Source organism: Grampus griseus (genome assembly GCF_964374135.1).
Source record: "Grampus griseus genome assembly, chromosome: 6".
NCBI classification, from domain to species: domain Eukaryota; kingdom Metazoa; phylum Chordata; class Mammalia; order Artiodactyla; family Delphinidae; genus Grampus; species Grampus griseus.
In genome coordinates, this window is record NC_139000.1 from 13,044,752 (window position 1) to 13,165,049 (window position 120,298).

General features: G+C 45.1%; 1 protein-coding gene across 6 annotated transcripts; it reads left to right on the forward strand.

Annotated features, from left to right (window-relative positions):
• The first annotated feature begins 287 nt into the window (after positions 1-287).
• On the forward strand, positions 288-65,816 carry GGTA1 (glycoprotein alpha-galactosyltransferase 1 (inactive)). 6 transcript variants are annotated; one of them, XM_082656434.1, is made up of 8 exons: positions 288-482; positions 34,337-34,452; positions 43,282-43,370; positions 49,969-50,004; positions 51,735-51,800; positions 52,687-52,788; positions 58,785-58,922; positions 63,239-65,816. In XM_082656434.1, the coding sequence occupies exons 3-8, from the start codon at positions 43,291-43,293 to the stop codon at positions 63,930-63,932; spliced, it is 1,116 nt and encodes a 371-aa protein (XP_082512560.1). In that variant the 5' UTR covers positions 288-482; positions 34,337-34,452; positions 43,282-43,290; the 3' UTR covers positions 63,933-65,816. The 6 variants fall into 6 exon arrangements, with proteins under 6 accessions (XP_082512560.1, XP_082512561.1, XP_082512562.1 ...); XM_082656431.1 differs by lacking the exon at positions 288-482 and adding an exon at positions 34,025-34,080; XM_082656435.1 differs by lacking the exon at positions 49,969-50,004.
• The last annotated feature ends 54,482 nt before the right edge of the window (positions 65,817-120,298 follow it).

Here is a 120,298-nt window from a genome sequence, read left to right on the forward strand (position 1 = left end):
GGCCCGGGAAGGCAAAGAGGCCCAGCCACCATCACCAGGGATTTTCTTTTCTTTTTTTGCTGGTTTCAGGCTTTTTTCTGCCTGAGTGAAAATGAAACAAACACCCCCTGCGCCTCCCCGCCACCAGACACACACGCACACCGGCAGTCGTGCACTCGTGCGCCCGGCCTCCCAGCCGCCGTGTCCGGGGCGGGACCCTCTCTGCACAAACAGCCGCGGGCCGGGCCGAGCGGGGAGCGCGCCGCCCGCTGCCCAGCGCCCGCCCGCTTCCTCGCGCCCCTGCCCGCCGCGCGCTTCCCGCCGCCCCGGAGGAGCGCCCGGCTGCCGGCCGGCCCGAGCGCAGGCGGCACACCCCGCCCCGGCACGCCCCGCCGGGCTCGGGCAGAGGCAGCGCGCCGACTGTTCGGGCAGCCGAGGACGACGCCGGGGCCGGGAGCCGAGGCGCAGGTCAGCCCCGAGCGCGCCCAGCTTCTGCGGATCAGGTGGGTCCCGCGGGGCGCCGCCCGAGCCCCCAGAGGCCGCGAGCCGAGCCCGGCCTGGCCCTGGGCGGCGGGCGCCGAGTGAGGGAGGCGCGGGGAGAGGACGGGCCACCGCGCTGGCCCTGCCCTGTTGCTGCCCTGCCTGTGTCCCCGCTTTTGTTCTTGTCGCTACCACTGCGCCCTACTCCGACCCCGTTTCTGTCCCCGCCTCTGCCCAGCCTTCCAGACTCGGGCCAGAAGGGCCGCGGGGTGGGCTTCCCACGGGGTTCGCGAGGTGGAGGCGGGAGAGGGCAGGCTCAGGGGGCGCGGAGCTGGACCACCGAGGAAGTCTCGAAAGGAGAGAGGGTTCTGCCCCCGTGTATGGAGCAGGGTGGGGGAAGGGCTCCATCGCCCAGGACCAGATGGGAAGAGGATGCCTCCGGGAAGGGGGAGCCTGGGAGGGTGAAGTGAGGGGCGCAGGAACCCCCGAGAGCCGGGGCACGGAGCGGGAGAGGTCGGGGAGCTCAGAGAGCCGAGGAGCAACCCAACACCCAGCACCGGGAAAGTTTCAAACGTTGTAACTTTGGCAGCTACCAGGCCTGCTGCATCGGGGTGATGGGAGGCGAAGCCCTTCAGGTCTTCAGACCACCACGTTCCCACTCAAAGGGACACCACTCCGCGTTTGAAAATGGCAGAAAAACAGCTAAACAGAATGATTGCACAAACTCTTGAAAGGCGTCCAAGAAACAGTAAAGTGGAAAAAAATGTCAGCGCGCGAAGAGAGAAAGCAGAGCGACTTGAGATTCCCCAATCTTCCCGCGGACCAGGGAGGGAGGGAGGGAGGCGCGGAGGCTGTCGGCGAGCTCGCTCCTCCCCCAGGAGAGACCCGAGACCCCGGCGGCTGCGTTTGTAGCTCTGCTTGTGGTTTGCGCTCCTTCTGGCCGCTGAGCAGGCCTTGCTGCCTCCTTCATTTACTTAGAAATAGGTGGGTCTCAGGGGGCAGGAAGTACGGGGTGAGGGTGGGGGGAGCCCTGGCCTCGCTGCCTCCTAGCTGGGAAACCCTTTCCCAGGGAGAGCCTCAGTTTCCATAACTACGAAATAGAGATACTGCAGTGAGTAAAGAAATGCCAAGCGCCAAGGGGCTGTGTGTGTGCGTGTGTGTGGGCGCGCGTGTGTACGTAGGGGAAGGATGTGGATAGTCTGTTGTACTTCTGCGCTTCTTTGGCTAAACTCAGCACTTTTTACCTTGCTCGGAGTTAATTCTGGGTGTACCTTGCCTCCCCTACCAGGCTGGGGGGCAGGTGCAGATTCCCAGTTATTGTTACATGTAACAGGTACGCAATGACTGAATAAGACAGAGCTGAAAAAGTCCCTAGGGTTTACCTGGTCAGGGAGATTTCAAACTTTGCCCCTGAGAAGCCTAGGGTCCTCGCTCAAGGGGCACCATGGTGGGGGAGGGGAGCCTAGGCGGCAGGGCTCTGGTCCTTACCTTCCCTCTTTCAGGCAGAACCGGTTCAGTTCTGCCTTTGCCTCTTCTATATATTAGGAAACCCCAGAGGCTGTTTTTGGTATCAGATTCTTCAGATCCAGTCTGATCTGGCCATCTTTGGTGGAGAAACTAAGTCTAGAGGTGCGCACAGTGATTTGGGCAAGATCCGCCAGTGGCCAGGCCTGGCCAGGAAACCTGTCTCCTTAGTCCTAGGTCAGCAATGCCTTTTCCTGGCCCTGGTGGCTCTGAGCCACCGGCTCACCTCTTAGCACCAACCAGCCTAGACCCTAACTCCAGGGCCCCAGGGCCGCCTCCCTACCCTTGAGGGAGAAGAAGCCCAGGAGTCTCATCCTCTGAGCTTTTCCAGGCCTTCAGTGGGCCTTTCACATGCAAGTTGGTTTCACAGGCTGAAGCCAAAAGAATTAGGTTCCCCAGAAACTAGTCAGCACACTGCCCCTTTCTTAGCCCAGCCCAACAGGTATCATCGACCTCCTTTATAGTTGGGGAGATGAAGGTGCAGAGAGGTCAAGTAACCCGCTCGTGGGCACTCAACTCCTAAATTGCAGCCGGGATTTGAAAGCAGCTCTGTCTGGCTCTAAGGCTTCTGCTCTTTGCATTACATCATCTCTCATGATGGCTAGAGAACAGCTAATGGACAGATGTCATTGAGATGGGGGCAAGGGTGAGGGGAGAATGGCCGGAAGGGGGGCTGGGTTAAGGGGGAGGCTGGACATTAATATAGGTGCATTCACAGCGTAAATATAATTATTGATATATTTGAACTGTGTTTTCTGCCCTGTACATTGTCTTTATTTTAGCTTTTATTTTCTAGACACTTTAGAATTATTTTCTTTTCCTAATTTTTAACTGAAGTATAATTTCCATATGATAAAATCCACAGATGGTAAGTATTGGGTTCAACAAGTTTTGAAAGCTGTTTGCACCTATGTAACCACCACCCAAAATGAGATATGAAATATTTGCATCATCTTAGAAAGTTCCCATTTCCAGTGAATTTTCCTTCTGCCCTTCCAAGCAACCATTTTCTGATCTTCCTCACCATTGATTAATTTTGCCTGCTCCTGGACCTCACATAAATGGAATCATACTGTGTGTCTCTTTCACGTCTGGCTTATTTCACTCAACGTGATGTTTGTTAAATTCACCTGTGTTATTGTGTATATGAGTAGTTTGTTCCTTTTCAGTGCTGAGTCGTATTCCATTTTATGGATATACCATCATTTGCGTATTTATTCTCCTCTTGATGAATATTTGGGTTATTTCCAATCTGGGCTAGTCTTTCTTTCTTTCTTTCTTTTTTATTTTTGGCTGCATCGGGTCTTTGTTGCTGCGTGCAGGCTTTCTCTAGTTTTGCCGAGCAGGGACTACTCTTCATTGAGGTACACAGCCTTCTCACTGCAGTGTCTTCTCTTGTTGCGGAGCATGGGCTCTAGACACGTGGGCTCAGTAGTCGTAGCGCACAGGCTTAGTTGCTCCGCAGCATGTGGGATCTTCCCGGACCAGGGATCAAACCCGTGTCCCCTGCATTGGCAGGTGGATTCTTAACCACTGCGCCACCAGGGAAGTCCCTGGACTATTATTTCTGGTAGAAATCTTTTGTGGTCATTTGCTATCACTTAGAAGTGAAATTGTTGGGTCATAGAGCATACCATTTTACATCCCCACAGCGATGTATACGACGTAATTATTCCACATCCTTGACAATATTTGGTATTGTCTGTCTTTTAAATTTTTTTTAAACTTTTTTTTTTTTGCAGTACATGGGCCTCTCACTGTTGTGGCCTCTCCCGTTGCGGAGCACAGGCTCCGGACGCACAGGCTCAGGGGCCATGGCTCACAGGCCCAGCCGCTCCGCGGCATGTGGGATCTTCCCAGACTGGGGCACGAACCCATGTTCCCTGCATCAGCAGGCAGACTCTCAACCACTGCGCCACCAGGGAAGCCCTGTCTTTTTTATTTTAGCCATTTTAGTGCCTGGATAATGGTGTCTTATACTTTCTGTTTTTTGGGTTTTTTTTTTTGCGGTACATTGGCCTCTCACTGTTGTGGTCTCTCCCGTTGTGGAGCACAGGCTCCGGATGCGCAGGCCCAGCGGCCATGGCTCACGGGCCCAGCCGCAACGTGGCATGTGGGATCCTCGCAGACCGGGGCACGAACCCGTGTCCCCTGCATCGGCAGACGGACTCTCAACAACTGCGCGACCAGGGAAGCCCCTATACCTTCTGCATTTATGATGGAATTATAAGAGTTCTTGAGGAACACAACATGATCGGGGCAAAGAATATGAAACAAGATGGTGGTGTGGAGGCCACTGTGAGCCATGACTCCAGAGGGAAGGAACCAAATGGTGGCTGGAATTGTGACCTTAGGAGTAGGAATTTACGAGCTCGGGAGAGCTCTCTATGTATCAACTGAGATTTAAAGATCTGGTCCTTGTGCTCTATAAATACACAAGCTGACTCATGCTCATGGCTTTAAATGCTACCTGTATAGCAATCATCTTTACCTCCAGTTCAGATCTCTGTTGTAGGCTCCCAAGTCACATGTTTTTCTTGTGTTTTTTGGCTTTTTTTTTTTGTGGTATGCGGGCCTCTCACCGCTGTGGTCTCTCCCGTTGCGGAGCACAGGCTCCGGACGCGCAGGCTCAGCGGCCATGGCTCACGGGCCCAGCCGCTCCGCGGCATGTGGGATCCTCCCGGACCGGGGCACGAACCTGTGTCCCCTGCATCGGCAGGCGGACTCTCAACCACTGCGCCACCAGGGAAGCCCCCCAAGTCACGTGTTTAACTGCCCTTTGGGTATCTCTTCTTGGATGTCTCAAAGGCACTGCAGACTGGACAAATCCAGAACAGAATTCATTATCTCCTGTCGGCTTTTTGTCATGGGTCATTGGATGGTGCCACTAGCTGAAAGAATATGGAAAGAGGAATGCCTGAGGTTGGGCAGGGAGATACAGAATTTAGTTCCAAGCTAAATGGTGTGGAGCAGTCAAGGAAGATAAAGACTGGGTTGCACTGGGCAATTAGGAGCTTACTGAAATATACTGCGAGTGGTTTTGGTGGAGTGGAGGGCAGGTAAGCTAGATTGCTGGTAGGTGAGAGAGAAAGAACTGGAGATGGTGAGTAGAGTCAACTCTTTGAAGAAGTTTGTTTGAGAAAGTCAGAGGAGGGATTGAGCTATAGTTGGAGGAAGACAGGGTGAAGAAAAGGACTTTAGGATGGAAAAGATACGTGAGATATAGGCTCAGGGGAAGGATTTAGTCCAGGAGAGGGAAGGAATGGCCAATACAGCAAGGTGCTGGGAGGAGTAGGAGGGAGTGGGGAGGGTTGGCTTTGAAAAAAGATGGAGAAGCTTCATCAACTACAAAATTCTCTGTTGACTCTCCATGTGGACAACTCCTAATCGTGACGTGTGAGGTTCTTCACCACCTGCTTCCGTCTCATCTCATATATATAGTGTATATCAGTTAGCTTTTGCTGCATAACAAACATCCCCCCCCCCAACGCGTAGTTTATGACCACAAAGGTTTATTTATTACTCACACTACACGTCAGCTGGAGGGCAGTTGCAACTGCATGGTTTTGTAGATCTGCTCTGGGTGCCAGCCAGCCAGAATATCTGCTCCCTGTATCTTCTCCTCCCAGGACCCAGGCTGAAGCTGCTGCTTCTACCTGTTATATGTTATTTTATGGTGAGAGCTGGAGGAAGAAAGAGATGATGTGATGCTTCTTAAAGTCTCCGAACTGGCTCATGATCACTTCTACCCATACTCCTTTGGTCATAGCCAGTCATATGACCAAGTCCAAAGTCAGTGGGACGGAGATATATGTCCTCTACCTGTTGGCCTGGAGTGGATACTTGGGAACAGCAATCCACATATATTTGTTAGAAACTCCTTCACACAGGTCCCCGCCTATCTTTGTCTCTCCAAACTAATCCCCATCACACTGCTCTTTGGTACCATTGTTCCCCTTTCCTGAAGCATGGCAATGGCCTTTCAAGTCTCTATATCCCTCTATCTAGGCATCATCACCCCCGCCCCCGCCCCTGACCCAGCTGCCCCTGCTGAGTTGGTGTGCAGCTCTTTCAACCTGGACCCTGCTGCTGTGTGCTCCCTGTTCTCTGCTCCAGACTCGCACCCTCCCACACACCCTCTCCCTGCAGCCCAAGTCCTCTTTCTAGACACCAAATTGATTGGCATTTTCCATCTTTCCAAGGCTCCCCTCTGCTCTCAGGATAAAGCACATATCCCTTTAGGTGACATCCAAGGTCTTTGAAATTCTCATCCCTCACCACCCCACCCCTTGGAACTTCTGCTCCAGCCTGAGGGAATGACTGCAATTCCTGAAACCCTCTCTGGGCTTTTCCCCATGCTGCTCCCTCTGCTTAGAACACCCTCCCCGCCTCCCCTGCAAGCCCACTCACAGACTCCTACTCATCCTTCAAGAGCCCCACAAACCTACTCACAGAATCCCACTCATCCTTCAAGACCCAGCTTAACCATCACCCTCTCTGAGATGGCAGTCTCTTCATCCTGCCCCCCATGAATTAGGCATTCCCTTTCCTCCTGCCAGGTCTCTGGGCATCCTGCAGTACACACCCCAGATACATTCTGTCGCATGTCGTCATTCCTCCCCTCCTCAACTATAAGCTGCTGGAGCACACTGTGCACATGACCACAGCGCTCTTTACCTGGCCCACGCTGCTGGCTAAGAGTGGCCTGTGGAGGCCCACTGCCTGAGTTTGCACCCTAATGCCTGTCAGACCTGGGGCAAAATACCTCCCCTCTCAGCCTGGGCTGAAAGGTCTGCTGATAAAAGCTTCACCCTCAGTCCTGCGAGACGGAGGCCATGTAGGCCAGTCTGGGAAAACAAAAAGTAATGTACAGGGCTTCCCTGGTGGTGCAGTGGTTGAGAGTCCGCCTGCCGATGCAGGGGACACGGGTTCGTGCCCCGGTCCGGGAGGAACCCACATGCCGCGGAGCGGCTGGGCCCGTGAGCCATGGCCGCTGAGCCTGTGCGTCCGGAGCCTGTGCTCCGCAACAGGAGAGGCCACAACAGTGAGAGGCCCGCGTACCGCGCAAAAAAAAAAAAAAAAAAAAAGTACATTTGGACTGTGGACTGAAGGCAAAGGGGTCATCATTTAGTATACTTAACTCAATTATTTATAAAAGTCCTTGCAGGAACTTCCCTGGCAGTCCAGTAGTTAAGACTTTGCCTTCCAAAGCAGGGGGTGCGGGTTCGATCCCTGGTCGGGGAGCTAAGATTCCACATGCCTCACGGCCAAAAAACCAAAACATAAAACAGAAGCAATAAGAAGAAGAAGAAGAAAAAAAAGAAGCAATACTGTAACAGATTCAATAAAGATTTTGAAAATGGTCCACATCAAAAAAATCTAAATAAATAAATAAAGTCCTTGCAGTTCTAAAAAGGGGAAGTAAAAATATGTCATTGAAATCTCCAGCCAAGGAACTAATCTGCTCACCTTGTCTCAACGCTGGCGTGGAGGCCACAGTCCTCAGCTGCCTACGGTCAGGCTGTGGCTCTTGCCAGGACTTGGGCTCTGCCCTTATTGCCAAACAGAGTCTCTAAAGGAGAGGTGGCGAGGGCAGCAGGGTGGAGACCCGAGGCAGTGTGCTTACGTTTTGTGTCCCAGGGGAAACCGCACCCAGGCGTTCTCCAGGGAGCTGGTGTAGGGCCTGTCTTTCCTGCAGTGCCTGTCTCGGGCCGTGTGTGGTGGGCAGATGTGAAGGGCAGGCGAAAGCGTGGAGCTGCTGCTTGGGCCAGGTCCTAACTGGAGAGTGAGTGATCTGAGACAGAAGGAGCACATCCGGGAAGGCAGAGGGGGAAAGGATTTCTAGAAGGATGTGGTCAAGAGGGTTGCATGGCTGAGAGGATGGATAGAGGATTGGGCCCTGGAAGAGGTCGGCTGGCTATGGGTTGATCGCAAGAGCCTGGAGGGAACGGAAAAATACTGTAGAGTTGTTCTTACCAGAGGTCCCTACACTAGTGGACAGTTAGACAAGTGAGATCGTATATCCACCTTGCTTGAGGCTCACAGAAGCCCTGTGAAGTCGGCAAAGCAGGAGTTATTCCCCCCATTTTACATGTGGGGAAACTGAGGCTTAGAGTTTTGATCTTTTGGCCAAAGTCTCTCAAGAACGAAGTGGCAGAACTGAGGCATGAAAGCCCAGTCTTGACTCCACACCTGATTTGGCTTGGAGACTCTGGTGGGCTGCGGGCAGGGGGAGTGAAGGTGATTCTGAAGGGGGGCCAGGGTGCTGGGGCACAGATCCATGCCCAGCCCAGCTGAGGGCTCCTACCTGGCTCAGCCCAAAATTAGCCAGAGAGAGTGAAAAGTAGCAGCTGGAAGAGGTTGGAGAGAGAGAGGTAAGGTCTTGTAATTAGTTTTATTTATTTGGCTGTGCTGGGTTTTAGTTGTGGCATGCAGACTCTTAGTTGCGGCGTGCGAACTCTTAGCTGCGGCATGTGTGTGGGATCTAGTTCCCCGACCAGGGATCGAACCCGGGCGCCCTCCACTGGGAGCGTGGAGTCTGGACCACCAGGGAAGTCCCTTATGATTAAGGGACTTACATTAAGTTCTTAATAAAAGTTTCAAACTCCTTCCCAGTCTGGGTGTTCTTATCTTCTGTAGACTTGCTTCACGTGCCCTGGACTTGGCCCCATATGGGGGGTGGGAGGGACACTAAAAAGAGCTTTGGGCTGAAGGTGAGTTCGTCTCGCCCCGCTGAAGCTGGTGCTGCCGGCAGCAGGAGCTGTCGGAGCCTCAGCTTCTCTGTCAACAAAACGATACAAGGCTATGATCTGGCCGACTTCTCTCTGAGCAATATCTGCTGTTAAACAAAACGCAGACAGGTCCAAACCAACAGGAAGTGAACATTCAAACTAAAAATGTGCAAGGGAGAAGCAGCTGCTTTGGACAGAGTGATCAAGTTTTGAGCCCCCATTTGTGAGTTTGGGTACCAGGAACTGGTTCTAAAAGTTACACCTCTTGCCAAGACTCATGCTTTGAATCACATATTCATTCAACATTCACTGAGCTGCCGGAACTTCATTGACTCATTGTTAAAGCATCCAGAATTTATTGAGCGTCTGCTACGTGCCCTGCGAGACACCTGAGATTAGCAGTGAATAGAGAGGTACCATCTCTGCCCGTGCAGAGGTAGAATTTAGCTTGGGAGACAGTCATTCAACAGCCAAGTGCACAGAGAGAGCCAAGAAGGAGAAATACGGGGTGGAGGGTCACAGGGGCCTGTAGCTGTCGGGGCAAGTAGTCAGGAAGGGCTTCCCTGAGGAAGTGACCTTCAAACTGCAGCCTGCAGGGGTTAGAGGCTGAAGAGGGAAGAGTATTTCAGGCACAGGGAGGAGGCTCTGAGAAGCAATCATCCTGATCTTCCCCATGGCCGTTCCAGAATCCAGATGGCCCTGGTGTCTGGAGCGACACCGAGGAGGGAGCGAGCCTGGGGCAATGGGTCAGCTGCCCAGCGGGGTGAGGTTGTGTTTGGTAGCATCTGCAGGCAGAAGCGCAGCTGTCCTTTCTCCTCCGTCAGGGAAACCACGAGTCCTCAAGCGGCCGGCCAGCTGTCTCCGAGAGGAACTTGCCTGGCATCTGTGGGGAACGACACGACACTTTGCAAAATCAAGGGTGGGGTTTTCTCTAAGGGGAATATGGCTCCCGGAGAGCAGGAACTGGGTCTGGATTTGCTCTCGGTTGATCGATGGTTGTTTGTAGATTGGTATTTTTATGGCAAACTCTTATTTTCATATGTTAACCAGAGCTGTGCAGAGGAAGGGGGAATTAATATTCTCATGTGCAAACTGAGTGCTTAGGAATTCATTCCCTGGCATGAAAAGGCTTAGTAAACATTTGCGGCTGGTATACTAAGAAGCACCTGAGAAGAGGCGCCGGTCAGGAGTCGTGGCTGCAGGCAGCCGAGGGAGCTTACGGCTCACCGGGGCAGAGGAGGCACGCATTGGAAGCATTTTTTGTTGTTGCTCACAGTATCCCTGGGGAAGCTGGAAAAGCAAGTTGCGCAGAACCAGTAGAGGTTGGACAACAGACCACACAGTTAGGCTCTCCCAACAGGAGCTAATTGTAGCTTTCGCTGCCACTGGAGCTGCTGTAACATTTCACTGGCATCTGAACCTTAGCGCTGCTTCCTTATGATGCAAAGCTGACCAGGCCTGGGTCACTCTCCTGCATTCCAGGTGCAGATGAATGACCAGGGGGAGTGTTCGGCTCGTTCTGCTCTGGTGGTGGAAGAGGGTTCCTGACGCTGAGAAGTCACAAAATCCTCCAAAGTCACCAGAGATAGGGGGTCCAGTAGTGTCACAGAATCCTGCAGGTCTAAGGAGAGTCACAGGACCGCAGCTATGGGAGGGAAAAGTGTTCTGGGGAACTTCCAGAGGGGCAGCCTGGCCTTAGTCAAGTTATTGAACCCCTGAACCTCAACATTCTCGTGTGTAAATGGGTTGGTGTGGATTTAAGAGAGAACCTGTGTGTCTAGTGCCTGACATGGTGCTTGTTATCATTATTATTGGTAGAAGTAATAGTAACGTCACTCCGCCGTTATCAGAAGAGTTATGTTCTCGAAGGAAGAAACCCAACATACGAAAATCTAGAGGAATTCAGAAGTGACCGCACACTTGTACGCAAACAGATTCTCTGCAGGGTGTTCCTTTAAATTTTTACCTCCCCAGTATACTTAGGATAGGATTTAACTTATCAAAACTAAACCAGAGGAATGAATGCATCACCCTCTTACAGACCCTTGTTAAATACTGTTGAAGAGAGCAGTTCTTTTGCAGGAATTGACAGATCTGTTTAGACCTCCCAGACTCGCTTCCTCGCTGTGGAAGCCTTAAGAAAGGAAGAGGGAAGTTCATGGCCACAGGACTGTAGCCACCGCCCTCACACACAGCCCCAGGAGGGTTGGGCTGCACCACCATACACTCTCCCCAGAAAAACAGACTCCCACAAACACAGAAGGCCTGGATTAGAGCTGGAGGCCATGGTATGCTGGTAAATGTTTCATGATCAGTTGAAAAATGAAAGCCCAGGGACTTCCCTGGTGGTGGAGTGGTTAGGACTCTACGCTTCCACTGCAGGGGGCACAGGTTTGATCCCTGCAAGCCACATGGCCAGGCCAAAAAAAAAAAAAAGAAAGCCCTGATACATGGTATTTGCCAATTCCCATAGTATAGATATTTCCACTGTGACCAGTTTCAAGCTGCTACTGGAGGAGCTGGGAGCAGCTGCTGTAGAGTGTTTTCCACTGTGTCTAGATACAGCAGACATAAATAACCTCAAGGGTATAGCATGTAGTAAAACAATTAGGACGTGATAAGGTTTTTTGTTGTTGTTTTTTTTACATCTTTATTGGAGTAGAATTGCTTTACAATGGTGTGTTAGTTTCTGCTTTACAAAAAAGTGAATCAGTTATACATATACATATGTTCCCATATCTCTTCCCTCTTGCGTCTCCCTCCCTCCCACACTCCCTATCCCATCCCTCTAGGTGGTCACAAAGCACCGAGCTGATCTCCCTGTGCTATAAGGCTGCTTCCCACTAGCTATCTGTTTCACGTTTGTAGTGTATATATGTCCGTGACACTCTCTCGCTTTGTCACAGCTTACCCTTCCCCCTCCCCATATCCTCAAGTCCATTCTCTAGTAGGTCTGTGTCTTTATTCCTGTCTTACCCCTAGGTTCTTCATGACATTTTTTTTTCTTAGATTCCATATATATGTGTTAGCATACGGTATTTGTCTTTCTCTTTCTGATTTAGGATGTGATGAATTTTGATGATTACCTTTTTTTTTTTTTTTGCGGTATGCGGGCCTCTCACTGTTGTGGCCTCTCCCGTTGCGGAGCACAGGCTCCGGACACGCAGGCTCAGCGGCCATGGCTCATGGGCCCAGCCGCTCCATGGCATGTGGAATCCTCCCGGACTGGGGCGCGAACCTGCGTCCCCTGCATTGGCAGGCGGACTCTCAACCACTGCGCCACCAGGGAAGCCCCTGATGATTACCTTTTATCTTACTGTAATTCACTTAGTTGTGAGTTTATAGAATTTAATTTTTAATAATGGCTGTTTAACAACTTGCTCGCCAAGTTCCTGAAAATTTAACAACTGGCTCTTGCAAGCCAGCATGAGCCAGCTCCAGGATGCTACTGGCTTGGGAGGTCCTTGGGGACTCCAGAGGACCCAGTGAAAATAGGCCATCCCCCCAAACAGCAGTTTCCCCTACCCTCAGGCAGTCTCTAACATGCCAGCCTCTTAATTGGCTTTATTACCCTTTTCCCCACCTGAAATTACGTCTTTAATGACTTGTTAATTATAATTATTGATTTTGTGTATTTGTTTACCAACTAGAATGTGAGCTCTGTGAGAACAGAAGACTTTCCTGGGTGGTTCGTTGCCAAATCCCCAGTGCTTAGAACACTGCGTGCATGTAGTTGACCCTCAATAACCATGGATCAACTGCACGAGCAGAGACAGGGCTAGGACCCTTCGAGGGTTCAAATCCTGCCTCTGCTATGAAGTGCATCTTTCTTTTTTTTTAACTGAAGTATAGTTGATTTACAATTGTGTTAGTTTCAGGTGTACAGCAAAGTGATTCAGAGATATATATATATATATATATATATATATATACACACACACACACACATGTTCTTTTTTCCTTATAAGTTGTTGAAAGATATTGCATATAGTTCCCTGTGCTATTCAGCAGGTCCTTGTCAGTTATCTGTTTTACATACAGCAGTGTGTATATGTTAATCCCCAAAGGGTGCATGTTTCCTTGAGCCTCTTCATCTGTAAAAGAAAAGAGTTTGAGCAGAGACCCCTAGGGTTCCCTTCAGGAATAAAAAGTCTCTGTACCTGACAAAGGCGTCCCTTCCCCACAGTGCAGCCAAACAGGGATTCTCAACTGAGCATTCTCAGGGGTAAAAGCCAGCGCACTGGTTGTTAGGACCGTCGGTTTTATTCTTTTCCTCCGAGGACAGCGTTCAACACTGAGTGCAGCATGGCTTCCCTTGAGCTGCCGTGACGGGCCCCATCCAGCTGTGCAGAGAGAGCGCCAGGCCCTGCCTGTTCCGGGGCAGCAGATATTTTGAGGCCTGTGGCATTTGCAGCTGGGTGAAATGCTCTAGGGTGAAGGAGGGAAGTCTTCCTGGGTGAGTCGTTCCAGCAGGATGGGCGCCCACAGCTCCACCTGGAACACAGAGCCCACTGGAGCCAAGTGGGGGCAGCCCTAGGAGGGAGGCAGGACAGGGACCTTACGTGTCTCCTGCATCATGCTTTGCATCTCAGGACAGTGAGGTAAAAGACCGATCCTTTCCTTCTTCCTTTCTTTCTGGTCTCCCGTGGACCGGTCCTTTGGTAAAATACCGTAAACGCGAATTCCTCTCAATTTCTGTCCCTCCTCGTGGAGGAACAAACAGCATCTGTCCGCAGCCCCGCTTTGAGACTCACAGCAGCTGGTGGAAACAGGTGTTGGAGTCTCCTCCCTTTGCAGGTGAGAACACTGAGCCAGGCGGGGCTCAGGACCCTCCCTGGGTCCCTGAGGAGTGGAGGGAGATGGTGAGGCCCACACCTCCATGTCCCCAGGGGAGAGGCCACCAGCGCTGTCCGAGGGAGTCATCCTCATCCCTTCTCGAGGCTGAGATGACTGAATCCAGCCTCCTCTTCCCTGGGAGGTTTCAGGCAGAAGTAGGAACAGATAAACCCAATCTGCATCTTCTTCTGCATCTCATTGCCCTCCTCCACAAGGTCGTCCCCCTCCAGGGCAAGGTGGAGATGGTCCGGGACCCTCCCTCTACTACTGACTCAGTGCAGCTGGAGGCCTTCTCTGGTGCCCAGCAGCCCCAGGGAGCAGCCGATGCCCCCAGTCCCTCTGCTTTGGGGCAGCATCGTAGGTTTTTCTTCCTTTCCCTGCATAGGTCCATTTTCCTATGGTGTTTGGCCCACACTGAGATTCAGATTCGCTTTCCCTGAGGGATGGGGCTTGGGCGTGGACTGCCACTGCCAGGCAAGTAGGGCTGCCTGGGTTCTGCCTGCCCTTCTACAGTCAGCAAACTGGGAAGGGGAGTGATTCAGAAACCAGAGATATCATCAAACAGGAACAACTCACGCTTCCTGGGCACTTACTCCAGACGCTGTTCTAGTAGCTTTACAGGAGCCCTGCCTTTTCATCACCCAGAAACCTGTTTTCTATAAATGAGGCAAGGAAGCACAGAAAGGTTTAGCTATTTCCCAGGGCCACATGGTAGGGGAGAGATCTGGGACTCAGATACGGGTGAGATGGTGGGACCCTTCATCGGGGCCGTGTACTGCCTTCATAAAGAAGATGTCAGAGCAAGCAGGGAGCTGGCGTAGCCCTCAATCCAACCCTCTCACTCCAGTGGATGGGGAAACCCAGGCCCAGAGAGGGGTGGGGGCTTCCCTAAGGTCACACAGGGCCTGCGCTGGAGCCCAGGAGTCCTACACGCCACCTTCGGCTCTGTCCTGAGGTTTTACCACCTTGGGTCAAGCATCAGAGTAACAGTTACAAGGTAACATCGCCAAGACGGCTCATCTGCTGGTTCTGTGCTGCGGGGGCCCCCCGTGGTTACGTGGGGGCGGAGAGGGCATGGGAGGCCCAGCCAGACCCCAGCAGCGCCCTCTGCCTGCACTGCTTGAGAAAGGTCTTGGGCATGGAGTCCCGGCATTAGTTGGAAAAGTTCAGACTCTTTGCTCCCCCGCCAGCCCCCCATGCTGTAGAGAAACAAGCGGCCCATCCGCTCCTAGATGTCACATTTCCTGTTTGTGAGCCTGGATTGAGGTAGAGTCCATGGTGAAGGGCAAGGGGAGGGCGGGGCCTTCCTTTCGGGAATTAGAATAGTTGGAGGTGGAAAGAGCTGGAAGATTTTGCCTAAATGCTTCATTTTGTAGATAGGGACACTGAGACTCCCCAGACGTAAGAACCTGGCCTAGGTCATAGAGGATGCTGGAATCACCCTGGCTTTTGCTTTTTGGGGTTTGGTTTGTTTTTTCTTTTGGAGACAATGCAATCATAGAATGTGTGAGCTGAGCTGGCAGAGATCTATTTAGTGGGTGCCCCAGTTCACCTCTCCAGGTTGCATAGGTGAGAACCTGAGACTGGGGTGGAGGTGGGCGGGGATGGAGGAGTACTTTCCTTTTTTTTTTTAACTGTGTAATGCTTTATTGTACAAATGTTTTCATAATATATTTAATAATTACTTTATTGTTGAAAATTTGGGCCACTTAAGAAACTATTGGGTTGGCCAAAAGGTTCGTTTGGGTTTTTCCATAACATCTTACAGAAAAACACAAATGAACTTTTTGGGCAATCAAATATAATTTTTTAAATTAATTTTTATTGGATTATAGTTGATTTACGATGTTGTGTTTCTGCTGTACAACAAAGTGACTCAGTTATACATATATAATACATATGTCCCCTCTTTTTAGAGCACTTTCTTAAGATCCTAGAGCTGGCTGCTGGCAGAGCCCTGAGAAGAACTCGTTTCTTGAATCAATGTACAACAAATACCATTGAATGCCACCTCTCAGCCGGATGCTGATTAGCAAGGAACTTTCCATCTGGTGGGGAGGTGGATATTAATCAAATAATCATGCATATATGTCCAAAGATTGATCACTGCCCTCAAGGAAAAGAACAGGAAGCTACAAGGAGAATAAGACTCTTCCCTTAGGAAGTGACGTTGGAGCTGAGACCTAAAGGACACGGAGGGAGGGGGTAGACGGGTGTGAGGGGGGTGGGAAAAGGTGTCCCAGGCAGAGGGAAGAGCACGTGCAAAGGTCCTGAGGCAGGAAGTGCCTCATTTTATAAATGAAAAAACTGAAGCCCAGAGATTGGAGACCCATCTAGCTTAGTGCCCCAGAGAATCTTTCTCTTCCCCCACCCCCAAGTTCCTTAAAACTTTTTTAAAGGAAAGAGACAGAAGATAAACAACTAACTAAACAAGTGAGTCAGTGGCAGAGCTGAAAGTACTGGGACCCACCCCCCTCTGCCTTCACGCCAAGGGAATTTTAGAAAACCCTCAGACTGGCTGTTTACGGACTGTGGGACCTTGACTAAGACAGTTGGCCTCTTTGAGCCCCTGTTTCTCCATTTGTAATATGGAGCCCACCTACCTGCTCTGTGGATCCCACACAGACTTCTTGTGAAAGGGCTCCGTGCTGGCCAGTCAGTGTGGGAGGGAGACCCAGGACAGCAGGACTGCTGGTTCCCCTCCCGTGTCTCCTCCAGGGCTGGCCCTGGGCCCCAGGTCTGAAGGAGCCTCTCTCCACCCCATCATTTGACTGTAATCCTATAATCCACCAGTCAGCATTAATCACATATGGGACCAATGCCCCACCAAGACACATATGTGTCTTGGACAGTGAACTTATGGGAAATAAAGGAGGAAGCTTGGGAGCACCTGTTATGCATCCAGCATCTCAGTAGACACTCCACACAAGCAGCACCGTTTAACCCTCCCAGCAGCCCTGCAAGTGGGTGCCCTTCTGCCCACTGGCTAGGGAAGGACACGGAATCTCTAAAGGACACTGCCTAAGGTCACATAGCCAGGGAAGGGCCACTCCAGGGGTAGCCCCAGCCTGCTCATCTTGGAGGCTACCTTCTGGTCTGTCTGCCCTTGAGCCAGCCGGGAGCAGAGGGCCCAGGCACCAGGAAGGTGGACCCGCGTGACCTAGGGCAGAGGGCACCCTGGCCGGCAGACACATTGGCTGCCCTTCAAACCAATAGTCTTTCTATCTTTGTTCGACATTTACCTGGGGTGAGAGGTGCTGGAGGAAGTGGATTTGCAGTGAATGCAGATGGTGAGGCTCTCCTGGATTCTGAATTCATTCTACACGAGAACGTTTTCCAGAAGCAGAAGGGATAGAAATTCACTGACAAAGTCACTTTCCCAGCTGCAGTGAGTTAATGTCCTAAAAAAACACCAGCTGTTCCCCATTTTTCTTTCTCTCTTCAGTTTGCCTTTGAGCTTTTCCAAGCCAGACAGCTTCTTGGGAGGCTCGTTAGAGGATTTGTTTTGGTTCCTTTTTTATTTGAAATTTATTTAAATATAGACAAGAACAACTAGCCTTCGAAAGGGGGCCTGCTCTGCCCGTAGTTTATTTTGACTGAGCAGCTTGGTGTATTCTTCAGATGGCATCCTTGAACTTGGCTGCTTTTATTAAGTACAGAAAGTATTGCTTACATTTGCATAAAAGACAACAATGCATCTTGGGAAAGTACCAGAGAACCACTCGTTTTATGTAATTAAATCGCTCTTCATCTGGCTTTGCTTTTTTTGTTTTTGGTTTTTTATGGGGGCCACACCGCTCAGCATGCAGGATCTTAGTTCCCCGGGCAGGGTTCCGCCAGGGATCGAACCCATCCCCTCTGCAGTGGAAGCGTGGAGTCTTTTTTTTTTTTTTTTTAAGCGTGGAGTCTTAACCACTGGACTGCCAGGGAAGCTCCCGCATTTTGTCTGGTTTTAAAAACAACGTATTCTCATTGTAGAACATTTGAAAAATGCAGAGAAGTGGAAAGAATAAAGTGATCCCTTTGCCACAATCTCATTGCACAGAATTCACCGCTTTTACCACGTGAAGCTAGATTTTGTTTTCGTGGTAAAATAGAACATAAACCATTTTAACACTTTTTGAGTGTACAGTTCAGTAGCACTAAATACATTTACAAGTTGGACAACCATCACCAGTGTCCATCTCCAGAACTTTTCCATCATCTCCAACCAATGAAGCAAATAATTTCCCAATTCCCACTCCTTGCAGCCCCTGGTAACCGCTATTCCACTTTCTGTCTCTATGAATTCGACTACTCTAGGTACCTCATCTAAGTAAAATCATACAATATTTGTCCTTTTGTGTCTGGCTTACTTCACTTAGCATAATGTTTGCAAGTTTTGTCCATGTTGAAGCATGTGTCAGAATTTCATCCCTTTTTAAGGCCAAATAACATTCCACTGTGTGTCTAGACCACATTTGTTTATCCGTTCGCTCATGGATGGACATTTGAGTCGTTTCCTTTTGGCTATTGTGAATAATGCTGCTTGGAATCGGTGTACAGGTGTCTCTTTGAGTCCCTGCTTTCAGTTCTTTTGGGTATATAACCAGAAGTAGGACTGCTGAGCCATATGGTAACTCTGTGTTTAATTTTGTTTAATTTTTTGAGGAACTGCCCTACATGTCCAGTAATTCTGATGTATAATATCCATAGTGTAAATCATAGTCTCTGTGCAATTTTGTATCTGATTTTCTTACTTCATTTTCCATTGTATCAACTATTCCTCAACAACGTTTTTTAAAGGTTGCATAATATTCCACTGTGTTGTCGTACCACATTTCCTTTTTCTCCACTCATTGATTTCTGGGCCACAGCAAAAGATTTTAAAATACAGTGATAAAATAGATAACTTGCTTCTGATAAACAGCCTTATGTTCTGTTCGTACTTGTTCAAGAAATACTCACCAAAGAGAAGTTGCTGCCCTCAAGAAATTTTTTAATTTCTCCTTGGGGGATTCTTGGGGATCATCCAATTCAGTGGTTTTAAAAGTTCTTTGAAGCCAAGGAACCTTTACTACAAACAAAACAGCCAAGAGATAAAAGGAGAGCTGGTCTAGAGAAGGGTGGGTGGGGCTCAGAGTCCTGTTCTCTCAGCCTCTCCAGCTCCTCTCTGTGTCTCTGAGGGACTTGGGGAGATTCTGGGGTTTTTGGGGAACAGTTTGAAAACCACCAGGCTGATCCAGCACCTTTATTTTAACAAAGGGTAGGCATCTTGAGAGAGGAAGGGACTTGGCTGAGGTCAAGTTCATTTTTTCATTCATTCATTCATTCATATTTTTTCTCAACCCTTAACACCTGCTGCATGCATGTCAGTATCACTTAGGGAGCTTGTTAAAAATACAGGTTCTGGGGGCTTCCCTGGTGGTGCAGTGGTTGAGAGTCCGTCTGCCGATGCAGGGGACACAGGTTCGTGCCCTAGTCCGGGAAGATCCCACGTGCCGCGGAGTGGCTGGGCCCGTGAGCCATGGCCACTGAGCCTGCGCGTCCGGAGCCTGTGCTCCGCAACGGGAGAGGCCACAGCAGTGAGAGGCCTGCGTACCGCAAAAAACAAAACAAAACAAAACAAACAAAAAAAAACAGGTTCCCAGGACTGTTCCTTCCAGACTCCAAAGCAGTAGATGTATGGAGAGACCAGGACTGGAAACCCAGCTCCACAGTCCACACTGGGCTCCACTGGGGGTCTTCCCCTTCCAGCCCCTGCGTTTGCAGATGCTGGCTCTTCGACCCAAGTGCCCTTCCCCACCCACCAGACTCCTACTCACCCTCTGAGGCCCAGTTCAAATGTAGCCTCTTCTTTTTGGAAGCCTTGCTACACAGCCCGTACACCATGGCTTAGTCCTTCCTCTTTGGCCCCAGAACACAACACAGGGCCACCATCCCCTCTCAGCCACTCACACTTAAATCTTTCTCTTGTGCATAATAGTTAATTGCTTCCAGGCCTGGCTCCCTGACTAGAATGTCAGCTCCTTAGGGAGTCTGTATAATCTCTGCGTTCCCCACAGTACCAGGCATAGAGTGGGTGCTTTGTTATTGTTTATTGGCGGGACTTGGATCTAGTACAGCCCCATATTTGGAGGATAAGAAAACCGAGGCCCAGATACAGCCTGCAATTTATGGAAGGTCATACAGCCCATGGGGGCAGTGCCAGACTGCCACCCGGGTGTCCTGAGGCCCAGCACTCAGCCCTGGCCAGCTGGCCAGGAGGGCAACTAGCCGTCTGCTCTGGGCAGACGGCACTGGCCCCACTACCTTATCCCTGACTCCTATAATAGCCCCGGTTTTCGGAAACCCAGAGAGCTCTCTGCCTTGCTTCTGATTCAAGTGTACATGTTTGGATGCCTGGAATTAAGTAAATTCTAGTTTCAAAAAGTTTTATAAAGTATAAAACTTCAACATATACTGTATGGGATATTATGTGAGTGCTGCTTGGACCAAGCCAGCGCTCAGAAGCTATGAAAGCAAATCTAATAGGGACTGTCTGGGGGTAGGGCCAGCCAGCATTCTGTCCAGAGGTGGCTGCTACAAAGCCCTCCTGTTGTCCTAATTTGTGATCAACAACTGATGCTTTTCTAATTAGCACGCGGGATGCTAAAAATAGTGTTTTTTTTTTAATTGGGGAAACAGGTGCCTTGTTTATTATGATGAATGTTGTACATGGGCTCACACTGCTGAAATCAAAGTAGTTATGTTATTTATGTATTTATGCTGTGGGGATGGGATAAAGCAACACTTATTCACTCCCCACTGTTGCATGAAGATGGTATAGGGTTCCTTACCCCATCCCAGCCAGGAACTCTGGGTTTTATAGGACAATGCGGGACAGAACCCAGCCTCTGGAACCCTGGCATCTGCCTCTGCAGGGGTCCTTAACCTTTACTGTGCTCCTCTATGGACTCCTTTGGCATCTGGGGGAGCCTATAGACTCCTTCTGGGAATGTTTTAAATGTGAAAAATAAAATGAATAGGATTATAGAGAGAATGACTCAGATTGAACTATAGTTACTAAAATATTGGGTTGGCCAAAAAGTTTTTCCATACCGTCTTACGGAAAACCCATACGAACTTTTTGGCCAACCCAATATTAATATTAGGGATTGAATTTCAGCTCAACCGAACTGAGATGCTTCCTCATCTGTAAAATGAGGATGATTCGGTACCTTCCTCTCAGAGAGCTCAGTGAGAGTTGAATAATGAGTGTAAAGTGCTTAGAACCCGGCTCAGCATTCAAGAAGTAGTAGCATTATGCTGCTGTTCCTGCTTTGTTGCTGTTGTTATTATTATTATTACATAAGGTACAGATTCCTGCTCTTCAGGAACTCACAGTCTGGACTGGGATATATGTAATTATATGTAAGTAATTAAAGGTAGAAGTAAAGGTGCAGAAAAGAAGCCTGATAAGGGGCTAAGGGGAGCTCAGAGGGAGTGAAATGTCTTCCGGCTGAAAGAGCACTGGGTGGTGGCTAAGCTTTTGTGTCAGCCAGACTTGGATTAGTTATGGCTCTGATCCTTAGCTTGAGCAAGAGATATCATCTTTCTGAGCCTTGGTTACCCTCCCTGTAAAATGGAAATACCAGTAGAATCTACAGGGATGCTGTGAGCGCCACCTCCTTCCCTCCCATGATCAGCCAGTTAAAGCACACATCCTTCATTGCCTTGAAACCACACCCCCTCCTTGTCTTTCTAGCCACCCTCACTGCCGCCTACCCCGGCCAGACAGTCCCTAACTGGGGAGGAATCCAGCCAGTTGCCATCCCTACCACTGTCCTTGGGCTGGCGTGGCTGGCTCGGTTACAGCCCCAGCAGGGTTGCAGAGCTGCTTGGCACTGTGTCCTCATTCCTGGTCAGTGTCCTCTCCCAGTGCCCAAGGCATCTGCTCCTAACCTGGGTGGCTGTCACGTTGCAAGCCTGCAAGACGTTCTCATGAGTGACCTAACTTCCTATCTCATAGGAAAGGGAAGCCACAGAAGATAACACGCTGAACTTCCTTCTCATTCCTTTCAAATGTAGCTGAATCTTCAGCCATCTTTGAAACCTAAGGAGGAAAAAATTTCTGCAGGACACTGGAGAGATGCTCTTGCCTCCACTTCATTTTCCTTTGTTTATGCAAGGCTCTCATTGAAGAGGAGGGTAAAGATTTTTATAGGGAAGAGGGCAGATTAATATCTAGAGAATATCGTATTCTGTGTGAGATGGGCAGTGTATTAGTCAGGATGGAGTATGGTATGCTGCAGTAACAAACAACCCTTGAATCTTAGGGGTCAAACCCATAAAGGTGGTTTGTCTTTTTTTTTTTTTTTTTTTTTTGCTGTGCCTCTCAGCTTGTGGGATCTTAGTTCCCCAACCAGAGATTGAACCTGGGCCCTCAACAGTGAGAGCACAGAGTTCTAACCACAGGACCGCCAGGGAATTCCCTAAAGGTGTATTATTTCTTACTCTAGTTAATATGGGCATCTTGGGTCAGCCTGGGGCTGTGTTCCTCATTCAAGGAATCAGGCTGATGGAGCAGTTACCTCCTTGAATGTACTTCATAGCACTGAGAAAGAGAGCCCTAGAGGGTCTTCCCCTGGAAATTAAATGCTTGGGCCATCTCATATCTTATTGATCGGACTAGTCACATGGCCCTACTCAGCCACGAGGGGACCAGGAAATGAAAGCCTACCATGAAGGTGGAGAGCAGGGACTATCTAGTAGAACAGCATTAACGAATACCCCAGGTGGGCCACTCCTTTTTTGTGTGCTAGGTCAACTCTGCAAGCGGAGATAACCAGGCACGTGGCACAGACAGAGTGGGCTGTAGGCTGTCCTTGGTGAGTGCTAGGAAACCACACCCAGAGAGAAAAAACCCTAAAGGCACCTCTTAGCCCCAAGTGCTAAGCAGAACAGAAAGGCACATGCAGCTGCCGGCCTCTCTGGGGGAATGAAAAGCAGAAGTTCAGTGAAGAAGGCAGCAGCCCTGACGAGGGCAGGTGATACCTGCTGGGAGCTCCAGGTGCTAAACGCACAGGGAAGGCAGAGGCAATGGTATTGAACTGGGGTTCGCAAGCCACATTCTTCGTCCCAGACCCACATGACGTTTTGTAAGCGTGGCACACATCTAGGCGTTCTCCCTCCGTTTCTGAGCTATTTGATGTTTATGAGAGGGACGTTCTTTCTGAATTGGATGCCTCACTTGTCTCCAGCCCACACACAATGCTCACCTTTTCCCAGTTGCATTTCTGTGTCCCATCGTGGCATCCAAAATCATTCAAGGGCAGTGAGGGTAGAAGGGGGGGAGGGAAGGACAGAGACATGGCCCTCCCTGGCAGAGGCTTTTGGGGTTTTCTTGGGCATAAATAAGGAAACTCTGGGAGAAGACTACCGACTGCAGCCCTCAGCCCCTTCCCTGAGTTCTTGATTTCCTGTGCTGTAGTTAAGAGGCTTCTCGTCCTCGTCCTGGAGAGATGCCGGACATCTGGCTACTAGCCCCAGCCTCCTCACTTCATTGCTGAGTGGCCCTGGATAAGTCATTTCCCTGCCTTGGTGCCTCAGTTTTCTCATCTGTAAAATGAAGCTGCTCAGAAGACTGAGGCCAGGCCTGAAAGGAGAGTGACCCTGGGTGGCGGGGGTGTTCCTGTAGCCACATGGGCGAAGAGGCAGGTGAGATTGCTCTCTGAGTCCGCCAGAAGTCCGTGGAGCCTAGAGTAAGGGGGTGACTCATTGCTGTCACAGGACACTCCCCTCGGTTGCAGGATGTATGTGGTAGCATGAGAGTTGGATTCTGGGCTCCACTTACCACTACACTGAGCTCGGTGAGAGGGAGGCCGTATTGGCTAATCCTTGTTGACCTAGCAGCCCGGACAGTGCCTAGCACTTGATAGGTGCCAATGTTGACATTAAATAAATACTTGCTTAATGAATGAATGAACAAACGAACACAACATTCCCTTCAACTCTGAATCAGTGATTTGCAGACATCCTTTGGGACAGGAGGAGGTTGAAGAAATTCTGGGCTCTACCCAAACCCAGCTTCCCACCTTGGGCAAGTCACCAGACTCCCTCTGTATGCAGGGACCCATCCTGCCTCACGGGCTGTGTCAGAGGCTCCAGCAAGCAGGAGGCCTCCTGAACACCCCGTGCCAAGGAAGAGCTGGTTGTTTTTAGGACGTGAGGACAAGTCGTTGTTTGACACAGAGCAGGTGGTGCTGGAGCCTGTGAGGTGGAGAGTTCTGGAATAATCATCATTAGGAATTGAGTAGCTGCCGTCTATTGGGCACTTGCTCCAACATCAGGCCTTATGCCAAGCACTTGATGTGCACTATCTCATTTAAGATGGTCTAAGAGAGACATTGTTACTCTCATTTTACAGAGGAGAGAAATCAAGTCCCAGGAGGTCAAGTGACTCACCCAAGGCCACACACTTAGTCAATGCCCAGGCCGGGCTCACTCAAGTGCAGGCTCTGACCTCTATGCTGTACGGCCTCCTGCTGCTATGATGAGGTAGGGACAGTGCTTGTCTCTTAGGAACCGGTGATAATAATACAAGTTGCCTTTTCCTAAGTGCCTATGAGGTACCAGGAACTTTACAGATGTTATTGTTCACCCTTTCAACAACTCAAGGAGTAAGGAATTATTATCCCTGTTTTACAGATGAGTAAACCAAGGCTCAGAATGTGAAGTGACATTTCCAGGGCCACACAGCAAGAAAGTAGGGAGCGGGGCTGGAATTTGAACTCAGGACTGGCTCATCCCAAGAACAGGCAGAGAAAAAGTCATCTCCATTGTGGGCTCCATTAAGAGGTTGTTTTTTGGTTTTGTAGCTGTTGCTGTTGTTTTTTAGCTTCCCACTCTAGGTTCCTAGAACGTCATCATTAGAGATTATTTCTTGGAAGGCCTTTTACGCTCAACTTATTACAAGAAAAAAATCTAGTGGAGGGGAAAAAAAAGAAGCCCGAGACAAAAACAACCTCAGGATTTTTCAGTAAATTCTTAGACTCTTAATACCTCCTAGCCTACACAGGGGAAGCAGGGTGAGCTGAGATGATCTCAGCCGCAGGCGCTAAGGGGGACAAGTTGGGGGTGGGGGCGGAGATGCGTCTGGAGGGACTGGGCTTGTACCACCTCTTGTGCCACAAGCGGCCTCAGAAAAGAGTCTGGCGGCTGAAGCCGGTATCCCGAGGCACTGGTTGGTAGTAAACACAAGCTCTGCATCCTGGAGGGTCCGAGGGGACTTCGTTGAAGCCTCTTTATTTTATTGAACAGTTTTTACATAGAGTGACCCTATGATTTATCCCCCAGACCTACACACCTTTGAGAGTGAAAGGGGGCACTAAAACATTGACCTGCAAACTGATCCACGACAAGCATGAATCAGAAGTGTCAGGGAAAGCACCTTGATTTCACAGGCTCTGAGAAACTACCCACACCAGGAAGGGTTGCTGTGAAAAGGCAAAGCCCAGATGTCAAAAACAGGAGGATGGCAAAACAGAACAGGAGAACAAGACGAGGGGTAGAGAGGAGCAGTGACGTCCACCAGGGGACACCCGTGCAGCCCTGGCTCTGCCCGCACCAGCCTGGTTAACACAATGGCAGTAGCTGAGGTCCGCAGAGAGCACTTGGCGTTTGTGGGCACACGTGTCCCTCTCACCAGACTTGGGCTTGACAAGCGCAGGCAGTGGATGTGATTCATTCTGTGCGCGCCCCAGTCCCAGCAGTCCCAGGACTGAGTAAATGTCCTCCAGGTGTTTACTGATGGAATAAATGCTTGTGGGTACGGCTTTCCTGAAGTGTGCCAGGGAAGATGATGTTTTGCTTGGAGAGGAAAGAGTCAAGGGTCCTATCTCTGAGGAGCCGTTAGGGTGAATGGGAAAGGCAAGGCTACACGGACAGGTAGAACTTATGGGTTCTGCTATATCTGCTGGTCTGTGTTACTCAACCTCTGAGCCTCAGATTCCCTGCCTGGGGAATGGAGGGCTCATGAGTGACTGTAGAAAGGATTAAATGAGATGGAGTGTGTAAATGAAAGGCAGTCCTTATTATTAATAATAACATCCTGGGAAGCAGAGCTCAGTTCCACACTGAAAAGATGTGTCTTACAATCAGAAAAGTCCAGAGATGAACCAGACTGCTCGGGTGGGTGGTAAACTCCCCCTCACTGGACGGCTTCAGGCAGAGGCTGTTCAGCATGGATGCTGTAAATGGTGTGGCCACCTTTAGGAGGGGGGCTGGGCCGGCAGGACACGGGGAGAGGAGAGCTGACAGATTACCACTGGCGTAAAAGCCTGAGGGACTTGAACGCCTTTGGACGAGAGTGACTTGTTTATGTCACTGTTCACGTCACCTGGAAGACTGTGCTGTCGGCCAGCCAGGGGAGCAAACGGGGTCAACAGGCTGTGACTGGGAGCTGGCCCCTTGGGGGGGGGGGATCTCCTTCTAGGAGGGAGGACAGGAAACAGGCAGAGGTCCCTGAAAACTTCCACTTCTTCCCACATGAAACGGCCCCTTGCTGGTTCCAGGGCCTCGCATTTTGGCTGAGGGGGAAGGAGCCTTCTTTAGACCCTGACTGCTCAGCTGTTCTGATGGGAACCAGGTAGAGCGTTGGATTCAGCATGGCTGTTGGCTCGGGCCACCGGCTCCCTCCCCAGAGTGCCCCCCCTCCACCCAAAGGCTGTCATCTCCCCTCTGACTCTGGTTTCTGGAGCCTCATCACATGCTCTGAACGCACCAACTGCTCCTCTGGGGGCGTTATTCGCTGAGAGCGTGTGGCTGGGCATGAGGGGTGCCGTGAGCCCCCAGAGCTGGCATGCGATGCGGACTCCGAGACACCAGCCCCACCTTTTCATCTGATTGGGGAGGGGGGTGGGAAACAGCGAGGCACACACAGGGAGTTGCTCAGAGTTGGAGGCACAGAGGGGGACAGGACCTCTGTCTGTTGCCACCCCTCGTTTGCCTGGCAATCCCACTCCTTGGGATTCTCAGGCAGCAGCACCCTTGCCCCCGGAACACGACCTTCCCTCCACAGCCTTCCCTCTTCCGGGGGCAAGTGAGGCCAGAGGCAGCCAGAGGAGTGTCATCGGGGCGGAGTTGAGCTGAGAATTCAGATGGGGCTAATCCCAGCATTCTTTTTGTGTGTGTGTGTGTGCGCGGTACGCAGGCCTCTCACTGTTGGGGCCCCTCCCGCTGCGGAGCACAGGCTCCGGACGCGCAGGCTCAGCGGCCATGGCTCACGGGCCCAGCTGTTCCGCGGCATGTGGGATCTTCCCGGACCGGGGCTCGAACCCGTGTCCCCTGCATTGGCAGGTGGATTCTTAACCACTGCGCCACCAGGGAAGCCCCCTGTCTCCTCACTTTTTGCACAAGGGGAAGCACCTTCTGCCTGTCTTGGTGGCATCCCCACCTCCCTCCTCCCTGAAGCCTTCCTCCACAGCCTTCAGCTCTTCCTCCACAGCTCTTCAGCACCTGTCCTTTCCCTCCTCTGAACCTACAAACCCTCCTCTCCGTGGCTCTGTCTCATCAGGGGTTTCCCATCGTCAGCAGTGTACTCAGGAGTATTTCCCTTTTTCTCCATGGCTTCTCTAACTGGACCCTCTCTCCAACCCTTCCCAAGGCAAGTTGCTGGCAAGAGGTCCTTGCACTCACTGACGTCACTTCCTCGCCTGAGGTTCTTTCCTCGACACACTGCAATCTGGTACCCGACTCCAAGCTTCCATGGGTTTTTGATGCCAGCTGCCCCCGGGGGCCCCCTCTTCTTTCACATCTTTCCCCTCCTAGGGTGATCTTATCCACTCACATCTCTATGTTGCCCAGAGCTGAAAGTTGGCTGACCTGCAGCATCTCTACTGGGCATCCCACAGAGCCTGTCTCAGGGAGGCGTTTCTCTTCTTCCTATAATCCTGATCAAATAGAGATGCTCTAAGGATTCCATCCACTTTCCTCTCTCTCAAGACCACCTCCACGTCCCCACCTGCCTCCAACCTTTGGCTTTCAGCTCTGTAATTGTATGCAGGTGGTTCTGCGAGTGTTTACAGGCTCCCAACCAATAGCTATTTGGATAACTGTCTCTAGTGGGTAGAATTGTGTCTACCAAAAAGATGTGTTCAAGTCCTAACTCCCAGTGCCTATGAATATGAGTTTTTTTGGAAATAGATTCTTTGCAGATGACTCAAGCTAAGATGAGGTCACACTGGATTTGGGTGGGCTCCAATCCAGTGACTGGTGTCCTTATAAGAAGAGGGAAACTTCGACACAGACACACACACAGAGAACACTGTGTGGCGCTGTAGAGCGTTGGGTTATGCTGTCACAAGGAACACGCCAAGGGTTGCTGGCAACCACCAGAAGCTAGGAGAGAGGCATGTTGGGTTCTCTCTCATGACCTTCAGAGGGAACCAGCTCTGCCAAAACCTTGACTTTGGACTTCTGGCCTCCAGAATTGTGAGAGAATAAACTTCTGTTGTGTTAAGCCACCCAGTTTGTGGTACTTTCTTACGGAAGCCCTAGCAAGCCAATATACCATCCATCTGTCCGTCCATCCACCGATCCTCAGGACCGCCTCTGTACTGGACCCTGTATGAGGACCACCAGGGACCTTGAGTTAAAGCAGAGCTCCCTGCTGCCCTTGAGAGCTTGCACGCGGAGGGCGAGATGGACACTTGCACAGCAACCTGTGCTCCAAGTAGGCTGCACAAGGGCAGTGGGAATTTGGGAGAGAGGATCAGCTCCAGCCGGGAAGCAGATCTCAGAGGAGGTGATGTTGAGCCCTGAAGGCTGCACATCCATCAGCCAGATTTGCAGAGCAAGTGAGAGCAGGATCTTCACAGCCAACCGAGCCCACGTGGGTCCCCTCCAAGGAGCCATAGGGATCCTGGGAAAGTGCTGCTTCAGGTTTGGTTAGCGCCCACATGGGGTGTGAGGCCCAGATGGGGAAAAGGATGTGCCTGGAGCCACATGGCCTGTGGAAGCAGGTCATTGGATTTAGAAAGCACTTTCTTGGGCTTTCTTTTATCTGGTTGTATTATTGGTCTTGACTTCAATTTTTAAAACATTTTCTTCCCTGCAATCCATCCCCTTCCACAGGCTCTTTGGAAGGAAATGCTTCTGGGGCTGGGCTGGGCTGGGCTGGGCTGAGTGGGGCAGCCTGCCTAGCCTCCTTATCTTCACGGTACGGTGAGTCCTCACCCCGGCCTCGCAGTGAGCCAGGTTGGGAGAAAGTTCTCTGTGGCTCTGCCAGACTCGGAGTCCCCTCTCTCAAAAAACTGGTTTCCCTTCTCTTTGCTTGGCTGAGTTTCTCTGTTTTGGGGCCAGAATTGTGCCCCATTTCCTCTTTTCTTTCACCGGTGTGTTTGGGGCCTCCTTTGGGAGGGTTCAGAAGGGCTCCTGAGTGGCCTGGAGGTTCTGTGGCATCCTGGCCCCTGCCTCCAAAAGCCAAAGCTGGTTCGTTCATAAGATGACCCCACAGGACCTCCTGGGGGGACCGGGCCTGAGCTGAAGAGGATTTACAAATCCTGAAGGGGGGGGGCTGCCTGCCAGCCTGTCTTTAGTGAGAAGGAAGAGAGGGGTGAAGGCCTGTGCAGACAGACATGCCAGGTCGCTGGGAGGCAGGAGAAGCCCACCTGAAAAGGTCCAGTCACATCACCTCCTCCATGAAGGCTTCTGAGATTCCCCTGGTCAGATTTCTATACGAGCCCGATCCACAGCTGTACCCCCAGATTCAGGCTCAGGCAGGGCAGAGTGGAATTGGGAGGGACCGTCCACTCCACAGATGAGAAAACAGAGGCACAGAGAAGGGAACTGGACATGGCTGCATCACACAGGCTGGTGATAACGGAGCAGGGGTTCAAACAGTACTTTTAGTTTCTGGTACAAAATGATTTCCCTTAAAAAAGGAGTCATCTGTGGCCAATATATCACATTCCGTAATCAGAGAAGTGCTGTTTAGGTGCAGTTATTTTTCTCTTATTATTATTATCTTTTTATTTTTTATTTTTGGCCGCACTGGGCAGCTTGCGGGATCTTAGTCCCCCGACCAGGGATCGAACGTGGGCCCCCTGTAGTGGAAGCGCAGAGTTCTAACCACTGGACCACCGGGAAGTCCCAATTCTTTTTTCTCTCTTTTGAAAATCTGATTTCGATCTGATTTGGGCAGAAGTTCCCCAGTTTACCACAGACCCCATCACTCCCTATTGCATTATACCTGGTCAAATTCATACAATTCTGCTGCCCACCTGGCTCCTGGCTTGCACTCAGCATTCATTCAACATATATCTATTGAGCACCTAATAGGTGCCAAGTGCTGTTCCAGGTACTGGGAAGACCCGGAAGTGACCAAGATGGAAGACAAGCACCCCCCGCCCCCCAGTAGCTCTTGGGTTCCAGTGGCATTTGGTTCACAGCCCCTGCCTTCTTCTACATCCGTTAGCATCCCCAGTTTGGTCTGGCTTCACCACCATCGGGGGTATAGGAGGTTAAGGTGGGATAGAATCATGGAAAAACCCTAAACTTGTCTTCCATTCCAGGGTTAATGACTCAGACCGTACACTTCTGTAAGGTTCTTACTTTATCCTCAGTTCCCTTCCTTATAACTTGGGACTGTACTCTTCACCCTACTTACCCTCCTAGGGTTGTGTAAAAGTATATGGGTCGTTGTAAACAGCAGTGGGCTCTAAACAGGGCATGATTGTGACCTTGAGGGACGCTGAGCTTCTCACCTGTTCAGGAAGTAGTTCTGCTCTGAGGCAGGGCACTGGCCTACTGGCTTCAAGCCCTCTCCATTCAGGGAAGGGTGAGAATTTCTAGGGGAGTCGAGGGCACCCCCCGGCACCCACCGCCCGATTGTGATAAGAACAACCAGGTGCCTCTTTTTCACCTCCATCTGGGGCCACCAGCCTGAGGAAGCGGTGAGAGGAAGCAAGGGAGGGTAGAGGGGGAGGGGAGACTCCTCGGTTGGGGAAATCCAGCCACCTGTATTGGGGGCTCAAGCCCAGGCTGTCCTCAGAACCCAGTCCTTGCCCCTCGGTGGAAGCTCCTCGTACCTTCCAAGCTGTCAACAAAGCCAGCATCTTCCTTCTCTAGAAAGAGTTTGACCTACGGCATGAAGAACCAAGGTGAGCCCCAGGGAGGGGCTTCCTGGCACAAGGGGTGTGGCTGAGGCTCAGGACGGAAGCTTCTGGAAGCAGGGGGAGCGCCCCAGCACGGCTTTGGTGGAGTCTGTCCTGGAGTTAGGTGGGATGGAGGCATAGCTCAAGAAGGTTTGCTGTGCGTTGCTTGGAAAGAGTCATCATGATTTCATGTTTCCAGCTCTTCTCAAGGAAATAGACTTGGAGGTGCAAACTCTCCTGGGTGCAGTTATTTGCCACATGGGCTTTCACCAAGATCATTTCAGCGCTGATGCTCACAGGTGTGTGGCAGTACTTAATGGTAATGGAAACACTGGCTGGAACCTCTCCTTCCCCACGTTTCCCCAACCTCGAGGAATACACGATCAAAATTTTTATTTCGTACACCGATGTAAAATCGAGGGAACGGCAACCTTGGATTAATTGAACACTAGAGACTATCAGTGATGGAGAACCTCAAGCACTTTTCAAGGAGTAGCTCCTTAATTCTTGCAACACTGGGTAATATGTATCTCTATACCCTTACCATGTGCCAGCTACCATACAAGTACTATTATCCCCATTTTATAGGCTGTAGAAACAGAGACACAGAGAAGTTAAGTAAGTTGCCCAGGATTGCACAGCATATGGGGCAGAGCCAGGACTCAAATCCAGGCAGCCTGGGCCCAGAGTCCAAATTCAGAACCACCATGCTCTAAGCTACTGGCCTACCCTGAGAGGTGGGGACTATGATTACCCCCAACACAGAGAAGGGGAAACCAACCAAATTGCTCCAGCACTCACGAGCATCAGCAAGAATGTCTTTTATAGGGCTTCCCTGGTGGCACAGTGGTTGAGAGTCCGCCTGCCGATGCAGGGGACGCGGGTTCGTGCCCCGGTCCGGGAGGATCCCACATGCCGCGGAGCGGCTGGGCCCGTGAGCCATGGCCACCGAGCCTGTGCGTCTGGAGCCTGTGCTCCGCAATGGGAGAGGCCACAACAGTGAGAGGCCCGCGTACCGCAAAAAAAAAAAAAATGTCTTTTATAACTGCCCTGAACACATTCAGGATTCAACAAACAGTGACAGCCTGAAACTTTTGTGTCTGTAGCATTCTTGGCCAAGAACAATTAATCCTCACACTTCCACAGAGGTAAGCAGGGTGGGGGTCTGATCCTTCGTGATTCCCGGCCAGAAGGGGTCTGGGATGTGAAGCCAGGGCATCTCCACACCTGGGCTGCAGCTCTGAGGCTGTGTGAGCCTCTAGGTCGGGGTGTGGCAGACAGACAGGCCCTGAATGCTGGCTGTCGTCTGACAGGCCCGTGGACTGTTAGGGCTGGAAGGGACCTTGGTGACCATCGAGTGATGAGATTAGTCAGCCTGGCCGGGATGCCAGGCTCTTAACCTGGACAGCCTCTGGCCTCCTTTGATCAGCAGAGCAACATGGCCTGAGGCTCCCTTGCTCCAGTTCCCCGCCTCTCAATTAAAAACCGACCACAAGTATGTGCTCCTTTGTTTTGAGAGTCTGTGCTTCAGGGAAGGAGGAATTTCATGTTGGATCCTCTGGAAGTTGAATTTTCTGCCTTCCAGGTTTGCATGCTCTGTCGAGCTGTGGTTAACCAACCTGGAGCTTCTGATTCCACTAACCTGTAGAGTGTCCCCCGGGGGCAGCTCAGGAGGAAGGGCGGCATGAGACCCACCAGCTGGTGACCTCGAGCAAGTCGCAGAGGCTCTCAGAGCCTCCCTCCCTTCCCTGACCCCTGGGTGGGTGAGCCTGAGGACTCACTGAGCTAAAGGCGAGAGGCTGCTTTGTAAACTATAAAACGGAAGACCGGTGTGATCAGTGCTTGCTCGTAGAAAGGACCGGTTTATCTTAGCGCAGCTCCTTAGCCTCCAAAGGCTGTCATCTTTCCCTTCCCTGTTGACCACAGTACAGATGCCTGGATCATTTAATGCAACAGATCTTCCCTGAGCCCATAGTGAGGTGCTCCGTGGTGCTCGGTATTGGGAGGTCCACCCCAAGAGAAGGAAAAAAGCAAGGTCTATCCGTGACCCTGTGTCCTGAGAGCCAGAGTCAGGGAAAGACAGAATGCCCCAGAGAATGCAGTTTCCAGCAGGAGGGTTTCTGTTCACTTTTGCTCTTAACATACACACAGAGAAGGGACATTTGGGATGAATTTTCACAAGGTAGACACACCTGTGTAACCACTACCTGGCTCCAGAAACAGCATGGGACTCCCCCGGGGCCCCTTCCCAGTCTCCACCACCCCCCTCTCTGACTTCTAGCACCACGGGTTGGTTTTGCCTATTTCTGAACGCTCAGTGAATGGAGTCACCCAGGCCTGCTTTCGCTCAGTGAGAAAGAAGTGTGTGTGAGACGCATCCTGCTGCTGTCAGTGGCTGTAGCTGGTTACTTCTCGCTGACGTACGTGGACTCCCACGCTCGATCGCACCCGATCTGTCTGATGGTGCGCCTTGGGGTCGTTGCCAGTTTTTGGTGCACTGTGAATGTTCCAGTCCGTGTCTCTGGGTGAGCTTATGTGTACTTTCTTTGAGGTATAGACCTGGGTGGAATAACTGGGTTGTAAGGTGTGGCTGGGTTAGCTGTAGTAGATGCCGGCAGGAAGGATTTAAGTAAGTAGTTAAGCAGCACTTCCAGACCCTGAAGACTGTGGTCGACTAGCTCATGCCCGCAGAGGAGGGGGCCGTGAAGGCTCTGGAGAACAAGAGGAAGAGGCTGGATTAGGCATCCCTTGGAGGCTGGGGGGCAGTCCTTGGCCCCTTTCCATCTGGTTTTGGTCCCGTCTCCTTGGTCTGTCTGGGGTTTCCGGTCTGTACTCCCAAGGAGGTGTCCAGGGCCACTTGGGAGAGATGGGTAGGGGGGCTTTAAGCTTCATTTCCCTGCATCAACCACAGCTCCCTGTGTCCTCTGTTTCACATAGGGGTTCTGAGAATGACTTCATGTGCTTTTTTTTTTTTTAAAGCTTTCGCTGTTTCAATATTTGAAAATCCACCGCTGTGAGGTCCCTTCCAGCTGGGAAGTTCTATTTTGGGAGCTGGAGGTGGGTGTGGGAAGGGTTAAGCATTATTCAGCCAAAGAGCAGGGTTGGGCCTCAGTGACCTTTTAAAGTTCTTATAGCTCGGCTTGCAATGCGGGCGATCTCAGAACGTTCTATAAAAATAGCCCTCAAACAAAACAACTTCTGAAGCCTAAAGGATGTGGAAGAGAGGCTCGAAGTGGAGGAACGTTTAGGTGGCTGACAACAGGAGTCTTGAGGACTCTCTCCTTCAAGCACCCCTCTCCATTTTTTTCCCTTCCTTTTTAACTCTCCATCAGCTGTTCCTGGTAGCTGTCACTTGGGGTTGTTTGGGTTCAGAACGGTTCTCATTTTCGCCCAGGAGCGGGTGACGCAGGTGGCCTGTACGTCTCTCCCAAGGGTGGTGGCCTTCCCTCCTCCAACACCAGCCCTAGTTTGGACCTGTAGTTTCGCTTGGTGAGGGAGGCCGGGCCGTTCCCGGGCCCAGAGAGGAACGTCTCTGCCTTGGCATGCAGCTCTGAGTCAACAGGCCTGATAAACGGCCCACTTCCCAGGGCCAGCAAGGAACAAAGCCCTGACTGCTGCTGCGGGATCCGTCTGCCCCCCTCTTCCCGAAACAGCTGTTTATTCTTTTGACAGGAGTTGGAACGGAGCACCTTCCTTTCCTCCCAGCCCGGCCTCCTTCTGCAGAACGGAGCTCAATAGAACTTTGTTGTTTTGCCTTTTACTCTGGGGGGAGAGAAGCAGACGATGAGGTACGTGACATGTTGAAATGATTTACCTCTGCCTTGTCGGGGTCACTGGGGGTTTTGTGAGCCAGCTGCGGCGTGCATGCCCCTGGGGGAGGAACCCCGCTCTCCCCCTAACTGCTTGCTGGTCCCCTCGGTAGTTCTAGAAGAAGACAGAGTCCTCCTCTCCCCGGCGTCGGATCAAGTGGGTGCTGGTGGGATGCTGGTCCAGTCCCTGTTAGTTTGCTGCCCCTGGCAGGACCTCACAGGGCGTGGCTGCAGCCTGGGGTTTTCTGTGCAGGACTCAAAGTGCCATTGCAGGGGCAGGAGGGCGAGTCTTGGGGCCCAGGACCTGCGTTGCGGGTGGGTGCAGAGCCCTCTCAGGGCAGCGCCGACCCTTCATTTACCTCCCCTTCTTTCTCTTGGAAAAACTCTTGCACACTGATTTCCGGGCCAGGCAGCAAGGAAAAGCTGGCTGGATCCAGGCTTCGGATTTCCTGAAGGGGACTCAAGAAAGGGCACTACAAGACGTCCCTCCGAGAACAGGTTGTTCCGTCTGTGATGGCTGGAGCGACAGCTAGTTGTATATTTAGTCTGAAGCTTGTCTCTTGTTTTCCTCCGTCTGTGTTTACTCTGACCCTTGTAATGAAAAACATAACTGGAAACAGCCCTCCATGCACTTTTTTTCCCCCACGAATTATAACATGTTTCTCCCAACGGGAGCATTTCCCCGTAATGCCCACCAATTTAGAGAGGTTTTAGGATAAAGCAGCATTCTCCCTCCTCACCCTCAGCACCACCCCCTGCCAAAGCTGGGCCTGGGAGGCACAGGGTCTGCCTTTCAAACACACCACCCACCTGTGGGTGAGCCCAGTGATCTATCTCAGCCTTTGCCAAAGCTCAGTTTCCTCAGCTAAAAGCCGCTGCGCTGACCAGGATGAGGGATGAACAGGATGGAGTGAGTGCGGAAGGCTCCCACACCAGGCACACAAGAGGCACCTGGAAATGGCAGAGGAGTTGAGCCAGTGCTCACCAGCTGGTCCAAGGAGAAGCTAGCCCCTCAGTGAGTCTAGCCTGTGATTAGCTGGCTTTGGGTCAATTGCTAAGTGGTAATCATGAAAGGCAAAATGAGAGGATGTTGCAGAGAGACATGGGTGGTTAGTCCATGGGTAAGCCTGCATGTTTACTGAGAACAAAAGAGTTAAAAGGGTGGACACTAGAGGCCAGCTCTCTGGACCTGAATCCTGGCTCCACCACTTTATGCTGTGTGGCATTGGGCAAGTCACTTAACCTTTCTGAGCCTCCATTTTCATATGTGTAAAATGAGCATGATACTAGAATGCCTTCACAGGGTCGTTGTGAGGCTTACCTGAGAGATTACTGGTAAAGCATTTAGCCTGGGGCCTGGCCTGGTTCAGTTGGGGGGCATCCAAGTGTTGCAGGGCCAGAAGCGTATTCAATTTTCAGGGTCCGCTTTAAGAAAAAGAATGCAGAGTTGCAAGTATAATATTAGTGTGGAAGTGAATGCAGTCGTCCCTCGGTATCCACAGGGGATTGGTTCCAGGATCTCACAGACACCAGAATCTGAAGATGCTCAGGTCCCCTACATAAACGGCATAGTATTTGCATATAACCTACACACATCCTCCTGTTCACTTTAAGTCACCTGGAGATCACTTACAATACCGAGTATGATGTAAATGCTATGTAAATAGTTGCATGTACGCAGCAAATTCAAGTTTTGCTTTTTGGAACTTTCTGGAATTTTTTGTTTTTTAACATTTTCGATCCGTGGTTAGTTGAATCCGTGGATATGAAACCCATGGTTATGGAAAACTATTTAGAATGTGAGGAGACATCCCAACAAATAACAAAAATTGACAAATACTCGACATAGGACAAAATCCAGAAAACATCCTAATAAAATGTGAAAGTAATAGAAAATGATCAGTAGTGCTCAGCTGTCTGATGCCCCTGTCATACTTTGGCTGCGTACTCCTGGGCTGCCTCTCTGCTGATTTTGTAGTATCATTTTTAACAGAGACAAAGACCAATCCGTTTTGCCTCTAGCATGGTTAGTCAGTGGTTGCTTTTTATAGCTGCGAGTTTAGAAGTTTCTTTCAGCTTTACAACTTGTTATCGGTGATGCCACGGCTGTGAACCTTCTGGCACTTTCTTGCTCAGCTGGCGCCAGCCAGATCTCTGAAGAACTCAGCTCTTCGATCCTGGATGGCGGGAGGGGGGTGTGGGTACCAGGTGGCTGTGAGGTCTGGATCACTGGGACCCCTGAGCAGGGAGCAGAGTAGCAGCTAGTTCAGCTCCTTCTCTTGTGGGTCAAAGTGGGGGGCTCCTGGGAGCTCAGCAAGGCCTAGCTGGGGCAGGTTGTTCCTGGGACCCAGGTAGGTCTGCAGGGAGTGGGGTCAGTATTCAGGCCCCACCTGCAGCCCTGGGACAGGCACCCAGGCTGGAGTGATTCCCCCAGGCAGGAGCAGTGCCTCGCCTCGGGGCAGCGTTTGGGCTTTCCCCACTCTCCACCCCAGTGGGAGAGCAGGCCCAGTCTTGCCGGGGGTCCTGACTCAGAGGTTTCATAAACTTCTGGATCAGTTGGCCTGTGGGCTCAACATGAGTTGCTTGGCCGTCCTCTGTCTTCATCATCACTTCCAGGAATCTGCGGGCCATTGCAGCAAGACGAGCTCCATGTGGCTGAGTGAACTTGTCCTCATAAAATGAGACTTCCAGCCCTGTGGCTGATTTCTCATCCAGGTCCTAGGTCCATCAGGAAAGCCTGAGGACTTGTTTCAAGGCTGGGGAGACTGAGGCCAGAGGAACCCGTGACCCTGGTTCCCAAAGCCGCTCTGTGTGGGAGCTGGCGTGACGTTTGAGCCGCCGCTTCCTTCACTGCCCATGGTGAGCCACGGGGGCAAAGGCCATGCACAGCGGCACCCCGAGCTGGGGGCGGTGGGGAGCCGAGCTGACCGTCACAGCATCACCGCGTGGCGTGGAGGGCTCTCGCTTGACTCTTCTGTGTGGTGCTGCCCTGGAGGGCCAAGTCTCCTCTCGGAGGGAACCACAGCTCTGCCCTCAGAGCCACGCCTTTCTGAATCTCTCCCCTGGGAAAGCATCATCCTTGTTTCCACGGCCATTGGTGGAGCAGTTACTGACCACCAGTCACAATGTGCTGTGCAAACATGTCTCCTTTTGTCCTTTCAAGAACCCCAGAGGAGGGTGTTTGAAGCTCCATTTTTGTCTGTGTAAATAGAGGCTCAGAGCCAGAGAACTTGCCCCGGGTGGTGCATATAGGGCTGCACGTTCTTAGCGGAGTTTTGTGCAGGGTGACTAATACCCAGTCAGCTCCTGAGCCCTCTCCCCACCCCCTTAGCTGCTTTGTTTTGTTTGCAACACTTGTGGGTTCCAGGGGCAGGGGGAAGGATCACGGGGAGAGAGGAAGATTCTTCAGCCTGCAGGAAGGTTTGGTTTCCTCTGCCGCTGCTGTTGCCATTCTCTCCCAAGATAATGGCTTTTCCAGGGCTTCTGAGTGCTGTGATTCAGCTGAGATGCTCACCTTTTCCCGACATGGGATGGAGAAAACAAGGGCCACGAGAATTCCTTTCAGAGAGGAATTCTATCTGGAAGGAATACCTTGACTTAGATCAGTTGGGGTGAAACTAGGAGATTCTCTGAAGTCGTGGGTGTGTGTATCATTCTGTGTGGAAGAATTAATTTATGGGCCACATGGAAATGTCTGACACTCCAGGCAAACAAGTGGAAGAGGAGGCGGGGGGAGGGGGCGAGGACGGCGGAGGAACGACAGGCTTACAGTGTGACCCTGCCTTGCGAAATGCACCCAGGTTTTTAGCAAGGAGTGGGGACGGTTTCCTGTGGAAACCGTTGCAGGGACTGAGTTCTGGGAGTGGCCCAGGAGCAGCCTGTGCCAGTGGTGGGATGGATTCAGAGGGAAATCGCAAACACCATGACAAGAGGGCCTGGGAGATGCTGGGAGGGCTCAGGTGGAACTGCGCCTGGCTGGGCTCACATGATCCTCTGAGGGGTGGGGTCCAGGTGACTCAGCTAGTTACACTCTCCCATATAAGGCAGGGTGCTAGTACTCTGTGGGTCCTAATTCTGTGCTCAACCCCTTAAATGGGATATTTGGAAGCAACCCCAACTTTCCTACTTGGTGGGTCAGAGAGTCAACCACGAATCTTCAGAATGACACAGTTTTGAAAATTCTGAGAGACAGACACATCAGCGAAGGGCTTTTAGGCCCCATTGGCTGCCAAATGCCTCATTTTACCCAGAGAGAAAAATTAAAATGTTTTAAAAGACCCGCTGGCCACCCTGCCAACCCTTCTGTCCCCAGACACTGGGGTTCCAGATTCCAGGAAGCGTGTATACACCCATTTCCAGTGCTTTGCTAAAGGATGTGAGATCGGCTCATTTGCACAGCTTCCAACTGTAAGTTTCCAACAAGAGTGATGCCTGGCCGCAGCAAAAGTAAGCAGATTCACGTCATTTATAGAGTCCAGAAAGAAATGGGCTTCTAGAGTTGCCTCTGAGGCTAATTTCTGAAATTAAAAAATCAAACAGCTGCATTTGGAGAGGGGATTAGGGGGTGTGTCTGATTTTATATCAGGCTCTCCCTGACGTAAGCGTCCATGTTCTCTACCATGAGAGCTTGTGCGTTTCTCTATTTAATGTTTCTTACACCAGGAGAAAATTTGCGTTTGATCCTCAGCAGGTGGGGTTGATAAAGCTTCGGCTGGCCTGGGCTTGATCAAAGAAAATCAAAGTCGCCTGGCATTGCCAAGGGGCTCTTAATCAGGCTGCAGCACAGAACAGCTGGATAAACCTTTCGAGTCCCGAATTTGCATCAGTTTGCTCTTTATTGTTTAACATGTTCTTATTCCAAAACCCTTATTCTTTTCTCTCAAATATGCTCTGAGCTCTTGCTACCTACCAGGCACTGTGCTGTCTTCACTGGATCCTCCCAACAGCCTGTTTTATGGATACCACTAGTAAGAACTAGCTTTTTTTTTTTTTTTTTTTTTTTGCGGTACACGGGCCTCTCACTGTTGTGGCGTCTCCCGTTGCGGAGCGCAGGCTCCGGACGCGCAGGCTCAACGGCCATGGCTGACGGGCCCAGCCGCTCCGCGGCATGTGAGATCCTCCCGGACCAGGGCACGAACCCGTGTCCCCTGCATCGGGAGGCGGACTCTCAACCACTGCGCCACCAGGGAAGCCCGAACTAGCCTTTTTTGAGCATTTATATGGTGCCAGGCACGATGCTAAATATTTTATGGACGCCAACTCTTACAGTCGTCACCATTTTTAACCCCATTTTAGAGACGAGGAAACCCACCTAAACGTGATCCATTACAGGTCCACCATCCCTTTTCTGAATCCCTAGGGCCAGATATGTCGGAATTCAGAACTTTTTAGATGCCGGCTATTTATCGTATTATGTAATGCACCCGTGCAGCAGGAGCAAGCACGTAACAAAATACATCAATATTTATGCAAAGAAACATTTAAACAGTCTCACTAAGCGGGATAACGTTTATAAATAGCCTCATGTCCGTTAGGGCCTGATGCCAATTGAATTATAAACAGGCTTTTGGTTCTCAGAGCTTGGAGTTGGGTGAGGGTCTGAAAAGATGCTTACATGTTCGGAGTTACCCATTTTCACGTGTCTCAAATCCCCGCCTCATTCCCAAGCTCCTGTGTTCTATCACCATCCACACTTCTCTGGGGCTGAAGACAGTGGCAGAGAGAGATGGCCACAGTCTCAGTCCAGATCTGTTTGCTTCCACACCCAGGCCTTTCCTTGCACTCAGTGCTAATGCTGTTGACATAGACATCAAGTGGCTTCTTCCAGCAGCGGGGCCGAGTTGCATGCAGCCCTCTGCATTTTGTAACTTTGCTGTGGGCCCCGGGCTGTCTGTGCAAGCTCACGAGGTATTCACAGGGAAGAAGCTTGAGACCGAGGTTTCCCTGTGGCCCAGAAGGCTCATCTTCTCACGGTCTCTGGAACACCACCGATCACAGTTGTATCTGAAAGCTGGAGGTTGAGTTATGACCTTGAGTTCAGCCCTGGCTTTTCCATTTCCAAACAGAACGCACCTTCTAAGCAAGAAGGAATAGAGGGCTTCCCTGGTGGCACAGTGGTTGAGAGTCCGCCTGCCGATGCAGGGGACATGGGTTCGTGCCCCGGTCCGGGAAGGTCCCACATGCCGCAGAGCAGCTGGGCCTGTGAGCCATGGCCACTGAGCTTGCGCGTCTGGAGCCTGTGCTCCGCAGTGGGAGGGGCCACAACAGTGAGAGGCCCGCGTACCACAAAAAAAAAAAAAAAAAAAAAGAAGGAATAGAGTGTCATGGCTGATCCCATACCTTTTCTTCTTTAACTGGATTTAATAATAAAGGTGATGGAGCATGTGAGATCCAAGCCGGGAATCATCTCAGAACGCTCTTTGAAAAGAATTGGAGAATAACCTGTCCCCTGAAAGGACACATCTCAGTGCCATTCTCATTTTATCTCATGCGCTCACCAGACATTTATTGACAGCCCCGTCTGCTGTCTGTGGGGCACTGGGGATTCAGGGTTGAATAAGAAGACATCCTTCCTGGGACTTGCCTGGCAGTCCAGTGTTTAAGATTCCATGCTTCCAGTGCAGGGGACATGGGTTCCATCCCTGGTCAGGGAACTAAGATCCCACATGCCACGTGGTGTGGCCAAAAAAAAAAAGAAGACGACGTCCTTTCGGCCCTCAGGAAGCTCAAACGAATGATTAGGGGAGACAGAGCCAAAATGTGGACGTTACCACATGAGCCGCCTCCCAAGGTGATGTGTACAGCAACGTAAATAAAGTGATGAGGGAGCTGGAGGAGAGAAAGGGGGCTTCGCTGGTGGTCAGGGGTGGAGCTGGCAAGTGGCTTCCCCAAGGCGATGACATTGGCTCCCACGTGTCCACTCTTGTTTTCTCCACCTCCTGGTCCTCTCCTTCTCGCCCCCTCTTCTATCCTACCTCTAAGTGTTGGCATCTTCAAGCTTCAGCCCAGGGCCCTCCTTCCTTTTTTTCTCTCTACATTCTCTCCTTGGTAATCGAATTCATTCCCTTCACATTAAATACTGTCCTGGGTCCGTGGACAGCTCCTCCAACTGCACAGCCTGCCCACATCTCTCCCATGAACTTCAGGCTTGGAAGTCCACTTGCCTACTCGTCTCCATTCAGGTGTTCACACACTCCTCAAAATACACACATCCAAAAGGCAATTCATGGTCATTATCCTTCAAGCCTGTTCCTCCTCCAACCCATTTGAGGAAATGCTACAACCCGCCTGCTTAAGCAGAAACCTTGTTTCTTCCCTCATCCCTGATGACTAAATTACCAGCCAAATCCTATCAGTTCTGTCTCCAAAGTATATTTTGAATGAAGCCGCCCTGTGAGGCAGGCCACCTCCTCTTTGTGACCATTAAAATAGTCTGCCCTTGTCCTTTTATCCGTTCTGCATACCCAGCGCCCAGATGGGTCTCTCTGAACGAAGTTGGATGAAGTGATTCTTCAGCTCAGATGCCTTGGTGGGTCCCCACCCACTTTCCATGCCTTTCCAGGCTCTGACTGCCCCTGCCCACCCTCTGACTGCCTCCTACCACCACCCCGCCCTCGTTCCAGCCGCTCAGGTGGGACAACTTCGCTATTTTCTTCTTGTCCAGGTTTTTTGCTTTTGTTTTATTCCAAACACAAGAAGCTTTTTCTCGGTCAGCCTGGTATAGATGCTGTTTCCGAAATATTCTCACCCTTTCTCATGGCACTTTTCATCCTTTTCCATCCTATCTTCATCCCGTGGGAAGCTTTAAAATCCCCTCCCCAGTGAGGGCTTCCCCGACTACCCAAATTGAGGTACTTCCCAAACCATTATTCCATACCCATCACCCCTTCCCCCTTCAATCACAATTTCATGCGGCAATCAGGAAGTAGTTATATACCTACTGTGTGTCGATTGTGTGGGTGTGGAGAAGAAGAGCTGGCTGGGAAGTGGTTGAGTCTGGATTGTAAAGGACCAGGGAGTTTTCCCCTCTGAGGATGGGCATATAGGCAGTATATCAAGGGCAGCAGAGCTCAGGAATGGATGGTTCCCCAAAATCACATGCCAAGAGGTGGGGCAATCTGAGTCAGAGGCAGCTGGCGTCCATGGGAAACATTAGCTAGACCCTCACTCTAGAAAAATGGTACAGATGAACTTACTGGTAAAGCAGAAATAGAGTTACAGATGTAGGGAATAAACTTACGGTTACCAAGGGGGGAAGGGGGGATGGGATGAAGTGGGAGATTGGGATTGACATATATACACTACTATGTATAAAATAGATAACTAATGAGACCCTACTATATAGCACAGGGAACTCTACTCAATGCTCTGTGGTGACCTAAATGGGAAGGAAATCCAAAAAAGAGAGGATATATGTACACATATAACTGATTCCCTTTGCTGTACAGCAGAAACTAACACATCATTGTAAAGCAACTATACTACAATAAAAATAAGTAAATAAATAAATAAACAAACAACCCCCGACTCTCCCACGTCCATGGTGAACCTTGTGATCAATCAGGGTACTTTCCCTCTGAGCCTCAAAGTGGCCTTAGCGTCCTTCCCAACCCAAGCAGCCCCGTCAATTCATTGAACTGGCTAATTTGCCATCACAGGCCTATGCAGTTTAAGGTAGAACATGCTCCTTAGCTCTCGTTAAATATTCATCAACTTTTCATTTTAGAAAGGATATGGGTAGAAGCATTTCTTAAAAACCATATCCCATTTTCAACATTTAATCTATTTTTCCCCCTCTTCTTTTCCCAGGAGAAAATAATGAATGTCAAAGGAAAAGTGATTCTGTCAATGCTGGTTGTCTCAACTGTAATTGTTGTGTTTTGGGAATATATCAACAGGTAATTATGAAACACGATAAAGTGATGTTAATGAAAGTCTCCTCTAATCTCCAGGTATCAGCCCAGTCAGCAGGTTGAATTAAAATTAGGATTAACTGACACCATAAAGAAGGGGTTCCATCCTTCCTGTATCCCTGAGCCCTAGACTGTCTTTAAAATCATTAGATCTTTTTTTTCTTTTTTAAAAGATTTATTTATTTTATTTTTGGCTGCGTTGGGTCTTCGTTGCTGCGCACGGGCTTTTTCTCTAGTTGCGGCGAGCAGGGGCTACTCTTTGTTGCGGTGCGCGGGCTTCTCATTGCGGTGGCTTCTCTTGTTGAGGAGCACGGGCTCTAGGTGCGCGGGCTTCAGCAGTTGTGGCACGTGAGCTTAGTTGCTATGCAGTATGTGGGATCTTCCCTGACCAGGGCTTGAACCCATGTCCCCTGCATTGGCAGGCGGATTCCTAACCGCTGTGCCACCAGGGAAGCCCAGAATCATTAGATCTTCATGCACCTTCTAAGTAATTAATTATCTTCCTTCCGCCATGTTCCTAATGTCTTGATTTTTATACCTTTGCGGTTCTGGGTAGGCTAGAGCCAGAAACAGTAAGGTCATATTAAGACCAAAATGTCATATTAAATTATTTATATGACCAGATATGGAAATTACCTTAAGAAATTTCAGACAGGAATTCCATGAGAAATCCACCCTGATTTTTGCAGTCCTAAAATATTTGCTAAGTTTAAAGGAACAACTCAAGGTTGTTGACTTTGGTGCAAAATACACTCTGAATTGCTGGTGATTCATTTGTGCCTGGCAAAACTTTGGGGTATTTTGTCTTTCTTTTAACCCTGGAAAGCAAGATGAATTAAATATTTCTGAGTTTTCAAGTTCATCAGTGGATTCACCCCAAATATTTGAGCTGCTTCTGTGTTTTTGGAAACTACCAATGCCTCGGAGATTCCAGCTGCAGAGGCCTCTGACAGAAAGGAGTCTCCGCAAGTGGCTACAAAAATGCATGATGGTTTTGACTTAAGAGGCATTGGTACAGCTCAGCCTTTCTTTCAAAAAGGCCACCTTAGGGCTTCCCTGGTGGCATAGTGGTTGAGAATCTGCCTGCCAGTGCAGGGACATGGGTTCGGGCCCTGGTCTAGGAATAGCCCACATGCCGCGGAACAACTAAGGGCGTGAGCCACAACTCCTGAGCCTGTGCGTCTGGAGCTTGTGCTCTGAGACAAGAGAGGCCGTGACAGTGAGAGGCCCACACACCGCAATGAAGAGTGGCCCTCGCTCGCCACAACTAGAGAAAGCCCTCGCACAGAAACGAAGACCCAACACAGCCAAAAATAAAATAAATTTAAAAAAAAAAAAAAAAGGCCACCTTCCAATTCTGGGCCAGGAGAGCTGTCTCGTCACCATTGTTTTTTTGTTGTTGTTCTTGTTTTTTTGCGGTACGCAGGCCTCTCACTGTTGTGGCCTCTCCCGTTGCGGAGCACAGGCTCCGGACGCGCAGGCTCAGCGGCCATGGCTCACGGGCCCAGCCACTCCACGGCATGTGGGATCTTCCCGGACCGGGGCATGAACCCGTGTCCCCTGCATCGGCAGGCGGACTCTCAACTACTGTGCCACCAGGGAAGCCCACCACTGATATTTTCATGGTGAAGTGTCTTAGAAGCCTCCCAAGTTCAAGATGATGGCCTGGATGAACATTAGAATGTCTCTTTCAGTTATTAAATTCTAAGATTTGATGAGCCAGCAGGACAATCTTGGCCACTTATAAAGGAACTGCACTTTCAGGTACATCAGTAGAAGGAGGATTCTCTGGACTCCAGAGCTATTATTCCCTGGGGTACTGCATAGATCTCACCGCTTCTGGAGTGTTATCCTGTTTCATTCTGAACAACTCATTTTAAGAAAAACAAGACAAGCTAGAGGGTGACCCTGTTCAAGTGGTCTATAAACCAGGTCTTTTGAATTGAAACTGTGGGTACTTAGTCCAAAGAAAAGATGACTCAGTGTTGGATGCAGGGAGTTCCTGGGGCTTCCTTAGACACTTGAGGGCTGAGGAAATATCCTCGCTGAAGACCGGAGCTAGGCTGCCTGGGGATGGTCCTGTGCCACCACTTACCTCCTCTGTGACTTTGGGCGAGTTATTCAGCCACACTGTTCCTCAGTTTCCCTATCTTTAAAAATGGGAGAACAAACTTACGGTTACCGGGGTGGGGGGAAGGGTGGGGGGAGGGATAGTTAGGGAGTTTGGGATTGACGTGTACACACTGCTGTATTTAAAATGGATAACCAGGGCTTCCCTGGTGGCGCGGTGGTTGAGAGTCCGTCTGCCGATGCAGGGGACACGGGTTTGTGCCCCGGTCTGGGAAGATCCCACATGCCGCGGAGCGGCTGGGCCCGTGAGCCATGGCTGCTGAGCCTGTGCGTCCGGAGCCTGTGCTCCGCAGCGGGAGGGGCCACAGCGGTGAGAGGCCCGCGTAACGCAAAAAAAAAAAAAAAAAAAAAAAAAGGATAACCAACAAGGACCTACTGTATAGCACAGGGAACTCTGCTCAATATTATGTAACAACCTAAATGGAAAACGAATTTGTAAAAGAATAGATACACGTATATGTATAACTGAATCACTGTGCTGTACACCTGAAACTATCACAACATTGTTAATCAACTATACCCCAATATAAAATAATAAGTTAAAAAAAATAAAGAAATGACTGATGAATAGGGGGGCTGTTCTCCCTGTCTTAGTGAGTGTATTTGTGGAGCAGACCAGTTTGTATACCTGTAAAAGCTTTAGTAAACCTGGATTATTTTTTCTTCTAAATGGGCATAACAGTAGTACCTGCCTCATAGGGTTGGTGGATTCAATAAGTTACTGTGTATAAAGCACTTAGGGCAACACACTCAGTAAATGCTAGCTGCTCTCACCATTATCATCACCATCCTTACCGCCATCCTCATCGTCTGCTCAGAGGGCAGAATAGGACAGGGGATTTTGGCAAATAATAGAAGGAAGAGCTCTAGCAGTTGGAAGATTCCAACAGAAGAGCAAGCGCCCTTCGGGTTCCTCCCCTGAATTGAGTTGCTTGTGTAGGTAACCTTCAAGCTCTGAACGCTTGGTTGGATAACCTTGGTGTTTTGAATTGCAGCCAGAGTCATACTTCCATATTTTGGGTACTTCACAAAATTAAACTATGGGAGCCAAAGGCCCAAATGTGCATCTTGGCACTAGCCTCCCATAAAGAGGGTTATTTCTCAGTGCTGGGCACACTCTTCCCTGCACAGTAACTGGAGCAGGTTCTGGCCGCTCTTCAGGGCCATAGTCTGGCACCCAGACTGCTGCCACAGAATTCTTCAGTGTGAGGAATCTGTTTGACTGTCTGCAAGAGGTTTCAAAGGCAGCAGATTCTTTGCCACCCTGTGAATTGACCATGTGATGATCTGAGGTGAGCTGAGGGCACTAACCTTAGACAGGTGGGCAGCACTGTAGCTAAAAAGGGTTGTAAAATAACTCAATGGGACACATCAACTGATTAGGAAAGAGAACTATTGTCAGTAGAGCATCCTGAAAGAATGTTTGATTTGAGCCTGGATAAGAAAAAATTCTTAGAATTTTAGAGATGGAAGAAACCTTAAAAGTTATAATAAAGTAATGATAGTGAGGGTGCTTTTGATGATAGCAGCTACTAGTTATTGAGCATTTGCAGGTGCCAGGAACTGCACTGTGCATTCCCTCTAGTTCTTAAAATAGGCCTGCAAGTAAGTATTAGTCAGCGTTTCCAGATGAGGAACACTGAGTCTCCTCAATGTTAAAGGTGAATTTCAAAGTCACATTTTCAGGAAGATTTAGGTCCGGGGCTGTCTGATTGCAGCCCATTCTCGACCCACGATTACAACCCTTCCTTTAGCTGAGAGTTCCCATTTTTCAAGTGACAAAATGGAGACCAAATAGGTGAAATGACTTAACAGTGAATTTATGTCCAAGTTCTAACTAGAACTCAGATCTGATGCATCGTCTGGGGCTCCTTCTTGAGCTGGTTGTGCATGCCGAGTGCTGTGAGGGATACAGTGTGAGCCATGGAGAATTCCTACCCTCAAGGGGTTATGCTTTGGATGGAGCAAGCAGACGTACACACCAATACACCAAAAATGCAGGACTTCCCTGGTGGTACGGTGGTTAAGAATCCACCTGCAAATGCAGGGGACATGGGTTCGATCCCTGGTCCGGGAAGATCCCACATGCCATGGAGCAACTAAGCCTGTGCACCACAACTACTGAGCCTGTGCTCCAGAGCCCCTGAGCCACAACTACTGAGCCCGCGTGCAACAACTACTGAAGCCCGTGCGCCTAGAGCCCGTGCTCCACAGCAAGAGAAGCCACCGCGATGAGAAGCCCGCGCACCGCAACGAAGAGTAGCCCCTTCTCGACGCAACTAGAGAAAAGCCCGTGCGCAGCAACAAAGACCCAACGCAACGACAAATAAATAAATAAATATATTTTTTAAGTTAAATTTAGAAAATCAAACCAAAAGCCTAGATAAAGTTAAATTAAAAAAAAAAAACCAACAATGCGAGTGGAGGAAGGACATCAGAGGGAGAGAAAAGGGGCAGTTCAAGAAGGCAAAGATTATGTTTGGCTTAGAGAGGGATCTATTTTTTTTGCCTTCATTTACAAATATTTATTGAGCACCTACTGTGTGCCAGGCACTGTGCTAGGATCGTACCAAGGAAGGCACAGAAGAGGTGGCATTTGAGCTGTGCCTTGAAGGATGAATATGTGTCAAATGCCATACACTGCAGTGTGGGTGTTGCTGTGACCTGAGATGTCGAAGGCTTCTGGGAGAGGAGGGTGCAAAGGGCAAGATGGCAGATTAAAAAGTTGGGACAAGGTGGCGAATCTGAATCTGCAGATTGATGCCCTGAGTGCCAGGTGGGGGTTTGAGTGCTGAGTTGCAGTGGGCCCACCCCCTCCTCTCCCCTCTCCCTTCCTCCTCTTGTAGGGCGTGGAGTCAGATTCCCCAGGTTCAAATACTGTTTCTTCTCCTAGCAGTACGACCTTGAACAAAACCACTTAATGTGTAGGTGCCTCTGAGGAAGAATAGAACCTCCTTCACTGATGGTTGTGAGGATTTAATGAGCTAATACATGTCAATCTCTTAGAACAGTCCCTGGCCAAGTATTAGCTATTATGAATATTGTCGGATCAATAAACAGATTTAGAAACAAGGGACGTTAGAGCTTGGTCCACAAGTATTGAGCTCAGAGGGGAAACATGGGTGGAAAGAGGGCATGCATTTTACTCCTACCAGGAGATGTGGACTCCCAGCAGGGGCAGAAGGCAAAGTGTGAAACAAATATTAGTCATTTATTTTTTTCAGAGATGAGGGCAGCTGGGGCCAGAAAGGCGCTGAGCCAGGGCAGGTACCTGAGCCCAGGTCCAGAACTGTTTCTACCAAGCTCTCTCCTTTATATTCACAGGGAGGAGAAGTGAGTAAGTAAGGTTTAGCCACTGGGCACAGCTTCCGTGCACAAAACAATGGAGGAATCTAGTACTATAAGTCCTGTCCCTTTGCCCCCCAAATGTCTCTCAAGTCAGTACACTCCTCTCCCTCCATCTCCCTGGCTCCCTTGACCTGGGCCTGGACCACTGCCAGCCTCATGACTAGTCACCCATATCTACTCTCACAAGGCCTACAGATAGGACCCTATTCGTCTCCTGCCTAAAACTCTTCAAGGGCAAAATCCCCAGCAGGCCCCAGCGAGGGGACCTCTGGCTACTTCTCTGTTTATTTCCTTGCACATTAAGTGCCTCCTTCCTTTCTCAGGGCCTTTGCATATTTTTGTCTCTGTTAGGGACATTCTTCCCAGTTCCTCTTCCCCTGGACTCCTATTTATCCTTCAGAACTCAGCTAAAACATTATCCCCTCCTCTGGGAAGACTTCCAGGTCTTCCTGTTAAGTGCTCCTGGTTACTTATGCTTTTTTCTTTTTTCCTGCTGTCCCCAGTAGCTTGTCTGCATCACAAGGACGCATAGGGACTGTGTCTGTCTCAGTCAATGCCATATCCCCAGCACTTGGCATGTAACACACTGTCAGCAAGTATTTGTTGAATGAAGGGAGGTGGTCCCCTAGAGGAGTCATACAGTCGCTGGTCCAGTCTTGTAGGTGCCTTCAGATGGTCTCACTGCCTTCGTTGGCTAAAGAAATGCCCTTTGAGGCTGCTCTGTAGAAGGCTCTGAGCTGGTGGTATACTGGCTCTGCAGTCGTTGGTTTTAAGATAATCCTGGGTGATTCCTGAGCAGGTGGCAGGAGGGGACCTGTCTGTGGAGCCTCTCCCTCAGCAAGGCCACCCTGGACAATGGAGAGCTGCCATCTTTTTTTTGTTTTTAACTGAGATTTGAGATTCTCCAGAGACCTTCCCACCCCTTGTTCTGAGTAATCCAGAAGTGACTGAAGTCCCTTGATATCATTGGTTCTATCTCAAAGGAAGGTGGAAACCTGGGAGTAAACAAAACCCAAGCTCTCAACTCAGCCCAGGACTTCAATGATAATGGTTTTCTCCAAATTAAAAGTAACATGATATGTTTTTATTTCTCATTTGCTTTTAGCCCAGAAGCCTCTTTGTTCTGGATAAACCAGTCAAAGTAAGTGCTTTGAATTCTAGATATCTATGGGATGCCTCCCATGTCCACTCTGGCACCCCTACAGTCCATTCTTAACATGGCAGGTGGTGATGCAGCTCTGGTCACAGGTGGAGGGGAGGGGTCCCAGGGGTCTGGCCTGTACTCCTCCAGCCCCCTAGTCTTGCCTTTACAGAGCCGTGACTCTTGTTTTGTCCGTGCTTCTCATCAACTATCTGTCTCTTTAAGTAGTGTTGTCTGGAGAACATTCCTGCCTTACTCATAAAAATAATCAGGGTAGATATTGTCCATAATGCAGCCCACTACATGTTGTATAAAGACCCCTGCAAGAAATTTTGTTGAGACAAAGGATGCGGAAAAAAGTTTGGGTTTCCCAATGAACCAGTGTATGTAGGAGGAGGAGGAGGAGGAGGAGAAGGATTGGCAGTTAGGACTCTGTAAGCCTTCATTTTTCTGTCTTTGTCTTGGTTGCCAAGAAGCTCAGAGCAAAGTGTTGTGCTTAACTTGTACTTTCCTCGGCCTTCATTTCTGATATAATTTCTCCCCTGGTGTTAAATCCTGGCTTTTGTGCTTACATGCCGTGGGATCTTGGCAATTTGCTCAAACCCACTCAACCAATATCTCAGCCATAAAATAAAAATAAAGGTAAAACTTTCATTCTCACAGAGTGGCTGAGATGACCCAAGTCATGTGAAAACACCTACCTGAGTGACTAAAATGTTCCTCTGTTTCCTTTTGTTTTTGTTTGGTTTGTTTAGTTTTGTCTTTATTCTTGTATTGTTTCCCTATTTATTGTAACCATACCTTCTTTTTTTTTTGAATTTTGGAAAATTTATTCATTTTATGCAGTGGGAAAAAGAAAAAGTAACCATACCTTCTTAATCATAGACCATCTCAAGCACTTCTTAAAAGTAGATGGGCTTTAAAATAGGTTTCTTACTATTTATACCCATTCATGCCTCACCATCTTATTTGTCCAACCGAAGGGCATTGTATCCCCTGGCTTCCCCGTCTTTTCCTGCCTCCGGAAGGTGCCCACCTTGGAGAAACTCTCACAGTGAATGTGGACACTTCAGCATGTGTGTGGTGAAAGTGGTTCTGATTACAGATTGCTGAGCTTCTTTCTGGTTTAGAGACCCTCAGATTTCCTGAGTCTGTCACTGCTGGCCTTTGTAGCAACTCAAATTCTCCTTGTTTAGCAAAAGAGATCATTCTTGGAAACGTGCACTGTTTTCTTGAAAGACGCCGACTTGCTACAGTCATTTTCAACTTAGAAAGCTCTTTTACGTATGCTACTTTGTTTAGTCTTCAAAGCCACCTTCATGGTAGATTTATTATTGTTGTTGTTATTATTAGCATCTAACTTTTCAGAGGAGAAAATCAAGCTTCAGAGAGGGAAAATGTCCGATCACAGTCACACAACTAGTAAATGGCAGATCCAGGACCCAGAGTTATGTATTAGTTACCTCCACATCTTGTCATTCTTCTCTCCTCTCCCTGCTAGGGCTCCCTGGATGAGCTGAGCGCCAGGGGACGCCCAAGGGAGGGGAGATCCAGGGAGTGTCAGGTCCATCTCTCATTCAGCTAGAGCGGTGTCACTTTGGCTCATTTTATGAATTAGTGATTTAAAAAAAAATTTTTTTAAGTGACCTGCCATGAAAAGAGTTTGGAAAACCCCCAGTTTGGGACTGCCGCATTTTCTAAAAACGTTTGTCATCTTTTTCATTTCTTAGAAACCCAGAAGTTGGTGACAGCAGCATTCAGAAGGGCTGGTGGTTTCCAAGCTGGTTTAACAATGGGTAAGGCAGTCAGACAATGGTCTGTTTATCCACCCGACGCTATAGAGTCCAAATAAAATGGTTTCATGTGGGGATATTGATATATGTAGAGCTGATTCACTTTGTCATACAGCAGAAACTAACACACCATTGTAAAGCAGTTACACTCCAATAAAGATGTTAAAAAAAAATTAAAGACTAAAAAAAAAAAAAGTGGTTTCACAGCCATAAACTCAGTCACTTGTCTTTCTGGCCTATTGGAAGCACACAAGGACTCCATTTCATGGTTGGGACTGGGACATTAAGTTTGGTTTTCATGTTTTTGTTTTTTCCCATTTAACTTGAGGATGAGTGAAATTCAGGCTAAAGTTGGGATTGCAGGAAAGACTGTCATACGCTAAAACGTTTTCATGAGGACGGTTTTATGAAGTTTCCCTCCCCCTGAAATAACCTGATGGTTGTTGGGTCATTAAATTGCTAACTGTGCTGACCTGGGAGGATAATAAGAAAGGTGAGTACTGCACCTTTGCATCAAAAGTACGTCTTTATGAATAAACGTATAGTATCATGAACCTTTCTCCAGACATTCACTTGGTGCACATGTTCTCTGCCTTGGCACCCGTTTTTTTTTTTTTTTTTTCTTTGCGGTACACGGGCCTCTCACTGTTGTGGCCTCTCCTGTTGCAGAGCACAGGCTCCAGACGCATAGGCTCAGCGGCCATGGCTCACGGGCCCAGCCGCTCCGCGGCATGTGGGATCTTCCCGGACCGGGGCACGAACCTGTGTCCCCTGCATCGGCAGGCGAACTCTCAACCACTGCGCCCCCAGGGAAGCCCTTGGCACCCGTTTTTGCAGGATCCTCACTCACCTCCCTGCCTTCCTCAGCTTGTTTTCCCTTTGTATGTAGGACCCACAGTTACCACGAAGAAGAAGAAGATATAGACAAAGCAAAGGAACAGAGAAAGGAGGACGAAGAGGAGCTTCAGCTCTTGGACTGGTTTAATCCACAGTAAGAAAAGAAGCGTTGCCCCAAGTTCAGTAAATCCATAGCTCAGCAGCGGTGGGGGCTGCATAGGCCACAGTGCCGGGGAGAGCGTTCCTGACTGAGGAGACAGAGTCTTAGCATCTATTAGACTTTGAAAACAGATTAGATGAGAAACTGAGAGGCTGGATATTTTGACTTAAATGCTTGAGCAACAACTACAGTGATTCTGACAGCAGTTAGCCAGCGGCAGCCAATGAATCACAAAATACTGGGGCTGGAGATGTTCTCATAGGCCACGGGGTGTTGTGGAAAGCCACAGAACCTAGAGTCAGAGCAAGAAAATTCTGTGATTCGGTTAACTCATCGGTAAAAGGGCGGTGATGACCCAGAATCTCAGAGGGCCATGCACGCATTCTTTAACATACAACACATGCTTATCAAACACCTATGATATGCTAGCTACCAGTCCCTGCCCATTAATGTGTTCAGAAATTAGCTGAATGGGTTAAAAACAGCTTTTTAAAAAATTGAAATCAAATAGAAAATCAGAAGGTATCACATGAAGTAAGGATAGGTATTGTTTAGTGGAATTTTTGCTTCCGTATATATGTGTATGTGCATATGTGTTTGTGACAGAAGATGTATTTCTCACTATGAGTCATGGTCAAAAATTCTATACTAGACATTGTGTTAGGCACAGGAGACAGTAGAAATCAATCAGTATGGTTATATTCAAGAAGTTCACAGTCCTGTAGGGGTACTAGGTGTGCAACTAGCGTTTGCCATGATTAGTAAGGAGGTGTGATCAACCTGACTTAGAAGGATGTGGTTTGGGGGTAAGGAGGTAAGAGCTGTCCGGGATGACCCTGAGGCCTGAGAGACTGGTGGGTGGTGGTGCCATTGACCAGGAAATGGTCTGTTAGTGGTGGTGGGGGCGTGAAGGACGATGAGCTCAACTGGGGATGTATGTGGATTCAGGTACTTGTGGGGTATCTGGACAGAGATTCACAGGGTGCCTGTCTTTGTCATTCAGGCTGCTATAACAAAATACCATAGACTGGATGGCTTACAAACAACAAAAATATATTTTGTACAGTTCTGGAGGCTGGGAAGTCCAAGATCAAGGCCTCAGAAGATGTGGTGTCTGATGAGGACCCACTTCCTAATGTATACACGGTCATCTTCTCACTGTTTTCTCACGTGGTAGAAGGGAAGAGGGAACTCTCTGGGGTCTCTTTTCTAAGGGCACTAATTCCATTCATGAGGGTTCCACCCTCATGACCTAATCACCTCCCTAAGGCCCCACCCACTAATACCATCATGTATGGGATTAGGTTTCAACACATGAATTTTGGGGGGACACAATAGTCAGTCTATAGCAGTGCCCATAAGTGTGGCAGAAGATACGTAGTAGAGATGTAGGAAGAGGAGCCATCAGAGTACAGGTGGCAATGGGATCTACAGGCCAGGTGGATGTCTGACATCAGCCTTTACAGGGCCAGTGGAGGAAGAAAAGTCTGAAAAGGAGCAGGAGTGGCTGTAGAGGTAGGAGGATCAGGGGAGAGTAGTATCTATTCCAGCATGAGGGGGCTTGGGCTCTGGAAAGACTGAACATGTTCTGGCAAGTTGTCTTATTGTTTTGGGATAAGGGATCCATGTCAGTGTGAAAGGATGGGGAATTTTGGCCTCCCATGTGTCATTTGAAGAGCTGGACAATGACATAGGGTAGCCATCTATGAGATGCTAAACCATTCCTGGAAATGTAAGAATATGGTGGCACTGTAGCTTTGACAAACTCCTTAGATGTGTGTGTGGGGGGGTGCTGAGACACCCCCGCCCCCGTGCCCCGCGCCAAGGGCCAGCTAGATGAGCTACAGATGGTCGCCAAGCTCCCTTCAAAGGAGGGCGGCACACTTTTACTGTGGTACTTGTGCTTTGCGGAGTGAGACTTGGAAGGCGGGGCCGGGGCTGAATTACTGGGGTCAGAGAAGAGGAACAGCTCACAGCCACCAGCTGTCACTCTCTCCACTCTCCCCCACGCACGGCTCAGTTTCTCCTCAAACAACCGGCGAGCAGATATTTAAAGAATATTGATTTGTAGTGACACCAAATCTAAGCCTTCTCAGGAACTGAAGTATATTTCTTGCATAACTGAATGAACGATGAACAATTGAATTAACAAATATATTTATAGAAATGTATCCTCTTCTGCAAACTGTCTGAAACATCTTAAGTATATTGTGTATGCATTTTTACATCAATATCACTTACTCTCTGTATCATCACATCCTCTTAATTTTCCTCCTGCTTCTCCCATCTCCCTTCTCAGTCTCCTTAATTGGGGCCTCTCCCTCTTCCCAGCCATCAAATATTAGTTTCTGGAGGTTGAGTCCAGTATCCTCATCTCTTTTCTTTATACCATCTTCCAATGTGCTCTCACCCATTTCCATGGCATTAGACACCGTCCATGGGGGAATGACACCCACATTTATATCTTTAGTCCAGAGGTTTTCCCTGATCCCCTGCTTGTGTCTGCCTGCCTGCCTGACTCCTCTGTGTGTCTCACGTGACCCAGATGGAGTTCTTGATTCTGCCCCACCCTCATTCTTCTCATTCCCCATCTCAAGCCAGAGTCCGGGAGACCTCTCTGATTCCTCCTTCAGCCTTTCCTTCATCCATCCCACAGTCTAATTCATTTACATGTTCTGTTAACTCTTCCCCCCAAATTTTTCCCACATCATCTCCTTCTCGCCCTCCCACAGCCACCACCCTTGTTCATGTCACCATCAGCTCTTGTCTACGTGCTGCTGCCTGGAAGGCGTCCAGTAAATAACACGTTGTATGCATTCCACACCTGTTTTGAACTGCTGCATGATTCACAGAACTTTAACACTTCCTCTTCCCCATCCTTGGGGACCACAATGTACCCATAAATAAGTACACAGAATGTAAAAGCTACCAGTTACCTAGCTAGGTGTGTGTTTGGGTTATGGAGGCCCTTTTATCTTGTGGGAAACCTTTAGCCTGTACTGGGGGAACCCCACAAGCTGAAGTAACACAGTGGGTGCCCTGCTTGGCAGGAAGGCATTTGGGCAGTTTCCCATCTTTCCTGGTACTTTTCCTCCTTTTAGAGCCCCATCTTGGTGACCTTGGACATCTTTTGCTCTTACACATGTGTGGTTTGCCTGCTGTCACTTGTCTTTTTTTTTTTTTCAGGGTGGGGTGGGGTGGGGTCTGAGCAGAGGTTCATCCAGGAAGCTGATCTCGATCATCTTCCCACCCCATCTTCCTCCCCACAGCCTGCGTGTTCAGCCTGTCATCTGGCTTCCTAGTCAGGGTCGCTGACACGTTGGAATTGCCAGTGGAATTTAATAATTAACAGCTGGGAAATAGAACATTTTAATTTTTAATGAAATGTTAATTTTAATATTACTGCTTTTTTTTGTTTTTTTTTCCTTCTCAAAGGACTCTTCCCAGCCAAGTAAGCAAACTGGACACTGGTGTCCTGGCTCAGTCTTTCTAGAAGGTGTAGACTGAGTGGTCGTGCAGTGGAGGAGCATGTGGTAGGCCACCTGTAAGGACTGTGAGACTCTCAGGGGTAGGACAGGTCTCATTCCTCCGATCTCCGTGCTCAGCTCTGGGCCTGGCACAGAGCAGAGACTTAGCAGATGTGCGTGGTGGGGCTGAGGGCCCTGCTCTGGCCCCTCCTGTTGATTCGATGGCGAAAGCTGTGGTTCCTTCTCCTTCTCGCCTACCCCTGCTTTCTTTATTTGTGAAACGGGTGAGGACAGCACCCGCTCTAGAAGGTAGTTGTGAGGATTCAATGAGAGAATGAAAGTCAAGGACAGCCCCTGTACCCAGAAGTATTAAATAAGAATACCGTCCTTTCCTCCTTTTTCTCTTCCTTTTCTTAAATATAATATTACCGGCTTGCCAAATGTTCAGCTCACGCGTGGCTGCATGGCTTAGCTGATGGGCTGGGACAGAACTGCTAAGAGATCCTTGACAGGCAATGGATGAGGTGACAATGCATGGAAGGGTTTATGTTCAGAAACATAGGTTATAGAATGGTAAGCCGTGTGTGTGTGTGTGTGTGTGTGTGTGTTGGTTTGAAATCCAGTCATTCAACAAAGCTGGGAGTTTTATGTGACTAAAAGCATCACATAAGCTTCTAAAAACAAAACAAAAAAACCTCATCATTTCTCATTCTGCACTGATAAAAAATGCTGAAGTAGTAAGTTGAGTGGAAATGACTGACAAACCTGTGTTTTAACCCCATTTCATCAGCCTAGCAAATAAATATGCAATATAAGAAGCAATATAGTGGTTCAGAGCACAGACTACAGAGTCAGGTTATCTGGATTCAAATCCCGCTTGGCTTCTTACTAGCTGTGTGACCTCAGACAAGTTATTTAACTGCTCCGTGCTGCAGTTTCCTCATTGATAAAATGGGACTCAACATAGCACCTGCCTCTGAAGGGTGAAGCCCTTGGTGCTGTGCCTGGTTCCATAGGAAGTGTCCAGTGTGTGTTAGTTACATCATTAGCTGTTTGGCCTTGGACATGTTAACAAGCCTTTCTGAGCCTTGGTTTTCTTATCTGTACAATGAACATAATACATGGCAGGGCTTTTGCAGGGACTACATGAGAAAGTGTATGTGAAAGTGTCTCACAGGTTGGTGCAGAGTCCAAAATAGCTTCTTTCATGGTGGAAGGAAACCAAGAGCAGCTCTCCCTGTGCAGCCATGCAGCCATGCAGCTGTCTTACCCGGGGTGGGAGGGCAGAGCTGGGGTGGGGTTTGGGACCCCAGGCAAGATGGGGAGGGCCGCGAGAGCAGCCTGGCAGTGTCCCTCCCCGTCTCTGGAGGAGATTCACTGTGTGGGGAAGAAGGAAGCAGCCCTGAAGCAGGGCACAGGGCAGGGGTGGGAGGGCTGAGTCAGCTCCAGAACAGGAGTGCAGAGCTTGGGGACAGAGGGACAGGAGGCATGAGTGAGACGCTACTGGGAGTTGGGGTTAGCAGGGCGTGACCCAGCCTTGCCCAGCCTCACTGGAAAAACTCAGCTTCGTCCATGGGGGTTGAGTCTAAATGACTGTGTTTTAGTTTCTACTTTCCAACAGGCAAGCACAGTCACTTCCAGAGCAAATGGGGGTCAGAGCTGAGTCTCCGCCATCCCACTCCCATCCCCCCACCCGCCTCGGGCTGGGCCCCAGCTGCTACTCAGCCTTTCTGCATTTACTCTTCACAGTTTGGTGTTTTGTCGTTGCTCTTACGTTGTTTCCTGTGTTTGTGTTGGCTCTGCCAAGTCCCTTTCAAGTGTTCTGAGTGCAGAGAACATCCTCCCCTCCCACCTCCCCCAGCTTTGTGCCTTTAGTAAAGAGGCCACGTGGTCTGAGAGAGGTCGGAGCAAGAACCCCAGCCTGCAGGGTCCCTTCTTTCCTGGGTGACTGTCTCCTTGTTTGTCAAATGAACGATAAACACCAGAACCCCCTTAGTCTGGGGCCCTTTTTGCCCTATAACCAGGTTCCAACCCAGGGATCCCCTTCTAGCAAAATGCAAATTGAAACAGCGGCTTCTTCCTCTTTCAGCTCTCGTGGCACTCTCTGGTCCCCCTGCATCAAGCACTAGGGCTTTCTCAGGGTCAGAGGGCACCCACAGGGATGAAGAACACCCAGAGATGCCACTGGAAGCTTAGGAAGGGGCTGGGGAGACCGCAGGAGAGATTTAGAAGGAAGACGAGGACAAGGAAAGCAGGAAGGCGGGGGGACAGAGGGTTTGAGTTGTACAGGTAAGATCCCCACAGGCTCCCCCAACGCAGCCCTCAGAGACACCTGGGCCAGGGTCTCCTGTCCCTCACCCAGAAGATGATGCAAATGTCATACCACCAGCCGACTGTTTGAGGTTAAACTGTAGTCGGGATTCAAGGACAGTCACCATAAGCCGTGGCTGACCCGTTTTCCCTCAGACCGTCTCTGCCCTACCTTAAAACCATCCTGATTCATGGACTCTGTTTTGTCACCAGTAAACGCCCAGAGGTTGTGACCATGACCGGATGGAAGGCGCCGGTGGTGTGGGAAGGCACCTACAGCAGAGCTATCCTAGAAAATTATTATGCCAAACAGAAAATTACCGTGGGCTTGACGGTTTTTGCTGTCGGAAGGTAGGTGTTGCCAATAAAACTGACTTTACTTTTTTTTGTTCCACTGTCAGAAGGTTGGCGAGGGGTCCCCTGGGCGTACGGAGGCTGTCCGTGACGTGTATGAATTGTTAGACAGGAGAATGGAGTAATAGGACCATTTCAGGCTCATTTCTGCTGAGGCCCCAAAAGGCTGAGAACAAGACAGTGATCGGGGAGTCGACAACTTCCCACCTCATTGAGGGCCTCGGGTGCAGGTAAGAATGTCTGCTGCACCCACTGAGCCCGGAGTCTACAGCACGCCCACAGCCGCCTCTGCCCTGACCTCCACAGCTCTCTGGAAATTCCAAAAATGCCAGCTGTTAGACAGCCCGAATGGGCGTCATTGTTTCTCCTACGCTCTCAAGACCCCGGACCAAGGATCAGGGAGAGAAGTGACCTACATGCGGTGGTTTCCCACATCAGCATGGCTGACCACTCCTCCATGGGTTCCTGGGCTGCTTCCTGCCCCATTCATCCTGGAGGCTTTGGCCCCAGGAGATTTGGCTGGTCAGAACTTCCTCTTCCAGAGGTTGGATAGGTTCCTGTTTCAGCTTCCATTTCCTTGTTTAGAACATTGCTCCCCAAACTGCAATCATTCCTACTTAAAAGTAGTAGCTGTAATCTTAGTTTAAAATACAATATAACCCATTTTGTTCTTTTGGGTTATATTGAATTTTTTTTTTTTTTCCAAAACAAAATTAAAAGTTCACTTTTCCTATTAGCCTCCTCCCTCCCCCCGCACCCCCCGCCCCGTCATGGGCCTTCCCAACTGTACCTTTTCCAAAAGCCACATGGAAAGTTGACCTCTCGCCTGTACAAAGAGGGGTGAAGGCCCAGGATGGTCTGAGTGAAGATCTGAGTGTTCTCCCGAGACCTCCGACCCAGAGCCCAGAAGCCATTGCCATCATCATACTGATCAAGTCCTAATATCACTAAATGTGCTGATCCCAGGGGCCTAGGCGGCATCTCTAATTGAGAAGGGTGACTGGAGTTTTGACATTTTTACTAGAAGAATCTGTACTGTTATGAGGCGGGAGCAGATGCTCAGCTCGCCTTATCCTTTGGTACGAGAGGGGACAAGCCAGCCACACTGATGACTGATTTAATCCTGATGTTTCCAAAAAGAACAGAACGTTGCCGGCGGCTCCACAATGGTTTCTGCCATCTCCTTGCAGCTTCTCAGAACTAAACTGTAAATCACATATCCTGGTGAAATCCATGTGCTCTCCGCTCGGGGGCATGAGAGGACTGTTTGTACTCAGCAGCAATAAATCCTCCCAAGAGTGGATTTGGGCTTTTAGGAGGTATGATGTTTGGTTTGTTTTCAAATAACAATGCACAGAGCCAACCGCAGTGCTTTAATCTCTAAACAATGTTAAACCTCACAAAGGCCCCCTCCCTTCCCCTGGGATTGTCTCCCAGGCTTCAGGGTGCAATAGATTGTTCTTAAAGTTCCAGAGTATGGAAGAATTTCCTGGCCACCAGCCCTAGAGCCATGTTGAAGTCCCTCTTAATATTGCTCCGATATATTCTCTCCGTTTAAAAAATCAATAGTGTCAACGCTGGGGTTTCCAGAGACCAGTATTAAAAGCACAGTTTATTTTTGTAGTAACAAAAGGGAATCCAAGCAGCAACCAAAAAGCAAAAAGAGGTGCCGCTTATTATTACTCACAAAACACCATAATTGGCCGTTAGTGTGATCAGCAAATTACACTTACTCCACCTTCACTGAGCATGAGTCTGGGGGTGGCATGAGTTGTGTTAAGCAAGCCAACCACTCCTTCCCCTTCTCTATCATCCCCATGGCTTCACAAGATAGCGTGTAGCTTGGCTTACAGAAGACACGAACATGATGTTCTGTTTTGTTTTGTTTTAATTTATTTATTTAATTTTATTTTTGGCTGCGCTGGGTCTTCGGTGCTGCGTGAGACCTTCCTCTAGTTGTGGCGAGCGGGGGCTACTCTTTGTTGTGCGCAGGCTTCTCATTGCGGTGGCTTCTCGTTGCGGAGCACGGGCTCTAGGGGCACGGGCTTCAGTAGTTGTGGCGCACAGGCTCAGTAGTTGTGGCGCACGGGCTTAGTTGCCCCACGGCATGTGGGATCTTCCCAGACCAGGGATCAAACCGGTGTCTCCTGCATTGGCAGGTGGATTCTCAACCACTGCACCACCAGGGAAGTCCCAAACATGATGTTTTTTGAATGAATAAGTAAATAGCTAAAATACCACTGCACATCTATTAGAATGACCCAAATCCAAACCACTGACAACACCAACTGCTGGCGAAAATGTGGAGCAAGAGGTACTCACAAGGCTGGTGGGATGCAAAATGGTGCAGCCGCTTTGGAAGACGGTCTGGCAGATTCTTACAAAACTAAACATGCTTTTATCATACGGTCCGGCAACTGCACTCCTTGGTGTTTACCCAAAAAAGTTGAAACTTTATGTCCACACAGAAACTTGCATACAGATGTTTATAGCAGCTTTATTCATAATTGCCAAAACTTGGAAGTAACTAAGATGAACTTTAGTAGGTGAATGGATCAATACACTGTGGCACATCCAGATGGTGGAATATTATCAGTGCAAGAAAAAAAAAAACTATCAAGGCTTGAGAAGACATGGAGGAACCTTAAATGCACATTACTAAGTAAAAGAAACCAATCTGAAAAGACTACATACTGTACGATTTCAACTATGTGACATTCTGGAAAAGGCAAAACTATGGAGAAAGTAAAAAGATCAGTAGTTACCAGGGGTTGGAGTAGGGAAATGGATGAATAGGCATAACACAGAATTTTTAGGGCAGTGAAAATACTCTGTATAATACCATACATAATGAAAGATACCTGTCGTTATATATTTGTCCAAACCCATAGAATGTAAACGGTGGACTTAGCCTGATAACGATGTGTCAATGTGGGTTCATCGACTGCAATGCATGTGCCACCCTGGTGCTGGATGTTGATATTGGGGAAGCTGTGGGAGGGACAGGGGCGCGGGGGGGCATATGGGAACTCTCTGCAATTTCAGCTCAATTTTGCTGTGAGCCTAAACATGCTCTAAAAAATAAAATCTATTTTTAAAAAAGGAAATGAGATCGTTAAAATAAGGTTAAATCAGAGCTTGTTTGCTCTGGTATTGGGATGGGTCTTATAATGGCAGTATCTGGTTAATGGATTGGTGTTTGGGGTGGCCAGAGGGAAATTCACAGGGCGAATGTGTAATATGGAAGGATATCCATGTCCCATAACCCATTCTCTGGTTCCCAGAGAAGGATAAGAGAGTGGCGATGGTTAGACTTAATGCATCCCCAAATGACCCAAGGGTCACGTCACTCTTGCATCCGGTAGGGCAATAGCAACATTGGAGTATAGGTTGGGGTTTTCAAGGGAGGCCTGAGAACTAGTGCCCCCTGATGTTGATTGAAGGGTACATACCTGCAGTTATCAGATGAATAAGTTCTGGGGATCTAACATACAGCATGGTGATTATCGTTAATAATGTTGTATTATAGACTTGAAAACTGTTCAGAGAATAAATCTCAAATCTTCTTGCCACAAAAAAGAAATGATAATTCTGTGATGTGATGAAGGTGTTAACTGATGCTACAGTGGTAATCATTCTGTAATACGTGTGCACCAAATCAGCACTTGGCACACGTTAAACTTACACAATGATACATGTCAGTTATATCTCAATAAAGCAGGAACAAAAAAGAACTAGTACCCCCTCTGCCTGCCCAGAGTCTGAATCAACTGATAAATAAGACAAGGGGCTAACTAAGGCAGGTGGTAGTGAATATCACCTTCATTACAGTTAAAGCCGATACTGCAGAATGTGGCTTGTATCTGAAGGCCCTGGGCCTCCTAACGTTGAACCACAGAATTGGAAAGACTTGGGCATCCAGGCACTTACAGCACAAGAAACTGCAAGCCTCTGGTTGTGGGAGCAGGGCCTATACCACTAAGCTACCAGTACAAGGCCCAGAGCAGTTGAGAACACATGTTCTTTCCACCTGGCCGGCTTCCAAGAGTGAGAGAGGAGGGGGCGGGGCTGGGCATGCCCAGTCACCCTTCTAGAATCATCAGTCAGGTAAGTCACTCCACCTCCCCAAAGCTGAGTGACTGAATGGTGGAGAGTGGCCAGGAACGTCCCTCTGTGTGAAAGCACTTGTCTCGGATGGGGGGAAAAATAATTCCTTTCCTAAACTGCAAAATACAGACAAGATGATGAGAATAGAATGTCGCCTCCTGCAGAAATCCTAGAGGTTACATTTATCCCATTCTTCTTTGTTTCAGATACATTGAGCATTACTTGGAGGAGTTCTTAACATCTGCTAATAAGTTCTTCATGGTTGGCCACAGAGTCATATTTTACATCATGGTGGATGATGTCTCCAGGATGCCTTTGATAGAGCTGGGTCCTCTGCGTTCCTTCAAAGTGTTTGAGATCAGGCCTGAGAAGAGGTGGCAGGACATCAGCATGATGCGCATGAAGACCATCGGGGAGCACATTGTGGCCCACATCCAGCATGAGGTCGACTTCCTCTTCTGCATGGACGTGGACCAGGTCTTCCAAGACACCTTTGGGCTGGAGACCCTGGGCCAGTCGGTGGCTCAGCTGCAGGCCTGGTGGTACAAGGCAGATCCTGACGAGTTCACCTACGAGAGGCGGAAAGAGTCCGCAGCATACATTCCGTTCGGCCAGGGGGATTTTTATTACCATGCGGCCATTTTTGGGGGAACACCCACTCAGGTCCTAAACATCACCCAGGAGTGCTTCAGGGGAATCCTCCAGGACAAGAAAAATGACATAGAAGCCGAGTGGCATGATGAAAGCCATCTAAACAAGTATTTCCTTCTCAACAAACCCACTAAAATCTTATCCCCAGAATACTGCTGGGATTATCATATAGGCCTGCCTTCAGATATTAAGCTTGTCAAGATATCTTGGCAGACAAAAGAATATAATTTGGTTAGAAATAACGTCTGACTTTAAATTGTGCCGGTAGGTTTCTGAATTTGAGAGAGTATTATTCTGGCTACTTCTTCGGAAAAGTAACACTTAATTTTAACTTAAAAAAAAAATACTAACAAAACACCAACACAGCAAGTACGTATTATTCCTCCTTGCAACTTCAAGCCTTGTAGTATGGGAGAATGAACCTATGGTAATCCGATGTAAATTCCTAGTGATTTTTTATCTTTTCTGGGTTGGGGGGATACACTATCAGCTAAACCAAAAAAAAAAAAAAAAAAGAAAATTGTCATGGGCAAAGAAAAAGCCAGAAACACTCTACATGCGTCAGTTGACCTACCAGAGAAAAGTATGCATAGGGAAATGTTTGGCAACAAGATACAGTTGTGAGCTGTTGTCCTCTTGATTTCAGTGTCTTCCTGTCTCTGCTGAGTCTAAAGCAACAGAGTTGCTTTGCAAACAGGAGAACTCTTAGTAGGACACAGTTAACCTTGGCAACCCTCAAGTGGTTTCAACAGCAGAGTACTTCAGGCCATTTGTAGTCCACGTCCTTTTCTTATCAGGACGTTGTTTGGCTTCCATGCAAAGACTGGTCAAGACTCCCAGTGGATATCAGTGACGAAGGTTGGGAGTCACAGGGAATCGGATGAGACAGTGGGTGCTCAGCATGAAATGAAAACAAGCCTCAAAGTAAGTTTGCCATGAAATAGCAAAGAGAGAGTAGAGAGACGGGGCTGATCACTGTGGGGGCAATGCCACCTCTGAGGGGAACAGGGCATGGGGTTGGCACATAAATACAGCAGCATGGATCCAGGCACTGAATGGGAGGCAATGTGGGTGGTCTCCAGTCTCCTCAACCGTTATGACACCAAGAGAAGTGTTGTCTTAGAAGATGCTTCTTGTTTTGGCCAAGTCATATTCGGTCTACCGTGCTCTGGACCTTGAGTCTTCAAATCCTTGGCCAGAGGAAGCGGGTGGTGTCAGAGTAGACAAAGACCTGCAGGGGATTGAAGAGGCTTGCAAGGGGTTACGTTTCCCAGACCTGGGCTTCATTTCAGGACAGTCAGTCATCAGCAAATCCTGCCACCACCTGTTCTAACCCTCAGCCCATCATGCCCCAACTTGGAGGGCTGACATCAAGGAACCTCTTGTTTTCCCCTGCCCCATCTGCACTACTGAAGTGTAACAACCAGATGTGTATAATAAAACAGTTCATTGATTTTATATCAAAAGTAGAGGGGATGGCAATGGGAGACCCAGTCTTCGTGACTGAACAGCTTAACCTTCAATTCCTTTCTCTAAGAGAAGCTATGAAATCTTACATATTATTTAAAGTTAAGCAATTCAACGTAAAGGAAGTTAGGAGGCAACATTTACATATGCAGGCACGTTATATTTGCTTGTGTTCCAGTTTAGGTCACTGGTTTCCATTTTCAAGCAATTTACTTGAAGAGCCATTGCACTGGCCTGATGTTCAGCACCATGGGCTTCTTTGATAAAATCAAACCTCCATTTTCGCTACTGTTTCACTGTGCCTCCTAGTCTTCAATTCTTGCCAAGAATTTTCACAACCCAGCAGAACAAAACAAGACCAACAAAAGTCCTGAAGAAGTGCCCTTGTAAAAGACAAAGGAGATTGCAGGTCAGTTAGGACTCTTGCTTCTCTATAACTCAAGTTTTCTGGGGTCCATTCTGGAGTAGGGAGAGTTCATGGTTTAAGTCCCAAAGCAAAGAAATGACCTATCCTCAGATTAAAGGACTGATGTTTCCTTTTGAAGGAATCTTTTTTATAATTCACTTAAATTCCAAATGGACAAACTCAAGATGTTATTGATAGTTCAGTATTAAAAAAATAAATAAAATTCCTGATTTACAATTGAATAAATTATTTTCTCAGTATATTCTGGTCCAGTCATGGAGTGTGCATTTTCTCCCAAAGATGTTCAGAATTGTCAATTGCAGAATTTTAAATACTTAGATTCCAAATAGTCCTTGTGTCCTTCTAAGAATTTGTCCACTGTTACAAAGATAGAAAGAACATGGTTGAGATTCCCTCACTTTTGTAACAATGAATGCTTATAAAGAGCTTCCCAAAGTGATACGCTGAAGTAATTAAGTGCCAGTAGAATGAGGCTTGCCCCTGAAGGTCTGGGTGGGGCACAAGGGCAGAGGGAGAAAACAATGCCATAACCATATCTGGTGGTTACTAGTCCTGACCTCTGGGGAATATATCTGGCCAAGGGAGCCCTGGGAGAGACTTGCTGAATTTCCAGCAGGACTGGGTGGGTGTATTTATAATAAATACAAAAATTGAAGTGGAGCAGCCTGATGTAGTGTGGTGCATGGGATATGCAACAGGGCATGATTCCCTCATAGTAGAGAATTATTCCCATTTTGTAGATGTGCAAAGTGAGGTTCAGAAAGGTTAAGCCACCCAGCTGGGAAGCAACTGAGCTGAAGCTCACACCAGAGAAGCTGATGAGGATAAATGTGTTGACACCATGCATATGGAGGGCCATGTTTCCTAGCAAGGAGAATGCTGCTTTATAGAAGAATCTGATAAAGGGGAATTTTTTTTTTTTTTTTTTTTGCTTTATGTGTGCCTCTCACTGTTGTGGCCTCTCCCATTGCGGAGCACAGGCTCCGGACGTGCAGGCTCAGCGGCCATGGCTCATGGGCCCAGCCGCTCTGCGGCATGTGGGATCTTCCCAGACCGGGGCACGAACCCGCGTCCCCTGCATCGGCAGGCGGACTCTCAACCACTGCGCCACCAGGGAAGCCCGATAAAGGGGAATTTTTGCCATAAGAAGTAATATTTTAAAAGCTAGGTATGCTCCTAGGCCCGTACCACTTCCCACTTTTTCTGCACAAAACCTGCCCCCAGTGCATTAAATTAGTTAAAATGGATCATGTAAAAATAAATAAAAGACTCTGTGGTCATTCTCAACTTTACGTTGTGCCTGCAGGGCCGCTATAAGCCCAGTGGGCACTCATAAGCTGTTATACCAAGGAAGTGCCTCAGAGGGCAAAGCTGGGTGAGGGGGTGGGTGGAAGGGACAGCCACGCCTCCTCCTTCCACTCTGGGGGTTTCATGCAGCTGGAGGGGGAGAAGTTTCTGTAAGGCTAGAAGGGCCTGACTTCTCTTGTCCTTGTAATGACTCATTTTCTCTCTCTCAGCCAAAGTCACTATGTGATTTACTGATAGCTATGGCACTACTTACAGTTATAAGAATTTATTAAATCACTGTTTATTAAATGTACCTTATGTAAATGAATAACACAGGCATGGTAGCATACTCACAAGTGTGAAACACAGAAAGCATGAATGTACAACACAGTGCATACTTCTTTTAAGGTGAGAAAGCTGGGTCAAGTGGGGACCCATTGGTCAAAGCCTCAGGTCTATAAGGGTGCAGAGGTAGGATTCAAACCCAGGACTGTCGGACTCCAAATCCTTTGCTCTTCCCACAGCTCCAGTCTGCTTCCCTTACTGTCTCTCACATATGTGCATACACACACACACACACACACACACACACTTTAACCATCCTGTTTTTGAAATCTGTGGACAGCAGGGAATCACCACCAAAAGCTCTCAATCCTTGTCTTAGGAATTAAAGAGAGAGAACTTAGTAGACCCAGACTCTTCAGAGGCAGAAGGTAGGTCTAAACTCATGCTGGAGCCACGCTGGAGAAAGTCAAATGGAACCTGAGCAATACGAGGCCCAGGAAAGTTCAAGGGCCAAGGGCGTACAGAGGAGGAAAGGATGTCTGGGAGGTGGAAATAGCCTCAGAGGGGCTGCCTCTGAATTGAGCTTTGCGAGAAGAGAAGGGGATCACTGTGACGAGTGGAGATGGAGTGAGGCTTTGGAGGGAGGTGCAGCAGACACGCAGCACAGAGGACTGTGATGAGACTTTCACGGAGACCCACCCAAATGGTGCCAAGGCCTTGGGACTGGGTGAAATCTCATAGCAGAGCCTGTGTGAAAAGCAGCAAAGAGCTTGAGAGGGCTTTGGCTGGTTGAGGGCTGCACATTCACCCAGCATCTGTGGCTCTCTTTCTCCCTCCCCAGCGAAGCCTGGTCTCCTCTATGGAGTCTATGTGATTTCTATGGAAACTAGTGCCATAGTTGGACCAAGTGACCCAGACTAAGCCAATTAACACTTTCCCTCCCCGTGGTGGCAATGAATGATTCGGGGGTGGGCAGGTGATCTAAACTAATGCAATCAAATTGAATCTCAGGTCTTTTACTGGAAATACAGACACATGTAACATTAGAAGCCACGAACACTTCTGGGGATCACAAGGGAGGTCAGCCTTAGGATGAAACTGACAATAGGACAGGAGGAGCAGGGACACCGAAGGAACCACAGCCCTTGATGACAGCCCTGAGCCACGGACTCCAGCCTTACCTAAAGCCTGAATTGCCTGTGGACTTTTCGAATGTGTGAGCCAATGAGGTCCCATTATTAAGTCACTTGGAATCGGGGTTTCTCTTACAACTGCAAGTATCCCCATTGAACCCTTCTAGAACTGTGAGTTCCTTAAAGGCAGGACCATAGTCTGCCTTTGCATCAGCTCCAGCACCCATTACATCACCTCTCTCAGAGGTGCTGCTTAACGAATGAATCGTTACATCCACTCCCGTCATGCCTCATAAGAAGTGCTTTTTTTAATTAAAAAAAATTTTGTTTTGACTGTGGACTCTGTGTCCTACTACAAAGCAGATGCTTTTCTATCACTATGGGAACTCGAGTCCAGGTCTGAGCTTCAGGCTCTAACCGGGTACCCTAACCTACTGAGCTCAGTGCTGCTTAAGGTCCGTGATGCACGGGACGAGCTTACTCCATCAGAGTAGAGCCGTCGTTCTCAACCAGGATGATTTTGTACAACCACCGCCACTGCTGCGCACCCACGCCCCACCCCTGCACCGACCCCAGGGACATTTGGCAATCTCTCAAGATATTGTTGGTTGTCACAACTTGGCGGGGGTGGGTGGGTGGGGCGGTTGCTATGCAAATCTAGTGGGCAGAGGCCGGGGATGCTGCTAAACATCGTACAATGCACAGGGCAGGCCCCACACCAAATAATCATCGGGCTCAAAATGTCAATCGTGGGCTTCCCTGGTGGCGCAGTGGTTGAGAGTCCGCCTGCCGATGCAGGGGACGCGGGTTCGTGCCCCGGTCCGGGAAGATCCCACATGCCGCGGAGCGGCTGGGCCCGTGAGCCATGGCCGCTGAGCCTGCGCGTCCGGAGCCTGTGCTCCGCAATGGGAGAGGCCACAACAGTGAGAGGCCCGCGTACCGCAAAAAAAAAAAAAAAAAAAAATGTCAATCGTGATGAGCTTGAGAAACCTGGTGTAAAGTTCCCTTGAACCTTATGAAGAAAGAAACGTGGGGAGCCAATCTGCATAATACCCACCTGTCTATACCCAGGGAATAGTCCCTAATGGGTGCCGAAAGCTTCGAACTCACCTAGTCTTAGTCCCCCTGTAACATTTCACAGCTCAGACAAAAGTAGTTCCCCATACTGGACACCAGAGGGCAGGAATTTCCCAAGACAACACTGTTATCCTAAGCAACCGCTTAGGATGAAAACATCAAAAAGGGTTAAAAATAGTCTTTTCCGGACCTGGCGAGGACTGCACATTTGTAGAAATAGATATGAGTTTTGCATATAAATGAATATAGCTATAAATATTTAAAAATCAGCCAAAGTTAGAACACACTTTTAGTAAGTTGACTGTGTTCAGAATAAAAGGTGCTTATGCTAGCTAGGTGTCTTAGTTAAAGATACTTTGGTTGCAAAGAACAGATATTCCCCTTGATCTGTATAAACCCAAAAGGGAGATTAGTGTGAGGCTACTGGAGAGTTCTACTAAATACAAGGGAGAGTTGGCAACCAGACAGTGGTATACTGAAGCTGGTTCATACCTGCTTGTGAGAACGTGTTGTGTGCAACACTTCCCAACCCTGTTCAGTGACTTCACTGTGGTAGCTTGATATCGGTCATGGTGGGAATGTTTGCACCATGGGAATCAGCAAACACTAGAAATCAGGGTTCCATCCCCTTCCCTTCCCTTCCCTTTGCATCTTTCTAAGGAGGTGACTGTGTAAAAATTTACTAGCACATCACTACAACCAGGCCATAAGCAAGAGCCAGGGAAGTACAAGGGCTTCTACAGTTGAAAATTGTAAACTTCCCCTAAAGGTCTTCAAATATGACCAAGCTCCAACTAACTCCACACTCAAGATTTCTTCCTTCAAAACTCTAAATTCCTGGAAAAGAAAACCCATATGGCACAGCATCCACTCATGCTCCCGGCAGTTGCGCCATGGGGTAGGTTTACTGGAGGGTAGGTTACACTCTGGGGAGGTTCTCAGAGAAGGATATACTGTTGTGAGCTTGGTAGATGCCTCTAAAAGTGTCTACCACATTCACTTATAGCTGTCTGGCTGTCAATCACTTCTTTCCATATATCTAAAATATTCCCTGCTACCATGATTCAAAAACATTATGCACAACTCTAGCACAGACCCCTCTCCTAACAGCAGGCCACAGAATCCACAGCAAATGTCAGAGGGCTAAGCTGCTCAGAGCCTACTGTCTCCAGGTAATAACTATTTATCCTTTGGTTCCTTAGAAAGCCCATCTGACTATTCTGCAATCTGTGAAATAAATGGTAAATTTAGCTCACACCCAAATACACAAGAGTCAATAGTGAGAGACAAGGAAGGAAGAGGGGAGAAAGTTACAGTAACTCCTACTTAAAAGGAGGGGGAAAAAAATGAAAAATAAAAGGAGGGAATGATGGTTACCTGCTCAAGGGGCATTTCCTTACTCTGGAATTCAGTTGACCTCTGCTGTTAAGTTTTCTATCAAGGCTAGCAACAGTCTTCATCCATCATCCCAGTCTACTTCAGACCCTTTTAGCTATGTAAGATATGATTGGTCACAAGAGTCCAGTGGCAGGGTAACTTGTCTGCAACATGGACCAGCTGGAGAGCTTTCTCTTGTCCAAGGTCCTACTGGAAGATGACTGCTTTTACACTTATCAGACAAGTGGGAGGTAGCTGGATACCCTTATGTGTGGGGACACTGCCTCCAAAATCCAAAGTATCACATAAGAGTTATGTGTCCCTTTAGTAATAGGAGACATAAAGCTGCATTCTGGTTCTCAAACTTGGCTGCATTTTGGAATTACCTGGAGAGCTAATATTGATGCCTAGTTCCAACCCCAGAAATTCTGATTCAGTTGGTATGCGTGGGCATTGGGAATTTTTTTTTTTTTTTTTGGTACGTGGGTCTCTCACTGTTGTGGCCTCTCCCGTTGCGGAGCACAGACTCCGGACGCGCAGGCCCAGCGGCCATGGCTCATGGGCCCAGCCGCTCCGCGCATGTGGGATCTTCCCGGACTGGGGCACGAACCCGTGTCCCCTGCATCAGCAGGCAGACCCCCAACCACTGCGCCACCAGGGAAGCCCGGCATTGGGACTTTTAAGGGCTTCCCAAGTGAAGAGGATTCTGGTAATATGGTGGAGTAGGAAGCACCAGGAAGCTGTCTCTCCACCTAGACTGGCAGAATTGTCTGATGCAACTATTTTGGAACTCTGGAGTCTATTGAAGGCTTGCAACTTCCAGAGGAAGACTTGAATGGTAAATTAAGGTTAATTGCAGTCAATTTCAGCTCTTAGCACAGTAGCAGCCACCCATCCCCATCTTCCAGCCATTTGGCAGACAGCTGTGCATGTGTTCCTGCAGTGACTTAACCACAGCTTGTGGAAGCCAGGGTGGACAAAAAGACCCTGTCCTCCAAATATTGGGTATCTGTGCTCTGATTGCTGATTGATGCTTCTGATCACAGAGGCGCAGACAAAGAGATAGGCATTCATTGTTGTTGCAACTCCCCTCATTGTTGCAAGCCCCTCCCCCTCCGGCTGAAGTAACTTCCAGGGGATTTAAAGGGTCAACACCCATTACCTCTCCCTTCATTTTTCTTTTTCCCTCTTTGGGACCAGATATTAAAGACTAGGACATTCAAAAACAACACATATAATGGGAAAATTAGTAAGTGACCTCCTTTGGAGGAGCCCCAGAAGGAGAGGAGAGAGAAAATATTTGAAGAAATAACACCTGAAAACTTCCCAAGTTTGATGAAAACCATGGCAGTATACATCCAAGAAGCTCAATAAACTCCAAGTAAGAGGAACTCAAAGAGACCCACACTGAGACACATTATAATCAAACTTTTGGAAGACAAAGATAAGGACAAAGGGAAAATCTTGAAAGAAGCAAGAGAGAAATGACTTGTCACATATGACAGAGCCTCAATAAGATTGTTGGCAGATTTCTCATTGGGAACTTTAGAAGCCAGAAGGGAGTCTTGCAGGGTGAAATGAAAGGACATTAGCCAGTTACGCAAATCCATATGGAGAAATAAAGATCTCAGTGAAAGTAAATATATGGGCAATTATAAAAGCTAGTATTATAACAACTGTTTGTAACTTCACTTTTTTTTGCTACATTATTAAAGAGACAAATACATATTTTTTTAAGTTACTGGTCTAAAAGGTAGTATTATTATAACTTTGGTTTGTAATTCCAAATTTTGTTTTCTACATAATTTAAGAGACTAATACATTTAAAAGAATTATTAGTTTATGTTTTGGGGCACACAATGTACAAAGATGAAATCTCATGATATCAACAGCCACAAGGGATGGGGACAGAGTTGTAAAGGAACAGAGTTTTGGTGTGTTATTGAAGTTAAGCTGGTATAACTTCTAACTTGAGTGTTATAACTTCAGAATGTTAAATGCAATCCCCATGATAACCACAAAGAAAATAGCTGTAGAATGCATACAAAAGGAAATGAGAAAGAATTTCTAATATTTCACTACTGAAAAATCAACTAAACACAAAAGATGACAGTAATGCAGGAAATAAGGGACAAAAAAAGCTATAAGGCATAAAGAAAGCAAATAGTAAAATGACAAGTAAGTCCCTCCCTATCAGTACTTTATTTTAAATGTAAATGAAAATAAAGGTAAAATCTTTATTCTCATGGAGTGGCTGGGATGAACAAAGTCATGTGAAAATACCTACCTGAGTGACTAAATAGACGTTTCTCTCTCTGTTCCTTTTTGCTTTTTCTGCTTGTATTGTTTCCCTGTTTATTGCAAGCACACCTTAATTGTAAGCTGTCTCAAACACTTCCTGAAAGGAGATGGGCTTTAAAATAGGTTTCTTTATATTATTATGTCTGTTCATGCCTCACCACCTTATTTGTCCAACTGAAGGGCATTGCATCCCCTGGTTCTCCCCCTCTTTTTCCCTCCTCCAGAAGGCACACAACTTGGCAAGATTCTCACAGTGAGAGAGTGTGAAAACTTCCATATGTGGGTGGTAAAGGTGGATTCTGAATACAGTTTAAATGTAAATAGATTTTAATTTCCACTCTTTTTCACAATGGATGATTAACATTGATCTAGCTTTCATTTCACTGACCTTTCCTTCTATAGTATTCAATCTGTTTGTAAGCCTACCCACTAATATTTTCATTTCAAATATAGTATTTAAAGTTCTAGTATGCCATTTTTAATTGCTTCCATTTATTTGCTGATCCTTATCTGTTCATTCATTTTGACCAAGTTGTCCATTAAATTCTCAAACATTTTCATAATAGCTGTTTTAAAGTCCTTGTTTACCATAACCAACATCTGAGTTATACCGGGGTCCATTTCTCATCACTATGTGTCACATATTCCTGTTTCTTTGCATGTCTAATAACCTTTTAACAATATATGTCTGACATTATGGATGACATGTTGTAGAGACTCTGGATTTTGTTATTTTCCTCTGTAGAGTGCTGGTTTTTGTTTGAACAGTTAGTTAACTGGTCTGGACCCAAATTCCAAACCCTTTTTCTCCTGCAGGGAACATCAACTGAAATAACTAATTTTTATAGCCTCTTAGATGTTGGTATTTCCTGGGGAAACTGAAATCTTTCCTATGCATGGACAGTTAAGTTGTCATCCAAGGTTTTGGTCAGAATTTTTTTTTTTTTTTTTTTTGGCTGTATTGGGTCTTTGTTGCTGCACATGGGCTTTTTCTAGTTGTGGCAAGTGGGGGCTACTCTTTGTTGTGGTGCATGGGCTTCTCATTGCAGTGGCTTCTCTTGTTGTGAAGCATGGGCTCTAGGTGCGCAGGCTTCAGTAGTTTCAGCATGCGGGCTCAGTAGTTGCGGCACGCGGGCCCTAGAGCACGCAGGCTTCAGTGGTTGTGATGCGTGGTCTCAGTAGTTGTGGCACACAGGCTTAGTTGCTCTGCAGCACGTGGGATCTTCCCAGACCAGGGATCAAACCCGTGTGCCCTGCATTGGCAGGTGGATTCTTAACCACTGTGCCACCAGGGAAGTCCCTTGGTCAGAGTCTCTATGCCAACTTTGGGATACCCCATTTTGTGTATCCCTCTTTCTGGGATTTCTCTATTACTTTTCAGCCTCCTTTACATCTAACAACTCTACCCTCTGACTCCTCAAGTCTTTCGATGTGAGTTCTAGCCACCTAGCTCTGTGTGAATTGAGAGATAACCTCAAATGAAAAGCTGTATAAATGTGAATTTTACCCAATACCTTCCCTCCTTTCAAGGACTGGTCTGTTTTTGTCCCTCTCCTTTGCCTTCAGATAATTTTATTTAACTTTTTCTTTAAATTTCATCCAGAGCTTATGACTATTATCTATGGGAGTATTAGTCTGGTATACTCTACTCAGCTGTGACCCAAAATAGATTCTAATTCTGCACTAATTTAACTTAATTATCCTCCTTCACCACCTTCTTTTTTTCTTCTAGGAAGAATGGAAATCAATAGAAAATTTCCAACATTGATATGGATTTTATTTCCTGTATGGATCATGTATGGTATATATTATTTCAGGTAACTATAAACCATTGGTGAATAGTAATGGCTTCCTTATTCTTTTTCTGAATGGTGTCTTTTGAAGAGCCGAAGTTTTTCTAATTTTGATGAAGTATAGTTTACCATTTCTTCAGCTGTTGTTTTCTGTCACCTAAGAGACATTTATCTACCCCCAAGTTACAAAGATTTTCTCCTATGTTTTTCTCTAAAAGCTTGTGGCTTTAGCTTTTATGCTTAGATCTGTAATTCATTTTGAATTAAGTTTTTGTATGGTGTGAAATACACACAACAACATGGGTGAGCTGCAAAACTTTGGAGTGAAAAAAGCCAAATGCAAAGAGTGCATCAGTACAATTCTATCTATATGAAGTTTTACAGCAGGACTAACTCAGCTATGGTAATAGAAATCAGAAAACTGGTTTCCTGGGTAGGGGAAGGTAGTGACTCCAAGGGGCACAAGAAAAGTTACTGGGATCATGGAGATGTTGATACTGTAAAGTGGTTTTTACATACACATGTACATTTGTTACAAATCCAATGAACTGTACACTTAAATTGCATGTGTTTTACTTTATGTAAATTATACTTCAGTTAAAAATGTATTATGAAGCTTTAAAAAATCCCCAAGGAAAGAAAGAAACTTAAGTTATCCTATTTTTTTTTTTTCTAATTGGACAAAATCTAGTCCCCTGGTAATGACAAAGAGAAGCTACTGGCATATGAGTTGTTAAGGCTACAAGTGTCTAATTTTTTCATCATCAAAAGAGAATCTGGGGCTTCCCTGGTGGCGCAGTGGTTGAGAGTCCGCCTGCCGATACAGGGGACACGGGTTCGTGCCCCGGTCCAGGAAGATCCCACATGCCGCGGAGCGGCTGGGCCCGTGAGCCATGGCCGCTGAGCCTGCGTGTCCAGAGCCTGTGCTCTGCAACGGGAGAGGCCACAGCGGTGAGAGGCCCGAGTACCGAACAAATACTCGGTTATCTGATTCACGATTTTTCAAAGGTCTCAAAATGTCCTGCTTGAAAACCGTCTACCCTCTTAGGATTCTCTACATGAATTCCCAACCCATTATACCATAAATGTTAAATCTCCAAGAAGAAGCTGTATAAAATTACTATGTGATCTTTGTAAAACGAAAGGTAAGAGTTTGTCCTTAAGTTCAACCATCAAGCCATATCTAATTCCTTTCTGCACACAGAGAATTTCATATTCCACAAATTACGTATCACAAAGGAGTTCTGTAAACTTGATGGCTCAAATTCCAAGGCCAATGCGCAAATAATCTAAAAATTATAGTTCAGCCTCCAGCCAGTGGTCTGAATCAATTTTGTATTCAAATACTTTTGAGAAGGGGCACATATTTTATGCTGTTAGCAGTCCTATCACCTTTCTTAGAATGATCTTCATAATATTGTTTAATTAAAAATAATAACTTCCTTCATAACTATACAACTCTTTAGAGTCCAAGTATTTTCATAATGATCTCTTTCTCTGACACCCACCCTGTGAGCTAGGGTGGCTTGGAAGTGGCATTTATACTTTTCTTTTCTGTAGGAAAAGCTCTTTGTGCTTTAGAAAAAGACAAATAAAGGTTGTAAGAGCTCTTGTATCAGGTCAGCTTATGCCAGCTAATGTCCTAAGTCTTGGGGCAGCTAGCTCAAATAAACAGTGTTTCTACTGACTTAACTCTATTTTCGTATAGACAGATATCCAAGGAGCAGAGGTGCCTTACATCCCAGCCAATATCTATTACCTCATCTAGTTTAAGTCATGGAGAGGTAGGATTCAACACAGCATACTCTGTGTACATTGTGCTTTATTTAATCTAGTTTTATCTGTTTTTTTTATCGTTCCAGGAAAGAATGAGATACCAAAGGAAAATAATTCAATTGTTATTAATCTTATTGTTTCTGTGGGCCTTGCATAGAGCGTATCATTTCAGGTAACTTTAAAAAATTAATGGTATTTTATTCTGGTGTTGGTAAGGATCTGGCATGTCAGAAAGGTGATAGGTTTTCCCCCGAATGGATCAGCATCTAAATATATTGATCCTAATATACCCAATTATATCCAAATAATATCCAAGTATGTCAGCATAAACATAGCCTTGGCATAAAAGTTCTTTGTTTCTAATGTAATCAGAGCTAAATGTCAATTTTATAGGCCCATGTGTGTGAGGAGAAGCAATGTTAAGCCATCAGACAGTTACCATGTAATTATGGCAGTGTAACGTTAGTACATGTTATAGAGAAACTGCCGTTTTTAAATAGGTGGCATTTTAAAAAAAAAGAAATGTCCCTAATATTGTTGACTTCAGACACTAAGTGTGGTATTTGCCCTCCCCATATTTGAGGAAGAAGAAAGTCTTCATTGGCAATTAGCAAATTTCACTGGGGTTTTTCTTGTTGGTTGGTTGGATTTTTTGGCCTCGCCATGCAGCTCGCAGGATCTTAGTTCCCCTACCAGGGATTGAACCCAGGCCCTCTGCAGTGAAAGTGCTGAGTCTTAACCACTGGACCACCAGGGAGTTCCCCCAAACTTTGTTGTTTAAATGTTATTAAGTAAGTTTATCTGTCATTTGTATCTCAAATAATTACTTTATTTTTTCAGATATAGCATATGAGGTCATAACTACAGTGATTTTTATCATGTTTATTACTGTATCTCTATAACCAGCAATGTATTTGGCACATAGTGTATGTCTTAGTCTATTCAAGCTGCTATAACAAAATACCATAGACTGGTTGGCTTATGAACAACAGAAATTTCTCACAGTTCTGGAGGATGGGAAGTCCAAGATCAAGGCACCAGCAGATGTGGTGTATGCTGAGGACCTACTTTCTAGTTCATACACAGCCATCTTTTCAATGTGTCCTTCCATGGCAGAAGAATCTCTGCCATGGGAATCTCTTTCCTAACGGCACCAATCCCATTCATGAGGGCTCCATCCTCATGACCTACTCACCTCCCAAAGGCCCCACCTCCTAATACCATCACACTGGGGGTTGGAACTTCAACATATAAATTTGAGAGGGACACAAATATTCCATGCATTAACATTATATGTTCATTAAATATTTGGTAATATTAAGTAGTAAAATTAGGTAATAAAATTAATGGATTTATAGGGGTATAACTCTAGTCATCTTAAATGTGGAAGCCCATTATTTTAAAATTAATACAATGCTTTTCATTTATCCTAAGCACAAAGAAATTACAAAGGATATATCAGTGCTGGTAAGTCTTTATCTACAGATATGCTATGACTTCTTCTTTGAAGATGACATCAGTTGGAGGGCAATGGACTACATGCAAGTCCTTGGTTCCGATGGACAGGATAAACCAAAGCAATTGTACAAATAGGCATTGGAGATATTTGTTTAAGGTCAGAGTACTAGGAGTCAAAGAAAGAGCAGACTGGCAGAGCGCCACCTCTGATTAGAGGAATGAGACCTGGATAGAGGAAATGTGTTACAGAAGCCAGAACCCTGCCTCCAGGAACCTTGGGTCCTTTAAAGGACCCAAGCTTTAAAGCTCTGGGAAAACATGCAGGAGCCCAGTGTTGGCTAACAGACTCTCAGGTATTAACCACATACCACCTACAAAATCATGCCATCAGAATGTGTACAGAGAGGAAATTCCCCAAAGATTGTCCAAGATTCAATATCATAAGATGTTCTTCAACTTCTCCCTACAGTCATGGGAACAAACATAGTGAAGTGAAAGCAACTTTCCTTTCTGTTGCTCGTTGTGTCCAGGGACTTGTCTCTCTGAGGGTTCCATGATTTTTAACACCCCCACTAAGACCAAGACTCCATACTTGGGTGAGCGGTGCTCTGCATGAAAGTAATAAAGAAGGTTTTCATGTACCAGGCAGAGTATGTTTCCCCTATATACAGCCATGGCTAGCAGGGCACTGGAACTTTCAACCACCTGAAAAAAGCAGGAAAATCCTAGGCAAAGGTGGGAACATTCAAGGAAAGTCTGCTACAGCAGACACTGATAGAAAGAATGGATTAAAATGTTTTCTGCCAAAATGTATTTAATGCAATACAACCTAACAATCATTCTCTCTATTATTAATGTTAGTTCTCCTTAGCATCAGGATTCTATAGCCCTAGCATAGTAATACTCATCATCCAAGGCATCACTATCAGTGGAAGCTGGTGCCTGGTAGAATGTCATGTCTCAGCCACACTCTGCCATAGCAGTTACTCCCATCTGTGTACATAGGCACAAAGACAGTCTCATGACATACGACTCAGCTCCATAGCTGCCTCATCCCCTCGTTAACTCAGCCCAGGATCAGCTCTCTAAGGGTGTCCTAGCCAGGGTGCTATTAGAGTATTTAGGAAAGAGGAAGAGTAAGGACTCAGGCATGACTGCTTGTCTTTTCACCTACTGTGCAACTATGGACAAGATAATAAAAGCTCTCTGTGCCTCAGTTTATCTCATAGTGGTGGATTAAATTTGATAATATAAGTATTCAATAAGTATTAGCGATTAGGAATCGAAGCTCATCTGGCAGATTAGGGAATTCTCCCCCTAGGAAGTGATATTTAAATGAGACCTAAAGGCTATGTGGGAATTAGCTGGTACAGCTGATACTACAACTGAGTATTCAGCCAGCCATTTCATAAAGTTAGCTGCTTCTGGATCATGAGTCACATGGTAAAACCAGTGAACCCCATGGACATGAGCCTACTGTAGCACTTACTTGACAATAAAATCTATCTCCCCATCAGAGGCAATGGATAAAGCTTTCTATTAGTCCACAAGTGGTGGTGCTGACAAAAGCACTGTGGGAGGACTTCCCTCGTGGCGCAGTGGTTAAGAATCCACCTGCCAATGCAGGGGACACAGGTTCGAGCCCTTGTCCGGGAAGATCCCACATGTCACAGAGCAATGAAGCCCGTGCGCCAAAACTACTGTGCTCTAGAGCCCGCAAGCCACAACTACTGAAGCCCGCATGCCTAGAGCCTGTGCTCCGCAACAAGAGAAGCCACTGCAATGAGAAGCCCGTGCACCAAAACAAAGACCCAAGGCAGCCAAAAATAAATAAATAAAATTTAAAAAAGAAGCACTGTGGGGAAGAAAGGCAATCTGTATTCAGAATATATTTGTTTGAGGACAAATTTCTTTCCCTTCCCTGATGGAAAAGATCCAAGGTAACCAATAAGCCACTGGTGGCCAGCTGGTCCCTCAGAAGAAAGGCGCCATATGAAGTACTCTGGGTGGCCTCTGCTGTTGGATGGCTGGGCATTTAGCAGTGGAGCAGAGGCCAGGTCATCAGTGATGAAAGTGATACCAAGCAGGGCCCTGTGGGCCTCCTGGACACAAAAGCCTTTCTGTGTCCCCCATTTCTTTGATTACAGGAAATAGGCTTCATTCCAATGGGCAGATTCAAGCAGTTGTTAATTAGGGAAGAGAGGGGATGCAAGACAAGGGAGAAACACACAGTCAAGAGAAACAATATTGCAGCCTTTGGGCAAGGTCCTGGTTCCCCATCAAAGGATACACACAGTATCTTTGAGCTGTTTTGCAGATACAGAAACCCCACTAGGTGGAAGGAGTTAATGGTTAACGATGGTATGCTGCCCACAAGCATGTAGACCCCAGACCAGTTGGAACCTGAAAGTTGATGTTGCTGACTCCTACTTACCTCACCACCAACCAATCAGAAGAATGTCCACGAGCTGATCACACCCTCTTTGAACAATTACCATAAAACTCCTCACTACTCTCTCCAAGTGGGGACACACAGTTTTTTGTTTTTGTTTTTTTCTTGGTGTCAGAAGTGGGATTCGAAGACACACAGTTTTGAGGGCATTAGCCTGCTGTGGCTCCCTTTGCCTGGCAAAGCAATAAAGCTATTCTTTTCTACTTCACCCAAAACTCTGTCTCTGAGATTTAATTCAGTGTCAGGGTGCAGAGGCCAGATTGGGCTTCAAATGGAAGTCTGTTTTACTAAGCCCGTGGAGAGCCTCCATCCCTGCCACTAAAGCCATTTCGTACACGGGCCCCTCCAGCAAGCACTGGGGTGACTACAGAAAGAGGCTGACCAACATCACAGAACAAATGATCTTCTCTCTTTGATTACTGTGAACCTCCTCTACTGAGAGCACTCTTTGGGGAGCATTTTCATGGGATACACATAATCCTTACACTCTGTGCCTATTTCAGCCCCTACAGGACCTCCGACCTTCTTACCAATGTTCCAATCTGCCAAGGTTCAGTCTCCTAGAAATGACTTCCATTTGATAATGGATTGTAGCTGCATATAGCTAAGCTTTTAGTTTGTTGGATCAGATAACATTAAGTTCATGGTGGGTAGGAAAGGTCATAACGCAAATTTAGAATCCCGTGTGTCCAGCATTCATCTGCTACCTGAGCTATGCAAAATGTTCCATCCAGTGTATTTTCCACATGAATCTGCTAAGGGGCACAGAAGCTTCCTCTGCAGATTCTACCTTATAGAGAGCCTTCTCTCGCCCTGGGCATCACTCAAAATTGTCAGGGTTACCAATTTCTCAATAAATAGGTCAGAGCAGTGCACTCAAATACAATATATGTTTCCTCCAATATCCAAACAGTCCCACTGAGCTTGATGCCCCTGGTTTGGTGGTAAGTGGTGCAATGAGCAGGAACTTGTTTAGAGCAGATACACCCTGCATGCTTCTCAGAAACATCAGTGGTGTGGCAAGCCACTGAACTTTGATGGGGTTTTTCTTCCACCTTCTGGTATACATTTGTATTAGCATGACCTCTGGGATTCTTGCTCTTTTCTGCTCAAAATATTCAGCATGATGCTAACAATGATATCCTGTGAGTTGCCCAGGTGACCAAGGACCCTGTGGATTATGTTATGACAATGCAGGAGAATTCACATAGTTCTAAGGTTTATCGATGTCTCTGCCAGGTAAAAGCAAGCTGCTTTTGATAATCCATATAACTGATATAAGGAAAAACATCTGTCAGCTACAGACCAAATACCAGGGACCATGTTCATTCGCTCCAGGAAAAAGATGCAACACCTGGAAAAGTAGCTGTAATTGGAGTCACCACGTAACTAACTTTATAATGATCCACAGGCATTCTCCAAATTCATCTGGCTTTTATACTGGCCAGACAAGCAAGTTAAACAAGGATGTGATAAGGATGAACAGCCTGTAATGTTCAAGTCCTTAATCGTTGCACTAATCTTTACAGACTCCACCTGATTTATTATTTAGTAGGAGAGCCTTTTACGTTGGCTTCCATTTGACCCTGCTCACCACAGTAGCCCTTACACCATGGGTCAGAGACTGATGTAAATATTCTACCAGTTGCTAAATATCAGTATTTCAACCGTGAATTTGATAGGGACACACAATTAGATTTTGAGCCTTATCCTCAGCTCCTGATCCATATCCTCATGAGGAACACTTACACGTACACATGCGCACACACAAAAATGACACCGTAAGACTGATCTTATTCTGTGCCCATGCCTTGAACTGAGAGTTTAAATTTCTAGACTTATTATTTTATTTCTCTAAGCTCTCATCCCACAGACCTCGTCCTCATTATAACCATGAGGGCTAGTACAGCAGCTACATAATGTCTTCCCTTTTTTTTTTTTTTTTTGCGGTACGCGGGCCTCTCACTGTTGTGGCCTCTCCCGTTGCAGAGCACAGGCTCAGCAGCCATGGCTCGCGGGCCCAGCCGCTCCACGGCATGTGGGATCTTCCCGGACCGGGGCACGAACCCGTGTCCCCTGCATCGGCAGGCAGACTCTCAAGCACTGTGCCACCAGGGAAGCCCATCTTCCCTTTGATTGACACTTCCTACCAAGCAATAATAGGTTATAATTTAAATAATTGTGATGCCACTATATACCACAGATTTCTAGTAACCCACAAGTAGAACAGGGTTTTGATAGGGACAGAGTAAAGGGACAAAGTAGATAATTAAATACTTATTCCCACTAGGGGATTGTAAGTAAAGAAAAAGTATGGGAGAACCATGTAAGTTAATGATCACTCCAGAAAGCAGGTTTGCTTAACCACAAAACCAAGCAGGCTTGCTTAGCAACAAAACCATTCAAGAGAAGCATGAGACATGCCTCAAATCAATAAAACAATGGTGGCATGAGACCCACATCTTGCCCAGTGAGCTCAGTAAGTTAATGACCCATAGGACATGCTCTCTGCACACATAAAAAACAATAATTTGTGGCAAGGTGACATTTCAAAGTGAAAGACCCTCATTGTACTGAGACGTGAAATAATTTTTCCATAGTGCCCTGACAGTCCTAGCTTGACCACGCAGGGACAAGAAAACTCCCCTGCCCAACCTGGAGAAGGAGCTGATGATGGAAGTGTGATGTCTACTCAAGAATGAGGAAGTGGTCTTTTCCCCCTCCCCCCTTTTGTTTTGACTATAAAACTGTAGCCCACTAAGTTCTCGGGGCATGGCACCCTCTCACCTGCCCGCTTGTAAGCCTCACATGTGTCTTATTCTAATAAAACACTTCTTATCTATCACTTTGCCTCTCACTGAATTCTTTCTGCACTGAGACATAAAGAACCAGAGCTCCTTGGAGCCCCCTGAAACGCCACCTAGTGGTTTCAGTTTCATGGTAGTCAAACTTAAATAGGTGAGCAACCCAATACCAGAACCCCATTTTGAGAGACAATTGCTTAGGGTCTTTGGCAGATAGCTTGCAAAATTGACATTATTATCCCCTCTCTGTATCCATGGCCTTTTTGCATTGCCCTAGCTAATGTACTGAACAGCCAGATACGTGAATATAGACCAGCAATCCCCAAACCAACCGACCAGAGTATTGTAGATACATGAGTGCTTTCCCAGCTGAGATCAGCTGAACCTGGCTCAGATCAGCAAAAATGATGCATGGCCTCATGAGCAAAAATCAAGCATTGTTGCTTTAAGCCATTAAGATTTGGGGTGGGTTTTTATACAGCAAAAGCTCTTTGATACCAGAGTACCCCAAGTATATACTAGGAACTATATCAATCAGGGTCTAGTCAGAAAAATCTGGGTTTTTAAAATGAGGGATTTTAATTCAAGAATTGGTTACACAGGTGAAGGAATTGCTAGGGAGCTCAGTGGGACAGTGAGGTGACTGAGAAGCTGTGACCAACCCAAGATCCAGAAGGAGGTGGTCTTACTAAAGGCCCAAAACCAGGGCCATCAGGAGAGTTGGAAACCCCTGCAACTATGAAGGGCACAGCTATCTGATGGAAGGTGGAATCACAAAGGAGATTTTAACTCCAGCTTTGTGATTTTTCTTTAAGCTCTCTAGTGCCTTTAGATACAGCCATTTAACCTGCCAGTTGGTCCTTGATCTCTTTATGTCCTTCATTTCATTATATAAGTTAATATATGTATGTAGTATACTGCCTGGCCCATAAGTCAGTGTTATACCAGTTATCATCATCATCATCATCATATTTTTATGGCAGGAACTGTTGTTCCCCAAGGCCTTTGTCATCAATGAGCACCTCATTCATGGGAGTCCAGGGATAATTCAATTAGCTGTTTAATGCCATATTTCATAGCCTGCCACATACCTCTCTCTGAATACTAATGTGATTTCTCAGTTGCCTTTAAGCCCCAAACAAGGCCTAATAACCAATTCTAGAGTCCCCCAGTTTCCCCAAGTTTATGTTGCCTACAACCCCTCTTTCTTGTACCAGTACCCGAATTTGTCAGGACACTGAAAATGATTCTGATTCATCTAAACAGAGAAAAAAATTATGGAATGGCATGTTGGGTGGGAAAGTTGAATGCTCAAATCTTAGTGACCTTAACACAAAAAAACCTTCCTTACTCACCATACATTACCAGTGAGGGTTGGAGCCAAGCAACCTGCTCCATATTGTCACTTGGGGACCCAGAATGGTAGTGGGTCCACTATTTGTGATATTGCTAGTCACAATGTCAGTGGAAGAGACACTTTTCAGTGCCTCAGCCTGGACTTATCGCACGCCCCTGCCAAATGCAAAAGGGCTAGGAAGTGTTATATGCCATCTGCCTGGGAAGGAAGAGGGAACTAGATCGTAGTGAGTAATAGCAATGTTTACTACAGAATGGTAGGAAGCAGTTCACAGTTCTTAGCAATCAGCAGCTGAAGAAGTACAAAGGGACTTAGGAAGGAAATGCACAGATAAGATTATGCCATAGATATAAATCTCTTTGAGCACCAACACTGACCGCATCACTTATTCTCCCTGCTGACCTCCAAACACTTGGAAACATCTGCCATAATGTTAGTCCTTGACTGTATTACAAATAATCTCAAAATGAATTCCCTTAAGTCTCAGAGTTCCAGGTAGCAGAATCTGATTAGCATGGCAGGCAGTTTAGATCATGTGCCCATGTTTTAGCTGCAACTGGCAGGGAAAGGAAATTTCTGCCTATTTCAGTTTCCATACTGGACAGAAGGATGCTTTTGCTTCTTGAATTTAGGATTCCCTCTAAATGAAGGGTGTTCAGGTTTGGGGCAGCCAAAATATAAAAATGTGCATTGTATAGTTTGAATGTTTTGCATATTTAAGGATATTATGTAAGTAGAAGCACATAATATATGTTCTTTTTGGTCTGGCTTCTTCCACAGTATAACTATTTTGAGGTCCATTCATGTTGTTGCATATATCAATACTTTGTTCTTTTTTATTGCTGAATACTATTCCATTCTATGGACATTCCATGCCACAGTTTGTTTATACATTCACTTGTTGTTGAACATTTGGGGTGTTTCCACCTTTTGGCTACTACCAAGAAAGCTACTGTGAACAGTCATGAACAGGTCTTTACATGGCCATATGCTTCTGTTTCTCTTGGGTAAATATCTAGGAGAGGAACTGCCAGATTGAATGGTAAGTGCTTGTTTAAATTACTAAAAAACTGCCAGACTTTTCCAGAGTAGTACCATTTTACTTTCCCCCCAACAGCGTGTGAGAGTTCCAGTTCTTGGAACCTCACCAACACTAGGTGTGGTCAGTTTTTTTAAATTCTAGCCATTCTAATAGGTATGTGGTGGTAAATACTGTGATTTTAATTTGCATTTGCCTAAAGACTAATGACGATAAAGACTAATATGGTTTTTTCACATACTTATTTGCCTTCTGTGTGTGTTTTGTTTTATTTTGTGGTGAAATGTCTGGTCAAATATTTTGCCCATTTTTAATTGTATTTCTCCCAATCTCCACTTTCCTTTTCATTGTCTTAACTGCTTTTTCTCCTATATATTTTATTGTTTTAAATTTTACATTTAGGTCAGTAATCCATTTTGAGTTAATTTTTCTTGTATGGTGCAAAGTGCTGATCAAAGTTCTTCTCTTTTTTTTTTTTTTCCTTTTGGGATATGGATATCCAATTGTTTTAGAGCCATTTTTTTAAAAAAGACTATCCTTTCTCCAATGAATTGCTTTTTCCTATTTGTCAAAATCACTTGTACATATAGGTATAGATCTATTTCTGGACTCTTGATCCTGTCCCAGTAATCTTTTTGTCTATCTTAAAACCATATGGTCTTAATTACCTTTAAATCTAAAATTATGTCTAAAAAAAAATTTATTTAAAAATATAAAAATTCAGAGATCTAATAGAAAATGAACAAAGGTATGGACAGTTTACAGAGAAGGAATTACAATGGCTTTTAAACATGGAAAAAGATGCTCAACATCAACCATAATAAAATAAATGCAAATTAAAACTCCACTGAGATACAATTCCCACATTTCAGACTGCCAAATACTAAAAATTATAACAACACACTATGTTGATGAGGGTGCAAGGAACTGATTACTTTTATCCACTGATGGTACAAAGTTAAACTGGAACAATCTCTATGAAAAACAATTCAGTAACATTTATTTAAATTTTAAATGGGTTTAACCTTTGACCCAACAATTCCATTTCTAGGAATTTATCCTGCAGTATAGTTCAACATGTGCTCATAGAGCATGTTCAAGTATTTTCACTGTGGCATTTCTTAGAATAGCAAAGACAATAAATAACCAAAATCTCTAGCAATAGAAAACTGGTAAAATAAATTATGATATAGTCATATAACAAAATACAGTTTACCAGAAAAAGAATGAGTCAGATGTATGAGATGTACTGGTATGATCTTCAAAATATACTGATGAGTGATAGTTTGAAAGTACTGAAGAGCGTTTTTAGTATCCTCACATTTGTGTGAAAAGGGGAACTGTATACTTAAAAATGTATATATGCTTTCAGGGCACAGAATAGTTATGGAATAAAACCCAAGAAACTATGAATAGTGGCTGCCACTGGGGATGGGATAATAGGAAAAATCAGATGTTGAGGTAGAAGAAGAGTTCGTGTACATTATATAACTTTTTCCTCTGTTAGAATGTGTGTCTTTCTCTTTAAAAAAGAAAAACCATAAAGAAGGCAAAATAAAGATGCATGCTTATCTCAAACGAAGAGTGAATATCTCAGAAAGTGTGAGATGATTTGATCGTTTTCTTCTTTGTGCTCTTTTGCACTTGAAAAATTTTATAACATGAAAATGTGTTACTTCCTTAATCAGAAAAATAAGTACTTTTACAATATTATTAGAATGCGTAAGAAAAAATTAGCTTTACCTGAGATAATTAGACAATGCCTAAAAGAAGATGCTGCACTTGTTCTGTCATTCATATACACACACCGCTCAAAATCTATTTCCATAAGCAAAAGTCATCGAAAAAAATGTAAGGAAGTATAACAAAGGAAAGTAAAAGCAGACCATTCTTTAAGTCCTTTAGTTTTTCAAATAAGACAAAGTTCTACCATCTGGTAGCCTGAGAAAAACTTCCTACCAAATGTATCATTATGACAGTATCATTATGACTTTCTTATGTTCTCATCATCAAAAAGAGTGGTGACATCACCATTAGTATAAGACTCAAACACCAGGAAAGTATTAAACAATATCTGATTTTTTTTACAGAGACCCCAAAATATAATGCTTGGGAAACATCCTAGGACTTTTCCTCTTTATATCACCAAAACTAAAGGTATGGCTCTTAGGAAGGAGCTGTATGAAAGTTTGGATGATCTGGCAAAATCACAGATAAGGATCATCCCCAAACCTCGGCCTTAAAAATATATTGTACAGGGCTTCCCTGGTGGCGCAGTGGTTGAGAGTCCGCCTACCGATGCAGGGGACATGGGTTCGTGCCCCGGTCCGGGAAGGTCCCACATGCCGCGGAGCGGCTGGGCCCATGAGCCATGGCCGCTGAGCCTGCGCGTCCGGAGCCTGTGCTCCGTGACGGGAGAGGTCCCAATAGTGAGAGGCCCGTGTACCGCAAAAAAAAAAAAATATATATATATATATATTGTACAAAATAGGCGACACATCAACATACTCCTGACCTTTAAAAATAATGACATTGAGGGCAGATTGTCAGAAAACAATTTGGCTAAGTGGAATCTTACCACATACATAGGGCATTTCTAATGGTCTTGAATTTAAAAGGTGGTCATTTCGCATTGCAAGGACACTAAAATTGTGCCCAGTTAAAGCCTCCCCAGTGTGGTATTATCTATAGAATAACTGTAAGATAGAAATATAATGCAAGCCACATTTGTAACTTTAAATATTCCAGGAGCTACACTGCGAAAATGTAAAAGAAATACGAAATTCATTTTAATAATATATTTAATTTAACCCACTATATCCAAAATTTCATTTCAACATGTATTGAATATAAATAATTATTAATGAGATATCTCACATTATTTTTTTCATAGTGAGTCTTCAAAGTCCACTGTTGGACTAGCAACATTTCAAGTATTCACTAGTCACTTGTTGCTAGTGGCCACCATATTGGAAGGTACAGATCTAAAACATCTTGCTCATTAAGTGAGGGTTCAAAAAGTAAATATCAGAGACGTCCATTTTACTCCTACATATAATCTAAAAGCAGGACCTGTTTTTGGATGATGCCTACTGAAAACCAGTTTATGCTTGTAAACGAAAATACTGCCTAATGCCTTCAACACAAGCTTGGTCATTGGCTGAAGCCAAATATTCCATTTTAGAGCTTAATGCCTTTAATTTATATTTTTAATCACTGTTTACTAGGATATACCTTTGAAAGAGCTCATATATTTTTAGGTTTCTGGTCCTATAGACTTTGAATAAATTATCAGTCTTAATATCTTTGTGAGGAAAATACATAGATAGATAGATAGGGATACATAAATCAACTTTGGGGGCAGAATATATCCTAATGCATAAGTACTCCCTTAGTACTCCATTTTATTGTCACAGAAGCCCAAGTGAAATAGAATGAGTTTTATTGAATTTCTTTTACACAAACAGGGTGGAATTTGATAAAGGAATACAAAAAGAATATCACAGACACTTTGTACCTAATCTAAAATGGATCCCTCCTAAAGGGCCCACCCTATGGGAGATTTCTGAAGCACTTCAAACAGAATAGGTGGTTCTCCTGACTCAAGTCTGCCTTCTTCCTAAGGCTGAGCATTCTGGAATCAGACACTTGGATTGATGGCCAAGCTTCCACAAATTCGTCTGTTATTAGAACGTGGCAAGAAGGTTGTTTTCTACTTCCCCCCAAAACTTTTTATCCTCTTTTTTTCTAGGAGGGAATGAATACCAAATGGAAAAAGCTGTTATTGAGGCCATTTGCTTTATCCTTGATGTTGATGAAGCATCATTTTCGGTAAATACAGAAGACTGATGAGTTATCTTTAATGATTGGCAGAGTTGATCTAAAATGCTAAGTGTTGCCCCAAAATATTAATAAATATTCCCTAAATTAATCAGAAATTAATTCCCCTTTGGGGAACAAATCGAATCATAAATATATTAATTCTTTCATTTTTCAACATTCAACAAATATTTATTGAGCACCTTCTTGGTGCTAGGCCCTAGTCTAAGTGCTGGGAAAACAGGAATAACACAAAGTGACTGCTCTTATGAAGCTTTACATTCTAGGTGGAGAAGATGGACAATATGCAAAGAAATATTCAATATAATGTCAGGAGCATTGTATTTTATGTAATAATACTATGAAGAAAGAAATTAGACAAGATAAGAGGATATAGAGCATTGGGGGCTATTTCAGATACATTTTAAACTACATCAAAGTTCCATCTAATAGGAATAAGATTCAAAGTAACCTGCTACAGAAACACAACTATACTGGGAAACAAATTTTTTAACCTGCTAAAATTCTCTCACATAGAAAAACTCAAATTCTTCCCGCCTCCATGCCTTCCTTTTTTATCTTTTTAAAATAAGCAATGCAATGCTACTGGTGCTATTTGAAAGTCAGCTATTTGTGGGAGCTAATGTCTTTTAAAATTAACCCTATTGCTTTGGTATCATTGTTCTCCATGTTATTTGCCCTCCTGAGGTGTTGCGCCTTAATAGAAAGGACTTGTGGTCACTTGTAACAATATTAATATCATCTTTTTGAAGGTAATGTGCATCTTAGTCGAAAAAGAAATAATAGATCGTAAGCTCATTGCAGGCCTGGATTCCAGAACTGGAATGTCACATCAGAACTGGATGCCATGTATTCCAGAACAGGAGTATTGTGCCTGGCATGTAGTAGTTTTGTAATTATCTGGCTAACAAGTGAGTGAATGAATGGATCTGAATTCTAGATTTTTTTGTTATTCAATTGCAATAGGCATTTGTTCAAATTTAACACTAAAATGCCTTTTTTTCTTGTATCTAAAGAATAAAGAAGAACCTAGAGAAGATCAATCTCTGCTGGTAAGAATCTTTGTTCTGTAAGTACTTTACAAACTGTATTGAGGGCAAACTGGCTGGAGTCAGGTGGATTCTAATGGCAATGGCAGTCAGAAAGAACAGAAAACTAGACTGAATTTCCTAGAGGCAACCACTGACAAATTTCTTGGGTTATCAGTTCAGACACAAAGTGACTGCTCACTTTGAGTTTATATGGACATCTCCCAATTTTGCTCACTTGACACACTCATTTGCTTATACCAGACAAGTTTTTGACATTTTCTATAGTTTAAGTATCTCTGTCCAGGTTGATATTCTTCTTTAGATTGATAGCCCTCCTTAGTCAACCATGTTTTCTACCATTGACCATTGTGTAGAACCCAAGAATTAGTGAAACCAACCTTAAAAAAAACTTTTTTTTAAGTTCTCCATTTGTCATTGTGTGTATATATATATATATATATATATATATTTTTTTTTTTTTTTTGGTACGCGGGCCTCTCACTGTTGTGGCCTCTCCTGTTGCGGAGCACAGGCTCCAAGCACGCAGGCTCAGCGGCCATGGCTCACGGGCCTAGCCGCTCCGCGGCATGTGGGATCTTCCCGGACCGGGGCACAAACCCATCGGCAGGCTCTCAACCACTGCGCCACCAGGGAAGCCCTGTCATTGTATATTTTTAATAAAGTTGGGTGATTTGGATTTTGAAAGAGCACAGATATTGAGCAATCCTATAATGAAATGTCTTTGGCTAGATAAACCCACGCACATATGGTCACCTTATCTTTGACAAAGGAGGCAGAAATGTACAGTGGAGAAAGGACAGCCTATTCAATAAGTGGTGCTGGGAAAACTGGACAGGTACATGTAAAAGTATGAGATTAGATCACTCCCTAACACCATACACAAAAATAAGCTCAAAATGGATTAAAGACCTAAATGTAAGGCCAGAAACTATCAAACTCTTAGAGGAAAACATAGGCAGAACACTCTATGACATAAATCACAGCAAGGTCCTTTTTGACCCAACTCCTAGAGAAATGGAAATAAAAACAAAAGTAAACAAATGGGACCTAATGAAACTTAAAAGCTTTTGCGCAGCAAAGGAAACCATAAAGAAGACCAAAAGACAACCCTCAGAATGGGAGAAAATATTTGCAAATGAACGGACAAAGGATTAATCTCCAAAATTTATAAGCAGCTCATGCAGCTTAATAACAAAAAAACAAACAACCCAATCCAAAAATGGGCAGAAGACCTAAATAGACATTTCTCCAAAGAAGATATACAGAGTGCCAACAAACACATGAAAGAATGCTCAACATCACTAATCATTAGAGAAATGCAAATCAAAACTACAATGAGATATCATCTCACACCAGTCAGAATGGCCATCATCAAAAAATCTAGAAACAATAAATGCTGGAGAGGGTGTGGAGAAAAGGGAACCCTCTTACAGTGTTGGTGGGAATGTAAATTGATACAGCCACTGTGGAGAACAGTATGGAGGTTCCTTAAAAAGCTACAAATAGAACTACCATATGACCCAGCAATCCCACTACTGGGCATATACCCTGAGAAAACCATAATTCAAAAAGAGTCATGTACCAAAATGTTCATTGCAGCTCTATTTACAATAGCCCAGAGATGGAAACAACCTAAGTGTCCATCATCGGATGAATGGATAAAGAAGATGTGGCACATATATACAATGGAATATTACTCAGCCATAAAAAGAGACGAAATTGAGCTATTTGTAATGAGGTGGATAGACCTAGAGTCTGTCATACAGAGTGAAGTAAGTCAGAAAGAGAGAGACAAATACGGTATGCTAACACATATATATGGAATTTAAAAAAAATGTCATGAAAAACCTAGGGGTGAAACAGGAATAAAGACACAGACTTACTAGAGAATGGACTTGAGGCTATGGGGAGGGGGAAGGGTAAACGGTGACAAAGCGATAAAGAGGCATGGACATATATACACTACCAAAAGTAAGGTAGTTAGCTAGTGGGAAGCAGCCGCATAGCACAGGGAGATCAGCTCGGTGCTTTGTGACCGCCTGGAGGGGTGGGATAGGGAGGGTGGGAGGGAGGGAGACGCAAGCGGGAAGAGATATGGGAATATATGTATATATATAACTGATTCATTTTGTTGTGAAGCTGAAACTAACATACCATTGTAAAGCAATTATACTCCAATAAAGATGTTAAAAAAAAAAATAGAAACATCTATGAAATGTCAAAAAGGATACACTTTTAAAGGTTTTCCATTTAATATTTGATTTTGAAATAATTATAGATTCACAGGAAGTTGCAAAGGTAGTACAAAGAAGTCACATGTACCTTTCACCAAATTTCCCTCAGTGTTACATCTTTCATAATGGTAATCTAATAACAGGAAATCAATGTTGGGACAATGTATGTGTATAATTATTTGACATTTTATCACATGTGTAGATTCCTGTAACCACCACAGCAATCAAGATACAAAACTATTCCATCACCATAAAGATCTCCTCTGAGCTACCATTTGTAGACCCACCCAGTTCCTCGCCCTGACTCTCCCTAAACCCTAGGACCACTAATCTATTTTAATCTCTATAATTTTGTCTCTTTGAGAATGTTTTATGAATGGAATCATATAGTATATGATCTATTGAGATGAGACTTTTTCACTCAGCATAATGCCTTGAGATTCAGCCAGGTTGTTGTTTATATTAGTAGGTCATTCCTTTTTCATGCTGTGTAGTATTCCACGAAGGGATGTACCAAAGTTTGTTTAAGCATTCATCTATAGAGGGACATATTGATTGATAGTTCTTACTGCACGTGAAAAATACTGTTCTACTTCCTTTTGGGTCCAGGGTTTCGGATAAGAAATCCACTTTCATTCAAATTATTTTCCCCTTACAGGTGAATCATTTCTGACTGCTTTTAAGATTTTTTCATCTTTAGTTTTCAGAAATTTGACTATCATGTGCCTTAGCATGTATTTCTTTAGGTTTATCCTGTTTGGGATTCACTCAGCTTCTTGAATCTGTATGTTTGTTTCTTTTGCCAAATGTTAGAAAGTGTTCATCGTTTAAAAAACAATTTTCAGCCCCACCTCTTTCTTCCCTCTGGGACTCCAATTAAATGAATATTAGTTTTTTTGTTATTATCTCACTTGTCTCTGAGATGCTGTTCTTTTTTTTTTTTTTTTCATTTTTTTTCTCTCTGTTGTTCAGCTTGAGTGATTTCTATTATTTTGTCTTCAAGTTCACTGACTCTTTCCTCCATCCTCTTCATTCTACTGTTAAGCCTATCCATTGAGTTTTTATTTCAGGAATTGTATTTTTAAGTTCTAAAATTTATATTTGGTTTTTTATATCTTCTATATCTTTGATTTTCTATATCTTTGACTTTCAAATTCTTTGCTGTGACTTTCAACTTCTTTGCTGTGACTTTCTATTTCTTCATGTTTCAAGTATTTGTAATTGCCCACTGAGGCCTTTTTTTACAATGGCTGCTTTACAATCCTTGTCAGATAAAACTAATATCTGTGTTATCAAGGCATCTGCATATTGTTCTTTCTCACTCAAGTTGAGGTCTTCCTGATTCTTGGAATGATGAGTGATTAGTTATTGAAACCTGGATATTTTGGGTATTATGAGACTCTGGATCTTATTTAAATCTTGCGTTTTCACAGGCATCCTCTGATACTGCTCCAGCTGGAAAATGGGTTGGCACCTCCCTATTACTGTCAGTTGAGAGGTGAAATTTCAGGTTCTCAACTCTGCCTCTATTGGAACTTAGTGGGGAGGGGCTCCTTGTTACTAATGAGGGGGGATGAGAGTTTAGACTCCCCACATGGTCTCCATTGACACTGACCACAGAGAGATGGCCACAGATGCTGAGCAGTGGTGAAGGTTCTAACCCCCACTAACCTCCTCCAACTCCACACCAGTGAGGAGGGTCGGGGGAGCCTCATTACAGGCTGGTGAGGGTGGAAGTTTCAGTTCTCCACTTGGTCTTTGCTGGAGGGATGGATATGGGGTCACAGTTTTTCTGTGGTATTGGGCTGGAGTAGAGTGAGTAGTGCCTAAAAGTTTTCTGCCTTGCTAGGCTGCCCGTTTCCTAGTCCTTTAGTTGTAAAGAGCAGGTTTTTCTCAGGATTCTTTTTGTGTCTATATCCATTGGCATTTCATCTGGGATACATGTGGCAGAAAACCCAAGGAACTCACTGCCATGTCAATCCATGAGTTCTGAGGTGCCTACCTGAACTGGCTTCTTTGCTTTCAGAGTCTTCTTTTGTTTGCTCTCTATATAATGTCCAGGGATTGTAGCTATACTTAGGGGTAGGAATAGGAAAAATTAGGACTATTGCATTTTTCTGGAAGCACAAGTCACTTAAAAGTTATTCTTATTTTACAAAAATCCTCAGTGTATGAAAGGGAAGTTCTCTCATAACCTTGTCAATTTGTAATTAACTTAAAAGTACAACAAAACCTTAGGTGCATCCTATCTTTAAGTGGAAATCAAAGGTGAACATCTGGACCCCTACTCCAACCTCTTTATTTCAATACAGAAGAGTATTTATCACATAATAAGCTACTAATGTTTGATAAATTCAATCTGTATTTTCTATGAATATACATTATTTTCTGGCTCTGTTAATTTTTAAAATATATCACCCCCCGCAAAAGAAACCATACTGTCCTTTGCCTTCCTGCCCTTGATCATAACCTCTTCACCCTAATGTAGCCCTTATTGTTCCAGACTCAGTTTCTATTTCTTCTCCAAGTGGTTTCCCTTAACCCCAAATTTAGGTTGGATGCCCCATTTATATGCTCTGTTTTCCCTATTAGCACTTATCACTCTGTACTGTAATTATCTATTTAATATCATCTTTCCTGCTCATCTATCAGCTTCCTGAGGACAGGAGACTATCTAAATGTTCATAGTTATAGAACCAGCACCAAATAGTGCCTGTCATATAATAGGGGTGCAACATATATTTGTTGAATGAGCAGATTACTCTTAACATGATTTTCATTTTGTACCCAGGGGTCAAGAAGCAAGAGAACCTCAGCTCTCAGACTGGTTTAATCCTAAGTAAGAACCAAAAATTCTGCTCATGAAGTAATAATAATAATAATATAACTCTATTTGAATGGGGAAGATTTTTTTTTCATCATCAAATTTTAGCTAACCTGGGAGGTTTCCAGGACTTGGAATTTTTACTTTTAAGGCTTTTATATACAATCCTAGGACCTATTTATCAAGAATTAGGCAATTAAGGGTCATAATGAGAAAGATGTTTTCTGGTTTAACATTCCTGGTTTTATTAGGAGAAAGAAAAAACCTCTTTAGTAACAGCCTGAAAAATGCCATTAATGACTCCTCTTGATTTTGGCATTAACATTCGGGGGAGAATTTCATTCTTTATAATGGCTGTATACCATAATTTAAGTATTAGCCATTCACTGTTGGTTTTGTATTGTTTGCAGTTTGGGGGCTATTGTAAGTAATATTTCAACAAATAGCCTTACACATATGTTTTGTAAACTGCTGTGTGAATTTATCTGTAATATAAATTCCCATTATGGCATCACTGGTTTAAGAGGTTGTGAACATTTTAAATATTGCTTCAGGCTGCTAAATTGCCCTTTAACAATTATACTATTTATTTTCTAATCTACAGAGGATAAATGTTAATAATTTTTATTTTATATATCTACATTTTATTCTAGTAGTATCAAACATTTTATTACTTGAAAAACTTAGTCGAAATATCTCAATTCAATCTGTATTTCTGTAATTATTATTGAATTTGAGCATCCTCTATGTTTACTATTTATTTGTATTTCATCTTATCGGAATTCTTTTTTATATTTTTAATGGACTGCCGGTGCAGAGAATTAGAGGAATAATAATCCTTGCTTCATGACTTACTCTCATCATTAGTTCATGCAAAATCCACTTATTTTATTTATTTGTGTGCTTTCTTGCTTATTTTTAATGAAGCAAAAATTACAACCTTCTATAATGTCAACATCTAGCTTTGTGTCCTTTTCAATACCCCCACTCTGTTTCCTTGTCCTAGTCCCTGAAATAACCACAGTCCTGAATCCTGGTTCATCATCCCCTTGCTTTCTTTTTTATTTTTATTTATTTATTTATTTATTTATTTATTTATTTAAACATCTGTATTGGAGTATAATTGCTCTACAATGGTGTGTTAGTTTCTGCTTTATAACAAAGTAGATCAGCTATACATATATATACATCCCCGTATCTCCTCCCTCTTGCGTCTCCCTCCCTCCCACCCTCCCTATCCCACCACTCTAGGTGGTCACAAAGTACCGAGCTGATCTCCCTGTGTTCTGCGGCTGCTTCCCACTAGCTATCTATTTTACTTTTTTTTTTAAACATCTTTATTGGGGTATAATTGCTTTACAATGGTGTGTTAGTTTCTGCTTTCTAACAAAGTGAATCAGTTATACATATACATATGTTCCCATATCTCTTCCCTCTTGCGTCTCCCTCCCTCCCACCCTCCCTATCCCACCCCTCCAGGCAGTCACAAAGCACGGAGCCGATATCCCTGTGCATTTGGTAGTGTATATATGTCCATGCCACTCTCTCACTTTGTCCCAGCTTACCCTTCCCCCTCCCCGTGTCCTCAAGTCCATTCTCTAGTAGGTCTGCATCTTTATTCCCATCCTGCCTCTAGGTTCTTCATGACCATTTTTTTTTTTAGATTCCATATATATGTGTTAGCATACGGTATTTTTTAAAGTATAAACTTATATCCTCCATGTGTATTCTGGAAAAGTCTATTTTAAAATTTTAGTTGTTTATATCAGTAACTTTATAAAGAGGGTATCATGATGTATGTAATCTTCAGGGATTTATTTTTTCCCTTAATATTAGATTGCTACAATTCACCTCCAAATTGCATATCACTGACATTCATTTTGATGGCTGCATAATAATTGACTGTGGAAATATACCACAGTTTGTTCATCTACTGCTTCATTAAAGGGCACTTGAACTGTTTCTAGGTTTTTGCTGCTACTAACATTAAGAACTAATGCTCTCTTAAGATGCCTTTCCAGAGAGTTCAAAGAGTTTAAAAGGTGAAAAAAAATTATAGATAAAATAGCTGCCCAACATCTTCAACATTTGTCTTCCTCATTCCACTCCAATCGTACTGGCTTCCTTGATATTCCTCAGATACACCAAGCATGCTCTCACCTTAGGGCCTTTGCACCTTCTGTTTTTCTGCATGAACCATGCATCTTCTGTATAGTCAAATGGCTCATTCTCTCACTTCCATCAAGACTCCACACAAATGTTATTTTATCCGTGAAGCCTTCTCCAACCACCCATAAACAATGGCCCCTCCCATTCCCTTTTTCCCTCACCCAGCTTTATTTTTCTCCATTGCATTCATCAACATCTGGTATACTACTTATTTGCTTGTTTATTCATTTATTATCTGCCTCTCCCAATAGAAAGTGCCTAGAAAAGAATCCTAGACATAGCAGAGGCTCAATATTTGTGGATTAAATAAATACATGAAATCTTCTGACTAATCGAAATGTCAGCATTTTCATAACATAACATACCATTACATAATAGTGGTAGAAGGCATTCTTTCATTAGAGGGCTTGTGCTTTACTATTAAGCATCATGGATTTTAGTTTAAAATGAAATGACCAGGAATTCCCTGGCAGTCAGTGGTTAAGACTCAGCAATTTCACTGCCATGGGCCGGGGTTCAATCCCTGGTCGGAGAACTAAGATCCCACAAGCTATGCAGTGCAGCCAAAAAAAAAAAAAAAAAAAAAATTAAAACTTAAAAAAAAAAAGTAATTGGGTAACATCTATTAAAAATGAACATACATAAAAGGAATACTACTTCTAGGACTAGCTGATAAATATAACAGCAACAGTACACAAAGACATAAGATTAAGAAAGTTTATTGTATCATTTTTCATAGTGAGAAAAATTTCAAAAATAAAATGAATACCTATTCGTGAGTAAGTGGCTAAACTCCACACTGTGGAATATTATGCAGCCATTTTAAAAAATGAATAAGAGGGCTTCCCTGGTGGCGCAGTGGTTGAGAGTCCGCCTGCCGATGCAGGGGACATGGGTTCGTGCCCCCGTCCGGGAAGATCCCACATGCCGCGGAGTGGCTGGGCCCGTGAGCCATGGCCGCTGAGCCTGCGCGTCCGGAGCCTGTGTTCCGCAATGGGAGAGGCCACAACAGTGAGAGGCCCGCGTACCGCAAAAAAAAAAAAAAAAAAAAATTAATAAGAATTAGTCTAGATAACCTGGAAGGATTTTCACAAGGTTGTATTGAGTAAGAAAAACAAGATGCAGAAAGGTGTGCCTTATTTCATTATTGTAAAACAAACAAGATTTTAAAAGCCTGGATACATATGTATATCTATGTATATGTGTATATTATACACATATTATCTATAGAATTAAGTGAATATGGAGGAAAAAAGAAAAGAACACAAACTAGGCTAATATGGTGATCCAGCCAGGAGGTGGAGAAATTGTATACTGATAGAGCAGGAGTAGAGGTGGAAATTCTCTAGTACTATTCTATCATGATTCTATCCATTCATAGTAAATTTATTTCCAATATATCACTTCTGATTCTTACTCCTTTTAGACTTATATTCAGTTTCCTAGAACTAGATATAGGTCAATATAGCCTTGACTTATAGAAAGGGTCCCCATCTTCTCTCTCCAGATACACTTTTTGAACAAATTATTCCCTCCCATATTATTATCATGATTCACATCTCATCAAATTTTAGTGACACATTCTAGCATCAAAATCATTTTAATACCTATTCTCTCTTTTCTAAGAATGTAAATATCTTAGGCCATATATATTATTTCCCTCCCTCATCATTGTGCTTCTTTCTATGTCACACCTATGATAGTCTACAGTACCATGAGACCAGAATTTTATCTGTGTATCTTCTTTCTGGAAATTTTCGTTGTAAACAATATACTTCATGAGCAGGTCACTTTGTGTCCTGCTGAATACTCAGGCCTCATGAGGTGTTGTCTAAGCTTCTCAGATACTGAATATATCATGGTATGAAAGAAGCAACTCAAGTGACATGAAAAAACTTTAATGAAGAGATTGTTAGCAGAGATTTGGGACCCAGCAAAGGAAATGGAGGCACACAGGGGCTTGCAAGAGCAGGAAGCTGTGACCACCCTAAGCTTAAAGGGACAAGGAAAGGAATGGTGCTCCTGGAGACCAGGGATTCCTGAAACCATGAAAGAGTCAACCAATAGAAGTTGCAGTTGTATATGGATACAGCCACTGTCAAGATCTCAACAAAGCTGGAAGAAAGAGAGGAGAATAGGTAACCTCTCTTCCTGCCCTCTGATCTTGTGTTGGGGCCTCCCATTAGAAGAACCAGTTGGAAGCCACAGAGCAGGGGACTGGATGACCAGTCTGCTTCCAGGACATAACACCGGGCAGAGAAGGTCTAAGGATAAATAAGGAGAAGGTAAATAACTAGCACAATCCCCCCTTTTGCCTCTCAGCATCAATTCTCAACCTTCACTTAGATGAAGAAGCTCATGTTCCCCAAACAGGAGAAACACAGTCCCATCAGCTACAAGGTGTTGTCAAGAGATGAGGTAATGGCAATTCAGCCATATTCCCACCTGGAACCTAAATTGTAACAGCCATCTCCAGTGGTCTTCTTATAAAGTGGCAGAGAAAGGGGAAAAATATAATTAACATAATAAATCATGGCTACAATCCCACCTCTGTAACTGTTCAGGATGTTGGTGATCTATGGTATCCTTATCCTCTGCTAACCCCCTGGGTCAGCCAGAGTTCTTAGCTGTTAGGGTGACCCAAACCTCCATTCCTGAAGATTCTGAGTCCTTTAGTGGTCCCAACTTATTGAGATGCCACAATTTCCTATTGACAATTATTACTAGAAATGGGAGTACTATTGGGCACCCCAGAGAATCTCTTGGGTTCTATATGCAGCCCTCCTTGCCATCATTGTGTAACTACATCTTAATATCCTCTCGGTGATGAAGATCAGCCACCCCAGCCAGTGAAGTAAAGCCATTTTCTGCCTCTTAGCTAAGCATCATGAAGAACCCCAAGTGACCTGCTATCAGGTTCATAGAACCATGACTTATTTCCTAGAGGAAGAACTCCTCCCTTGGGATCTAGGAGATCTAAACTCACTGAACCCAAGGTTACAACAATGGCAAGTAAACATTCTGTAAGTGAGTTATTAGATGCAATCATGAGCTGGAACATCTGCACACCCACCTTGCTTTTTGGACCATGTATTTTAGCTTTGGAAGGAATGGTATCTCATATCGCTCATTGATTCAAAATGTGAATGGTATACAATAGGATAGTACCTCAAACTTTCAGGGAATTATCTCCAAACTATCACTGAAATTGAGACTTTCCCTGGCCATTCCACTTTCTACCAGGCCAGCTGCCTCTAGAGAGTGAGGCACATAGTCAGACAAGAGAACTTCATGGAATTGAGCCAAATGTCATTTCATCCTGAGATGTATACCTTAGGCGGAGGCAATGTTATGTGTGATATAATGGCAATGAATAAGGTATCTGCAAGTCAACAAAGCTGACAGATTTGTAGGGTGGGAAAGCAAATCCCTATCCTGAACATGAAACATTTCCCTGAGGGAAAGCTGCTGTCCCTTTCATCATGGAGTCTAATATAATCAAGCAGCCATCAGTTGGCTGCTGGTCCCTGAAAAATGGTGTCATATAGTGGGCTCAGAGTTGGCCCCTGCTGTTGGCAGGTTGGGCACTCAGCACTGGGAGATATTCATGTCATTGAGCTCATCATCATCTCCACCGGAGTCCAAGTACCTGGGGCCTCTTTGTATACAGACACTAAGCCCGCCACAAGGGAGGCTAAGCAAGGCATCTTGCTAACATCCAGAGGGTAGATCATCTTGTCGATCTGACTACTGAAAGCCACCTTTGCAGAGGATATCCTCTGGTCAGATTTACCTCCCAGGAGAAGAGTTTCATACCTAGAGTATAAATCTAATGACTCTAAGTCTCTGCTCTTACTTCTTCCTCTTCTGTTTTATCAAACAATTTCTAAACACAGGTTCTTAATTGCTTTCTTCTTTCAGAGACTCTTTTTCTTTCATTCTGGCAGCAAATCTTTAATCAGATCTAATGAGGAAAGAGAGATAATCTTCAAACCCTTTCATTGTCTTAAATAGATATTGATTTGCATCTGTAGCATGCCTAATTTCTAAGTATCATCACTGTGACAAGGATACATCTGGCCAGTTTTAAGGTAGAGTTTGAGACTTACAGTCAAATAGAAGTGCATGACTATTAATTCTAAGAACAGAGAGGGTTTAAAAATAAATGTATAAAAAATAAATAAATGTATAAGCTAAAACAGTAAAAGGGTCACTTTAAAAGAATTTGTTATCATATTATTATTAATATACTATTAAGTGTTGCCAAATCCTACACTTGTCTGGGTCTGGATTTGTGATTAAAACCTGCGATCATTAACAGCAAAATGGCTTCTCACTTTGTATTCAATTCCTTCCAAAATGAAGGTCTTGATTGACTTTAATAGTTTAACGCCCTGCCTCCAGCCAAACTATTTATTATTACGAATACTGCTACTTCTGCTGCCATTTTGTTATTATTAGAAGCAAATCTAATGTCATTCTTCCTTTATGGACTAATCACGTTTTCTTCCAGGTTGTAGTGATGGGCCTAAAGCATTAAGGAGAAGGTGAAAAGAGAATACTCTGGATCTTCTAGGAAAAGAGGAAGGAGAAAGAGGAAAAGAAGAAGTTGGGGGGAGGGAGAAAGGAAGATATAAGGAGACAGTGGTGCTGCCTGCTTTAGGCAACAATCAGAGAAATGTGCAGACACCAGCCTATTTCAGTTTAAGCTCCAGTCAGAGCTCAAATAAAAAATCCTTGGGCTCAAAAGGTAGTATGTCATAATGACTAAAGTATAGATTCTGAAGCCCACTGGCTGATCTTGAACCCTGACTCTGCCATTTATTAGCTGTGTGATAGTAAGCAATTTACTCAACCAATCTGTGACCTAAATTTCCTCATATGAAAAACGGGGATAATAATAGTACTTACAGGACATTGCAAGGATTAAATGAGTAATGGAAAGCACTTAATCACCATGCCAGGCACATAGTAAGTATTTGATAATCATTAGCTATTGTCACTTAGACAACAACTTTTCCTGTCATAATAAAGTGGTAGCTGCTTAACTTGTTTCTTGTCTGTTCAGAAAACGTCCTGATGTAATAACAACAACTGACTGGCTTGCTCCAGTCATATGAGACGGAACTTACAATAGACAGGTCCTGGAAAAATATTACAAAAGTCTGGACATTACCATAGGCTTGGCTGTAATATGTGCTCCCCCAAAATAATGATAGATGGATAGATAAATAGGTACATAGGTAGATAGAGAGACAGATAGACAGATATACACACAAATAATCAAAGGGATATGTGTAAGGGAAAAAATATTCATCAACTCACTCATCAAATATTTACTCAGTTTTTTTAGTGTTGGGATATATATTGCTTGTGATTAATCTCCACAATTAGTATTCATTCTATCTAGTGCCTGATTGAATTTAAGTGAACTAAAGACATTCTATGAAATATGTATCTTACTTTTATTGTTACAAAGATATTGAGTTCATTTTCTTTTTAATGCTACAAGAATTTTATTTTAAAAAATTAGATATCTACTGAATTCCACGGTAAGTATATTAGATGCAGTCAGGGATAGAAAAAATGTTTCAAAAATATATAATGTGCCCTCAAGCAGCCTACAGTCTAGCAAGGGAGATAAAACTAATCATAAATATTTCTTTTACGAGCTTAAAAGTGCCAAAAACTCATAAGGAAGACACGGCTAAAACGCATGGTGGTTCAGGAAAGGGAGTAATCATCTTCATAAGAATCTTTATGTAGTCATATCCACTATGTTTCCATAAACTAGTGAGGCATTATAGCATAGTTATAAGAGCTAGAGGTTCTAAAGTCAAAATAGGTTATTATTTTAATCCTCTTTTTTGGGAGAAAAACTGAGTCTTAGTAAGTAGTCTATAAAAGATAAGGATTATTGGCTATTGAAAACACTAAAATTATAAGGAATATTGATGATGACTGTGGCAGGAAGACCTTATGATGGTCCCCAGTGATCCCCATATCCTGGTATTCATGTCCTTGTGTAGTCCCCCCACCTGTCCAGCTGCATCGTGAGCTGAATGTAGTGATTTCCTTCCAATCTACAGAATATAATAAAGATGTTGGGATGTCCCTTTCATGATTAGGTTACATATGATTGTGATTTCCATCTTACTAGCAGACTCTCTTTCTTGCTGTCTTTGATGAAGCAAGTTGAAATGCTGGAGAGGCCCTCATAGCAAGGAACTGAGGGCAGTCATCAGCCAACAGCTAGAAAGGAACTGAGGCCTTCAGTCCAACAGCCCTCAAGGAACTGAATTCTGCCAACAACCATGTAAGTGAGTTTAGAAGCACATCTTTCCCCAGTTGAGTCTTCACATGAGAACTTATCTTCAGTCAACACCTTGATTGCAGCCTTGTGAGAGACCCAGAAGTAGAAGGTCCAGCTAAACCATGCCCAGATTGTTGTTTTTTTAAAAAATAGATTCTATTTATTTATTTATTTATTGGCTGCGTTGCGTCTTCTGTGGCTGTGCACGGGCTTTCTCTAGTTGCCAAGGGCTTCTCATTGCGGTGGTTTCTCTTGTTGCAAAGCACAGGCTCCAGGCACGCAGGCTCAGTAGTTGTGGCACACGGACTTAGTTGCTCCGCGGCATATGGGATCTTCCTGAACCAGGGCTGGAACCCGTGTCCCCTACATTGGCAGGTGGATGCTTAACCACTGTGCCACCAGGGAAGCCCCATGCCCAGATTCTTAAACCACAGAAACTGTGAGATAATAAAGATGTGCTGCTTTAAGACATTAAGTTTTGGGGTAATTTGTTACACAGCAATAGACAACTAATACAGATACCGTACCTGAAAGTGGTGTGATGCCATGAAAAATACTAAAATTGTGGGAGCGGTTTTGGAACTGGGCAGTAGATGGAACCTGGAAAGATTTTCCAGCTCATGATAGAGTGAGCCTAAATTTTTTTGAATGGACTGTTAGTAGAAATCTGAACTTTGAGGATGCTGTCGGTGAGAGCTCAAAAGGAAGTGAGGAAGATATTATTGGAAACTGTAGGAAGGGGGATCTTTTTTATGTAGTGACAGAAAGCATGACAACATTGCTCCCTTCAGATATGTGGAAAACGGAACATGTACCTAATGAGCTTGGTTTTGTAGATAAGGAGATTTCTAAGCTTCCTTCTTGCTGTTTATAATAAAATGTTAGAAAATGAACTATAAAATAAAATAGCCTACTTTCTTTGCAACTTCTGGTCCTAGACAAGATGACAAAGACGCACTTTCCCTTTTACTTCCCTCAAAATAAAATAAAATCCTGGAAATAATTACAGACAACCATAAAAGGACTCGGAAAAGCGGAAAGAGGAAGCAGGCTGGCTAGGGACCTTAGGACTTGAGGAACAACAAGATGGTGAGTCCCTGAGATTTCTTTTTGTCTCCCATATATCCCAGACTGGGCACTGAAGAAGGCCCACAACTCAAACCACCAAAAGGTATAGATTTTTAAAAGTTCTAGGAAAAGCCAGCTCTCTCTGGCTGAAGACCCAGAAAAGAGGCAGCACAGCTGAGACCTGGTGGGGAACCCCATCTTCACTCTGTACCTGGCTGGCCTGCTCTGCCTGCACCAGCAGCACCTGCAAGAGTAGGCAGCTGACTCTACCAGAAGTATCAATAGGCCCAGTGTCTCCTGGCCCTCCACTCAGCAGCAGAGGGAGACCTATATCCAAAATCTCCTGGCCTCCATTCAGTGGCAAAGAAGGACTCCCAGCACTACCACCAGAGGCAGAAGGAGGCCCAGGCAGATGTTTCCCTCCCTCAGTGGCACTGGCACAGATGGAATAAGAAGCCTGTTGGCACAAGGTAAGATAGAGAGAAGCTAGAAAGAAGAAGATAGAGATAGAAGATAAAGAGAAGTTCCTGGGAAACACTCTCTCCCACAGACTCAGCCTCCTCCATTCACCACCTAGCAGCATTGGGGACCCCAGGAAAGTGCCTTCCACACTCCTTAGGCAACACCATCAGTGATTAGGCAGGCATTGGGTGGTAGCCTTGAGAACAGGCTCAGGGAAACATTCACTACCCCATGGCCCAGCATCTCCCATGCTCCCCCTAGCAGGATCTGCCTGGGAAATCACACTCGGCCCCTGCAGGCAGCATCTGCAGGATCAAACAGGGGCCCCGGTGGTGCCAAGGGAAAGAAGTGGACCAGAAAATCGCTGTATAGGCTCTGAAACCTATATTGTCACAGCTGAAAAAAGTAAGCAAGGGACTATGCATTAAACATAAACAGGGTGACTGCCTGCTGAAAGAAAAGACTTAAATAGGATTCAGGGTCTCATAACTTAATTCTCAAAATGTTCAGATACAAAAAATCACTCGTCATACCAAGAACCAGAAAAGTCACAACCTGAATGAGAAAAGGCAATCAACTGATATCAATATAGAGATAAACCAAATGTTAGAATTATCTGACAAGGATTTTAGAGCAGCTATCATAAAAAATGCTTCAGGGGCAAGGGATAATTTGGAAGATTGGTATTGACATATATACATTACTATATATAAAACAGATAACATAACTAATAAGAACCTACTGTATAGCACAGGGAACTCTACTCAATACTCTGTAATGACCTATATAGGAAAAGAATCTAAAAAAGAGTGGATATATGTATATGTATAACTGATTCACTTTGCTGTACAGCAGAAACTAACACAACATTGTAAATCAACTATACTCCAATAAAAAATTAATTTAAATAAATAAATAAAACTCCAACTCTTCATTTTGCTGAAAAAAAAAAGCTTTAACAAGCAATTCCAACTTATCTCAAAACAGATGAAAAAATAGAAAACTTCAGCAGAAACATTTCTATCGGTAGAAGGACACATACCATATACTATCATTTATATATTACTTTATAAAATGCAATGTAACACTACATACTATTTAGGGATATACACATATCAGTAAAAATATAAGGATACAAATTGCAAGAATGATCAGCAAATTTGTGATTGTGGTTACCTTTGTGATAGGAAGGAAATGCAATTAGAAAGGGATACATGGTATGCTTCATCTAGATGTGAAATGGTTTGTTTCTTAAGCTTCATTGTTGGTACATGTTCATCATAATAGTCTTTACATTTCTATGTCTGAAATATTTCATAATAAAAATGACTATTGAAAAACTCTACTAAGTGATGTCTATCTCTTATCGTTTGAAACTTTTCACTTAGTACCTTAAACAAAGCATTAGAGCTTAATGTGGTTAATTTTTGCTTTAACTTTTTTCTTTTTTTGCGGTACGCAGGCCTCTCACTGTTGTGGCCTCTCCCGTTGCGGAGCACAGGCTCCGGACGCGCAGGCTCAGCGGCCATGGCTCACGGGCCCAGCCGCTCCGCGGCATGTGGGATATTCCCGGATCAGGGCACGAACCCGTGTTCCCTGCATCGGCAGGTGGACTCTCAACCACTATGCCACCAGGGAAGCCCTGCTTTAACTTTTAAAGTTTTTAAATAAAAATATTAAAGAAGAAATAGAAAATTAGAATATCTTAAAGAAACTGAGTCAGGGGAAAAAATCTTTTCACAAAAATAACTCTAGGCCATTTACAAAAATTAACTCAAAATTGATCAAAAATCTAAATGTGTGCTCCCATGCCTTGGCTATTGTAAATAGTGCTGCTATGAACTTTGGGGTGCATGTATCTTTTCGAACTAGAGTTTTCTCCCTATATATGCCCAGGAGTAGGATTGCAGAATCATATGGTAACTCTATTTTTAGTTTTTTAAGGAACCTCCATACAGTTCTCCATAGTGGCTGCAGTAATTTACATTCCCATCAACAGTGTAGAAGGGTTCCTTTTTCTCCACATCCTCTCCAGCATTTATTATTTGTAGATTTTTTAATTATGGCCATTCTGACTGGTATAAGTTGATAACTCATTGTAGTTTTGGTTTGCATTTCTCTAATAATTAGCGATATTGAGCATCTTTTCATGTGCCTGTTGCCCATCTGTATGTCCTCTTCGGAGAAATGTCTATTTAGGTCTTCTGCCCTTTTTTTGATTGGGTTGTTTGGTTTCTTTTTATATTAAGCTGTATGAGCTGTTTGTATATTTTGGAAATTAATCCCTTGTTTGTAGCATCATTTGTAAAAATTTTCTCCCAGTCTTTAGGTTGTTTTTTCATCGTTTATGGTTTCCTTTGCTGTGCAAAAACTTTTAAGTTTAACTAGGTCCCATTATGTTTATTTTTGTTTTTATTTCCATTACTCTAGGAGATGGATCCAAAAATATATTGCTGCAATTTATGTCAAAGAGTATTCTGCCTATGTTTTCCTCTAGGAGTTTTATAGTATCCAGTCTTACTTTAGGTCTTTAATCCATTTTGAGTTTATTTTTGTATATGGTGTTAGAGAATCGTCTAATTTCATTCTTTTATATGTAGCTGTCAAGTTTTCCCAGCACCACTTATTGAAGAGACTGTCTTTTCTCCATTGTATATTCTTGCCGCCTTTGTCATAGATTAATTGGCCGTAAGTGTGTGGTTTTATTTCTGTGCTTTCTATCCTTTTCCATTGATCGCTATGTCTGGTTTTGTGCCAGTACCATACACACTGGCACAAAACCAGTATCGATAACTGTAGCTTTGTACTATAGCCTGAAGTCAGGGAGTGTGATTCCTGAGCTCCATTCTTCTTTCTCAAGATTGTTTTAGCTATTTGGAGTGTTTTGTGTTTCCATACAAATTTAAAAATTTTTTATTCTGGTTCTGTGAAAAATGTCATTGGTAATTTGGTAGGGATTGCATTGAATCTGTAGATTGCGTTGGGGACTATGATCGTTTAAACAATATTGATTCTTCCACTCCAAGAACACGGTTTATTTGTCCATCTGTTTGTGCTGTCTTCAATTTCTTTCATCAGCATCTTATAGTTTTCAGAGTACAGGTCTTTTGTCTCCTTAGATAGGATTATTCCTAGGCATTTTATTCTTTTTGATGTGATGGTAAACAGGATTGTTTCCTTAAATTCCCTTTCTGATTTCTCTTTCTGTTAGTGTCTATAAATGCAACAGATTTCTGTATATTAATTTTGTATCCAGCAACTCTACCAAATTCATCGATGAGCTCTCGTAGTTTTCTGGTAGTGTCTCTAGGATTTTCTATGTATAGTATCATGTCATTTGCAAACAGTGACCATCTTACTTCTTCTTTTCCAACTTGGATTCCTTTTATTTCTTTTTCTTCTCTGATTACTGTGGCCAAGACTTCAAAAACTATGTTGAATAAAAGTGGTGAGAGTGGACATCCTTGCCTTGTTGCTGATCTTAGAGGAAATGCTTTAGCTTTTCACCATTGAGTATGATGTTAGCCCTGAGTTTGTCATATATGGCCTCTATTATGTTGAGATATGTTCCCTCTATGCCTACTTCCTAAAGAGTTTTTATCATAAATGGATGTTGAATTGTATCAAAAGCTTTTCCTGCATCGATTGAGATGATCACGTGGTTTTTATTCTTCAATTTGTTGATGTGGTGTATCAAATTGACTGATTTGTGGATATTGAAAAATCCTTGCATCCCTGGGATAAATCCCACTTGATCATAGTGTATGATCCTTTTAATGTATTGTTGCATTCAGTTTACTAGTATTTTGTTAAGGATTTCTGCATCTATGTTCATCATTTCATTGGCATGCAATTTCTTTTTTTGTGATACTTTGTCTGGTTTTGGTATCAGGGTGACGGTGACCTCATAGAATGAATTCAAAAGTGTTCCTTCCTCTGCAAGTTTTTGGAATAGTTTCAGAAGGTTAGGTGTTAATTCTTCTCTAAGTGTTGTTAGAATTCACCTGTGAAGCCATCTGGTCCTGGACTTTTGCTTATTGGGAGTTTTTAAATTACTGATTCAATTTTAGTACTGGTAATTGGTCTGTTCATATTTTCTATTGCTTCCTGGTTCAGTCTTGGGAGATTATACCATTCTAAGAATTTTATCATTTCTTCTAGGTTGTCTATTTTATTGGCATATAGTTGCTTGTAGTAGTCTCTTATGATCCTTTATATTTCTGTGGTGTCAGCTGTAAATTCTTCTTTTTCATATCTGATTTTATTGATTTGGACCCTCTATCCTTTTTTCTTTTTCTTAAAAATAAATTTATTTATTTTTTATTATTTTTTGGCTGCATTAGGTCTTTGTTGCTGCGTGTGGCTTTCTCTAGTCGCGGCGCAAGCGGGGGCTACTCTTCATTGTGGTGCGCAGGCTTCTCATTGTAGTGGCTTCTCTTGTTATGGAGCTTGGGCTCTAGGCACGTGGGCTTCAGTAGTTGTGGCTCGCAGGCTCTAGAGCGCAGGCTCAGTAGTAGTGGCACATGGGCTTAGCTGCTCCGCGACATGTGGGATCGTCCTGGACCAGGGCTCAAACCCGTGTTCCCTGCATTGGCAGGTAGATTCTTAACCACTGTGCCACCAGGGAAGCCCTATCCTTTTTTCTTGATGAATCTGGTTAGAAGTTTATCAATCTTGTCTATCTTTTCAAAGAACCAGCTTTTAGTTTCATTGATCTTTTCTATTGCTTTTTAGTCTCTATTTCATTTATTTCTGCTCTGATCTTTATGATTTCTTTCCTTCTACTAAATTTGGGTTTGTTTGTTCTTTCTCTAGTGGCTTTAGGCATAAGGTTAGGTTGCTTATTTGAGAGTTTTCTTGTTTCCTGAGGTTAACTTGTATTGCTATAAACTTCCCTCTTAGAACTCCTTTTGCTGCATCCCATAGGTTTTGGATCGTGTTTTCATTTTCATTTGTCTCTAGGTATTTTTTTATTTCCTCTTTGATTTCTTCAGTGATCCATTGGTTGTTTAGTAGCATATTGTTTAGTCGCCATGTGTTTGTGTTTTTTGTAGTTTTTTTTTTTGTGTGTGTGTGTGTGGTTGATTTCTAGCCTCATAGCATTGTGGTTGGAAAAGATGCTTGATATGATTTCAGTTTTCCTAAATTTATTGAGGCTTTATTTATGGCCCAGCATGTGATCTATCCTGGAGAATGTTCCATGCGCACTTGAAAAGAATGTGTATTCTGCTGCTTTCAGGTGAAATGCTCTATAAATATCAATTAAGCCCATCTGGTCTTATGTGTCATTTAAGGTCTGTGTTTCCTTATTGATTTTCTGTCTGGATGATCTGTCTATTGATGTAAGTGGGGTGTTAAAGTCCCCCGCTATTATTATGTTCAATTTCTCCTTTTTTTTTTTTTAATACTTATTTGGCTGCACTGGATCTTAGTTGAACCATGCAGGATCTTTGCTGTGGCCTGCAGGATCTTTAGTTGCAGTGTGCAAACTCTTAGTTGCCGCATATGGGATCTAGTTCCCTGAGCAGGGATCAAACCCAGGCCCCCTGCATTGGGAGTGCAGAGTCCTAGCCACTGGAATACCGAGGAAGTCCCCAGTTTCTCCTTTTACGTCTGTTAACATTTGCCTTATATATTGAGGTGTTCCTATGTTGGGTGCATATATATATTTACAATTGTTATATCTTCTTCTTGGATTGATCCTTTGATCTTTATGTAGAGTCGTTCTTTGTCTCTTGTGACAGTCTTTACTTTAAAGTCTCCTTTGTCTGATATAAGTATTACTTACTCCAGCTTTCTTTTGATTTCCATTTGTGTGGAATACCTTTTTCCATCTCCTCACTTTCAGTCTGTATTTGTCTCTAGATCTGAAGTGATTCTCTTGTAGGTAGCATATATATGGGTCCTGTTTTTGTATCCATTCAGCCAGCCTATGTCTTTTGGTTGGAGCATTTAGTTCATTTGTATTTAAGGTAATTATTGATATGTATGTTCTTATTATAACTTTGTTAATTGTTTTGGATTTGTTTTTGTAGGTCTTTCTTCTTTTGTTCTCTTCTCTTGTGATTTGATGACTATCTTTAGTGTTGTTTGAATTCATTTTTCTTTTTTGTGTGTATAACTATTGTAGATTTTTGTTTTGCCATTACCATGAGGTTTTTGTATAGCAGCCTGAATATATGTATGTATTTATGTGTATATATATATATATATACACACACACACGTGTGTGTGCGTGTGCACTTGTTTTAAGTTGCTGATCTCTTAATTTCAAATACATTTTAGATACCCTGCATTTGTACTCTCTTCCCCTCATGATTACTGTTTTTGATATTATATTTTACATCTACTTGTTTTGTATATCCCTTAACTGCAGATGGATATAGACGATTTTACTACTTTTGTCTAGTAACTTCTCTACTAGCTTTGTGTGTGGGTGATTTCCTACCTTTATTGTATGTTTGCCTTTACCCATGAGCTTTTCCATTTCGTAATTTTGTTTCTAGTTGTGGCCTTTTCTTTTCTGCCTAGAGAGGTTCCTTTAGCATTTGTTGTAAAGCTGGTTTGGTGGTGCTGAATTCTTTTAGTTTTTGCTTGTCTGTAAAGCTTTTGATTGCTCCATCAAATCTGAATGAGAGGGCTTCCCTGGTGGCACAGTGGTTAAGAATCTGCCTGCCAATGCAGGGGACACGGGTTCGAGCTCTGGCCCAGGAAGATCCCACATGCTGCGGAGAAACTGGGCCTGTGGACCACAACTACTGAGCCTGAGCTCTAGAGCCCGCAAGCCACAACTACTGAGCCCGCGTGCCACAACTACTGAGGCCTGCACACCTAGAGCCTGTGCTCCACAACAAGCGAGGCCACAACGAGAGGCCTGCGCACTGCCACAAAGAGTAGCCCCCGCTCACTGCAACTAGAGAAAGCCCGCGCACAGCACCGAAGACCCAACACAGCCAAAATTAAAGAAAGAAAGAAAGAAATTCATATATAAAAAAAAAACTGAATAGAGCCTTGCTGGGTAAAGTATTCTTGGTTGTAGGTTTTCCTCTTTTATCACTTTAAGTATACTGTGCCACTACCTTCTGGTCTGCAGTTTCTGCTGAAAAATCAGCTGATAGCCTTATGGGAGTTCTCTTGTATATTGTTTGTTGATTTTCCCTTGTTGCTTTCAATATTCTCTCTTTATCTTTAATTTTTGTCACTTTGATTATAATGAGTCTCAGTGTGTGCCTCTGTGGGTTAATCCTGTATGGGATTCTCTGCACTTCCTGGATTGGGTGACTGTTTCCTTTCCCGGGTTAAGGAAGTTTTCGGCTATTATCTCTTCAAATATTTTCTCAGGCCCTTTCTCTCTCTCTCCTCCTTCTGGGATCCCTATGATGTGAGTATTAGCATGCTTGATGTTGTCACATAGGTCTCTTAAACTGTCTTCATTTCTTTTCATTCCTTTTTCTTTTTTCTGTTCAGCAGCAGTGATTTCCACTCCTCTGTCTTCCAGCTCACTGATTCGTTCTTCTGTCTCACTTAGTCTACTACTGATTCTTTCTAGCATATTTTTCATTTCAGTTATTGTATTCTTGAATTCTGTTTTTTGTTCTTTATTTTTTCTAATTCTTTGTTAAAAACTTCTAATTTCTTACTCTGTGCCTCCATTCTCCTCCTGAGTTCCTTGATCATCTTTACAATCATTACTCTGAACGCTTTCTCAGATAGATTGCCTATCCCCATGTCACTTAGTTGTTCTTCTAGGGTTTTATCTTGTTCCTTCGTCTGAAACATATTCCTCTGTTGCCTCACTGTGTCTAAATTGCTATTTGTATTTTTATGTATGTGGTAGGTTAGTTAGGTTTGTCAAACTTGGAGAAGTGGCCCTCTGAAGGAGATGTCCTATGCATCCCAGGAGTGCACTCCCCTCTCATCACCCAAGGGCCAGGGGCCAACTGGTCCCAGAGTAGTGTCTGGCCTGCATTTGGATTCGGTCTGCAGGCTGCCAGACTGTAATTTTCTTGCTTCTGGTGTCTGCCCCCTGGTGGGTGAGGCTGTTCTAGAGGTTTGTGCAGGCTTCCTGGCAGGAAGGGTCAGTGCCTGCCCCCTGGTGGGTAGAGCTGGGTGTTGGCCCTCTGGTGGGCAGGGCCATTCTAGGGGCATGTCTAGACGCAGCTGTGAGCTCAGGAAGTCTTTAGGCAGCTTGTCTGCTTAGGGGTGGGGAATGTGTCCCCACCCAGTTAGTTGTTTGGCCCGAGGTGTCCCAGCACCGGAGCCTACAGGCTACTGGGTTGGGCCAAGTCTTGGTGCTATGACCCAAACAAGATGTCAGCCTTCAGGAGAGTTCATGCAGATGAATGCTCCCTGATACATCCACCTCCATTGTCTATGCTCCCAGGGTGAGCCATAACTGCACCCTACCTCTGCAGGATACCCTCCAAGACCAGAAGGTAGATCTGGCCCAGGCTTCTATGAAATTACTGCTTTTGCCCTTGGTCCTGGTGCATGTGAGATTTTGTGTGCTCCCTTTAAGAGTAAAGTCTCTATTTCCCCCAGTCCTGTGGAGCTTTTGCAATCAAGGCACACAGGCCTTCACACCAAATGCTCTGATGCCTCCCCTTCCCAGTGCTGGACTCTCAGGCTGGGGCCCTGACATGGTTCTCCCACAGGAGAACCTCTGTAATATAATTTTTCTCCAGTTTGTGGGTTGCCCACCTGTGGGGTATGAAATTTTATTATATCACATATCTGTTCCTCCTACTGGTCTCATTGTGGTTCCTTCTTTTATGTCTTTAGTTGTAGAAAATCTTTTCTGGCAGGTTTCAGACTTTTTCAACCATGGTTATTCTACAGATGGTTGTGATTTTGGTGTGTTAATGAGAGGAAGTGAGCTCAGGGTCTTTCTACTCCGTCATCTTGATCACTCTCCTCTGCCCTTGCCTCCTTTCAGTCTGTTCTCAACACAGCAGCCAGTGTGATAATATTAAATTGTACATAAGACCATGCCCCTGCTCAAAACTTTGATTTCCCATCTTATTCAGAATAAATGTGATCATCCTTGCTGTGATCCCGAAGGCTCTCATCTCCTAATACTGTCCCCCTAGTTCAGTCTACTCCTCCCCACTGTTCCTTGAACTCACCAGGCATGCTTCTACCTCAGGGCCTTTGCACCATTCCCTCTGCCTGGAATACTCCCTCACTATCTCTGTTTTTTACTCACAGGTCATCTTCTCAGTCAGGCCTCCCTGATCACCTGGTCTAAAATTACAGAGTCCCCTCTCTCCAAAATTTTAAACTTAATTCTTCCTTCCTTATTTTTTCTCTTTACCATTTATAACTATATAGCATACTATATATTGTATTTACTTATTTACCTTATTTATTGTCTTTCTCCCCACAAAAATGTAAGCTTCCATGAGTTCAGCGTTTTTGTCCATTTTGTTCACAGCTCTAATCTCAATGCCTAGAAAAGTAACTGGCATATAGAAAGTATTCAATCAGTATTTGTCAAATAAACAAAAGAACTGATGGACATGAAATAAACATGACTGATGACTTTGGAAACTGTCTTAATTCATTTGCTTCTTTCTAAGCATCTAACTAGGACAAAGGAGTACATGAAAATTAACGCTAGATGGCACAATATTACAAAGAAAGCAACCTAATCCTTTCCTCTGGACTGGAATTGCTTCAAGAAAAGCCTAAGTGTTGCCAAGTTTCCTCTGGCCTCCCCACACCCCAGCCTGCAGATGTCATGTTTTGCTGTAATAACTCAAATTTCACTGATTTATACCCCACCTGCATAAATGTTATTCTGCCCTGTTGAGGATTTCAGTGCTTCCATGTGTCAGTCCATGTTACCAAGTTCCTCCTCCCCAACCCTTGTAACCCCCCAACCCACCTGCAACTGAAGTCATTAATGCACTAGAGCCTTCAAGTTTCCAGAGCTGTGGGTGATCTGTGGTGAGAAAGAATCTGTCCCCTCTGGGTCACACTCTGTTGCAGGGGTAGGTGTCACAGATTTTGACCCCCAACCTCTTCTCTCCCCAGAACTCACCATTGGATCCATGGGTTCCAAGGGTTGGGGATGGATCTGAATGACAGCTACCATGGAGTCTTAAGAATCACCATTTCCCTGCACCAGTTAAAGGCTCTCTTACTGGGACAACTTTAGCACATCTTGACTACTCACTCCCTAAAGACTGGTTATCCCAGAAGGTGACTCAGTGCTCATGCCAAGAAGCTACTGTCACTAATCAGTCTTTGCCAGTTTATATTAGGTTGTGGTGACCAACTCATTGCGGTTTTCCAGGGACTTTCCCTGTTTTAATGCAGGAAGTTTCACGTTCTAGGAAATCCCTGACTCTGGGACAAACCAGGGCAGTTGACAACCCTACATTAATCCCAGATCTCACTCCACTCAAACTCAAACCAGAACTGTGTCACATCTGTGTAAAATTTTTAATGCACATATTTTGTTCTCCCCTCCCACCCACGTCATCAGTCACCACATTGGTCAATTCTATCTCCCTTTTGTCACCTATATTCATTTTCTCCTTTATATTCTCACTGCAAAAGTTAGTGGGAAACTACAGTAACCAAGACAAGACAGGACCACTGACCAGAGCCTTCAGGAATGAAGCTTTGGATCACACCACCTGGTACAGGTGCTGGCTCAGAGTAAAGGAAATATAGAATGAGTAGGGGAAGAAGGAAGTTACAAGTATCAACTACAAGCTCATGACCAGAGAGAAGAAAGGACTAATATCTAAACGCTAGTTTCTTTTTTGCTCACTGTATGTCTGTATATGTGTGTGTTTATGTATTTGTGTATATGCAAACTAATTTTTTCTTCCTTCGCAATGTAAGAATTAATGGCAGTGGTTAACTTTACAGTTTCATCTTTAGTGTACAGGATATTCAAGAGGGACTCTAACTGAACTTGAGGAGTAATTGACATCATTCAAAGATCAATAAAATGACATTTGCGACCTTTTCTTTTTGTGGAAAAGGTGAGAGTGCCTATTTCTACAAAGGACAGATGTGTCTTGTTAAAGAAAAGCTGAAATTTGTTATTGCTGTACAGGAAGTTGAAATACATGTAGAAAGTTGTGTATGGATATTGAATAGGTAAAGCGATGAGCTGTCCCAGTTATTACACCATTGTCTCTCAGTTCAAACCCACACTTTTATACTCTGCTTTGTGATGCTAGGTTGGGACTATGAGAACTATATTTCTACTTTGCCACTTGACTTCCTGCAAGGAAGAGGAGGGAGAAAGGATGCACTCCTTTCCTGACAAGTGGTTATCAATTACAGTATTCAGCTTTGGGGGGGGGCACTCCTAGAACCAGCCTCACATGTCTAATCAAAGATATCAGCAATAGTCAGCTATTGAGACCACCTCGGAGGTCTCAGGATCCTCTCCTTCAAGCTTCCTTTTGTCCCCCCAACCCCAGGAGTGACAGCTTCATCATACAGTTCCTATCTCTGGGTTAGCTCAGTAGCCCCTTTTTTGCCTTTTCAGTTCTCCAAAACTGCTTAACTAATTCCTTATATTAAATTCTCTCTGTTGAAATGCCAAGTGTGTTTTCTGTTGTTGTGACTACATCCTGACTGATACAGTCACCTGCCAAGTAAAGAACACAACCACCTGAAGTGCTAGCTAGAAACAAAGGAAATATGGAATAAGAAGTAAAACAGGGAAGTGATAAATATCAACTATGACCTTGTGACTTTATACAGCAATAAGGATGATAGCACTAATGCATATTTTTGTTATGTACCTACTAACCAATGATTTCTACTTTTCCCCCTTCCCCTTCTCCTGCAGTTTTGTATGGAGTGTTGGTGGAACTTAATTTACAATCTAGTTCATAGGTCACCAGGTCACAAAAAGTCACATCTGGAGCTGCTGGAGAGGAGTGAGGCTCACCAGTAGATCCTGAACATGAGAAGGAGACAATGACTAATGGGACTTTGAGTCTCTCTTCTCGTCTGGGGAGAAAGGGAGAGTGTCATTGTATGACAGGCAGAAGTATGAAGGTATTAAACATGGGCAGAAGGGTGAACTTAAATGCTAAGTAGCAAAAGAGCTGGCTATTTAGATTCTGAACGTGCTTGTCCTCAAATCCATTCTTTGCCCTTCTGCTGCACTGCTCTGGACTGCAGGGGGCTGACCTCTGTTAACTGTGATACCCAAACTCACTATCAGCTGATTTCTGAAAGACTGGAAGACAGGGAGGGAAGGAATACACCAGGACATTTCTCTCCTCTCTCTTCTAACTCAGGCACTTCTTTGGCAGGGACTGCACCTCCTTAGTGGACCCAGCTCCCACTAGACAGATCCTTAGAGGTCCTGGTCTCCAACAGATGACACGCAGCTCTGGGATTCAGTAACACAGTTTTTCATTTATGTCTCTCCATGCTACAAGCTGTGGCTCTTCTGCTTAACTTTCTCAGTTAGGCTCTCAGCTCTTCTATCACCTGGTAACCACTTCCATGCATTACATTTTCTCTGTTGTAAATACTAGAAGTGGGTGCTATTTTTCTTGTTGTCCCTGTCCCTGACAGCTAATCCCACTCCAGATCCACCGTAATACTAAGTCAATATTCTGCAATGCTCCAACTTCTGGGTATTTAGGTACAAATATACCTACCCACTTACAAAATTAGGGTTTTTTTTGTTGTTGTTTGTAGTTGTTGTTGTTTTTTATAAACTTATTTACTTTTGGCTGCATTGGGTCTTCATTGCGGTGCGTGGGCTTCTCATTGCGTTGGCTTCTCTTGTTGCAGAGCACGGACTCTAGGCGGGTGGACTTCAGTAGTTGTGGCACGCGGGCTCAGTAGTTGTGGCTCACGGGCTCTAGAGCGCAGGCTCAGTAGTTGTGGCGGACGGGCTTAGTTGCTCCGCAGCATGTGGGATCTTCCTGGACCAGGGCTCGAACCCGTGTCCCCAGAGTTGGCAGGTGGATTCTTAACCACTGCGCCACCAGGGAAGTCCCACAAAATGAGGTTTGTAGTAGGTTATTTATTGCAGTGTTGTTTGCAATGCCAAAAAAGAGAAACAAACCCCATTTCCTATAGGGAACTGGTTAAACAAACATTGGGACAACCACAGAGCTGTAAATATACCAATGTATATTATTCAGTGAAGAAAGCAGAGCACATAACAGTTTAAATAGTATGTTATCTTTCGTGTAAGAAGGAGAAGAATAAGAATATGTTTGTACTTACATAAAGAAACACCAAAAAATACACACAAGGAAAATAATAAAACCAGTTACTAATGGGGGTGGGGCAAGGAAGAACAAGGCAGACAGAGACAGGAGGGAGAATTTTCAATATATACTCTTTATGCTGTTTTAGTTTTTGAGCCACAAAGATGCATTACCTATTGAAAAAGTAATAAAAATTATTAAAATGCATAAAAAGGAAAAAACTGCAACCTAGTCACTAAATGATAAACATAACCAATATCAAAACACTTTATATAAAATTATAGGAAAGTGAAAGATGAGAAAAGACTACATATTGTATAATTTCAACTACTTTGCATTCTGGAAAAAGGCAAAACTATGGAGACAAGAAAAAGATCAGTGGTTGTCAGGGTCTGGGAGGGAGGGATGAATAGGTGGAGCCCAGAGGATGTTTAGGGCAGTGAAAATACTCTGGATGATATAATAATGATGGATACATGTCATTATACATTTGTCCAAACCCACAGAATGTACACCAAGAGTGAAGCCTGAGGTAATCTATGGACTTTGGGGGATTATGATGTGTCAGTGTAGGTTTATCCTTGATAACAAAGGTACCATTCTGGTGAGTGATGTTGATCATGGTGGAAGCTGTGCATATGTTGGGGTAGGGAGTGCAGGCACACCTCAGAGATGTTGTGGGTTCAGATCCAGACCACTGCAATAAAGCAAATATCGCAATGAAGCAAGTCACATGAATTTTTTTATTTTCCCATTGCATAGAAGAGTCATGTTTACTCTATACTGTAGTCTATTAAGTGTGTGATAGCATTATGTCTAAAAAAACAATGTACATACCTTGATTTAAAAATACATTATTGAGGGCTTCCCTGGTGGTGCAGTGGTTGAGAGTCCGCCTGCCGATGCAGGGGACACGGGTTCGTGTCCCAGTCCGGGAGGATCCCACATGCCGTGGAGTGGCTGGGCCCGTGAGCCATGGCCGCTGAGCCTGCGCGTCCGGAGCCTGTGCTCCGCAACGGGAGAGGCCACAACAGTGAGAGGCCCGCATACCGCAAAAAAAAAATAATAAAAATACATTATTGCTAAAGAAAAATTGCTAACCATCATCTGAGCCTTCAGCGAGTCGTAATCTTTTTGCTGGTGGAGGGTCTTGCCTCAGTGTTGATGGCTGCTGACTGATCGAGGTGATGGTTGCTGAAGGTTGGGGTGGCAATTTCTTAAAATAAGACAACAGTGACGTTTGTCACATCAATTGACTTTTCCTTTGATGAACAATTTCTCTATAGGCTGCAATGCTGTTTGATAGCATTTTACCCACAGTAGAACTTCTTTCAAAATTGGAGCCAATTCTCTCAAACCCTGCTGCTGTCAATTAAGCTTATGTAATATTCTAAATCCTTTGTTGTCTTTCAACC

Bases quoted from the DNA above. Each gene is read 5' to 3' on its own strand.
- GGTA1 (XM_082656434.1), top strand. From the start codon at position 43,291: ATGAATGTCAAAGGAAAAGTGATTCTGTCAATGCTGGTTGTCTCAACT. The intron at 43,371-49,968 runs GTAATTATGAAA...ATTTGCTTTTAG, and splicing joins TTTTGGGAATATATCAACAG to CCCAGAAGCCTCTTTGTTCT. The intron at 51,801-52,686 runs GTAAGGCAGTCA...CTTTGTATGTAG, and splicing joins CCAAGCTGGTTTAACAATGG to GACCCACAGTTACCACGAAG.